The sequence below is a fragment of the Carcharodon carcharias genome, chromosome 31 (genome assembly GCF_017639515.1).
Source record: "Carcharodon carcharias isolate sCarCar2 chromosome 31, sCarCar2.pri, whole genome shotgun sequence".
In the NCBI taxonomy this organism is placed as follows: domain Eukaryota; kingdom Metazoa; phylum Chordata; class Chondrichthyes; order Lamniformes; family Lamnidae; genus Carcharodon; species Carcharodon carcharias.
This window is the reverse complement of record NC_054497.1, coordinates 14,208,483-14,352,661: the sequence shown is the minus strand read 5'-3', so window position 1 is coordinate 14,352,661 and position 144,179 is coordinate 14,208,483. Positions and strand designations below refer to the sequence as shown.

At 44.1% G+C, this 144,179-nt stretch overlaps 2 protein-coding genes across 2 annotated transcripts; both read left to right on the top strand.

The window, feature by feature from the left end:
• Positions 1 to 23,961: 23,961 nt before the first annotated feature.
• On the top strand, positions 23,962 to 94,545 carry tnrc6b (trinucleotide repeat containing adaptor 6B; the record flags this gene model as incomplete). The annotated part of the gene is made up of 20 exons (XM_041177623.1): positions 23,962 to 23,991; positions 44,791 to 44,812; positions 49,694 to 50,032; positions 51,355 to 53,748; positions 59,092 to 59,276; positions 61,791 to 61,865; positions 63,938 to 63,986; positions 64,770 to 64,915; positions 68,532 to 68,666; positions 69,125 to 69,259; positions 69,799 to 69,891; positions 71,696 to 71,888; positions 72,004 to 72,159; positions 75,575 to 75,736; positions 76,233 to 76,379; positions 77,409 to 77,504; positions 78,210 to 78,419; positions 79,287 to 79,366; positions 81,212 to 81,351; positions 82,422 to 94,545. Coding segments are annotated over 20 exons (5,157 nt in total), but the record flags the coding sequence as incomplete, so codon positions are not given.
• A 13,265-nt stretch (positions 94,546 to 107,810) lies between these two features.
• On the top strand, positions 107,811 to 118,121 carry polr2f (RNA polymerase II, I and III subunit F). The gene is made up of 5 exons (XM_041177807.1): positions 107,811 to 107,963; positions 108,890 to 108,959; positions 110,933 to 111,063; positions 112,969 to 113,040; positions 117,928 to 118,121. Exons 1-5 carry the CDS (start codon positions 107,944 to 107,946, stop codon positions 118,016 to 118,018), a joined length of 384 nt encoding a protein of 127 aa, XP_041033741.1. The 5' UTR covers positions 107,811 to 107,943; the 3' UTR covers positions 118,019 to 118,121.
• The last annotated feature ends 26,058 nt before the right edge of the window (positions 118,122 to 144,179 follow it).

Here is a 144,179-nt window from a genome sequence, read left to right as displayed (position 1 = left end):
CTTAGGCTGCTGCTACTCCCCAGCTAGGTTTGCAGGTGAAGAACAGTAGTGTGACTAAGGTAGCAGAGCTTGGCTGATGCCTATGCAACTGTAGCTCAGTGAGAGGCAGTACTCTGAGATATAGCACCTTGTGAGGGGAGGGGTGCAATTGGCATTTAAAAAAAAAGGCTCAGATTCCTGTCTCAGTGTTATGAATGATGGATATTATTAAAACCCTGGAATTTATCTAGACTGCCATGTACCTACTGTACAGCTTTTGCATGCCTGAAATTGTTTTAAATGGGTCACTAAGCAAGCATTTGAAATGCATATATCTCTGCCATTTACCACAATGTAGCTGCTTGGCTTTGTGTTTTCTAACTCTGTCCTCCTCCTATTTGAGCTGACGCAGCATTTTTGTCTCTCCCTGATCGGCCATATCTGCTCCCTGCCATTTTAGACTGAACCTCGGCTGATTTGGCCGTTTGCTCATCTGAGTGGGTGAGAGAGATTGTGCAGCAGTGCCTTGCAGCGATATCATTAAAAGAAGGTGGGTAAAATGAAGAGCTGACTCGTGCAGAGAGAATAGGTTCGCAATGCAAAGGATAAGGGTGAAACTGGAATTTGGCAAGTATCCAGGTACATTGCTTAGAGGGAGAGGGGAATAAGTTGGATGGCTGCTAAGTGGAAGTACATTATAAAGAAGCAGTGTAGGCTGACTTGGTTGTGGGTGCATCAGTCTGAGACTGGCTACATGCAGTTTTATTCCTAACCATCCAGATGGCTCAGTGCTGCTGCTTTGTTTACCTGGAAAAATGGAAGGGTTTTGTAAATGGCTTCCTAGAGAAAAATAACTTTAACATTTGTGGAAAAACAAAAGGGTACAGAATGAGACACACAGTACAAAGCATATGGGAGGGAATGGAAAGAGGCAATCCTGAGCAGAAGTAGAAAAATAAGAGCTGCAGTTTTAGGCAGGGCTGTCATTCTGTTTGAACAATGCAAAGTTAAAGTATTGTGTTTGCACTGTGCATTAACTACCATTTCCTGTTTCTACTGCACCGGTGAGTTTTGAGGAAAATTGAACTGACTTGGCCTTTTCAGTTGAAGTATGGGTTCATTGCTAATATTACAGAAGTGGAATTTCATGAAATTGGGACAAAGTCACAGTTGCCCTGGATCAGCCACACACACCCATCAGTATGCATGGCACTACCCTATTGAGGATTGTATCTGTGATTCTCTCAGGGGTAGATTTGGTCCTGTGTGTCTATCATTTGTGGACTTCTGCCTGGATTCAGGTGGACTGGATCATTTTAATCTTTCAGAACAAACACATAGCAGACCTGTTATGGGTTGTAGCAATCACCAGATGAGACGGGTCTGTTTTTATTTGCTCTGAAATCTGTTGCTGTGAGGGCATTAAGATTGAGTAGGGTAGTGTGTGACTAGTCATTGGTAAGACCAGTCTGCATAGAGATAGCAGCTTCTCTTTTTGATTGATAAAGAAAGCCTTGCATTTATATAATGCGCTTCATGACCACCGGATGTCTCAAAGCACTTTATAGCCAATGAAGTATTTCTGAAGTGTTGCCACTGTTGTAGTGTAAGAAATGTGGCAGCTAATTTCGCACAGCAAGCTCCCACAAACAGTAATGTGATTGTGACTGATAATCAGTTTCTTGTAATATTGATTGAGGGATAAGTATTGGCCAAGATGCTGGAGATCGCTCCCCTGCTCCTCTTTGAAATAATGCTGTGGGATCTAGTGCACCCACCCGAGCAGGCAGATAAGGCCTTGGTTAACATCTCTGAAAGACGGCACCTCCAACAGTGTGATGCTCCTAGAGTACTGCAATGGAGTATCAGCCTTGATTTTTGAGCTCAAGCCCTGAAATGGGGCTTGAATCCATAACCCTGTTATTCTGAAGCAAGTGTGCTACTAACTGATAAACCAGCTGGGTTTCACAGTAGTTTGGTGGGTTTTTTTCTATCGCCTGTCCACAAAATATCAGAGTTACTAAACCCTGTTTCACAATCAGGAGTGAAATCCATGACCACTAGTTGCTAGTTCAGGACCATAATCTAGTCTGTTGTACTTGCTGGGCAAAGTATTTGCTGTATGATAAATGGAAGAAAGAAATTACTACGTCCCACCATTGGAGTCTTTTCTTTTTAGTTTTATCTCTACGTGTCATAGCTGTAATTGTTTCAACATTAGCAGGAAATGTCTTAGTGTCAAGTGTTCCAGGATGTGGCTGCTGCACATAAGCAATGGCCAGAAAGATGTCTGTTTTTACCCGAGCAGTATGTGTTGTTGGTTAAAATTTGAGTCGGGCTACACTGTGGAGTTCAGCTGTAACTGCTACAGTCCCTGGGAGCCTCTCTTCATTTGGGCCCTGAATTGTTTTATTTAAGACTTGACTGGGTAACTTTTGCTTAAGAGGGTCTTGGAAAGGATTTTGGATCTTGTTTCAAGGGAATGACTTTTATGTGTCACTCGCTTAGCCGATACCTGTAGTGAAGGTCGGCCCCATTGTTTATGCCTAGACCTGGAGTCCAGACCCAGTTTCCTGTACTTAATTAAACCAGTGGCTGTAATCTGCATTTATAGGTCTGGGTTTTGTCTCCACTCTGCTGCTCTTTAGTAATGTGCTAACGCTGCGAGGATTGTTGCTGCATTGCATTGCTTTGTTAAAAGCTTTGTGTTCTTGAGCTTCCATTGCAGAGCTGTTAGACTTTTTGATTTTCAACCACAAGTGAATCTCGCTTTACTCAAGCCTCCTTTGTCAATGGGAATTTAAGAACAAAATCTTTTACATCAGATCACTTTATTATGGTAAATGGTTATTTAGTTTTCATTAGCAGGGATTTGATTGTAGTTATCGCTTTTGAGTGTCAGTTGTGACTCAGTTGGTAGCACTCGCCTGAGTCACAAGGTTCAGGATTCAAGTCCCACTCAAGGGCTTGAACCGAAAAATCTATGCTGATGTTCATTGCTGTACAGAGGAAATGCTGAGATCCTGTCTCCCTACTTGGGTGGATGTAAAAGGTCTCATGTACTATTTCAAAGAAGAGGCACGTTATCCCCTGATGTCCTGGCCAGTATTTATCCCTTAAGTTTATCTGGTCTTTATCAGGTTGCTGTTTGTGGGAATTGGCTGTACGCAAATTGGCTGTCATGTTTCCTAGATTACAACAGTTACTGTGCTTACAAAAGTACTTCATTGGCTGTGGAGGGGAGGCGGTGACATAGTGGTTTGTCCACAAGACTAGTAATCCAGAGGATGTTCTGGGGACAGGAGTTCAAATCCCACTACGGCAGCTGGTGGAATTTAAATTCAAATAATAAATCTGGAATTAAAAGCTAGTCTCAGAAACGTGCCATGAAACTATCATCAATTGTTGTTAATCACTAATGAGATATGCGATCCTACATGTGATCCCAGACCCACAGCAGTGTGTCTGACTCTTAAATGCCCTCTGAAATGGCCTAATCCACTCGGTTGTATCAAACCACTATGAAGTCTTAAAGGAATGAAACCGGCCAGACCACCTGACATTGGCGTAGGCATTGGAAATGAAAATGGCTGTCCCACAGACTAGTCAAGCAACAACCTGTCATTGGCTGTAAGGTATGATTTGGTAAGAATGACTGTTCCAGATGCCACCATCACCATCCCTGGGTATGTCCTGTCCCATTGGCAGAGGTGACAGCACAGTGGTACGTAGTCCGGAGGTTGTTGCCTTGGGAGCCCTCAACGTTGACTCCAGACCCCATGAAGCCTTGTGGTCAAATACTGGCAAGGAAACCTCCTGTTGCGTGCCACCTACTTTTTAAAAATTCATTCATGGGATGTGGGCTTTGCATTTGTTGCCTATCCCTAGTTGCCTTTGAGAAGGTGGTGGTGAGCTGCTTTCTTGAACCGCTGCATCCCATGTGGCTGGCGTAGATACATCCACAGTGCTGTTAGGAAGGGAGTTCCAGGATTTTGACCCAGCGACAGTGAAGGAATGGCGATATATTTCCAACTCAGGATGGTGAGTAGCTTGAAGAGGAACTTGCAGGTGGTGGTGTTCCCATCCGTCTGCTGCCCTTGTCCTTCTAGTGGTAGTGGTCGTGGGTTTGGAAGGTGCTATCGAAGCAGTCTTGGTGAATTCCTGCAGTGCATCTTGTAGATGGTATACACTGCTGCTATTGGAAATGACAATGCCAAACCCAGCCCTGTCGACCTGCAAAGTCCTCCTTGCTAACATCTAGAGGCTTGTTCCAAAATTGCCCCCCCTCAGCTGATGAATCAGTACATATCCATGTTGAACACCAATTAGAAGAAGCACTGAGGGCAGCAAGGGCACAGAATTACTTTGGGTGGCAGATTTCAATATTCATCACCAAGAGTGGCTTGGTAATAGCACTACTGGCTGAGTCCTAAATGACATAACTGCTGTCCTAGGCTTGAGGCAGATTGTGAGGGAACTAGCAAGAGGGAGAAACCTCCTCGACCTCATCATCACCGGTCTACCTTTCGCAGATGCATTTGTCATGACTGTTGTGAGCAGAGACTACTGCACAGTCTTTGTGGAAACACAGTCCCGCCTTCACACTATTGTGTGAATCCTCCATTGTGTTGTGTGGCACTACCACTGTGACAAATGGGATAGATTTTGATCAGATCTAGCAACTCAAAACTGGGCATCCATGAGGTGCGGTGGGCCATCAGCAGAAGAATTGTATTCAACCACAATCTGGCATATCCCCCACTCTACCATTGTCACCAAGCAGGGGGAATCGACCCTGATTCAATGAAGAGTGCAGGAGGGCATGCCAGGAGCAGCACCAGACATACCTAAAAATGAGATGTCAACCTGGTGAAACTGCAACACAGGTCTACTTGCGTGCCAAACAGCGGAAGCAGCATACAGTGGGTAGAGCTAAGCGATCCCGCAACCCGTGGATCAGACTTATGCTCTGCAGTCCTGCCGCTCCAGTCGTTAATTGTGGTGGACAATTAATTGGAGGAGGAGGCTCCAGAAATATCCCCACCCTCAAGGATGCGGGAGCCCCGCACATCCGTGCAAAAGATAAGGCTGAAGCATTTGTAACCATCTTCATCAGTCAGAAGTGCCGAGTGGGTGGGCCATCTCTGCCTCCTCCTTAGGTCCCCAGCTTCATACATGCCAATCTTCAGCCAATTTGATTCACTCCAAGAAATGGCTGAAGGCATTGGATACTGCAAAGGCTATGGGCCCTGACAACGTTCTGGCAATAGTGCTGAAGATTGGTGCTCCATAACTAGCCATGCCCCAAGCCAAGTTGTTTCAGTACAGCTACAACACTAGTGCCTACCTGGCAATGTGGTAAATTGCCCAGTTATGTCCTGTCCACAAAAAGCAGAGCAAATCCAAGCCAGCCAATTATCCCAACCATCGGTCTATTCTGAATCATCAGCAAAGTGATGGAAGGTGTCATCATCGACACTATCAAGCGACACTTACTCAGCAATAATCTGCTCAGTTTGGGTTTTGCCAGGGCCATTCAGCTCGACTTCATTGCAGCCTTGGTCCAAACATGAACAAAAGAGCTGAACTCCACAGGTAAAATGAGAGTGGCTACCCTTAACAAAAGGCAGCATTTGACTGAGCATGGCATCTAGGAGCTCTAGCAAAATTAAAGTCAATGGAAATCGGGGAAAACTCTCCATTGATTGAAGTCATACCTAGCACACAGGAAGTTGGTTGTGGTTGTTGGAGGTCAATCATCTCAGTCCCAGAACATTGTTGCAGGAGTTGCTCAGGGTAGTGTCCTAGGTCCCAACCATTTTTAGCTGCTTCATCAAACACCTTCCCTCCATCATAAGGAGGATGTTCACTGATGATTGCACAGTGTTTAGCACCATTTGCAGCTCCTCAAATACTGAAGCAGTCCATGTTTATGTGCAGCAAGATCTGGACATCATCAGGCTTGGGCTGATAAATGACAGGTAACATTTGAGCCACACAAGTGCCTGGCAATGACCATTTCTAACTGGAGAGAATCTAACCATCTCCAATTGTTATTCAGTGGCATTAATATTGCTGGATACCCCACTATCAACTTCTTGTGGATTATCATTGACCAGAAACTGAACTGGACTAGCCATATAAATGCTGTAGCTACAAGAGCAGGTTAGATGCTGGGAATTCTGCGGAGAGTAATTCGCCTCCTGACTCCCCAAAGCCTGTCCACCATCTACAAGGCACACGTCAGGAGTGTGACGGAGTACTCTCCACTTGCCTGGATGAGTGCAGCCCCAACAACATTCTAGAAGCTTTACACCGTCCATGACAAGCAGCTTGCTTGATTGACACCCCGTCCACCATCTTAAACATTAACTTCCCCCACCACCGATGCATGGTGGCAGTAGTGTGTACCATCTACAAGATGCATTGTGACAACTCACCAAGGCTCCTTCAACAGCACCTTGCAAATCTGCGAGTTCTAACACCTCGAAGGACAAGGAAGCAGATGCATGCGAGCGTTTCTCTCCAAGCCGCACACCACCCTGACTTGGAACTCAATCACTCTTCCTTCACTCTTACTGGGTCAAAATCTTGGAACTCCCTAACAGCACTTTTGGTGTCTCTACAGTACATGGACTGCAGTGGTCCAAGAAGGTGGCTGACCACCACCACCACCTCACAGGCAATTAGGGATGGGCAATACATGCTGGTCTAGCCAGCAACACCTTCATCCCTTGAACAAATTTTTTTAAAAAAGCACTTTGAGATTCTGGTGGCTGTGAAGAGCACTATATAACTAAGTTCAGTTTATTTATTTTCCTTTTAATAGCAGAATTAGCAGAATAGCAGCTGATACACATTTCTATTTTCAAGAGCAAAATTAGGAAACGCTCCTATACACACAGGCTGGTAGAAGTTTGGAACTCTCTTCCACAAATTATTAGATCAATTAGATTGTAAATCTGAGATTGACAGATTCTTGTTATGCAAAGATATTAAGGGATATGGCATAACACTTTGCGTAGAACCATAGAAAAGTTACAGCACAGATGGAGGCCATTCAGTCCATCTTGTCCATGCCAGCCCAAGGACACCCCGGTGGCCTTTCTAATCCCACCTTCCTGGACCCGGCCCATAGCTCTGCAGCTTACAGCACTTAAGGTGCAGATCCAGGTACTTTTTAAAAGAGTTTAGAGTTTCTGCCTCTACCACCAATTTGGGCAGCGAATTCCAGACACCCACTACCCTCTGCGTAAAAACATTCTTCCTCATGTCCCCTCTACACCTTCTGCCACTTATCTTGAATCTATGTTCCCTGGTTCTAGTATTCTTCACCAAGGGAAACAATTTTATCCTGTCCACTCTATCTATTCCCCTCATAATTTTGTACACCTCAATCAAGTCATCTCTCAGCCTTCTTTGTTCTAAGGAAAATAACCCCAACCTATCCAATCTCTCCTTGTAGCTACACTTCTAGCCCTGGCAACATTCTTGTAAACCCCCTCTGCACTCTCTCCAGAGCTATTACATCCTTCCTGTAGTTTGGTGACCAGAACTGCACATAATACTCCAGTTGTGGCCTCACCAGTGTTTTATGCAATTCCAACATTATGTCCTTACTTTTATATTCTATACCTCTGCCAATGAAGGAGAGCATTCCATATGCCTTCTTTACAACCTTGTCTACTTGAGCTGCTGCCTTCAGGGACCTGTGTACTTGTACGTCAAGATCTCTCACTTCATCTACCCCTCTTAGTACATTCCCATTTATTGTGTAATCCCTGTAACTGTTTGACCTCCCTAAATATATGACCTCACATTTCTCTATGTTAAAATCCATCTGCTACTTTACCGCCCACTGCAGCAACCCATCCTGTAACATGTATCCCTCATTCAGCATCACCAAATCATTGAGTCTGGACATTTATCTCATTGCTGAATTTAGGACCTTGCTATGTGAAGATTAGCTGCTGCGTCTCCCCACATTGCATTGGTGGCTGTACTTAAAGGTACTTCTTTGGAGTAGTACTTCAGGAGCTTCTATGGTTATGAAACATTCTACATAAATGCATATTCTTTCTTTCTGTGGCATGATTTCAGACATGTTGATGGTATTCTGCTTCCTCACCCAAGTGCCTGTTCTTTGTTTGAAACAGTGGTGAACATTAGGCTATTCAACCATGGGAAGGGGGCAATACACCCAAGGCTGTTTCTTTATTCTGCCCTGAATAGCATGCAGGCACATGCTCCAGCAGGCAATTACTAAAGTCTATCAGCAATGGGGACAATGGCTGTTTTTCTTTTTTTGTCCCTCCTTAATCCTGGGGTACTGTATTGCAGTGTTCTGGCTGCTTTGCTGACTGAGATCAGCTGATTCAGCACAAACTAGCAGTTGATTATATTTCGTGTGCAAGTAAGCTGTCCTAGAGTGATCGTTAACGAAGATCCGAGGAATGTGATGATCATTGCCCTTTAACATTTGCTAAAAATTTTAAGGGTTTTATTCAAATCCTGGTTTACTTGGTGCAGATTCGCATCCCATTTGCTTTTGATGTAGTGTACTCCATGATAGTATCAAGGAAATTAAAAACAATGGTATTTTTTTTAAACTCCAGAAACCAGCAACAAAGATGCACTTTGCCTAGAGAACAATGGCAGGTGGGAGTGATGTGCAGCAAAATAATCACACTGAAAGCATTCAGGTGATGTCATAAACTGCAAGGGAAGCTTTGAATTGTTACTTTCATTGTAGCTACTGTCGCCCACCAATTGTTTCTAACATAAATCGCGGAGATAATTAGCACAACAAAAGTTAAGTCTAAACTGCTGTGAACTCTACTTTCAGTTTGTTCAACAATGATACAGCTGTCATGGTAGATATTGTCTGAGAATGTTCCGTTTAGATGCTGAATAAATACTACAGTTTATCCCAAGCATTTGATTTGTGGGAGAAGTGTTTTTTATAATACAAATGCATGAAGCTGAAATGATTACTGAAATGCTTGTTTTTACATAATACCTTGTAAGACAGTAATTGCATTTATATACATCTAAATACAAGTTCTGTTTAATGAGCAACCTATAAATTATACAGATGGAATGAGGCTCTAAGTCCAATCTCTGCACTGTATTGGATTACCTCACTCAGTTGAAGTGAGAGTGGCAAGCGCTACACATTCAAAACACACAAGTTGAGGAAAGCGGGTGTAGGGGTTGCATGGGGAGCAGGGAAACTTAAGTTTTATGCTTCTGATCATTATTCAGTGATTGCTTTTTCAGTGTGTTTTCAGTGAAGTCAAGGAGACAGTGATACCTGTAATAGGGATGACTAGACACCAGAGCTAGCAGTATTACTGTAACCTAGCAAAACATGCACCTTTTGAAAGATTTGTTTTGGTGGAATGACAGGGGGAAAGGAGGAGTAGAAAGGAATATCAACTCAACATTTGAACATCATTGTGACTCTTGTCCTGCTACCAGATAATACGTGAAGAACTGCTGGTATAAAATATTCCCTGTATGATTATTGCTTTATGGGTATTAGTTGATACATTTTTTAAGACAAGGTAACATCACTGTCTACGGTTTCTTTTCCTCGTGCACCTTCAGTTATGTAGTGTTGTTTGTTTGTTGCCAATTGCCTGATTGTACCTTTGTGTTTAGATATGAGCTAAATGTAACCAAGAGGAAGCTCTTTCAAAACTGACCTTGAGGTTATGATGATGCACAGTGGTTATTCTATAAGTTGGAATCCTGAATCCTGACACTGAGCTAGAAATGTGCAAATCACATGAGCTTTAATGTGTGATATGCCTGACTCTTAATTCACCCCTGCTCCTGCTTTCACCATCACTGTCAGTAATAGACCAACAACCATCACTACTTCAACCTATTTTTTGTTTAAACACAGCTCAAGGGCAGAATATACTGTTGTACTGCTGGCTGTTTTCGCAGCTCAAGTGAATGCATTAGAAATATTTCCCACACCCACTGTTAGTTTGAAATCTTAGTGATGGTGATTTTCCTTTCAGTGGGGGTGTGGCAGAATGTTGGTCGCACAGTAACTAACGGAGCTGTATTTTTGCAGTCGTGTTGGCCCATTTTACTGTCATTCAGGGTTTGAATCCTGTTTGGAGACTACTCTTGTTTGTGACCGATGCCAGAAAAATGATTTTTGAGCAATATATTCCTTTTGAAAAAAAATCTTTGTTTTACTGAAAAATCCTCATGATTATACCTCGAACTACTAGTTGGAAGTTGGTGTTGAGAATAGTATGTTGATTTATGCTAGTCGATATGCGCAAACTTTGTATTTTGACTTTTCAGAGGAATCTAATTTTGGATATTACTTAAGGCGCAGTGTCATCTTGTCTCAATTTCTGATTTGTATTGCTGCAGCACTTTCGTAACTGGAACAGCTGGGTTCAGGTTGCTATATATAGCTTGCTTTCCTTTACCGTGCACTCTGTAGCCTAACAGTCTAAGGGAGTCTGCAGAAGTTTTTGCTGGTGCAACAAAATGTCTGAAATTTGTCTACACAATTAACTAGTCTTAGTCCCAGTTTTTATGGGGGTCCTTCATTACTTTGCACGGCGGCTGACTTCTTCACAAACAAGCCAGATTACTGAAAAGGACAAGGGAAAATCTGAGATCTAGAATAAAACTTTCATTTTTACAGATTCACCTGAAAGGAGAAATGAACAGATAGTATAGTTCTAAACTGTGTGTTTTAAATGTGAGACAAGTATAAAGTTCAACTTTTTTCCAAAAAATTCCTTTAGTCATGAAATTTTTAAAAGTACATCACAAAAGTTCAAATTTGAGGTTACATAAAGTATAATACAGATCAGTTTCTTTCAATACAGTATATGAGGTGCCTCACTACACTTGCCATTGCAGGCTATATTTACAATGTACATTTATATTTCATGTCAAACATTCTCTGGTCCATATACCCCTAGGGATTTTACACAGATATAAAGCACACCTACTTCCAAAAACTGCAGTAAAATCTGAATGGAGTGAAGCTGTAGTTTGTCATTTCCCTCCATTGGTATGACCAACCATATCATCACGGTGAGGGCAGCATGCCACAGAGGTCACTGGTTTGATCCTTGGTCCAAGCTGAATTGGCTGATCTTAGCTGAAATGGCAGTAAGGCACTACTCTATCTCAGTCATGTCACTGGCGTAGGTCATGAGACAGCATGGAATGAGATATAATAGTGCTTGCACTGATTTTCACCCGAATTCTGTGTACACACATGATCTCAGTGTTTCATTTCTAGTGTATCCTCCTCATTAATAGGCTGGTGTAGCTTTAAGCAGTCTTTTTTCCACATTATTAGAATTATTTTAATAGCTTCCATAGCAGATAATAAATATTGAACTGTTGAGTCTATATAAAATTATACAGCCAGTGGGGCATTTTAGAAATTAGTTTGATAAGTAATCCATGACTGCAGAGAATACCATTCCCTCTGAGCTGACCTGCAAGATTTCTTTGGCTAGGCTACCTAACGTGCTGAATCACTGCAGTGATCCACTTGGAATTTCTTTTAATTTTCAGGGCAAATACATTTGCACTTTTCCCACAAGCATTTCTTGTGTATTTTCACTGCCTCCTTATACTGTTTCCTTTAGTCACTCTTTAGTTATTTAGAAATGTCCTGAACTGAATAATGATCTACTCAATGTTTTCTGATGTAAACTTTGAATAACAATACATGCAAAACCACTGTCCATTCACTCAAATTCCATAAGATTTGTGATGCAAAAATAGCCAAGAATCAATGTTCATAATAATATTAACTGGTGAAAGTGTGAGAATGATGTTCCCTACTCACTGTCCTAACGGAGATATTAAGCTTAACGCCACCATTAAAATAGACTGAGGAAAGTCATGAGTCCATTAAGCATTCCTCCATAATGTTGCAGTGGTCATTTTTCAGCTAAAATCGACACGTTTTTCAAAAAAAGTAATTCCTTTATATTGTTTGTGGTGAAAAATATAGTTTCTCTTCAGAAAGGAATTTGTTTTTTCTAGCATAAATGATTCTTTTCTGCTCATCCTCATTGCTAGGATATTGTGAGCTATAGTCTGATCCAAGAGTGTCAGCATCTTGTGATAGCCTAATGTACATCAAAACTGCATGACATTCCTCAACCCAGAGATGATCCTTTCCTGGTTCTCTTTCATGGTCAGCACACCGCAGAGTTTAATTTCCTTTATAATGCATGGGCTAATCCATTTGTTAAATTTCTGCTCCGCATTGAAGCAGGTGTTCATTATTTGATTATATAACAGTGGAACTCAAATCCCTTAGCCATTTAGCTCCTTAATAACATTGGGTGAATATACTACCTGAACTTGGACTTCAGCCCTGTAAATGCTAAGTTAACTGATCTTATCTGTGAAGGTGGTTGACTGCAGTGTTTTGGTATAGGGATGCGGGAATAAGCTCTTCATTACTTATTCATTGCCCCTTTTTGGAATGGGGAGTGATGGTAGGTGAGACCACAGTTGAATTTGGCTATGATGCTCTCCTTCCATGATCAAATATCTTGCTGATCCTCATGGCTGAGGTTCTTGTCAGAAAGATTTCTATATGGTTGAGGTCCTGGAGGTCATTGGTGAGCGCATTAGAATTGGCTTCCTGCAGCCAGTTAATTGTTGATGTGAGAGGCAGAACTCTAATTTGTAACTTGAGAGCCCTCGAGATGAGATCCTAAGGCATAAGGTGTACTTTTGATGGTGACCAGGTGGCACATTATTGAAAGTTAGGATCAAAAGCATGGAACTTGTAACAGGCTTGGACAAGAACATTATTTGTTTAAAGAAAAAAACGACTGGGTTGCTGGGATTTCCTTGGTGCTGACAGTTCAGTTTTAGTGGAATGATTGCTTACAATTGTAGTTCTGATTTTTGAGTAATTTCTCCAATCACTGTTGTCACAGGTTTTCAGTGAACTGTAATTTTCATACCAGGTCCAGTTGGACTGCTAAAAACATCCAAAGTGCAATTATAGATTCTTTCCCTCACAACTTGAGATGTGCCCTGAAGGAAGCATCTTGAGTTGTATACGGTGAGGGTCATCTACTGATGGCGGAATGAGATAATGAACTTGAGTATCACAGTATAAGTGTACGAAGAAATTAAGGTATATTGGTGTAAATATGTTTTCATTTATTTCATGTCGATATCTCATTTTTATTATATTGAAATATTTTTATAGTCGCCCTGCTGAAAGAACGTGGGAATAGACGCTCTTTCCAGGTCTTTACTGGTTATTGAAAGATGCAGAAAAGGGGAGCATGGGTGTATCAATTGGTTTCTCTATTGTCTCCTTCCTTCCTGTGAAGTTGTGCTTACTTGAGGTATTTCTTGTCCTTTTGGTACAGCCTTCTCAGTGGTAGAACAGTAGCTTGTTTGATAACCTTGCCAACAGGATCTCACTTCCACTCTGATGGGCACAGCCTTCAAAATAATTAGACTATTTCCATTGGCTGTTTGTTATTCTCTGTTCTGTCTCCTTACTGTAAGGTTGCTGAATGGAATTCCTGGATTTAGAATATTTTCTATTATGAGTTCTCTTTAATTTTGATCAGGATTAGACTGCTCAGCTTTATTTTACTTCAAATCCTTCTCCCAAATGGAACAGTTCATCCCATCTGTCTTGGATTTGAACCCATTTCTCCAATTCAAGAACATTGATCTAATGTGCCATGCCATCTGGAAAGATTGTTTGAGAAAATAGCATCCAGTAGCCTTCCGGACATTACATTTAGATTTTGTAGTGCTAGCTGACGTTTTAAATTACCTTGAACTTCAGTATTCTGCCAATTATGCTAAGCTTGTACCTAAACTTATTCTATGATAATTCTGAGCAGAGCAGGAATATTGAGTGTTCAGAACAGTGATTGCACTCAAATTCACCCACGCCCTCTGGAAAACAATTTCTAAATGATACATTCTGAAAATAGACACCAGTACATTCCTTCCCCCGCTGTGTTTTGTTCCCACTTAATATGCTCCATGGTTGACTTTTTTTTCTTCATTAACGGGAAATGGGCATTTGGGGCAAGGCTATCATTTATTACCATTCCCAATTGACCTTGAGAAGGTGGCGGTGAGCTGCCATCTTGGAATGGTTGCAGTCCATGTGGTGAAGGTGCTGTTAGGTAGGGAGTTGCAGAATTTCGACCCACTGATGAAGGAACAGCTGATATATTTCAAAAGTCTGAATGTGGTAACGTTCCCATGCCCTTGCTACTGTGGTCCTTATAGGTGGCAGAGGTTGCTGGTTTGGAAGGTGCTGCTAAAGAAACCCTCATGAGTTGCTGTTATGTATCGAGTATGTTGATGGGATACTCTTCAGCCAGAGTGTGTTGGTGGCGGAAGCAGTGAATGTTTATGATGGTGGATAGGGTGCTGATCAAGTGAGCTGTTTAGTCCTGGATGGTATCAAACTTCTCGAGTGTTGTTGGAGCTGCACTCATCCAGGCAAGTGAAGAGTATTCCATCATATTCCTGATTTGTGCCTTGTAGATGGTGGAAAGACTTTGGGGAATCAGAGGTGATTTACTTGTCACAGAAAACCAGTCTCTGACCTGTGATTGTAGTTAGTGTTTATGGGGCTAGTCTAGTTATAAAGTTTCTGGTCAATGGACAATAGGGGTTTTGATAATGGTAATAGCATTGAATGTAAAGGGGAGATGGTTAGTCTCTCATTGGAGATTATCATTGCGATAACTTGTATGGCAGAAATGTTATTTACCATTTAGCTTAAACCAAATGTCAGGTTTTGTTGCAGGCAGGAATGAACTGCTTCATTATCTAGGGAGTTGAGAATGGAACTGAGCGATCATCAATGAACGTGCTCAGCTGTGACCTTTTAGTGGAGGGAAGGCCCTTGATGAATCAGCTGAAGATGGTTGGGCCTACTATCCTACCCTGAGGAACTCCTGCGGTGATGTCCTGTGGCTATGATTGACCTCCAACACCCACAACCATCTATCTTCCTTTGTGTTAGATATCATTCAAACTCGTAGACATTTTTTCCCTGGTTCCCATTGACTTCAATTTTGTGAGGGTTGCTTGATTCTGCATTTGGTCAAATGCTGTTAAAGTTAGGACAATAACTCTCACCTCAGGATTCAGCTCTTTTGTCCATTTTACTCTTAAGTAATTGCTTATATCAGCAGATGAACCTAGATTGCCTTCATTCTCCACTTCATGTCAATGGAGTGCATCTGATATAGCTTAGTAGAAGCAATAGGCACAAAAATCCCCTTTTTGCAGCTTGAAACATAAAGATAAACTATTCTGCAGTTTTCCTATCTCTTCCGCATTGTACCAGTTTCAGGTCAAGAAATATTCTGTGCTGTGGCCTCTCCTGATGCAATTTTTTAAAAAAATTCTTTGGGAGGTGTACGTCAATGGCTAGGCCAGCATTTGTTGCCCATCCATTGTTGTCCTTGAGAAGATGGTGGTGAGCTGTCTTTTTGAAATGCTGCAGTCCAGATGGTGTAGATAAACCCATAGTGCTGATAGGAAGAAAGTTCCTGGATTTTGAGCTCATGACACTGAAGGAACAGCAATTTGGTTCCAAATCATAATGGTTTGTAGCTTGGAGGGGAGCTTGCAGGTGGTGGTATTCCCTTGCACCTGCTGCCCTAGGCCTCTGAGATGGTAGAGGTTGTGGTTTTGGGTGGTGCTGTTGAAAGAACCTTACTGAATTTCTGCGGTGTATCTTGTAGATGGTACACAGTGCTGCCACTGTGCACCATTGGTAGATGGAATGAATGTTTAAGATGGTGGGTGAGGTTCCAGTCAAATGAGCTGCTTTGTCCTGGATGTTGTTGACTTTGAGTGTTGATGGAGCTGCACTTGTCCAGGCAAGTGGAGGGTATTCTGTCACACTTTTGACTTGTGTTGTAGATGGCTTTGGGGAGTCAGGAGATGAGTTATTTGCTTCAGCATTCCCTACCTCTGCCCTGCTCTTGTAGCCACAGTATACGTGGCTGGTCCAGCTCAGTTTCTGGTCAATGATAACCCCCAGGACATTGGTAGTGCAGGATTCAGAGATGGTAATATCATTAAATGTCAAGGGGTGATAGTTGGATTCTCTCTTGTGGGAGATGCTCATTGCTTGGCACTTGTGTGGTGTAGATGTTACTTGTCACTCATCAACCCAAGCCTGAATGTTGTCCAGGTCTTACTGCATATGAACACAGACAGTTTCAGTATCTGAGGAGTTGCGAATGGTGCTGAACATTGTGCAATCATCAGCGAGCATCCCCACTTCTGACCTTATGATGGAAGGAAGGTCATTGATGAAGCAGCTAAAGATGGTTGGACCTAGGACACTACCCTGAGGAACTACTCCAGCTATGTCCTGGGACTGAGAGGATTGTCCTCCAATAACCACAACCATCTTCCATTGTGCTTCGTATGACTGTGGAACCTTATCTTTTAATTTCCTCTTGTTTTATGTGGTAAGGAACTGCCCTGACAATTCCCAGATAAATTGTATGTACAAATGAATGCCATGACGTACCATGTTTGAACACAAGAGAAGACAAATCACAGTGTTTTCTAGCATTATTGTGGGGAGATGCCAGCTGATCTAGGCCCTATCAGAAAGACTGTGAATAGCTCCCAGCAGAAAGATCACAGAATTTTTACAGTACAGGGGAGGCCATTTGGCCCTTCGAGTCTGCACTCTCTCTCTCAGACAGCATTCCACCTAGTCCCAAATCCCTGCCTTACCCCTGTAAGCTTGGGCATTAATTCTTTTCAGGTAGCAATCCAATTCTTTTTTGTATACCTGGATCGAACCTGCCTCCACCACTCTCTGCAGGGGTTCATTCCAGCCTCCAACCACCCTCTGGGTGAAAAAAAATTCCTCACATAATTTTTACTCCTTTTGCCAATTATTTTGAATCTGTGCCCTCTAGTTCTTGATGCTGCTCTGCACTGAATTTCCAAGCACCTAATTTCAGGCTAGCTTTTCAATTTTTAATGTGACTTATACTTTGCAATGGAAATGCGCTCAAAGAAACAGGAAATACAGAGGAGGTCTCACTGAGGGTAATTTTTATAAATTAATTATAATTTAAAAGACCAGAAAAGTAATTTTGTTTCCTGCTATCCCTGAAAATCCAGAAGCAATGTGAGAGAAACCATCCCCACCCTGCAAAACAAGCTAAATTGGAGGGCACTTGCATTTGAAAGTTAGGCAAGGACGGGAACAATGTTGAAAGTGGAGAATTGTTCTGATGGAGAGTTTGATGGATGGTCATCAACAGAAAAAAGGAGACTCAGGTGAATTGTAGTTATGCATGTAGCTCACTTAACACCCAAAATTCCACAAAGTTTTAAGCCTCATGATCTGTTTGCACATTTCAAGCTCCGTTAGTGTGAATATTTATTTGTCCATGTGCGTACCCACTGCTTACTGTGTACGCTATTCACCCAGTTTTAAATCTCTCAGTACAGACATTTCCTAAAATGCAAACTCAACATAGGCTAAGATGAAAGTAGTTTTTGCACTTACCCCAGGAGATGACATTAATTATTAAGGTTAACAATTCATTTTGATCAGAAACAAAACAAATATGCCCCTACTTTCACCAGCCTGACTTTGGACTTGTTAAATGTAGGAACTTATGGCCATTGCAAGGAATGATAGGGAATCTGCTTTTATGCTGTGATAAGATCTCCGCCACTGCTATAGATACCTAGGGCTTACACAGCTGGCTGAAAACCAGCAATAAGCTTGTCTGAATGGATTTGCCAAATTGGCCTATTTGTCACGACGTCTGTCCCTCGATTCGAGGATCGTATCAACTCAGGGTTGCGAGTTTCAAACATGGGTCTTCATGTAACTGAACAGGTTGATTCTAGACCTGCATATCTTTGGGATATGGGGAAGGATGTCCCAAGAGGTAGTGGGATCTGGAGTACAGGATTTGCTTCCTTTTCTTTCCTTCTCTTTCACCGTTCTGCCTCATCATTGAGATGTTGTGCCTCAAAATGTGTTGCAACTTGATGGACAAGTTGTCATCATTCTGAACAATTGGTAGCTAGCACCTCCCAGTCATTAACGTCAATGGTGCCGTGCTTCAATGAGAGAGTTTTCTTTGTCCTTCCCCAGAACGTTGGCCATTTGAGAATTGGGATAAAAGGACCTGGCAGGGAAGGCTATTGATCAAAGTTGATTTTACAGGAGTTTTGTTGGAGTGCTTGTGAAGCTGGCTTCCAGGAAGACACTAGCCTTAATTTTATGGCCCTCCCATCAAATCCGGGGGATTTGGCAGAGGCGTTGCTGATGAAATTTCTCTCGCGCTCTTACGTATTGTTGATCCATCAAGGTCTCACTGCAATACAGGAATGTGGTGATGACAACTGCTCTGTACACTAGGACTTTGGTGACTTGTAGAGGTCTTTGTTGTCAAACACTCACTGCCATAGTTTGTAGAAGGCTGAACTGGCATAGTTGATCTGGTGTTGGATCCCCTAGTCTCCTAATATGTGAAGTGCTCAACGTATTCCAGAATTTCTCCTTCAACAGAGATGGGAGATGGAACATTTGGCTGGCCAGGTGTGGGTTGATAGGAGTTTTGTTTTGGCAACATTCAAGGACATGCCAAGTTTCTTGTATGCAGAATTGAACAGATCGAGAGTGGCTTGCAAATCTGGTGCAGAGTGGGCAACGACATTGCAGTCGTCCACAAACTGTAGATCACGTATAGGTATTGTCAAGCTGATGCAAGTGCACATTTGATGTAGAATGGTGTTAAACTTCAAAATTCATTCAAAGCAACCTCTTCTTCTGCCAGTCCATTAACTTTAATTACCTCCTAAGTTGCAAAGTGCAGTTTTTTTTGGAAATCGAAAGTACTTGCTGTTATTTTCTGGAAGAGACCATCTGTTCACAGCGTGCGTGTACAGATAAGAGGCAAATTATGTCATGGAGGCTTAAGTGAGCAGAAATGCTCTTGCATGTCTCAACTCCTCATTGCATCATGCCATATATCCCATTACCAGAAACCCTTTTTAAACCTCTTCCACTGTTTTCAACTTGTTTCGTGAACTTCTATGACTGTGCAGCGACCTGCATATAGCCCAATGACAAGTAAATGAAAACTAGGAAATTGTAATGTCCTGTTTTCAAACAGTAATTTCACAATATGAAACCTTCAGTTTTAAAAACATTTCCGTTCAATTGCACAGAGCTTCCAAATTGCTTAATTGTAGTAGGTCTTTCCAGCAGGCATAGAATACTTAATAGGCATTGTTTCAAACAGTTTAAGGCTGAATCATAAAAGCCAGGAAAGTCTCTGATGCCATTGTTAGACCTGTAAGTTAGCTAATCTTCAGGAGGGGAGCAGTTGGGGCGTTTGACAAGTCAAGATGTGGCTTCCATTCCGTTATCCAGAACCACTCGTACAATAGCTTAACGACGAGAGCTTTAATATTAGTTAACTACCTGTCTAATGTTCTCACTAGGTTTATTTAGCAAGCAAAAGGATTTCCCATGGCATTACTTCACAGGTGGTTTCAGATTTGAAGCATATTGAGATCTTTAGCTGCTGAGTTTGGTTTAAGTGGTTTGTACCTATAATTTTGCTGATGGTTGTTTTTCCTAGTGCAAGTAGATACAGAATGAAGGTCTGCAATGCTTGTTAGTAAGCAAATAGTGTTGGGAGTCTGAAATAGAAGGGTATTTAATTATGTGTGGAGTAACTCCCTTTTGGTTTCAGTACCCTAACAATAGCAGATTTGAGACATTTGCCTTTAACTGCTTCTCTAACTTCCATTATAACATCCATGAAAAGCAGCCATCTGTATAACACTATAGAGGCTGACAACCAGTGGGAAAATGAGTCTGCCTCACATTCTCACTCATTCTGTAATGGTGACTCCTCCAATCTTCCTTTATTGGTAGTTTATGAAAATAGCTTTGAACATAATTTGATTTTGAAAACACTCCATGCTAGTCATTCCTGTCAAAAATGTGGATTGCGCACACAGGCTTGTTCAAATCCAATCACATTTCTTCTCATTCGTTCTAGGAGTCCTACGTTTCTCTCCCTCTTCCTGTTGTCAGTGTCATCAATTCCCCATTTGGTGTGTAAACATGGATAAAATCCTCCTCAAACTTTTACTTTTGCTTTGAATTGAGTTGAGAATCTATATTACATTCCAGCCTACTTTGTGGAGTAAGCAGCTATGTTAATTACTAATTTCAACGCTTAGAAATATTCTCCAGAGTACATCAGGAAGTGGGGTGGGGGGAGATCATTAACCATAGGCACATGTTTTTGGATGAACTTCAGGATATGCCCATTACAGACATTTTATCCTGGAGTATTTGTATAACATTGATGCCACAAAAACTATTAACAGAATATTCAGAGCAGGAACTTTGGCACGTCTTCTCCTTGCTAGTCTAACGATACTGAAGCCCTCACCATAGATTAGCTGTCACAGCACAGACTACAGCTAGATGACATTTTCACAGCTGCCACCCACTCCTTCGTTCACCCTGTTCCAATCACACCCACGAGTTTTTAAGGTGCTGAGAAATTTCAAATGAAAATGAGGTTTTAGTAATAGGACAGAAAGCTGGGTTTTCTGTTGTCGTGGATGAATGAGTTCATGTTTCTCCAATTGGTGCTTTGAATGTTGCATATATGCTGCTATCTGTAATGTATTGTCATTGCACAAAACATTCATTTAAACCAGGCCTACTCAGTAAGATTCATTGTAACAGCGATGGTGTGAAATAGTGCCCCTTTTACATTTAATATGTGTGTTGTCTGTCTCGTGTGCAAACGCTTCACTGAACTGCTATCACAGCAGCTTTCAGTTTTTTTTGCAACTTGCAAAGCAGGTCCGTGTAAGCCATTCTTATTGCATATTACTAGCTGGAAAAGCTTAGTAGTAAAGTTCCTGTATCCAGCACTCATTGAAATAGGCATTGATAAAAAGAAAAGTGTGTTTTTAGAAGAAATAACTTTTTTGACCAATTTTTCAGTCCACAACTTGAGGATCATCACTGCTGGAGAACATTAACACTTTCCTGATTTGTCTATCCAGTGTCAGTGTCTGATGAGGTTTAATACAGAGTAAAAACCCCTCTTCTCTGCCCCAATAATTTGCTTTAACCACAACTTTAGAACATACACTAGTGTGGCACTTTAATTTTCCACACCAGCCATCCATGTGGTTTCTGAGGGAGATTGCCAATTAGTACTGCATCATGGACTGTTATCTTCTGTGGAGTTGCATTTGCCTGCATTTGTCTTAAGACAATCTGAATTAATTTTCCTCATCCGCCCTCAGCAGCAGGCTGTCTTTCTGTTCAACCATAGCTGTCTTCCATTTGGGAGTACACATGAGGTGAAAGGATGAAAACCCACTGTACATCATCCTGAAACTTTGGGTACATGGTGCACAAAGTGTCCATTTGCTTTGTTCCCAGAAGTGCTTAATTTGGCTTCTGTGGCTTTTGTACTAAAAATTAAGCTGTTTAAAAAGAGCACCAGTGTGTCTTCTCTGGTGTGGCACACATCAATTGGAAGGGCAACTTCAAAAATTCACTTCATAGTTTAATGGCCAGAGCCTACAACTACTCTGTGACAGAAAAAAAATCGCAAAATTAATTTGGGGAGTAATGGTAACTTGACAGAAAAGCAGGACCAAAACTTGTGACAATGGATTGCAGTGTTCAAGGAGTACGCATGTAAATGTGGTGGCTGTATCTTTGACCTGTACCTTTGGTGGAATGTAAGTGCGAGAAAAGTTTTGTAGAAAGGTAAAAGAAATGAACCACTGGCTCAAGGAAAAACCATAGACTTCATCACTGAGCCAGTTAATTTCCTTGTTCAATGAAATGCAACAAAAGGGAGAAATTTCACAAATACATTCCAATGTCTTCTGGTCTCCATACAATGACACCTGCTATAAGAGTTTGTTTGGATGTCGGATGGGGATAGGAGTGAGTTACTCAACCGTGCCCTCACAGTTTAGAAACTTATCACTGTCTCAGGTCACCCATGAAAAGTGATGATTTTGGGTAGGTACCAGAACACTTCCAGCACCTAGCCTGACATGAGTTTCTGCTGTAGGGTGAGAATAAATAAGTTTTAAAAACTAGTAAATTGAATAATCTGGAGGTGATATTTGCCACAAGCTATATATATTTCAGTTTTCTATAGAAAGAATTGCGAAAATCCTAAGTATTGATTTATAACTGATTGAAAAGTTTATATAAAATAAATGATGTTCCACCCATTGAATCAATAGTAATTCTAGCCATCCAAGACAACAGCAATTTAGAATATGGAGCCAGCCAAAAAATCTGCTCACAATCTAGGATGCATATATTTGTCATAATATTCATACTGAATGATCCCCACAGCCCTTTCTATCTGGGACTCATTCCTTTTTTAAAAAAATACTGTTGTTTGAAAATTCTTGAAGCATACAACGTGTTTGCCTTCTTCTGGAAGAAAGACATTAGCAAGTTGAGTAGTCATCAGTATATTTACAACCCTCATTTAAAGGGAAGGAACATAAGGAGTACTTTTTGTTCAAAACAAAGTTGATATAAAAAGATCACCCTCCTCCCCTATAAACAAAAGCTACAAAATATGACAACATTATTTAATTTCCCTCCCTTACTACTTCTGTCAAGTTTTGGATTTGGTTTAATTTGTAGTGACCTCATTCCTGACCCAGAAGGTCACAGAATCACAGGATTGTTACAGGCTAGTAGGAGGCCATTCGGCCCATCGTGACTGCACCCGCTGCCTGGGCATTTTGACTTAGTGCCTATCTCCTGGCTTTTCTCCGTTACCCTGCACATTGTTTCTATTTAAACAAACATCCAATGCCCTCTTGAATGCCTCTTCATATTATTGTAGGTTTAAGGTCCGTGGAACTTCAGCATAAAATCTAGCCTGATTCTCTGCTGCAATACTGAATGAGTGCTGCTGAGTCAGATGAGAAATGAAACCGAAGCCCTGTTGTAATACCATGACAAAAGGGTATCAAGAGATATGGAGCTAAGGCAGGTAAATAAAACTGAGGTGTAGATCAACCATAATCTAATTGAATGGCAGTGTGTTCGAGGGGTTGAATGACCTCCTCCAATTTCTATGTTTCATTAATACTTGGTTCTCTATTTTTAATGAATCCCATTTGTTTACTGCATGGCTTCTAATAGCATTCCCTGGCTTTTTCTCACTTGACAGCTAGAAGAGCAGCACTGAATCCCATTCTTGCAATATCCCACAGGTACGTGAGTCGAATGGAAGCCCAGATACACATGAAGCAGCAAGTCTGCCAAGGTCACAGGCTGGGGAAAAGGGTGCTGCAAATGACTCCCAACTATAATACTTATGGCTCTATAAATTCCAAGCAAACTATAAGTAGTGTATTTGTAGCATGAACTCTAAATGCAATTTAGTGGTCCTTTGCCTTCACACAGTATGACTTGGAACTGATATTTTGATAGTTTGGGCCCCTTCTTGGCTGATTTTTGTTCCCTGTGTCAGACCAGTGGAATTTTCACCTCCTGTAAAATATTTATTGTTTGCAAGGAATTGTGAAGAAATTGACCACTCTCTTAATCAAGGGGATTATTAAATTTAATTGTGGCTGCTTCCAATCTAGTTCCTAATAATCAATTGACAAGTGAGTATGTGATGGAAAACTTCAAAGTGAAAATGCTAGATGCACACAGCTGGATCTGCAAATAAAAAGACAGATTAACCTTTTGGTTTCCAGGTGTTGACAGTCCTGCTTTATAATTCCAGCCTTTACTGTTTTTGTTTCTCTGTTTTGAGTGCTTGCAATTATTGTTTCCTGCTTTAATAAAGTAACGGTTCTCCTTTTCATGCGGTCCTTTACAGAGAGAAGGAAGAAGAAAAGGAAGAACAGTTAATGGAAGAAAAGAAAAGGAAAAAAGAGGACAAGAAAAAGAAAGACGCCACTCAGAAGGTGAGACCAAAGGTCTGCTTCTTTCACCATTGTGTACCCGAGCATAGCTTTCTTAACAAATCCCCTGCTTCTGTTAGTATATGTTGCTGGTTTGCATTGCTATTTCTGCACTTCTTTGGCTCTGTGTACCTGTTAATTAGAATGAGTTTCAGCCACATTAGTGTACGACTTATCCAGATGGATGAAATTTAGCTGTATACAATTAGGGACACACAAAAATACATGATCGAAATAATTCTGCATCTATCTGACCAGTCCCACAAATGATTAGCTCTTAATTGCCTATTCCCTCAAATAACTGTCTAATTCTCCCTTAAATTTTCTGCAGTGTTAATCTCCCAGGAGTGTCCATTCCTCACATTTGCCATCGCCTGCACATTCCAGTTAAATCCTAGCTCCTCTTTTCACCTAGAATCCGCGTTCACTGTTTCTGACATTTGTGGCAAGCTTCAACATATATTATTAGAGTCCAGTCTATTTATGTCCTAAATAATCTTCAGATCCCATGAACATTTTCTCCCCAATATACAATCTCTGGTGCTTCAGTCTCTTAATATCACTATCTTTTTGATTGTCCTTTCTTATAATAGCTTCTGGATAACCTTGCTATAATATGGTAACCAGAATTGCTTATGGAACTCCAGGAGTAGCTGTATAATGCTTTTTACAGACATAGTATCACATTTTAGGATTTGTGCTCTGGCTATACATCCTTCAAGCTAAGCTTTCCACAATGTTACTGCTCACTGCACTGTATTTCTGTGAGCTGACCACCAATACCCTCATCATCCCCTGTTGAGGCCTACTGCGGTTACCCATTTAGTTTATGTTGGCAATATTTATTTCCCCTACCCAGAGCATTGCCTTACATCTATTTATACAAATTACAATTTTCCACTCAGGTAATTTTCCAAGCAATCCAGATTCCTTTGTATGTGGTGAGCACAATCCCTATTAGTGGAACTGCTGCTCCACCCCCAATTCAGTGTCAACTGCAAACTAAGTTTTTTTTTCTGGCCCCAGTTACAATTTTTTTTATATTTGTTCATGAGATGTGAGCGTTGACGGCAAGGTCAGCTTTTATTGCCCATCCCTAGTTGCCCTTAAGCGGGTGGTAAGCCACCAATTACATTTATGCTCTGAACAGAAATGGCCTTGCTAGTTACTGTGTGCCATGTTCTCACAATACCATTCACAGCAATCTTTGCGATCTGTAGTTTTAGTCATTTTCCTATACCCCTCCAATGTTTGTCCACACTCCATGCTTTCCAATGCTGTGGATTGATTGCTTGTACATATGAATGCAAGAAAAAGAGCAGCAGTAGACCATACAGTCCTTTGAGCCTGCTCTGCTCTTACTCTGATCTTCTACCTTAGCTCCATTTTCCTGTCCCGTCTCCATTTCCCTTGATTTCTTTAGTGTCCAAGGCTCCTTTAGTGTCATGGTTTTAAATATTTTGCTGAAATAAAATTCTTCTCACATCCACAGCATTTTCTTCAACAAGGTCTGTTGTTCCTGCAGAGCAAGATCTCTCTCCCATAATTCCATGCTATCCTCCTAGCTGAAGAGCAATGTTTAATATCTTTTTTGGGGTGCCTTCTATTACTTTTCCCACCCCACATGTCAGGCTCCCTGGCTTATAGTTTACTCTACCTTTTCCTCGTGTTCTCTACCTGAAGGCAGGCCCGACCCACAACTTCCCACCATGGGTAAGGAGGAAGGTCCTGAATCCACCCCTGCCAGAATGGGGATCGAATCCTATGCTTTTGGTGCCTATCTGAGCCACACTGGGCCTCCAGCCAACTGGCCCCTCAAGGAGTTTGAGTTACTGTGGCAGCATACACTTTTTAACACAACATGCATGTTGTAGACTGGAGCTATGGATAGCGATGGTCGAGGCTCTAGTTTCTTTTTATCACATGGCTGACCAGAAATTTCTCCTCTTACCACCTGCCATTGGAGTGTGTTGGAAGGATTTGCAAGTTTACACTCAACCTGTTTAACCACATTATGAACACACCTTCCTTGGCCATCAAGTCCTGCAGTGAAACTTGAACCTAGAGCTTCTGGCTCCAAGGCAGGGATGCTACCCACTGACCACAAGACCCTCATGGCAGTCTACAGCCCTTTTAAAGACTGGTGTTATGTGACCCCCACCATCCCCTTATTTATCTGCTTGCTCTGAATATATTTATAGAAATGGTTGATGTTACTTTTTAACTTCTCTGCTATGCAAATCTCATTTTATATTTTGGATCATCTAATCAGTTCCTTAACTTCCTTTAACCTGTTCTAGAATTTGTTTCAGCTTGCAAAGCTACTTGTAGCTTTTTATCTTGGTGACAATTTCTTTTTGCTTTTATCCCTTTTATCTTCCATTGCTGACATGAGCCTTTTCCCTGTTCACATCCCTGTGATGTGGTCTATATCTATTCTGTGCTTTATGTATAATATTTCTAGTACTAAGTACACTTTGCAGTTCTCTTCTAACAATGTTATTGAGTCATTTTTCATGAACTTGCCCCTTATCCCTCAAGTCTGCCATTCTAAAGTTGAATGTTTCTATTGTCATCAATCACATTCCCATCATATGCCTGCCTAACCTTCAGCTCCATAACATTTTGCCTGCATGGTGTTCTCTGACTCTCATCTAATCTGTCATCTGACAGTAGTTGTTTAGCATCAAATCCAGTAGTGCTCCTGCTTGTGTGGGTTCCTTGACAAATTGTTTTCCTGTGACAATCTAACAATGTCTGAGATCATATATTTCTTGTTGTTGCCTTATAAATCTCCTAATCTATCCCTGGCAAATTGACATCATCCATAATTACTGCATCCATTCCTGTACGTGACTAAAATTATCGCTCCGGTCCTTGTGCTTGATCTGGTTCTCCATACCACACACCCACAGCGAGTTTCCTTCCCATTGCATCTCCCATTTCTACTCTCAGGTTCTTGATTTGTCCACACCCAAATCAAATGGTCCATCTCCTTTTATAATTAAGCCCTCTTTCACTTAAACATCTTCACTCCTCCCAATTTCTCTTTCCTGTATCCAATAAGTAAACTATAAGCCTGTATGTTTTTCCCACCTTTATCAATGGTGTTTCTATAATACCAAATTTAACCATGCAGCATTTCTTTGCCCCTCAGCAGGCTATAACCAACCAACAGTTAAGCATTTGCATAGTTACTGGGATTGGTCCTTCCACTAAAGTACTCCTGCTATACAGGCGTTCAGCAGTGAACACCTCTCTATTGTGGTGTTATCAGAGAGATGATGTGTTTATTGCAACCTTTGCATTATGGTTTAGGTTGATCATTACCTCCATTTTCTGCCTTTTAAACAAAGGCTCAGTGAGTTCATCCAGTGAGTAGCTGAGTTATACAGAACAGGCAGATCCTAGATTCAATCTGTGGACTGTGCTGAGTTGCTGAGGTGGCAGGAGGAGTGCTATAAGTGGATGTCCACATCTAATTGCTATTCATTGGCCTTTACTACAAAGCACACTTGCCCTGATATTGGGTAGGGTCAGGGTCAGCCCTCTGTTGTAGGTGTGGGAACACAGGGTGTGACAAGGCCTGAGTGTGATGAGGCATGAGTGCCAACTTAGAAATTTGGTGCAGATGGGAATCTCTCTGCTTCCAGAAGCTGGTGAGCGTTCAAGGTTTTAATTAGTTGAGCAGGTAGGTGATTGTTTGCTGAGTTTTTAATATTTTATTCCTCAACATGGACAGTAGTTTAAACCGGTACTGGAGAGATTGCATTATATTTATAGCTTAACTAGTGATAACTACAGATAACAGTTGAGTAACATTTCTAAATTTGAAACCTAAATAATTAAAAATAAACACAAAGGTGGCAGGGCAGGTGATGATGTATTGCAGTTGTAGCATCTGTGTGCTGGTGGATATCATTGTGATCCACGGCAACCACATCTGCTCTGAGTTGATGAGCTGGAGTCTGAACTTCAGACACTGCGATGCATCAGGGAGGGGGAATATTATCTGGACACTTCGTTCCAGGTGGCATTCACATCCATTAGGCTTCAGATTTGGTTCAGGGACAGGAGGGTGCGCCTACAGGTGAGGCAGGTATGGAGAAGTGCTTTTGCAATTGTCCAATCAGCTTGAGGTTGCAACTTTTGAGAATGAGAGCTGGGACCGCAGAGAGGATAAGAAAACTTACACTACACTGTGATGCAGGGAGCCATTCTAGTGGGGGAGTAAAAAGAAACGTGGTAGTAGGGACAGAATAATTAGAGCGATAGATACTGTTCTCCATAGCTGAGAGTGAGAGTCCTGAAGGCTGCATAGCCTGCCTGGTATCAGAGTTAAGGACACCATCTCAGGGCTGGAGAGGAACTTGGAGTGGGAGGGAAAGGATCCAGTTGTCGTAGTCCAAGGGGTACCAATGCCATCAGTAAGACTCAGAAGTTTTGCTGAGGGAGTATGAGCAGCCAGGGACTAAATTAAAAAGCAGAACCACAAAGGTGGTAATCTCTGGATTGCTACGTGAGCCATGAGCTAATTGGCATATGGTAAATAAGATTAGAGACTTGATTGTGTGGCCCAAAGATTGGTGTGTGAGAAATGGGTTTTGCTTCATGGGGCACTGGCACCAATACTGGGGAAAGAAGGCATTGTACTGTTGGGACAGCCTTTACCTGAACTGCGTGGGGACCAGTGTACTGGCGAATCGTATATCTAGGGCTGTAGAGAGGGCTTTATACTAAATAGTTGGGGGGCTTACGTGAGGAGAAATTTGAAGAGAGAGGATAAGCCAATTATGCAGGGTAGCAATGTGGGTAATGATAACCAGAGTGTGACAGGAAGGAAGAGAGCATATGAACATAAACATGCATATTCTAGTAAGGTCAAAGGGTAAAGAAAAATGATAAAAAGTCAAAATAAAAGGTTCTTTATCTGAATGCGTGCAGCATTTGTAACAAGGTGGGTGAAATTTTTCCATTCGTTCATGGGATGTGGGTATTGCTGGACCAGCATTTATTGCTCATCTTTAATTGTCCTCGAGAAGGTGTTGGTGAGCCACCGCCTTGGAACACTGTGGTCCATGTGGTGTAGGTACAACCCACAATGCTGTTAGGAAGGGAGTTCCAGGATTTTGACCCAGCAACAGTGAAGGAACGGTGATATAGTTCCAAGTCAGGATAGTGTGTGGTGCAAGTGGTGGTGTTCCCATCCTTTGCTGCCCTTATTCTTCTAGGTGGTAAAGGTCACAGGTTTGGAAGGTGATGTCGAAGAACCCTTGGTGAGTTCCTGCAGTGCATCTTGTAGATGGTACACACTGCTGCCACTGTGCGTCAGTGGTGGAGGGAGTGAATGTTGAATGTGTTGGATGGGATTCCAGTCAAGTGGGCTGTTTTGTCCTGGATAGTATTGCGCTGCTTAAGTGTTGTGGGAGTTGCACTCACCCAGTCAAGTGGAGAGTATTCTGTCACACTCCTGACTTGTGCCTTGTAGACGGTGGACAGGCTTTGGGGAGTCAGCAGGTGAGTTACTTGCCGCAGCATTGCCAGCCTCTGACCTCTTGTAGCCACAATATTTATATGGCTAGTCCAGTTCAGTTTTTGGTCATTGGTAACCCCAGGATGTTGATAGCGATATTAATGTCATTGATTGACAAAGGGGGATGTTAGATTCTAATGTTGGAGATGGCCATTGCCTGGTACTTGTGTTTTGTGTATGTTACTTGCCACTTGTCAGCCCAAGTCTGAATATTGACCAGGTCTTGCTGCATATGCACACAGACTGCTTCAGTGTCTGAGGAGTTGTGAATGGTGCTGAACCTTGTTCAATCATCAGCAAACATCCCCACTTCTGACCTTGTGTCGGAGGGAAGGTCATTGATGAAGCAGCTGAAGATGGTTGGGCCTAGGACCCAACCCTGAGGAACCCCTGCAGCGATGTCCCAGGGCTGAGATGATTGTCCTGCAACAGCCACAACAATCTTCCTTTGTGTTGGGTATGAAGTGGAGCATTTTCCCCCGATTCCCATTGACTCCATTTTTGCTAGGGCATTTTGATGCCACACTCGGGGAAATTGATAGCACCAAATAGAAATAAATGAGTATGATATGATAGCACTCTGGGGACATGGTTGCAAACTGATCATGGCTAGGACCTGAACATTCAAGGTTATTTGACATTACAGAAGGACAAAAAGAACGAAAAAGGTGGTGAGGTGGCTCTATTAATAAAGGATGAGATCAATAGTAGTGAGAAATGATCTTGGTTTGGAAGATCAAAATGTAGAATCAGTGTAGGTGGAAATAAGAAATACTAAAGGAAAGAAATCACTAGTGTGACTGGTTTATAGCCTAACAGTGGCTACACTGTAGAACAGAGTATGAATCAAAATATAATAGGGCCTGAAAGAAAGAACTATAATAATCATGGGAGATTTTAATTTTCACACAGCTTGGCTGAATCAAATTGGCAAAAGTAGCCTGGAGGATGAGTTCGTAGAATGGATTCAGGGCATTTCTCAGAGCAATACGTTCTGAAACCAAGCAAGGAACAGGTTACTTTAGCCCTGGTAATGTGTAATGAGACAGGGTTAATTAATGACCTCATAGTAAAACCCCTCTAGGTAAGAGTGATCATAACAGGATAGAATTTCCCATTGAGTTTGAGAGTGAGAAACTTGGGTCTGAAACTAGTGTCTTAAACTCAAAGACAGTTACAAGGGTTTGAAGGCAGTATTGGCTAAAGTAGAATGGAAAAGTATATTAAAAAGTAAGATGGTAGGGAACCAGTAGCAGACATTTAAGGAGATATCTCGTAATTCTCAACAAAGATATATTCTAATGCGAAAGAAAGACAGTACAAGGAGGAGGCACTGTCCATGGCTAACTAAGGAAGTTAAGGATGGTATCAAATTGAAAGAAAAGATGTACAATGCTGCAAAGTGGTGGCCAAGAAGATGGGGGACAATTTTAGAATCCAGCAAAGGATGAATAAAAAATAAATAAAGGGAGAAATTGAAGTATGAGAGAAACTAGCAAGAAATATATAAACAGCAAAAGCTTCTACAAGTGTAAAAAGGAAGAGTGTAGATAAAATAAGCATTAGTCCCTTAAAGGGTTAGCTGGGGAATTAATAATGGGGAAACAAGGAAATTGTAGACACTTTGAATAATATTTGATATCTGCCTTCACAGTGAAAGACACAGAAAACACCTCAAGAATAGTAGAAAATCCAGAGGCCAAATGGAGGGAGAAACTTAACAATTGTGATCACTAAAATACTAGGAAAACTAATGGGACTAAAGGCTGACAAATTCTTGGACCTGATGGCCTGCATCCTGGGGCCTTAAAGGAATTGGATGCATTGGTTGTAATTTTCCAAAATGCCCTAGTTTCTGGAAATACCAGTATTCAAGAAAGGAGGGAGACAGAAAGCGGGAACCTATAGGCCAGTTAGTCTAGCATCTATCATTGGAAAAATGCTAGAATCTATTAAGGAGGTAGTAGCAGGATATTTAGAAAATCGTAATACAGTCTGGCTGTACAATAATACATGGATTTATGAAAGGGAAATTGTGTTTGACAAATGTATTAGAGTTCTTTGAGGATGTAAGAATCAGGGTGGATAAAGGGGAAACAGTAGATGTAGTGTATTTGGATTTCCAAAGGCATTTGAAAAGGTGCTACATAAAAGATTACTGCAGAAGATAAGAGCTCATTGCGTTGGGGACAACATATTAGCATGGATAGAGGAATAGCTAATTAACAGAAAATGGAGAGTCGAAATAAATGGTTCATTTTCAGGTTAGCAAACTGTAACTAGTGGAGTGCAGCAGGGATCGGTGGTGGGGCCTCAACTATTTACAATCTATATTAATGACGTTGAAGAGAGAGACTATTATAGCCAAATTGGCTGACAATATAAAGATTGGTAGAAAAGGAAGTTGTGAGAAGATGCAAAGTCTGCAAAGGAATATAGATTGATTAAATGAGTGGGCAAAAAATTGGTAGATGGAGTATAATGTGGGAAAATGCAAGGTTGTGCACTTTCGCAGGAAGAATAGGAAAAAAATATTATTTAAATGGAGGGAGACTGCAGGATGCTGCAGTACAGAGATCTGGGTGTCCTTATACATTAATCACAAAAAATTAGCATGCAGGTACAGCAAGTAATTAGGAAGGCAAATGGAATGTTGACCTTTATCGCAAGGGTAATAGAGCATTAAAGCAGGGAAGTCTTGCTACAACTGTACATGGCATTGGTGAGACCGCACCTGGAGTACTGAGTACAAATTTTGGTTGCCTTACTTATGGGGGAGGAGGATATAATTGCATTAGAACCAGTTCAAAGAAGGCTCATGAGACTGATTCTTGGGAACAGAGATTGTTTTCTGAGGAAAGGTTGAGCAGGGGTTTAGAAGAAGGGTTATCTTATTGAAACATTTAAAATACTGAAGGATCTTGACAGGGTAGATGCTGGAAGGATGTTTCCTCTTGTGGGGGAATCTAGAGCTGGGGGCACAGTTTAAAAATAAGGGGTCTCCCAGTTAAGTTGGAGATGAGGAGGAGTTTCTTTTTGGGATCATTAATGTTTGGAGTTCTCTTTTACAGGGTGAGTCATTGAATAAAGTCAAGGCTGAGTTAGACAGGTTATTGATCGACAAGGGGGTTATGGGGGACAGGCTACAATCAAATCAGCAGTGAACTTATTGCATGGTGAGGCAGGCTCGATGGACCAAAAGACTCCTCCTGTTTATGATCTTGGGTTCTGTCTAGGTCAAAAGTTGCCAATGCTCACTATGCCAGTTCACGTATGAAGTGTGGCCATTTGACCATGGTGTACCAGCAGGTGATCAGCACTGAAGTGTGCTTCAATAAGTATCAGTGCCTTTGGGTAAGAGATTGGCAAATAAATAGCCTTGACACTACAGTAGGTATTGACACATCAATAAAAGCGTGTGAGATTCGAAAGTGTGTGCAAACTCACTGAAGCAATGTTTACATTCTTATAGGAATTGGGCATGATGTCTAGTCTTACCCAACAAAATGAAGAAAAACAAGATCGGCACCTATTTAAATCTCACTTTCCAAATGATGTAGAAAACTCTTCCTGTATTTAATCATCGTCACATTTGCATGAACAGGTGGTGCAGGTTTTCAACTCTTGGATCTGGGCTCAAATACAGCCCCAACCGGGCTTGGCCTAAATAGCCAAGTGGTTATGGTACTGGGTTTGTAACCCCAAGATCAAGAGTTCAAATCTCATAATGGCAAACTATGAAACAATGTAACTTCATCTGAAACAGATGGAAACGGGTTTGTACTCGAAAGAGTTACAGCCCCAACCGGGCTCGGCCTAAAAAGCCAAGTGGTTATGGTACTGGGCTTGTAACCCCAAGATCAAGAGTTCAAATCTCACAATGGCAAACTATGAAACAATGTAACTTCATCTGAATAGGAACAGACGGAAACGTGTTTGTACTCGAAAGAGTTACAGTAAGCCCCAACCGATGGGTCACACGTTTTATCCATCTGCTGGTTATGAGACAGGTTTATGAAAATAATTTGAGAAGCCTTATCTCTATCCCTAGTGGGTATGGAAAACAGTAACAAACTGTCTACAATTTAGCAATTAAAATATTAAACTGAAATCTATGCTCACAGGGTAGAAAAGAGTCACACTAATGCAGTAGGAAATGCTCATTAGCTGTAGCATGTCATTGAAACAAATTATAGGTCACTTCACCAATCCTACAATTAGATAACTGGCTTGAAATAATTTTCCTTGTTAAGTGAGGACATTTAAATCCAGGAGATTCTTGGGAACCTCTTCTCTGTTGGTTTCAGAGTACCATCAACAGATCTGGGAGATAGATGCCCTCTCAGGCAATGAGACAAAGTTGAGTGAGCGACAAAAGATGGAAGGAGAGACAAGTTCTTTGAAGTGTGGGCAGGGACATAAAAGCATCAAAAAGTCCTGTCAGAATAACTCATTCAGTGCAGCAACCACACTCCTTTGTACAGGCAGTGTTGAATCCATCCTGTTGTGTATTTTGTCGTACCATTTAATATCCATAAGGGGAATTCTGTATAAATATCTCTTGATGCACAAAGGCTAATTGAGTAGAATTCCAGCATATTCATCCGTTCTCATAGTGTCACTATTCAAAGTTGGCCTGCTGTCCTCAAGACAGTTGTTCTTCCTACATCACAGCAACTAAAATGCTAAAAGTACAAAAGCCATCTTCATGCCTGTGTCCTGCATTCAGATTTCTACAGAACACAACGAATTGTGTATTTTCAAGGGCTTGTCAGTTCTTATAAACTAAATAGCAGGGGAACGGATTATGAGAAAGGAAATGTGGTAAATCAAAGGGAATGACGAGATAATATATCAGGGTAGCAATTTGGGTAATGATAACCAGAGTGTGGCAGGAAGGGACAGATCATACAATCTTAAGAACACACTAGTAGATAAGGCCAGGGATTGCAAAACTGATAAAAAGACATCTGTATCTGAGTACGCATCATTCAAAATCACAGAATTGTTACAGCGCAGAAGGAGGCCATTCAGCCCAACATGTCTGCACCGGTTCTTCGAATGAGTGATTCACTAAGTGCTATTCTCCCACCTTCTTCCTGTAACCCTGCACGTTCTTCCTTTTCAGATAACAGCCTAATTCTTTATTGAATGCTTCAACTGAACCTGCCTCTACCACACTTTCAAGCAGTGCATTCCAGACCTTAACCACTGGCTACGTGAACAAGTTTTTTCTCATATAGCTTTTGCTTCTGGCTGCACTCTCCAGATGAACCATCACACACTGTCAGTATTCAGAACTGATTACTGGTTGGAGAGTGGGATGTAGTCAGGAGACTCCTGTACTACCTGCCTAGTCACCCATTCCCTGCATACTGTTAAGTTTCAGGGTGACCACATCTATAAACATGCTGTCCTTGTAGCTCTCAGCCTCATGAATGTACTGCAGTGTCGCCAGCAGCTGCTCAAGTTCCAAAACCCAGAGCTGAAGCTGCTGCAACTGACGACATTTACAGCACAAATGTGTCCTGGAATTCCCATGTAGCACAGGATGTGCACACTCGAGATGAAGAGCTCTGCTTTCCACTTATTTTTTTATTAATTAATACCCTCGTTACTGCTAATAAACCGTACCAATACTAATAAAGCTTTACCAATACTAGAAAACCTTACTACTGTAATAAACCTTACAAGTACATAAGACTACAAATACTTAATATACCTTACTAGTGGTTATAAACCTTACTTAAAAATAGAAGATAAGATTCACCAGCTACTCACTGGCTACTTGTAATTAATGGTTAATATTTTTTAACATTTGTTAAACTCCCAGTTGTTAGATTCAATCCCTAAGCAGCAATACTCACCAGCCAATCAACTTACAACTTAAACTTTAATGTCACTATTCACTTTTTTCAAACGCATGCCGCTTCATAACAAAGTGAGTGAATTGTTAGCACAGATAGAAATAAATATGTATGACCTGATAGCCATCAGAGAGACATGGTTGCAAGATGACCAAGGCTGGGACCTGAATACTGAACAGGGAGGGCAGTGGCATTACTGATAATGTCACTGGACTGGTAATCCAGAGGCCCAGGCTGTTGCTGTGGGGACTGGTTTCGAAACCCACCACAGCTATCCTTGGTAATTTCCTTGTTTGTCAATTGTCGTAATCCATCTGGTTCACTATGTCCATACCCACAGCAATATGGTTGACTCTTAACTGCCCTATGAAATGGCACAGCAAGCCACTAAGTTATATCAAACTTCTATAAAGTCTACAAAAAGGAATGAAACCAGACAGATCACCTGACAGTGACCTAGGCACAGGAAATGACAATGGCAACCCTGAAAAGTCCTCCTTACTAACCCATGTGCCAAAATTGGGAGAGCTGTCCCACAGACGAGTCGAACAACAGCCTGACATTGTAAGTTATGATTCCATGAGTATGACTATGTCCCAGGCACCACCATTGCCACCAGTGTATACAGGTGGGAGCGAGTTGTCCTGGGAGTTCTTAACATCAACTCTGGACTTCATGAAGTCTCATGGCATCAGATCAAACATGGGCAAGGAAAATTCTTGCTGATTACCACCCCCCCGCCCTCAGCTAATGAATCAGTACTCCTCCATGTAAAACACCACTAGGAAGAAGCACCGAGAGTGGCAAGGGTGTAGGATGTATCTGTGTGGGGGATTTCAATGCCCATCACCAAAAGTGGCATGTTAGCACCACCACTGACCGAGCTGGCCGATTCCTACCGGACACAGCAGCTAGACTGGGTCTGTGGCAGTTGGTGAGGGAAAAACCTCCTTGACCTCACCCATGCCAATCTACCTGATGTAGATGCACCTGCCCATGATAGTGTTGGTAAAAGTGATCATCACACAGTCCTTGTGGAGATAAAGTCCCATCGTCTTCACATTGAGGATGCCCTCCATCGTGTTGTGCAACACTACCACTGTGCTAAATGGGATAGATTTTGAACGGATTTGGTAACTCAAAACTGGGCATCCATGAGGCGCTGTGTGCCATCAGCAGCAGTAGAATTGTATACAACCACAATCTGTAACCTCATGGCCTGGCATATCTGCACTCTACCATTACCACCAAGTCAGGAGATGAATCCTGATTCAATGAAGAGTGCAGGACAGCATGCCAGCAGCAGCACCAGACATACCTAAAAATGAGGTGTCAACCTGGTGAAGCTACAGCACAAGACTACTTGCATGCAAAACAGTGGAAGCAGCATGCGTTAGAGCTAAGTGATCCTACAACCAATGGATCAGATCAAAGCTCTGCAGTCCAGCTACATCCAGTCGTAAATGGTGAATAACGCACTGGAGGAGGAGGCACCACAAATATCCTCATCCTCCACGATGGGGGAGCCCAGCATATCAGTGCAGAAAACAAGGCTGAAGCCTTTGCAATAACCTTCAGCCAGAAGTGTTGAGTGGATGATCCATCCCTTGTCTCCTCCTGAGGTTCCCAGCTTCACAGAGTTGGACTTCAGCCAATTCGATTCACTCCACCTGATATCAAGAAATGGCTGATGGCACTGGATACTGCAAAGGCTCTGGGCCCTGACAACATTCCAGCAATAGTGCTGAAGACTTGTGCTCCAGAACAAGCTGTGCCCTTAGCCAAGCTGTTCCAGTACAGCTACAACACTGGCATCTGCCCAGTAAGGTGGAAAATTGCCAAGTATGTCCCATACACAAAAAGCAGGCAAATCCAACCTGGTGAATACCCACCACCATCAGTCTACTCTTGATCATCAGCAAACTGATGGAAGAGTTTGTTGACAGTGCTATCAAGCAGCACTTACTTACTGACACTCAGTTTGGTTCCACCATCTCAGCTCCTGACCTCATTTCAGCCTTGGTCCAAACATGGACAAAAGAGCTGAACTCTAGAGATGAGGTGAGAGTCACTGCCCTTGACATCAAGGCAGCATTTGACCGAGTGTGCCATCAAGGTGCCCTAGCAAAACTGGAGTCAGTGGGAATCGGAAGGAAAACTCTCCACTGGTTGGAGCCGTATCTGGCACAAATGCAGATGGTTGTGGTTGTTGGTCAGTCATCTCCGTTCCAGGTCATCACTGCAGGAGTTCCTCAGGGCAGTGTCCTCAGTGCAACCATCCTCAGCTGCTTCATCCATGACCTGTTTATCACAAGGTCAGAAGTTTGTTGATGATTGTACAATGTTCAGCACTATTCACAGCTCTTCAGGTAGTGAAGCAGTCCGTGCCCATATGCAGCAAGACCTGGACAACATTCAGGCTTGGGCAATAAGTGGCAAGTAAATTAGTGCCACACAAATGCCAGGCATTTACCGTCTCCAACAAGAGAGCATTCAACCATCTCCCCTTGGCATTCAGTGGCATTACCATCTCTGAAACCCCCATGATCAACATCCTGGGGATTACTATTGACCAAAAACTGAATTGGATCAGCGATATAAATACTGTGGCTACAAGAGCAGGTCAGAGCTTGGGAATCCCGCAGAGAGTAACTCATTTCCTGACTCCCTAAAGCCTGTACACAATCTATAAGGCACAAGTCAGAAGTATGATGGAATACTTTCCATTTGCCTGGATAACAACACTCAAGAAGCTCGACACCATCCAGGACAAAGCAGCCAACTTGATTGGCATCCTATCTACCACCTTCAACATTCTCTTCCTCCACCACTGATGCACAGTGAGAGCAATGTGTATCATCTACAAGATGCATTGTAACAACTTCCCAAGGCTCCTTCGACAGCACCTTCCAAACCCATGACCTCTACCACCTAGCAGGGCCGGGGCAGCAGATGCATGGGAACACTGCCAGCAAGTTCCCCTCCAAGTTGCACACCCTCCTGACGTAACTATATCACCATTCCTTCGCTGTCGCTGGGTCAAAATCCTAGACCTCCCTCCCTAACAGTACTGTGGGTGTATCTACACCAAGTGGACGGCAGCAGTTCAAGAAGGCAACTCGCTGCCACCTTATCGAGAGCAATTAGGGATGGGCAATAAAAATGCTGGCCTAGCCATGAAAGAGTTTTTTTAAAAATTGAAGGGTGTTTGACATTTCTAAAAGACAGGAGGCAGGCTATTCTAGACCTGGTAATGTGCAATGAGACTGGATTAATCTATAACCTCATGGTAATGGAGCCCCTAGCGATCATAACATGAGAGAATTTCACGTTCTGTTTGAAGGAGAGTAGTGTGGGTCTAAGACTTGTGTTTTAAACCTGTATATAGGTAATTATAAGGGTATGAAGGCAAATCTATGTAAAGTGAACTGAGAAACTAGGTTAAAAGATAGGACAGAGATGCAGTGTAGATTTTTATGAAGATATTTAATAACTCAAAGATTTATCCCAGTGAGAAAGAAAGACTCTTTGAGAAGGATACATTGTCCGTGGCAAAATAAGGAAGTTATGGGTGGTGTCAAATTGAAAGAATCACTATACAAATCTGCAGAAGTGATGGATCAGAAGATTGGTCAGATTTTAACAATGAAAGAATTACTAAAAAAAAAGAGGGAGAATGTAGATATGAGAAAGCTAGCTAGCAATATGAAAACATAGTAAGATTTTCTATAAGTATTTAAATAGAAAAAGAACTAAAGCTAGTGTTGGCACTCTAGAGAGAGAGTCTTAGGAACTGATAATAGAAAACAAGGAAATGGCAGGCTTTGAACAGGTAATTTGTGTCTGTCTTTCTTCACTGTAGAAAACTTAGAAAACTTCCCAAATATTGGAAATCAAGAAGTGAAAGGGAGGAAGAAACTTAAAATAATCACCATCATAGGTGCTAGGAAAGCTATTAGAACTAAAGTCTGGATAGCCCCCAGGACTAGATAGCTTGCATCCTAAACTGCAGATGGTAGGTTATAATCTTCTAAAATTCCTTGGATTCTGGAAGGGCCCCAGCAGATTGGAAAATAGCAAATATAACACTTTATTCAAGAAAGGAGGGAGACAGAAAACTGGAAACGATAGGCCAGTTAACCTAACATCTGTCTTAGGGAAATTGCTGGAATCATTGTTAAGGAGGTTATAGCAGGATACTTAAAAATCATAATGGGAGGAGGCAGAGTAAACATAGTTCTGTGAAAGGGAAACAGTGTCTAATTTATTAGGGTTCTTTTGGGAAGTAACAAGCAAGGTGAATAAAAGGGAACCTGTAGATGTGGTGTACTTGGATTTTCAAAACGTATTTGATAAAGTGTCACATCAAACACAAAATGAGAGCACACCGTGTAGGGAGTAACATATTAACATGAATAAAGGGGTTGGTTGGCTAACAGGAAGCAAAGAGTAGGGACAGATATTTTTTGGGTTGGCAAGCTGTAACTAGTAGAGTACCACAGGAGTCAGTGCTGGTGCCTCAATATTTACATCAATGACTTGGATGAAGGGACCGAATGTATGATAGCTAAATTTGCCAATGACACCAAGCTGTCAAGAAGAGTTAAAGAGTCTAGAAAAGGACATACGTTAAGTAAGTGGGCAAAACTTGGTAGATGGAATATAATGTGGGAAAATGTGAACTTGTTCACTTTGGCAGGAGGAATTGAAAAGCAGTAGGTTATTTAAAGAGAGCGAGATCGTAGAACACTGGTACAGAGGGATCTGGGTGTCCTGGTATATGAATCACAAAATGCTAGCATGCACAAACAGCAAGTGATTAGGAAGGCATATGAAATGTTTTCATTTATTGCAAGGGGAATGGAAAATAAAAGTACGAAAGTTTTACTGCAACTGTCCAGGGCCTCAGTGAGACCACACCTGGAGTACTGTGTACAGTTTTGGTCTCTTATTTGAAAATGAACATAATTGTGTTAGAAGCAGTTCAGAGAAGATTCACTCAACTAGTCCCTAGGATGAAAGGCTTATCTTATGAAGAAAGGTTGAATAGATTGGGCCTATACCCATTGGATTTTAGAAGATTGAGAGGTGATCTAATTAAAACATAAGACCCTGAGGGGAATTAACAGGGTGGATAGAAGGAGGGTGTTTTCTTTTGTTGGGGGAGACAGGAACTAGGGGACACAGTTTAAAAATAAGAAGTCTCCCTTTTTAGATGGAGATGAGAATGTTTTTCTCTGAGGGTCATTAATGGAATTCTCTTCACCAGGAAGCGGTGGAGGCTGGGCCATTGAATTTATTCAAGGCCAATTAGATAGATTTTTGATAGCTAATGGAGTCAGAGGTTATGGGGGGCAGACAGGAAAGTAGAATTAAGACCACAGCCCAATCAACTATGATCTTATCAAATGGTGGAGCAGGTTTGAAGGGCCGAATGGTCTAAGTCCTATGTTTCCTTACCCCCAGTCTTGGCATCGCCATTATTTCCAATCAGTATCAAGTAAATGTTGCAACCTTTTCCTTCTGCCACCAATTTTTTCCCCTCCTAAAATCTTGAGCTATCTTTGGCTACATAGCAGTTGCTCTCTTGTACCTTGCCTCAACGTGCATTATTCAACTTTCAAACCCAGGTTATTTCTGATTTCAGTTAATGTTAAATTATGAGGCAGGTCACTTGAATGCTGGTGGGCTTTCTAATTATGAGCATCACTATTGAACCCCATCCTGTTCTTGCCCCATGTTCACAAATACAGTTTCAGTAAGCATACTTGGTAGAGATTAGCAATGGGAGCCATGGCTGATTTTTCTTTCTTTAATCTCTGTAGTCAGTTATAGTTCCCATACTGCTCTTGTAATTGATAGTGGCTAACTGGACTGAACAATGGTCAAACCAGTGCCCTGCTCCATATGGCTCATCAGAGGTAGTGACCTACCGTTCATAAGTTTTATTTCAGTTGATGCCTCATTTTGAGAATGTAAGATGGGAAAATTGAAGAGGAACCTTTAAGCCTGGTCAAACTTGGACTGTTTACTAGAGCAGTGATCTGGATAGACTTTCTATTCAGTGGGAAAATGGAAAATTGTAACAGAGCCAAGTTTTCATGTTGCCATGAGAGCTGGAGAGAATACTGATTTCATTAATTTGGATCGGTCTCCCATTTTGCAAGGGGCCCTCTCTTTCTTCCTGAAAGCAGATGGATGATGTACATATCCACGTCACACTGCTTCATAAAAATATACTGAATACAAAGCACAATTTAAAATAAGAATAACCTGATTTTGGAAGTTAAGGAAAATATAAAACCTTGTTTTTTCAACATTTATTCTCCATCTCCCTGCCCCCAACACACCAAAAAGAAAACACAAAAAAGTGTTCACTAATGATATCTGTTGTCAATCAAAGTTAAAGTATCAGGGTTAGACAGAACATGAGTGCTTCCTACTGCACAAAGGGCTTTTGTGTCGGCATTCAAGTGACATTATCCATTGTTGTGAGCTTTCCCAGGGCTTTAGGGTGGAAGGGGTGAAGGTGTTGGATCTTAACTGTTTAAAGTCTACCACAGCAATTTGTATCCCATATAATCTCAAAGCTACCTGTTGTTATCTAGCTTTCTAAATTAATCTCATTTTTGGCTGGATTTATCCTGTGTTAATATAAGGAAGCTTTTTTTAAACAAAACCTGGTTGGATTTGCTAATTTTTTAAAATTTTGATTGTGTCTGTCAGATAAAGTTTTGTTACATCCTGTTAAACCAATGGCTCCAGAATTTGTTTTTCACTCACATGTACATTATGATTAATGAAGGTTATAATGCAGTGAGAGATTAAGCAGGATGAGATTGATGAACAAAAGCGTGAGGCAATTAGAAGCTGCCTACTTGGCCAGTCATTGGAACCATTGAGTTTTTTGCGGCCAAATTTAAACGTACTTTTTTTTAAACACTCTTGTTCTCTCTCTTTTCTAGCTATGTCTTTTGAATATTATGCTACAATTTATGCTATAATTTTAGCCTCTAATGCCAAGATGCAGTCATTCTATACCATCAATGAGCCTTCCATTCTGCAAAAAAAAAATGGCTATGAAATGAACTGAATGCACACATTCACTATATGTATCACAGCCAGGGCCCCTGGTTTACTGTGACTGAACAAGCTGGTATTTTTATGACATGTGGTGTTTCTAGGTTTTTTTTACTACAGTATGGGAAGCTCATTGCTCAGTCTTAGTGGCCTTGATCTTGACCTCACAATGTCTGCTTCCTGTTACTGAACTGTTTAAGAGCTATGTTGTGCGTTTCGTCTCACCCCCGCCCCCATCCAAGTAACAATACAGCTGAACATTTTGCTGTGTGGGCCTTTGCTGACTAGCAGTATTGTTGTCATCGTACAACTTATTTAGAGCTTTAATATGCTATTGGACCAGGCTATCCTCTCACACCAGCACTCTTCTCTAATGCTGAAACTGAGTTGACTGTCAACTCTTGTCAAACCAGCCCCATATGAAATATTTTAAGAAATTGAGGTGTTGGGTTGATGATGTTGATGAAGATTCATTCTTCACTTGGCTATACTGTCCTGTTTCCTCATCCAAGAGGATAGTCAGCCTATCAAATCCACACCTGTGCATTTTTCTAAAAGCTAACCTTGTCTAAGCCAATACCTGCCTACTCCCCATATCCTTTATCATTCCTTTTCAATTAATTAACTTCCTTTTTTAAAGAAATGTTAAGGAACCGGCTTCAACTGTTTGTGACAAAGGATTCCACATTATCAATTCCTCTAATTCTTTCTATGATTAGCTTAAATTTTCACCCTCTCACCAACCAACCAATTCAAGCAATCAATTACTATGTACTTTATCAGCATTCATTTTAGGGACACCTCATCTTTAATCAAATTTCTTCCTTTAAAACTGTAGCCCCCCCCACCACCCCCATTCCTGGTGACATCCTAGTGGATCTACACTTCACCTTTTTCATTCCTTTGTATCTTGCCCATAGTGATCTGATCATTCATTTATGTGAAGCTTGAAACAGTGAGAACTTCTGAATCCAACTGCATTTTTGATAACCCACCTGAAGAGCAATTATTGGTGTCTCTTGCTAAACGAACACCTTCAGTATTAGATGTCATAGATTTCCATGTTAATCCAGTGTAATTTTGATTCTTCAGAGAAATTTTTTTTTACCGAGTATAATTTGTTTTTGTTCCCTGCACCAGCTCAGTGGTTGACCTTGACAGCAGATGTTAATGTTCTTCACAGGTGTTTGGCTGCAGCACCTTAGCATGGTTAGACTAATAGCCAAGATCTGCTTGTATAAAAACATCCTGAAAAGGTTAAAGTTTACTAAAAGAGATGCAGGTGTGAGACAGCTAGTTGGAAAACTGGGTGAGATAGTATGAGTGTTTATTGGGTTAATAAATAGAGAATCTGCACACTCCGAGGGAAGTAAATGGCCCAGCACAAGCTTTTACACTGTGCAAATATGAAGTGTGTCAAGTCAATGTGCATTTAACCTGAGTATTTTAACATTGAATTCAGAATGATTTGCAGGGGCTGGGCTGTGGGTAGCTGACTTTCTGTTTCCTCCCAGTACTGTGGAAAGTTAAGAGGAAGTTAAATGTAAGGTCCCAATAAAAGTGTCTTCAATTTCTTCCAGACCGAATACCAAACACTTCTGTATAGAACAGAGTGGCTTTCACCATAATGAGACAAAATGATACAAATCAAGATTTGCAATAACGCTTTGCCTTCTGTGTGTCTGTCTCTCTCTTTTTCCACTCTTCTCAGAACATTCAGGGTTATGGAACAGTAAAGTACATTTAAGTGACCCTCACTGTACCAATGCACTAAACAAGCCCAGTGACAATATTGGAGTTGACCCTGCAAGTGTCTGATCCATGTTACCACCAGCCCCTCAGCCTCTCCATTGAACTCTCCGTTGAGTGAAATTCTGTTCCACCGCAGCTGTCTTAAAATTAGCAATTTGGCAATTACATGGATAACGGGGAACTCTGATTCTGCAATATCGTTACCCAGGAATTTATAGCCTGTTTTACTTCTGGTAACTGTTCTCAGGAGAATGACATTGTGACATCTACCATATGCCATTCTCTGATATTATATTTGTAGTTTGCTACCATTCCCCTTAGACCCATTAAAATCTGATGCAAAAACTTCAGTGCCATTTTCAATGCATGCAGAATGGATGGAACCTGCACCCACATCTTCAACTAAGCACAGGGACTAGCAAATTCAAATCCCACAAGTTGGTGAATCTTCAAGGCCAGTTGGACTCTAGATTGTGTTTACATCAGAGTTATCGGTGGTGGCAAATTTGAGCAGGATCAATGTGGATCCATTACTTTGAACTGACACAGCACTTTGTTTTTCCGTTTCAGGTTACAGAACAAAAAACCAAAGGTAAGAGACCTTTTTATCTTGGGTGTAAAGTTCAGCCAATTTATTTTTGTTGTATTTACATCTATGTATATATACACACATACATATATAAAGATAGATGCAAGACATGCATATCCATAAATATACCCACAATAGATTAGGGTGAGTGGAAAAAAATCAAATTGGATACCTGATTAAACTGATCAGTGCTTAAAAATACATAGAAGAAACTAATGTTTAAAGCCCTTCTGGGCATTGTTGGAACTCCCCTCTGTATTGTGCTGGTTTCTGTACTATTTTCTAGGCACATAGAATGAGTGATTGCAAGACTGTACAAATCTAAATTCGGGGATCAGAGCAATAATTCTACTAAACCTCAGAAGCTTTTTTGTCTGAGCTAATCAACTTGGATTTCTGCATTGTAACCATTCTAAAGTTTAAGACGGTGTTCTTCGGACTGGAAATTCACTTCCAATAAGGGATTGTTGCCAAATATTTGGCATGCCACATCACCATCAGAGGGAGCCATTGCAGCACTGTTTATATCTGAAGTTGGCAGGCAAATGGTTGACTGCTTAGCAGTCTTAGCGCAGTGTAGTGTCCTAGGTTGTAGATATAATTTTTAAAAATCTCCATTCCTGCCTCTTGACCACAGTGAGACTCTGAAAATAAGTCATCTTTGGCTTTGTTGCAGTGAAGGCTTCAGGGCCCCAGCAGGAATGTGCTGTTGATGAAAGACATTGCAAGGTTCTTATCAAAAGAGGAGGGTGTTTTTGGGCCAAATATCCCCCATCTCTCTTGAAGGCACTCTTGGTTGGAATGCTATCAGAATTCTAGCATCCCACCCATGCACCATTCTACATGTTTGACCTATGCAGACTATATCAGTCTGTTTGATTTTGGATATAGGCAACCTTATATTCTCTCCTTTTAAATGTGCACATTCATGCAAAGGATACTGGACAGTGATCAGGAGCAAAAATCTCTTCACTGTGAGGAAAGAGATAATGCTGGCTAGTCTCAATAATTTCATCTACCTTTTCTATATGGAGGCCATCTTGAGAGTCCTAACCTAATGAGCTACTGGGGTCTCCTGGAGCTTGAGTGCCTGCCTTGGGATATTGGAGAAGTATTTCCTAGATTTCTCCCTGACTTGGCTGTAATTTTTCTTCCCTTTTTTTTGTTTGCACCTCCCATGAGATAGTAGATAAGTTTGTGAACTGTGTGCAAAGTTGCATTATTATTTAGATTAGGCCTGAGTGTCTTTTATCAGTCTTTTCATAAATAAGGAGCATTTCCTCCCTTGTCTTAAAGTAGAGCTATGACCTGCAGTATTACTAGGTCATAGCAGTTGAGTATTAAGAAAGATGTACATTTTGAATCCTATAAAACCAAATACATGCAATTGTCAGGTGCCCAAGAAATCTAAGGCAGTCTGTAAATGGTTTATAAGATTTCAAATAAAAGATCTTTGTTTGAAATACTAGCCATCCTGTTGAATGCCTACTCCCAGTGGACCAACGTCCTGCATCACTGAACCAAGCACAGCAGCACAGTGTTACATTAACACTTTGAGACTGTTCCAAGTTCAGTCTGCCCTCATTATAAAAAACCTTGTCGTTTCAAGCCATTCCCTTGGTCTTAGCTGAAAATCCGTCATAGTCAGCAGAGAACAGCTTGGATCTCAAGATGATAAACTATCTGGCTCTTAATGGGTAGTCTTGACTATGCTATGGTTTGCAGTGAGAATTGTTATCAACCCTCAATACCTCAGTGACTTATCTCATATAAATAAGTATAATATGTTGTCTAGAGGTAAATGAAAAACTATAGGTGCTAGAATTCTGAAATAAAAACAGAAATCCACAATAGATCTGTCAGTGTCTAAAAGACCAACACCAGCAGGGCTGATAAACTTCTGGGCTGGGGACCTTTAGCTAGCGTTGATTCTGTGGGACTCTGCATCATTTGACCTCGGCATTTTCTCTCTCAGGAGCTTGCAGACTTATGGTACACTTCTGTTTTTAATTGTAATTCCAACTACTATGCAAAAGTGTACCCATTAAAACAGGATTCTCTAAACCTTTTCTCCTTGTATGCCTCTAAGTTACCTACCGTGAATCCTACAGTCTTTACAAAAGCAGCTTTGTACTACTGCTTCTACTAACTGGGAATCTGCTTGGGGCAGCTGAGGATTTTGTGCCTTTTTCCTTCCTTTTGATGCTCTTTTCCCATTGCCTTCTCCAGTTCAAGCTGGAAAAATTCTCCCCTCTTTTCTGCATCCTCCCAATATCATGCTAGCACTGCTATCTTCCCTATTCCATGATACCCTACCTCCATCTGACTTTGGACTGACTAAATGTGGATATCCTCTGGGAAACATGGGAGCGTCTGCAGCAAGGGAGAGGCAGGGGCATTGGACAAAAGAGAAATTGCATAACTCCTCGAGGTTGGTTCAGAGTGGCGTTAATTAAAGGCTTAGGAGTAGATCATTCAACTGTCACTGGTAATGAGGGAGAAAATCGAGGAAGCTTACATAAATTAAAAAGAAAACAGCAATTGCTGGAAATTTGAGAGAGAAACAAAAACTACTGGATATCGTCAATCAGCAATGGAATAGAAGAGAGAGGGGTTCTTTCTTTTTGAGGTGCTGACTAATCTGTGTATTTCTAGCCTCTCAGGTGTTTCCAGCATTTTTTGATTTTTGTCCATTCAGCTTCTTTGTTCAGGCTCAGTAACTTCTCTGAATTAGTACTCTGGTGATATCAGCACTTCAGACTTAAATCCATATGCTAAAATCTCGCAGAAAAAAATCAATCAAAAAGTGGTTTTCCCTTTTTAAGTAAATGCTATTGATAACAAAGCTTGCACTTTTAGTCTCAGATTGATGATCCCATTTTTCACCTTCCTGGCTACTAACCCATAACTTGTTTGCCCAAATGGCTCACTTTAACACCTTCTTAGGCAACTTTTAACAGAATGAAATCATTGGAACTCTTTCTCTCTTAGTTCTTTAAACTGTCACATTATTGTAAGCAATTTTACACAATCCTTTTTCTAAATGAATTAGACTTGTGTTAAAACATGTTCTCCACATCAGATGCCATAGTGAGTAACTGTTCAAAGCAGTAAAAGCATTAGAGAAACCTAGCAAGAGCAAAGTACTGTGAATGCTGGAAACCTGAAATAAAAGCAAAAAATGTTGGAAATACTCAGCAGGTCTGGCAACCTTGTGGATGTGTTTCACTTGTTTGTCTGCTCTTAAGATTTAGTGTCAAAGCAAAATACTGCAGATGCTGGAGATCTGAAATAAAAATAAAGTGCTGGAAAAACTCAACCAGTCTGACAGCACCTGTTGAGAGAAAAACAGAGTTAACATTTCAAGTCCAATATTACTAAAGTTCCAAAGAAGAGTCACGTTGGGCTCAAAACATGAATTCCGTTTCTCTTTCCACAGATACTGCCAGACCGGCTGAGCTTTTCCAGCATTTTGTTTTTACCTAAGATTTAGTGTCTTGGTTAGACCGATAGCTGCTTGATAAAGTTCCATTTAACCTGCCTGTGCAGCTTCGAGCATTGCACCAATCTTAAGATGGTAATCCTACGAAGTTAGTGAAGACTGGTTTGGAGGTATGGCACATCCCAGAACGCCTCAGAGCTAGTGAGTTACTCTTGAATCAATCTCCATGGCAACGCCTCTACCAGACTCCACTTGCTAACCAATCAGCAGTCTCTTCTCATACAGTAGAAAGTTGTTGCTTCCTCTGACATTGGAGTTCTTGTGTTTGTCCTGATGAGTGCACGACGGAAAAACTTCAACAAAATGTCTTTTTTCAGCAATACTCTTGAATTATTGTGACTGTTGCAGACATGGCAGCCTGTTTGCGTGCAGCAGAACCTGGCAAGCTACAACAACATAAATTACCAATTTAACCGGATTGATGGTGTTGGCTAAGAAAAAAATGTTGAAGAAAAGAACTTGTCTTTAAAGACCACAGGCTGTTCCAAAAAGCTTTACAACCAGTGATGTACTTTTGAAATGTAAATCACAATTGTAATGCTAGCCAAGTGACTGAGAAGCTCCCTGCTCTTTCAATAGTGCCATGGGATATTTTACTTCCACCTGAACAGGCTAATGGGATCTTGATTAATGTCATATCTGAAAGATAGTTTTTCTGGCAGTGCAGCACTCCCTCAGTAGCTGTGATGAAGCATTAGTCTAGACTATGTGCTCAAGTCCTAAAGTGAGGTTTGAACTCTCAACCTTCTGAAGCAAGAGTGTTACCGACAGAGCCAAGATGACACTAAAATGAAAGCAATAAATTATGGATTCTGGAAGTACTCAACAGGTCAGGCAGTATCTGTGGAGAGAGACAGTTAATGTTTCAGTTTGACCTTTCATCAGAACTGGAAAAGGCTAGAGATGTAATAGGTTTTAAGTAAGTACAGAAGTGGGATTCGGGGAAAAGAACAGAAGAAAAAGCCTGTGATCGGGTGGAAGACAGGTGAAATTAAATGATGAGATGGAAATGAAACAAGTAAAGAAACAAAAGATGGGTCTAGTACATTGCCTTTAGATCAGCCTTTTGTTTCCTGCTGAGTATTTCCAGCATTTTCTATTTTAATGACACTTAAGGTGGTTTTCTTTAATGCAGTGGACCCAACAATGTTAACTCTTAACTGCATTGGTACTAGGTGGACCCTTCGTCATTGCCTTCATAATGTTGAAAATGTCAATTAGATAAGCCTGCTGGGTGATACTTCATACTTGATAAATCATGAAAGGTTTTCTTTCTCCTTTTTCCCTAATGCTGTCGAAATGAAATAAATGTTCCTTCTATATTTTTACATATCTTGAGTTTCTTTCCTAATCACTAATTGTTCTAAATATTATTCCCCTAGTGCCCGAAGCGACGAAGCCAAGCCTAAGCCAGCCTCCAACTGCCACCCTAGTTGGCAGCGTTCCAACACCAGCCGGCAACGGTGGTAACAATGCCAAAAGGGCGGTGGCCACCAACGGCCAGCCACAGAACGCCGCCCGCTATCTGCCCCGTGAGGTGCCTCCTCGATTTCGCCAGCACGAGCACAAAGTGTTACTAAAACGTGGTCAGCCCCCTCCGCCTTCCTGTGGGCTTCTTGGAGGTGGGGTGGGGCCTCCTGGGTTGCCGGGATCAAATCCTGGCACTGCACAACCATTGACGCAACCCAACTGTCCGCTGCAGCACGGCAGTACACCAGTGGGTAAGTAGACTTTCAGATGTTTTATGGGGAAATTTAAAACCAAAGCCTCCACTCTTGGAAAAGATGAGTTTTATATTTCTTTTTGGGATTGCTCCTTTGCCAGTTCTCCATTTGCAATATGACCACAGCACTAGTCATGTTATATAAGACCCTGTATGAAGCCTCCTTGTTCAAGTCCAGTTAACACCCGTATGGAGAATGCTGATATTTTCCTGGTTTCATAGGATGACTTGGTGGGGGGGGGAGAGCAAGTACAGCACTCGTAGACCAACCACATGCACAAAATACACAAGCTCAATTTCCCCATCTAATGAGATTGTGATTTGTGCAGCAAGTGTGGAAATCAGTAACTTCACTGGATTTTGAGGATAAAATATGGTTCTAGAGAAAAATTGCTCCTGAAGACCTGATGCTATCTGTACACAGGAGAAAACTTTCAAAGCCCAAGCAATGCTAACTCATTTCATTGGCAATGGTTACAGAAAACAATGTACACCCTAGTCTTGCAAGCTTTCTTCTCTCCTGAAGGTGGGGGTCCTCTCATTGGTTTGTGGTTTCACACTTGAGCACTTAGGCTGTTTGACCTAGAGGCTTTTGCAAGCGAGCCTGATCCTATCCTCAGCCAACACAAATTCTCCAGCAAAGGCCACTGAATAGTAAAATAAAAGCAAAATACTGCGGATTCTGGAGATCTGAAACAAAAACAGAAAATGCTGGAAAAATTCAGCAGGTCTGAAGAAGGGTCATACGGACTCGAAATGTTAACTCTGTTTCTCTCGCCACAGATTCTGCTAGACCTGCTGAGTTTTTCCAACATTTTCTGTTTTTGTTGCCATTGAATAGTAAGCTGGCTAAGAATTAAGAATGGGAAACTTGAAAAGTTTTCTTCCCATGGACTTGGATGTTGTCACAAACAGCCTTAGACTTGTCCCAATTGCTGCCCTGGCTGAATGCAGCTAACACTGCACGAGGAAAAGACCCAACTCATGGTCATGTGGTCTGTATAGCTCAATGAAGCGCGAGACAATGTCCTTGTCTGATTCACCCATTGAGAGAACTTGCACTGTTTTTAAAGTGATAGTTTTCTTTTGAAAGGCTGAAAGATTAATCTTGGTGCTTTTTTGAAGTCACTTTACATCCATAGGAAATTTTTTATTTTACATTTGTTGTTCCTCTTTTGATTGCTAAAGGTGAAATATTAGATGTTGTTTGAGTGTCGATGAGAAAGTCGATTTTGAAAATCTTACTCAAATGTAAATTAATTTGACTTTTTTAACTCCGCACAAGCTGATGGTTATTCATATTTTACTTTTGTTTTGTAGACGCAAACCCTGGGGGTGCTGGTTCAAATTATGCAAATTCTGCTTGGGGTTCTGGATCATCCAGCACTGACCTCAACCACGGCTGGGATAAGTTAATCGTAGACGGGTCTGATATGGAGGCTTGGCCTTGCATCACAGGCAGAGACTCTGAGTCGGCTTCGGAACACGTAGACAACGAAGGTGCCTCAAACCTTGGCTCCGAGAAGAGCCTGCCACCAGGAAGTGGCGCTGCCAGGAGCTGCAAAGGAGCTGCAAACCAGTTTGCTGCTGGGAGCGGAAAGAATGAATGTAAATTGGGGGCCTGGAACATGGGCCTTGTGCCTAAACCCAGTCACGCATCTTCCATCTCTTCGGAGAGCAAAGACGGACTTAACAATTGGAAAAACTTGAGCAGCCCTGATGGAGCTGGCCTTGGGTTGACCTTGAACCCAAACATCAACCCATCGGCCTGGCCAGTATTGGGCCAGGAGGGCAATTCTGGAAAAGGGACTTTGGAGACGGATGTTTCGAGCTCCAGTGCACAACTTAGTGCAGTAGGTCAAAGCCCTAGGGATCAGGACGGTACTTCTGCAAGCGCCTGGACAAAACAGTCAAAAACGGAAAATGCGGGTGTTACATGGAACGCTTCTGTTGGAGAACAGCCTCAAGCTCTTAACACTGATGGACCAAATAATGGTGACACTAACTCTTTGAACGCAAGCTCACAGAGCACCGGGAACTCTTTGCAAAACAAGGGAGTGTCAGATACGACAGGGAATGGGACCTGGAACATGCCCTTGGGAATAGGTTTGGGAAACCCCTTGGTATTGAATCAACCTGTGAGCACTGAAGCCTCATCCGAAGGCAGTATTAGAGGAACTATGGAGGGCCGGGGAACTGGGGGAACTTGGAATACAGTTTGGGGGTCTTCTGGAACTGATACAATTTCTGGACAAAATGGTACAGGAGCTGATGGCAATAATGGACGCAATGGTGATGATGCAGCTAAAGCTAGCTCTGGTATGAAACAGTTATTGGTGAATAGATCAAGGACTGAATCATGGGACAATAATGGTGGATCGTGGGACTCTGAGGCACAAGACCCCAACAAAGCAAAAAGTTGGGGGAAAGGGAACAGAACAGCATCGGGTGGTGCTCAGGGTTTGTGGGGTCAACAGCCAGGGACTGATAATCGCTCAGAAGGGGAATGGGGTGGCCCTCCTAATGAACAGAACTGTGGCACAGGCGGATGGGACAATCACAGGGTAAATCCCCTCCCAGAAAACCAAGGAGAGAACTCCCAAAATTCCAACTGGGCAAAGGCCTCTAGTTCCACTGGGAGTGACTCTGGTAGCCGAAGCAACAACAAAAGGGGAAGCTCTGAAAACCACCCAGGAGGACGGCGCTTAAACAAGACTGATCCTCTTGATCAAGAGGAGGTATTGCAATCTGTAATAAGCAGGGCTGATCTGGACCCTAGAGTGTTGTCAAACACTGGGTGGGGCCAAACTCAGATAAAGCAGAACACAGTGTGGGATGTTCAGGAGTCGCCCAGGAATGAGAGGCGCACTGATAGAGGAACAGAAGGGTGGGAGAGCACCACCACTCAGAGCACTAACTCAGGGGGCTGGGGCGAAGGGCCCAGTCAAAGCAGTCACTGCACCTCTGGGTGGGGAGATGCTCCGCAGTCTTCAAACGTGGAGTCTAAGAGTCCAAGTGGATGGGTGGACCCAAAGAACAGTCAAGGTTGGGGAGGTGGAACACCAGAAGAGAAGGCACCATCATGGAATGATGGGCCTAGAATCAAGGAACCTGGTTGGGGTGCAAGGCAGCAACCAACTCCAGGTTGGTCTCCCAATAATGGTTGGGGTGATGGAAGTGGGCAACCAACTGAACAACCAAAAGCGGGTGGCTGGGACAGTTCGAACTCGAGGTGGGGCGATAGTGGGCGTGGTGATGGAGGATCTTGGGGAAGTGGCAGTAATTCTAATTCAAACCAGAGAAGTGGGTGGGAGGACCCCACAAGACACCAGGGATGGGGTGAGCCATCAAAAACAGCCACTCCTAATTGGACTAAGCAACAAGATGTCTCTGGCTCTTGGGGCACTACATCTGCTGGTAGCCGGCAATCAGGACCTGGCTGGGGCTCAACACCCGTGCCACCTGCACCCATCCCAATTGTGCCAAAGGAGGAAGAACCTACAGGATGGGAAGAGCCTTCACCGCAGTCCATCTCCCGAAAGATGGAGATAGATGATGGCACCTCAGCCTGGGGAGATCCCAACAGCTACAACTATAAGAATGTGAATCTGTGGGACAAGAACTCCCAAAGTGAGAGCTCTGGAAGTGGGCCGATGCCACGGGAGCCAAATACATCCAATGCGGTTCCAGGACGAGGTTCCACATCAAGTTCTGGTAAGATGCCCAGTAATATGTATATTGTTCTAATTTTTTATATAATTAAGTAAAAATATAATGTGTTATCAATTCAGTGGAGTTTTAATTTATGGAAGATTGGATCTTATTGGATCTTGTGTCTGTTAGCATACTACATGTTGTCAAAGCTTTTTGTCTTGCACTCATCAGTACAATTTGCAAGAATACCAAATGTGAAGGGAACAACAATTTATACTTCATGACAAGAGAGTGCTGATTGGTTGGCACTGATTGGTAGAGGTTTAGCCATGGAGAAAGCACCAGTTAACCAATCTCTACCAATCGGAGCCCGTTGTCAACCAATCAGCACACTCTTCATTGTTGTGCTAAATTGTTGTTCCCTTCACATTTGGTATTCTTGCGAATTGTCCTGCTAAGTGCAAGATGAAAAGCTTTGGCAACATGTCTTTTTTCAGCAATACTCAAGCTCTGTAATACCAAATGACTATTCTAACAACGTTAAAGTACCAATTCCTCCTATATTCCTGTGGATAAACATACTGATGAATGTAGCACTAAGCTATATGGTTCCATGTTTTAATTCCTGGTGTTTCAGTGGAGTTGATTGATTCCAACAAGGATTAGAACATGCTAGTTTGACTGGGGAGTGGAAGCTTGGTCAGGAGTGGAAGCTTCCCATATCTGATCCTTATCCAGTTACCATTTCTGAAAAGTGCATGTAGATATTCTGAGAGGGCAGGATTGGTATGGCTTGCAGTGCTCTTTATGGGTGAAGAGTCTGCCAGTACTGCTATCTATACTCACAAGTAGAGTGACTACCCAGACATTGTACCGGAAAGTTGTCAACAACTATAGGACCATATTCCAGTTCAGAGAAGGGAAAAATCATAACTCATCAAATGTTAGCATTTTTTCTTTAACATAAAAGTTAAATGTCTAAATATTTTCTCATGGTATCTGAGAAAGATACTGTGATACTAAATTTAATTCTAAATCAAAACCAACATTATCTAGTTCGGCTTCAGTGTAATGGATTGAGATTGCTGGCACAATGGATTGAGTTGTCCCTGTCCCCGTTGTCTCCCCCCCCCCCGCCCCCCCCACACACACACACACACACACACAGTTGTTGAAGTCATCAGTGTGAAACTGAACCATATGGACCAGGAGGATCCCAGGTTTGAACTCTGGCATGTCCTGAGTTAATGGGTCTATCCCTGTGCAGCAGCTGCTGAAGCAAGATTGGTCTCAGTGCACTTGAACCATGGAAGGAAAAACTTGTCATCATAATCCATGGCCTTTACTTGGAAATGTCTTGTGTGGGAATTGTGTGTCAGAAAGATCACTGTTTAGGATCTTGTATGAAGCATATCCATTCTGGCCTGGTACTCCAAAATGTGTCAACCTTCCAGAGAAAAAAACATTAACTGTTTGTGTTGCGTGCCCTCTGTTTAAGCTGTTGTTATTGCCAATGTAGAAACAGTGCAGCAGTAGCAACACACAAAATGCTGGAAATACTCAGCAGGTCAGGCAACTTGTTTGAGGAGAGAGAAGCAAAAGTTAAAGTTTCAGATCAATGACCTTTGTCAGAATTTTCCCCTAATTTGGAGCCCACATCCACCAAACTGATGGAGGCACCCAATCACAGGTAAAACTCCTCAGAAGTATCCTTGTGTATAATCAAAATCATTCCTGCACTCTTTGACCATTTAATGTGTTGTCTCTGACTTTATCCACTTCAGTTGTCATCTAAAATAGATAATTTTTCAGCTTTTTATAAGAGGTCATCGTGATTGGTTAACTGCTTCCTTTATAACTGTTGCATACACCATGCGGTAAGGGGGCAGCTCTCCTAATCTCCAGACAGTCAAGTTTTGTTAATCCTGCATGTGTGTCCTGTCCAGTGCTCTGATTGGAGAAACTGCAAGGGTAAACGATTGCTGCTGTCTGAGTGATGCACTTTTTTCTGACTCTTTCTGCACCCCCTCCCCCATGTCCCTTTAAACTGAGTTAACTGTCCTACAAGAGAAGTTGGCAGTAGGTACAGACTGATGGCAGGAAGTCCAAGCTGCACACACATACAGAGGCTTCTTTGTGCCTACAGGCTGCATTCCTTTACTAGAAAAGGGATCTCTGGATTCTTTATGGAGGTTGCTGTTTTACATTAGTTGACTATAACCAACAGATAAGATCCTGCTTTTGGGACTTGAAATCAAAGAACATGTTTTTCATGAACATTTCAATCTAAGTTTGTATCAAGCCTGAGCCATCTGACAATTTGCTTGGGGTTTTAACAAAAAGGAAGATTTTTTAAATAATCTTTATTAACATGGCTTGCTTTCTCAGTTATAGTCATCTGACATCCACTGCTGCATTGCTCATAACTGAGCTTCAAACACATGTAAAACCCTTGAATTTGGCTGCCTTTGCTAAATGCAAAGATCCTATCTTTCATTTAACTTGTGTTTGTCTGCAGTTCTCTTTAAACAATGGTGACCATCGCAAGACTGAATCTTGCTGGTTCATTCTATTGGAGCATGATCCCATGGGGATGCCCAGCTTGGGTTTCCTGAATATCAGCATTCTGCAGTACATAAGACAGCAAGCAAAACCCAGTGAAAATGGGGATAGGGTTGCATTTAAATGTTCTTCCCATTGCTTCCTGTCTAGCGTACTTCCCTCCCCTCTGTGCTGCACTGATTTCTGGAATGTGGCTCCATAGGCACTTGCCTCCCGACAGTAGCATGCACAAGTGCCTGTTCCTCAACTATAAACTTAGATTTATCAATTGGATATCAGTAAAGACACCACCTGTCCTTGCCTGATATCCACACACTTTACCAGCAGGATTCACCAAGCTGATGATTGAGAGCAAGAACCTGGACAACTTTTCAGGATTTGTATTCTCTTTCCCCCAGCCTGAGACTGATTGCAGCTTTCTTACTAATATCCTGGCTGAGATCAAATCATGCAACACCAACCAAGCTTGGGGCTTCCACATATTTGGGCAAAAAAGCAAAATACCACCGATGCTGGAAATTCTTAGCAGATCAAGCAGCATCTATGGAGAGAAAAGCAAAGTTAATGTTCAGGTCAACGATCTTTCATCAAAACTGGAACACAATACAGATGAACAGCTTTCATGCTAATATAGAGATAGGGAAAGGTGAGGGGAAGGAGAAAGGTAACGAAGTGGAAGGTCTAATAGGGTGAAAGTCAGGAGTGATTAAATTTATATTATTATATGTCTAAACAAAAGATGGGACTGGCAGAGATGTAAATGGCATCAGAAAATAACAGGGAGAGAAGCATGGAAAATCTTGATCTGCTGTCTCTATATTGTATTTTTCTTCAAATGAAGAATACTGATGACCTTTATCAAGGCTCATAGGAGCTACTGAAAGAACTAAGAATAGAGAATTAAATTTACAACTGTACACCTCTGCCAATTAATGTAGGCACTTCACTTCAGGACAGTCTGTGTGCCTGTTAAAATATTTCTCTCAAATTTCAGGAATGCCTCCCACCCAGCTTCTCTGACATGGCTGTCAGCACTTGTTAGTTAAGTAAAACACATTCACAATGCTACTGCAAGAGGATCCTTCTCCTTGCTTTGTAGCACAGGACAAGCCACCACAGTGTCATGGGCAACCAGAGGAAAGCACTGCACCCCCATCAGAATAGGCAGCAACCTGCACCCCCATCAGAATAGGTAGCAACCTCTCACATGCCAAAAAAATCTGAATTAGCAGGGAAATATTGAGGATTTTCTTTCTTTCTTACCTCCTGTCTTGGCATCTGGAGCATAAATACGCAGGAACTCCCATCAGCAATCGAATGAGGTTCTTTTCTTTTCATTGGACTAATGAATTGCAAACTTTAAGCTGCCTTCAAATGAGTTTTTGAATAATGCAAACAAATTGCTGCCCCTGGAGCCCTCCACATTTGAAAGAGCACTAGATCAGGATTGCATTGGGCTTGGTTGTGTTACTCTATATAATAAAATAGTCTACTGATGCTTCACCATCTAGACTGGTCACTTGAGCAAGCCACTTTTCCAGAAGACTTCCAGGAAACATGGAAATGTGTCTGAGTCCCTAGGGGAGGAGGAATAGATGGATTTCATACTTCTGTGTTCTACTTGGTGTTCTTTTTTGAGGGGGCTTGTTACTGGGCAGCATGATTTTCCATCAAAAAGTGATGAAATAATGTTCCTGTTGTATTTTACTGGCTAGGCAGTGGAAAATTGAATCCAAACTACACAAATATCTATCATCTGAATATGACACTGAAATATTAGAGCTGAATCACATATACTTCATATACGTGAAGCCCCACTAATGGAACAACAACCATTTATGTAACAAAAACAGAATTACCTGGAAAAACTCAGCAGGTCTGGCAGCATCGGCGGAGAAGAAAAGAGTTGACGTTTCGAGTCCTCATGACCCTTCGACCATTTATGTAAAATGGTTCAAGGAAGCATGATTTTAAAATCCAGTGAAACCAAGTCAGATTTATCAAATGCAATGAAGGTCATTTTGACTACTGGAAAATTAGGCATACTTTCTAAACACAACTTGCTAACTATTTATTTCTGTCTTTAAGTTGGAGATTTTCAGAAGTGACACACTACCTCCTTATCCATTCATAACTTAATCATTTTTCATTTGGTTTTCTGGATCCAACCTGTTAACTGGTTTTCAGTGTTGATTTGATTTGAGTAACCTACTTACATCACTGACGAGACTGAAAATCTCTGATGACCTGCCGTTCTGTTTACCTGAAGATCAAAGAACTGAATGAAGGATATTTTTAATATTTTAATTGCACTTTTTAAAAGTGAAACCAGCCTAGTATTTAGGAGCTGTTGACCAATTTTTTTCAACTTTATAGCTATATTTGCATTTATATGTATAACTCTCTCCTAGCTGACTGATTTTATTAAAGAAGGTTTCAGTTAGTTCATCGTTACCTGTGAGGAAGTTTCTTTTCTCCAATTTTTTTCCTTTCCTCCTCCACACATGGTTATGACAACTGGCTCAGCTCGGACTCGTGAAACAATACGAGACTTCCTTGTTCTACACCTCAGCTTTTTATTATTCTTTCACAGGACTTGGCATCCTAACCAGCATTTTTATTGCCCATCCCTAATTGCCCTTGAGAATATGGTGGTGAGCAGCTGCCTTGAACTGTTGCAGTCCATGTGGTGTAGATACACCCACAGTGCTGTTGGGAGGGAGCTCTTCATCACCTTGGATAATTAAGTGACCGGGAGATGTATTTCTGTAGTAAGTTTTGAGGGGTTTTTATTTTTGATTTATTTTGGGGAATAACATGCTGAAAAAATCTTTTCTTCAGGTTCAAAATCTATGCAGGATGGGTGGGGTGGTGGTGATCGACCTGCTGTGGCAAATACCCGCCCCCCAAGCTGGGAGGAAGAAGATGATGGTTCAATTGGCCTGTGGAACAGTGCTGGAACTCAGGAGAGTAGTTCACCCTACAACTCATCTAACTGGACCTCAGGCGGGAAGAAAATTCACAAGGTAAGCTTGGCAAATTCTTATTAACGTTAAGATGATGGTGAATTATCTTTCTCTAGTTTCTGGAAGCCTGGTTCAAGTCCAGCATCTAGACAGAGGCTGAGGTGACCTCTCTGTGTGTCTTTTTCTAACATGCCAATTTGCCCTCTGGTTATTTCAATGATTTCAAGTAGGAGGTAGGTAGACAAGAGAAAAATAATGGGAGATTCTGGAGGCATATCGGGTCGATCGGTATCTGCAAGAGAAAGATTGGTTAACATTTCAAGTACGGACTCTTCTTCAGAGCTCCCAGGTCTTCATGTCGGAAATCATGGCTAATTTTCTTCTTCAGGTGCAGACCTGTTGTGTACTTCCAGAATTCCTGTTTGTATTTCAGATTTTCAGTGTTCCCAGTTTTTCCGTTCTATATCTGCAGCCGGGAAACCTGTCTGTTACAGTCTCTTTTGGGGGAGGATTCTGAATGATAATTTTTGAGGGGGAAAGACATCACATGCTTGTTCAGTTTCCTAGACAGCTTACATTGCAATGTTGCCTGAAGATAGAAGTAATGACATTAAGTAACGGAAGCAGCTGCTGAGTAATATCAGTGCTTTTTCAGAAGGTGGGGTTCCAGTAGAATTAGTCATGTTTCCTGTTGTGGGATTCTAGTTATGGCGACTTGTTTCTGTTGCACGCTTATACCATGTTAAAGGTATTTTGTTGAAATTTGTTCCAAAGTATTATAAAGATTATAAATGCGTGAATTGTATCATGTATCTTTTTATTACTGGTCACAAGCAACAGTGCAAAACAGTAGCTGGCTTTCCTGAACAATTTGGATCTTTATCAGTGATCAAAGCAGTAAAAATTTTTATGGTACAGAAAACTGAGAGCTTTGAAAAGAACTGCAAATATAAAAGGTCTCATTTAGATAGTCTTTTCCCTTCCCTGGCTCAGGGTTTTTTTTAAAGTCACCAAGGCTAGTTCATTCTAGAAGTATTGTTACAATGTGCATTATTAGGATCACAACATGATTTTATCCAGATTTTGTTCCAGTTTAAGCTGGTACGAGAACTGAGGGCTGCAGTAGCTGGCATCATGTCCTTTCACCTCTGGGACCTGGAGCTGTGCGAGTGCAACCCAACCTAATGAACTTGACAATTCCCTCTCTCTCGGCAATAAGAGTGCTCCTGTTAGAGTTTTTTCATGGAGTTTCTATCCAAGAGTAAGTAGTGGGTTATACGCATGACACGGCATGTAGTTCACATTAATCGGCACAAAATTGATCATCTGTCTCAATTAGAAAGAGATTACTGTTGTGGAGAACTAGGAATGTCACACTGCTGCAGTGAACCTAAGAAATATGATCACGAATAAGCCAAAGCAGCCCCTCTTGCCTCAGCTGCCATTGACTGATCATGACCGATCCCCTTCGTCAACTTTACAGTCCTGCCCTATCCCTATATCCCTTATATCCTCGGTGCCCAAAAATCTCTCGGTCTCTGTCTTGAATGTACTCAACAACTGGGCATTCACAGCTCTCAAGGGTAGATAATTCCACAGATTCACAAGCCTGTAAAGAAATTCCTCCCTATCTCACTATTAAATGGTTGACCCCTTATCTTTAGACCATGACCCCTAATTCTAGACTCTCCAATCAAGGGAAACAGCCTCTCAGCATTCATCCAGTCATGTACTCCAAGAGTTTAATTAAGATCAATTAAATCACCTACCATTCTTCTAATTTCCAATCATGGACCTTTCCTGAGAGCACGGCTGAAGTACATTATTGGGATAGATTAGGAAGGGACTCTACTCTGCTTTATATTTTACTAGTGCTACTAGCTCCTGATATTGATGCTTCTTTTACCCTCTTGATGTATTTGAGTTAGGCTATTTGTGATTTAACAATATTTATTGATTAACACTGCTCCTCGAAAGCAGCCTGGCTGAAGCCATTTCCCCCTGCTGTTGGCCATCAAGTTCTAGTGATGTTAAGTGGTGTGGGTAGCATCAAGGAAAACACATGCATGCTTGGGGCTGCACAACAACAGTTCTAAAGCATGATATGTGGTGCCAATAGCAGAGGAGCACTTGTACAAATGTGCAGCTATCACCTATGGTAGCATTCATTAGCGCCATTTCAAGCAAATGTGTTTCCATTTGCAGGTTTTATAGTGGCTTTTTTATTTCTGGTAGGAAAAAGGGAGGGAGAACAGAAAAACATTTTAACAAATCGTGAAATCATCCTTTTTGTGAAAAGCTCCATTAAATTAACCAGAACTTGAGTTTTCAGTGTTTATCAATGCCATCCAGTGGAATGGGGAGAAGGGGTTGTGGTTCACGTGGGTTTAAATCAGTTGAATAGGTTGGTCCTGAAATAGAGGCACAAATAATATTTTAAAAATTATTAATCAAAAAAATCTGAAAAAGTTTAGCAAATGCTGGAAAGGCACAGCAGGTCTGTCAGTATCTGAAATAGTAAAGGCAGCTTAACATTTTCATCATAACTGAGCTTATTCTGAATCTCTCCTCTAGGGCTCCATGAAAGGTGGGAACAATGACACATGGATAAACCCTCTCACTACGCAATTTTCCAAAATGGGATTACTGGTAAGAACAGCTTTACTGAACATGCTGGAGATCTGATGTACCTAATTTGCTGCTTAAATTTATCACATTAAGCCTGCTGCTGACTAACCTTATTACTTTAAGCCTCGTGACAAAAAGGTGTACTCTTGTGACATAAAGTAGACTGAAATGTATTGCAATGTAAGTTGAACCATCATTTAGACCTGATTAGAATTGTGAACATAAGATCGCACCATGCATTTATTCCCTTTTGCAAAAAATTGGGACAAGTTGGTTATAATGCTTAGTGTTACATATAATGCTACAAAGTAAGAACAGAAATAGGCCATTTGGCCCCTTGCACCTTCTCTGCCATTTCATAAGATCATGGCTGATTTGATTGTGGCCTCCTTTTCTGTCTACCCTCTATACCCTTTGACATCCTTGTCAATCAAGAATCCTGTCCAACTTGTTAGTGGGTTTATTTCAATGCTAACAATATACAATAGAAGAAATCACAGGCTTTAATACGTGGTGTACTTTGTGTGTAACGCTCTCAATTTGTTTCCACTATTATTGTCACCACCAACCTGTACCCTCCAGAACCTTATTCCACTGTTACACAGTACAAAATGCTCAATCCAGTAAATATAAAAATAATCACCACCACATTCTCAAGTGCAGCTAGGGATAGGTAATAAATGCTGGCCCAGCCAGTGAAGCCCACATCCCATGAATGAATAATAAAAAAAAAAGTCAATAATTGTGCGTTTTTTTTTAAAGTGAAATAAACTAAACATGAGAATAAACTGATGGTGAGGATTTATACTGCAGTTCATCTCAGTCTGTTTTATCCAACAGCCAAACTCCACCTTTGTGTCACAGGTAGCTAAGGGTAATGAGGCTTGGTCAGAGGCAGGCTTAATGTTGTAAATTACACACACATTAATCCTGGCGATGACATTGATCATTACAAGGTCTGCAATTTTGGTGCATTTGTTGCATCAGGTTCTTCAGTTAGTTTACTAATCATAACATCTATTTGATCTAAAATCAGTAAGGATATTTGCTTATTTATTTCTCAAGTTACTCTTGAAATAGATCATCTGTCACCTTTTAACAAAGTTTATTGCAATGCTCTAACTTAATGATGTGCTGTATTGATTCCCAAAGAGCAATAATAACATGACAGTATTCTGTTTGGCGATAGTTTTAGACAGTAAATAAATGATCTTTTGAAATGATTGTGCTGCTTATTTTGTTTGACATTAGATTGTAATCTTTAATTTTAATTTTCAGCCTAGGAGTTTGGCGAGGTGGGAGGGTGGTAAATGAGAACAAATACACTGAGAACCTAAGTCAATGGGGGGGCGGTGTTCAGCAGGAAGTTAACTATGAAATATGGCATTGAAGTAGTTATATACCAGCATGGGGAGAGGAACAGAGAAATAGAAGTCTAAAAACTTTGTGGTGGGTGTAGTTATTATTCCTGTGTTTTATATCTCTTGAGTATCAATATATAACTTTGTTCAGATTGCGATTTCTTATGAAGCACTGGTTGGCTTGTTCCCGCCATATTAATATATAGGGGAATACTGCTTTTGACTTCTTATCGTGTCCACAGACAGTCTATACATGGCCCAGCCAGAACTGGACACATCTTTGCGCCTTGTTGTTCAATTCGGCAAGATCTGCAACAGTGCAGGGTTCCCCTAGCGATAGGCATTGTAGGAAATGTTGCACAGTCTGTGGCTCAGTTCCACATTCCCAAGTTGTCGGGCTGGTTGTATATCCCCATTTGCTTAGTGACACCTTTGAACGACCTACACCAGCCCTAAGTCTGTTAAGGCACTTCCAGGTTGCCCAGTTGCAATTAGCTCCTGGGGAAAGGCTTTCATCTGGTAGTATTTCCATCGCTGGGGGTTGTTCGAAACTGGCGCTCACCCGACGTCATCGCACACTGTTTCACTCCAGTTCGGGCCGGGTGAGCGCCCACCCAAGGGACAAAAAATTCTGCCCATAGTAACAAACTGGCAGCACCAAATTTTATTTTATTCATATTTTAATAGTTTGCTATTTTAATTGTTTATTACAAGTTTTTGTTCCATTCACAGAGGGAGTCTTCCGAAGATGGTGTTAGTAACAAGATGGACTTAACTGTTGGTGAGTATTAAACAGAATAAAGTTGGGTTATTTCAGGCAGCTGATATGCTTTAAAGCTATTTTTTTTTAAATCACCCTTGTATTCTAATAGTCAACAGTTAACAATGCAGACAATGCTGAGGTTGAGCATTGATGCATATAGCATCTTCCTTGCAATTCTTTCCTCACCACTCCTGAAAGTTGATTCTTAGTGGGGCACAGTTGAAACCACCCTATGATATCTCAAACCTTCCCTTCAGATGAGATGTTAAACTTGAGATTCTGTGAGATTTCTCTAGCTTGCAAATGTTTTAATTATTTTGATTATGGAGAGCAAAGTTTCTCACTCTGATTTACCTTTTCTCCTCTCCCCATTTCCTCCTCCCTGCTCTGTGCTACCATGTCCACGTGCATCTAGCTTCCAACTGGGTCATGGGATAGCCGTCATGATCAGAAAATCTTAATGGCTTTTGCCCTAATCAGCCTAGAATATTTCTGTACCCCAACAGCTATCCTGCCCGAGACCATCTAATTCAGCGCAAAACATGAATTGAGCCTGAGACTTTCTGGTCATAGGATATAATATCATATCACAAAGTGCAAACGATCAAGTAACTCTCCTTAGTGTTGACATTTTCTTTCTTTTGCCTGGACTGTAGATGTAAATAGATAAGTAGCTTGGTGACCATCTCAAATGTATACAGAGAGATACTCACATATATACTCTTGCCTGTGTTTGAGAGGAAGTGCAATTTAACTGGGTTGATGTCCATCATTAAAACCAGTCTTTTCTGGCTTTTCTAGGTGGTCTACCAGACAAAAAGCTGGAATCTGACAAACGGGGAATGAACATGGATTACAATGGAATAATGAGGAAGGACCGATCAGGATTCCGGCCACCAAATTCCAAAGACTCGCCCACCACAGACAGTGGACCCTACTTTGAGAAAGTAAGCTTCCTACTGCCTGTTATTTATAGATTTAAACATGTGCATTTATGTAACTTTTCATATCTTTCAGAAACATCCTAAAGCATTTCTTTGAAATGCATTGACTTTTTTTTTAATGTAGGTCAAAGAAGCAGCCATATTATACACACTAATGACTTGCAAACCGCAATGAACAAAAGGCCACGTCTGTTTCTAATAGCTAAATGCTCGAAATAATCAGCAAGTCAGAAAGCATCTGTGGAGAGAGAAAAACAGTTAATGCTTCAGATGGAAGATCTTTTGTCAGAACTGGAAAATGTTAGATGTAATCAGTTTTAAGCAAGTACAGAGACAGCAAAGTGGGGGAAGGGGAGTAAAAAAAAGAGAAAGGCTGTGATAGGTTGGAAGGCAGGAAAGGATAAATGACAAAAGGGATAAAGGTGCAAGCAAAGGGGGTTGAAAACAGGATAGCCATCTGAAATATGCTGGAAATAATTAGCTGGTCAGGTAGCAATTTATTTTGCCTTTTATTCGCTCTTTCTAGTAGTAGCTGAGGGAGGGACATTGACCAGGAGACCAGAAAAAATTCCTACTCTTCAAATTGTTCCGATAGATTTTTAATATTTTCCTGAACCTTACTGGAACAGAGAGATATATCACATTCTAAGGGAAGCAATTTTTGTAATGCAGCCACTCAGTTGGTACTTTAGTGGTTAATCTAGGTTATCACTCAAGTCATGGAGTGGGACTTGAGCCCACTGCCCTCTTGACTTGGAGGCAGGCATTTACCTATGAGCCAAGCTGACAGAATTTCTTTCTGTTCCATTTAATGTAAGCTTAGGTTCATTTTTTTTGTTAGCGGCTGGTCAGCTAATGGAAAGCAACTTGTATCTGCCACTGCCAAACTTTTTATTTTGCATATTTAATTCTAAATTTGGCCCAAAAATGTGGAATATTTTCAGAGTCTCACCTTCCATTTCCCTGACCCCTTGTTAAAATTGAGTTTACGATCTGATCCATTTGAACCAAACAATTCTTAAGTGTCTTTTTGCCTGGATTTTTATGTATCATAAGCGGATTATACTAATTATTAAGGTTATCAGTAAGTTTTTTGATCATCAAATTTAAGCCTTAATTCCTTCCCTAACTGATTTTGGACTTGGTAAAAATTGTTGTGTTCAGGCAGCACTGAATTCCAGTGGTATAAATATTGCAGATGAGCTAAGGCTATTGGGTATTTGATGGTTGTGTAGTTCCGGTTCCTTTACAGCCTGTCTGCTAAATCTTAGATAGCAGCAATGAATGCACTAACACGTAGCTCTGAGGTAAAGTGCATGGCATATGGAAAGGTTCATCTTGTGGAATTTTAGATTCTAGATTCTTGCAGCAACCAGAAAAATAAGGACCCTGCAGTGGAACGAATTGCTCGAGTACTGTAGAAAGCTCCGTAGCCCACGTATTTTCTGTACCCAGCTGGGCTTGTATGTGAAAGTTTGATTAAGGCACTAATTATATCTAACTGTGTGTGTGAGCCTAACTGCTTTCTCTTCTCGTTTTTGTTTCTTCCTTCTGCCATTTCCACACTCATCTTTGTGCTGTTTCTTGTCTGTTTTCCCAACTGCATGCTGATTGGCTAACCCTCCTTCAGCTGACTTTGCCTTTCTCCAATCAAGATGGGTGTCTGTCTGACGAGGCACCTAACTCGCCCTTCTCCCCTCCTCCGAGCTGCAAGCTGTCTCCCTCGGGCACTGCTCTACCCACCGCCAGCCTCGGCTGCATCGGCTCTGGTCTTAACATGCAAAATCTAAACGCTAGACACGTAAGGGCTGCTTTCTGAATGTGTCTTCTGACTGGGATGTTGTGATATTGTGCGATCAGTTTCATTCTAAGCAAACAAATCTAAGTGTCTTTTCATGCCTGGGTTTTGTTATGTGCTGAAAAGGGAATGAACTAATTAGTAAGATTATCAATAATTTATTTATCATTAGCAAATTTAAACCTTGACCTTCTCTTCCCCTTTACGCAAGTTAAATTCTGGTTGTTATATGTTTCTCTCCACTCCTCTGAACCAGTTGTGATGCTTCTGTACTACAGCAACATTAATCATGATAAAGAGAAAAAGGGTGAAGTCAACTACTTCAAAATCACTAATTGGAAAAAACACTAATATTTGCAGTATTAAAAAGCTTTTGGTATACTGTAAATTATGCCAAATAACCTTATACAGCACCATGAACTATTTTCTAGTGACTAGAATTATATTTTTAGAGCTAGCAACAATTGTTCTTTTTTTAATACTGCAAAATATACATTTTTCCTTTCGGGGGGGGGTAAATACTATCCTATTTTCTTTTGGTCTACACACATCAACTTCAGTTAGGAAGGCTTAAGGAGGGGAGTGAGGAATTTGTCTTGTGATCAGCAGATTTGTCCCTTATTTTCCCCTCGTCCCTTAGAGTGGACACACTTGAGCAGAGCTGAGAGGGGTTACCTCATTATATGAAAGTTCACAATTGTGAACTTTTAGGAGCTCTTGAGTGCAGCTCTGAAGCCTGCATTCTTCTCCTCAACTATTTAATAGCTCATCTCTGTTGCTGCACCAGAAGTACTTTCACTAAGATGACAGTAAAATGTAATGATGGATTTGCAGATTTTTCATACTACGGCCACTTATACTATGGATAAACAGTCTAATCCAGACTCTGTCTGCAAGGCATTTTGAGATATAACATAGTGGAATGGAATATTGTTTCTTACAGCCCTTTCACAGGATGGACAGAGAGAAGGAAGTGGGTGGTACTGTTATAGTTGTGGGAGCAATTTCATGTCCTAAGTAGAGAATATTGCACAACACTGAACAGATGAGAGCTCTGATCCCTGAGGCTTCAGAACCTGAGAGGTTAAAAATTAGCCTTTTAGGTTTACCTTTCTAAATAGGGGAAGAGTGGTCATATCACAGAGGGTCCCATCTCTGGAGTGAATGACAAAAATAAACAGTTAAAGAGCCTTGTCACAGTGGAGCACTCAATAAGGGGAAGTGTCCATCATTTTGGGATTGCCCCCACCTTTCCAAATGGTATACTCCACTCACCAATTGTGGAACAGATCCACCACTGGAAAGGAAGAGGAGCAAAGTGATCAATGCATTGCTATCACTACAGAGGGGAGACTGATGCGTGGATCGACAGCAGGCCGCTTTTGAAGCTGAATTACTTGTGACATTTAGGCTGGAAGTAGACAACCACTGCTAATAAATATCAAAACAGTCAGGAAAATTAGATAGTCCAGTGTGGAGCCAACACAGATACTCAATCTCTGAGAATCTGAGACCCACAGTGGAGCGCTTCACCACTTGGGGATTGGGAAAAAGGAGACTTGCAGTTAAAACAAACTTCCGTTACTTCTATGACTACCTTTGGTTGTGCTATAGGCTGTTCCTCTGCTCGGTAGTAGAATAGCATGGTGATGGGCAAATGTCAGCACAAGAACTGGATTTAGAGGCTAGTTGCAAAGATTGTGTTGATGTCTGCATCCTGTGGTGACTTCCTTCCTGATTGAATTAGTATTTAAGTGATGCATGAAAGTGTTCACTGGCAGACAATCTAATTGACTTAATGTTTCCCTCTCTCTTTCATAGAATGGCAATCATGGTTTATTTGGCGGTAGCACAGCACAATCCAGGGGTGTGCATACACCTCAAGTGCAACCCATGAATTCATCCCAGCCTAACCTTCGGGCTCAAGTGCCTCCGCAATTCCTGCCCCCTCCTCAGGTATGTCACACTAAGTCACTTCTGAGCTACAGAGCCTTTCCGTTCTCTATCCGCTCTTGCTGTACGTTTATTTGGGAGATAGAGTGGGGGTATCTGAATTTCGGGAGTAATAGACCAGCTCTTGAATAGAGATTCAAATCCAACCCAGGCGAATGGGCTAGACTTTACAATGGATGCCTGATGGTATCATTGAGTTCCTGTAATGGGAAATAATTTCATTCTTCAGCGTTGGCATCCCTCAATTATTAATAGACATTCCACCAGAGAGTTAGAAATGCTGCTAATCCCATGTCACTTTCATTACTGCTGTACCCCTTGCCTCTTGATCAGCAGAGAACATTAGCAGTCCTACTTCTGAGGTGAATGCAGAACTGCCGATTAAGGTTAGAAAATTGGAGTGTTGATGACTACTGTTTTATATATTAATGTGCTATGTGGATTCCTTGCTCTGATTGTAGGTTCCTGCCTCCATGTTGAAGCATGCCACTCCGAATGGCGCCCTGAACCCAGCCCTTTTTAGCCTTGGTCCTCAACTATCCCCTCAGCAAATAGCTATGCTCAGTCAACTTCCTCAACTCCCACAGCTCCAGTTGGTAAGTAATGTTGTATTACACCATGATGTTGTAATACCAGTTGGCTGTGTCGTTTCTGCTTGGCTTCATTGTGTGACATGGACCATTTATGTAGAATGATGGCATGCTGATGCAGATTCTGAAGGGTAAAGGGTTCTCCTGCGATTGCAGCACATCTTCAAAGCTGTGCAGAGCATCTCTGCATTCAATTTGTGGTTCAGTGTAATTTTGATTTTTCTGCTTTGGGTGAAGCAGTTTTACCTTATTCAAAGTTCAGTTCTTCCACTTATCCAATGATGTTACAAAACATCCCCAAATGTACAAATTGCATTTGAGGGTGGCAGATACAAGGAGTGATGAATTTTATGTCCAGATTGCTTGTTGAATGTAACAAAAGGCAAAATATTTCATGCCACCTTATTCCTGAGTCTGACCTTGATGAGAATCTAAAGTATACAACCTAAAACAAAGTAAGCAAAATCAGTTAAAAGAATCTGGTGGTCTCATTCACTGCGACTTGCTGCCCCCATTCACTCTGGCATTTTGTCCTTCCTACACAGGCCTACCAGCTCTTGATTCAGCAACAGCAGCAGCAAGTGCTGCAGAACCAACGGAAGCTCTCTGCCGCTGTCCGACAACAGCAAGAGCAGCAAGTATGAGATGCTAAACATATGAATCTGTGACATACTGACATTCTTACTGTTCCATTTTATGTTGCAAAGGAATTTGGAGAACAACCTTAATGCTTTTATTAATGATTGGGGATGACTTTTATTTAAGATATCTCCCTTCACTGCCACTTGCTACCACTCTTTCTTAAGCGAGGAGTATTGAACAGTCAAATCCACAAATAGCTGCAATATCACTGGTGCATCACTATCAGTGCTGCACTCCAGTTTAACCTTCGAGTGACAGCATTCAGCTGGGCTGGTTAGAATCTGTTGAATCTTGTACCTGTGCCTGGGGTTGCCTCACATTGTGGTGGAGTGCCTGCTGACCCTACTGCATGCAGTCTAACAAGCTAGCTGGGGAATATTAAAACTCACGTAAGGGAAGTGGCCCAGAGTGACAGCTGGATCCTGTATATAATTTTTTTCTGCCCTCTTTCTTTCTTCAAATAATCTTCCATTTAGGCCCACTCTCCCAAATCTACTTTCTAGTTACCTTTGAGAATCACCTGAAGTGGCTGTAGTGCAGTTTAACTTGGTAATATATTTGATATTTTCAAAATAATAAAAAGTGAAATCAATAATTAGTTAAACACACACACACTGGTGAAAACCAAACCTAACACATGCTGAATAGATTAAAGTCTGTTGTGATTCATGCGAGATATGGTCACTGGACCACATGAAAATAAAAACCTGCATATGTTGAAAACCTAAATTTAAAATTGGAAAATTATAAAAATATACATGTTGATTCATCTTTAATAGACAGCTTTCCTGTATTGTAGCCTTTAGTTAAACCAGTGTTTGGCATCACATAGTGATGCGGTGAAGTTTGACCTTCCACATTGATTTCCAATCTTATTTACACATCCCCTGGAGCAAACAACAGACAAGTTTGCAGCGTAGGAAGGCAAGATAAACAGCAAAGTGAGCTGACTGTAGCTTCCATTGCACATCTCTAACTGGATACAGAACAACTTCTGGAGATGGGATGGAGGAGTGGTGGTTTGAGCAGCCCTGCGTCCGCACAGAGGGACGGGAGGAATATGTTTGCTCTTTGAACTGCAGTGTGTTCAATGACAGTGACCACCCCCCCTCATGAAAATCCTGTTGAGAGTTCAGATCATGAGGAAATCGAAGGCTCAAAACATTCAGCTCACTGCAGATTAATCCAATAAGGTTGAAAAGATTTTAATACTGAGCTTGCATCTTGAATATTACTGTTGAATTTCTGCTGCTTGCTGTGGACCATTCATGGTGAAGTCATTTATTCTATCCTTGTCATAGACTTTTTTTAATCTTCACTTTATGAAGCCTAACTGGGAATTCATTTCAAGTGGAGGGAACAGTAATTTGGAAGCTTACAATCAGGTCATGGAAAGTTTTTAAATAGGTGTTCCGGTATATGAAAATTTATTGATGTAGATTTCAAATAACTTTTATAAGTACTCTTCTTCCTTTCTAAAACTCTTCCCTCTTCCTCAGACATTTTCCAATACCCTGCCCAAGTGAACATTCACTCTCTAAACTCCCATTAGATAAATGTCGACAGGCTGTTTGACCTTTTGTGGGAGCAGGGGAGTGAGAGAGGGGAATCATTGTGACCTTTTTCTTGGAGGTTCTGTTATCTTGCGTCAAAACATGAGTTTCATTTTCATTAGTCTTTACCATTCAGCACTTAGAAGGTTGGATGGGTGGAACAAACCAGATTACTGAATAATGGAAATGAACAAGTGACCCTCTATGAACCGTATTTAACACTCACTTGTGTGGTCTTTTTTCTCAGCTTGCCCGTATTGTAAACGCTCTGCAGCAGCAGCAGCAACAGCACCGACACAACAGCACCCCTGGGATGAAACACTCACCATCGCATCCCGGCATACCCAAGCAGCACCTGGATAATGTTGTGCCTAATTCTCTTCCCTCTGGCCTTCCAGACTTCCAGACCAAAGGACAGCTTCAGCCAGGTTACCCAATGGGTGAGTCACCTCACCAGGTTGTCTTTTTGTTTTTTAACCTGTTCTTTATACAAACCTTTTACACGGGGCCCTTGGATTTTGAGTGAACAACACTAAAACGTCTTTTGTATTTCAGGCCTGGGTTCAAACATGAACGTAAACCAGTTAGACGTCAACAGTATTGTAGGAATGAAGGAACCTCAGTCCCAGCAATCTCGACTGAAGCAGTGGACAACCATGGAGGGTCTCTCCCCTGCCACTCCGCCGCCAGATCACAACCCCCTCAAAAACGGTAACTATCCAAAAAGTGCATGGAGCTGTGCACTGAACACACATGTCAGCTTCCACATTCTTCCTTTCTTTAACCCTGGTGCTGAATGAAGACTTTTGCAGTGTTACTTGCGCTAATGGATGCTTTCTATTTCCCTTTCTGTTCCTTTCTCCTACAATCTGCAGCCTTTCAAAACCCAAATTGATACCTAATCACTTATTTACTGTGCCTTCTGTCTTCCTCTTTTCAACTTTGGTAATGTCCTATATTTTACGTCTTGGACTTTCACCTTGATTTCTCAATCAGGCTCAACAGCTGATTGATTATGAATAATGAAGGCACTCATTTTGAACATAACCGTCATATAATAAATTGTAATGTAGGAACCCTTGGCTTAGTTTTCTGTTCGTCTTTGAAGTTGCCAGATTAGAATGTGATGCTCCTTACAGTCAAGCAGCCTGTTGGCACTGTCTAGGTTCAGGTCTGAAGAATATTGAGTTCAGTGAGGTAGCAGAGGACTTCTGGAGCCTGCAGAACTGAGCCCTAGCAAGAGTCCCAGCAAGTGATTAGAAGACAAATGGAATGTTGTTGTATATTGCAATGGGAATGAAGTATAAAAGTAGGCATGTTTTGCTACAGTTGCCCAATATAGGGGCATTGATGAGACCGCATCTAGAGTACAGTTTTGGTCTCCTTACTTAAGAAAGGACTATAATTGCATTAGAAGCAGTTCAGAGAAGGTTCACTCGACTGATTCCTGGGATGAAGGGGTAATCTTGTGAAGAAAGGTTGGACAGGCTTGGCCTGCATCCATTGGAGTTTAGAAGAATGAGAGGTGATCTTATTGAAACTATAAGATCCTGAGGGGTCTTGACAGGGTGGAGCTGAAAGAATGTTTACACTTGTGGGAGAGACCAGAACTAGGGGACACAATTTAAATATAAGGTGTCTCCCATTTAAGATAAGATTTTTCTTCTCTGAGAGTCATGAGTCTGTGGAGCACATCACCAGAGAGCAGTAGAGGCAGGGTCATAGAGCCATAGAGGGCTAAAGCGCAGGAAAAGGCCCTTCGGCCCATCGAGTCTGCACCTGTCAAACAAATACCTAACTATTCTAATCCCCTTTTCCAGCATTAGGCTCATAGCCTTGTGTTCTATGGCATCGCACGTGCACATCCAAATACTTCTTAAATGTTATGAGGGTTTCTGCTTCTACCATCCTTTCATGCAGAGAGGTCCAGATTCCCACCACCCTCTGGGTGAAAAAATTCTTCCTCACATCCCCTCTAAACCTCCTGCCCCTTACCTTAAATCTATGCCCCCTGGTTATTGATCCCTCCATCAAGGGGAAATGTTCCTTCCTGTCTACTCGATCTATGCCCCTCATAATTTTATACACCTCAATCATGTCTCCCCTCAATCTCCTCTGCTCCAGGGAAAATAATCCCAGTCTATCCAATCTTTCTTCATAACTAAAACTCTCCAGCCCAGGCAACACCCTGGTAAATTTCCTCTGCACTCTCTCTAGCGCAATCACATCCTTCCTATAATGCGGATTCCAGAACTGCACGCAATACTCTAGCTGTGGCCTAACCAGCGTTTTATACAGTTCCAGCATAACCTCCCTGCTCTTATATTCTATGCCTCAGCTAATAAAGGGAAGTATCCCATATGCCGCTTTAACCATCTTATCTACCTGCTCCACTACCTTAAGGGACCAGTGGACATGCACACCAAGGTCCCTCTGATCCTTGGTGCTTCCCAGGGTCCTACCATTCATCATGTATTCCCGTGCTTTATTTGTCCTGCTCAAGTGCATCACCTTACAGTTACCAGATTAAATTCCATTTGCCACTGATCAGCTCATCTAACCAACCCGTCTATAATCTCCTGTAATCTAAAGCTATCCTCCTCACTATTTACCACCCCACCAATTTTCGTATCATCAGCGAACTTGCTGATCAGCCCTCCTACTTTCAAGTCTAAATCATCTATATATACCACAAACAGCAATGGACCCAACACCGATCCCTGTGGAACTCCACTGGACATAGGCATCCAGTCACAAAAACACCCCTCGACCATCACCCTTTGCTTCCTGCCACTCAGCCAATTCTGGATCCAATTTGCCAAAGTACCTTGGATCCCATGGGCTCTTAACTTCATTATCAGTCTCCCATGCGGGACCTTATCAAAAACCTTGCTGAAGTCCAAGTAGGCTACATCAAATGCATTGCCCTCATCTACAAACCTGGTCATCTCTTCAAAAAATTCAATCAAATTGGTCAGACATGACCTCCCCTTAACAAAACCATTTTGACTGGTCATTGAATATTTTTAAGGCAGAGATAGATTGACTCCCTTGTTAGTCAAGAATCTAAGGATATAGGGAATTGGAAGGAAAGTGGCATTGAGGCCACAACAAAAACAGCTGTGATTTTATTGAATGGTGGAGAATGAGGGCCTGAATGGTCTACTCCTGCTCCTAAACCATATGTTGGTATGTAGTCTAATGAGCATGATGTGGTGGTGTTGAATCAGAAGTGGGTCACTTAGTTGTGGTTATTTTTTTTTAATTGACTGTGACATTTAGTGTAAAACATCAATAAATTCCATTTGAATATGTGGAAAGTTTTTAATTTATTTACAGGATGTGGGCATCACTGGCTAGGCCAGCATTTATTTCCCTAAATGTCCTTGAGAAGATGGTGGTGAACCACGGCAGTCCCTGTGGTGGTGTATACAAAAAGAGAAATAAACCCAGTCACTTTTGTCAGTTTTTTTTCTGCCCCCTAAGGTAAAGAGCGAAGGTTCTTGGGATGACAAGCCAAGGAGGGACCCAGTCTGAAGAAACATCTAATGGCAACAATAATTAGACTTTAATCATCCTCCAGACTTATTTAGGCAGCTTGCTTCTGAGCAGAGGTCTTAAAGGAACAGGCCAGAATAATAACTAAGCATTGCAAAAATGTTCTATGCCCCAGAGTACTCATCAGCGATGTTATTGGCGGTAGTTAACTTTAGGATTCAAGTTGCAAGCAGTTTTGTGTGTGGGTGATGGATTTTGGGATGTTTGATTGGAATTTGCCCCTGAGAATCAGTTGTGAGACCAGGTGAACTGATCTTTCTCACTAATTGCATTTGGGAACTCTCGGGAGCAGAAAAATACCATCCTGCTGCATTCAGGAGGAGGTCTGGAGAATACTATTTCAGACTTTTACTCAGCCTAAATTGTTTGAGTAGTTTCAGACACATTTGTTCCCTATCTGATTATCCCATACTGGATTAGATTGCATTGTAGGGATATGTTCAACTGTGTCTTGCCTTCCCTTGTTCAGTTCAGATATACATATGCACCAATATCTCTGGAGCTGCGTTGCTGATTACCCAGCTAAATAATCTGTGTATTAATCCTGTATTTTTATGTTACTTTGCAGGTGCTATTTCTAGCAGCATGGCACCACCGAAGTCTCGAGATAGTCTGCCCTATTATGAAATGATAGCAGGCGACTCCTTGGCCAGCCATTCAGGTCCTGCGAGTGACAATTGGTCCACCCCTAAGCTCTCGAATGGTTCCAGCAGCTCGAGTTGGCCTCCAGGTCTGATACTACTTGTGCACTATGTTTAAAAAAAGAACTTATATGATTTGTTAAAATGTGAGCTCTCTATGATAAACCAGATTGCACAAGTAATCTTCTTTTGCAATCTGAGAGACTAGCTAACCTTTAAGATAGGAATTCTAAGCCTTTGTATAGTTTGGCAATTCTGATCACAAGTCAAAGAATAGTGTTTCTGAACAGCGACGAGGCATGACCTGGATTCAGTGCTCACCATGTCCCGGTATCTCAGTGCCCGCCAAAAGAAACCAATTTTAGGGGAACTGCAGCTGAAGCTAAATTCCAGCAGGCATAAGAGAAATCAGGCACCTCGGTCAGTGCAGCGCTCCTTCAGTATTGTATTGGAGTGTCAGCCTAAGTGAAAGTCATTGTGAGAAGTGTGATGATGTCAGCTTGCCTTCCAAGTATAAAGTAAAGTTGATTAATAAATGTCTTTGATGCATAACCCCCCCCACCCCACCCTTTATCTTGGTTTCAGAGTTCCGCCCTGGGGAACCATGGAAGGGTTTTCAAAACATTGACCCTGAATCAGATCCCTATGCGACCCCAGCGAGCATGATAAACAGCTCTGCAGCACCCCCATCCCCGGACTCAGAACACCAACTTCTCAGGGACAGGAGCACAGGTATGTGATCATGATTGCTTTACCTTCTGTTTTATGTGCTTTTAGTTTTGCTTTATATTAATGCCCAACAGTGAGCCTTTGATTCAATAATTCCTATCTTGGGATATTTTCCAGAACCTCTGGTGAAGGAATAACTGAGCCAGTTGTCTCTTTCTACTAAAATCAGGGTATATTTGCAAGCTTTCTACAGCAGTTAGTCAGTCAGTGCAACTTGTGGGCATTTTCATCCAGAGAAAGGCAAGGCAATTCTCATCTTGTACGGTATAATTCTCTTTCCTTAGTGACAGCACAGAAATGATCCATATATCCCTGAGCTTAAACTGAGTACGGAAATGATGTGTCTCTTAACTGTTGCTGAAATCACCAAGGATCTGAATATTGTTCAGAATGTCACCTGTTCCTGGGAGGACTGCAGCATCCATTCGTCACCTAACAGTAGATTACAGCTGTAATGTTGTGTTGGAAGTTTTAATTATTTCTTGCACTCTGTGAAACCAGTACTATCATCGCCTGACTTTGATTTTACCGCTCTACACATGTCACATCAGGTAGAAATTTTACTTAGCAATTTCTTGGACTTGTGTACATAACTAATTTCAGAAAGTTCCAAGTTAAGTCATTGAAGAAGCAATCAATTAGCAAGCCTCATCTGTACTAGAGGAGAAAATTGAGAAAAGCCAACCAATTGAAAGAATCACCCTGCCATTGCCTTTTGTCCTTCTTTCTTGTGTCCAATGCTGCAAGTATCGAGTTGCCCTCATTTGTAAAGCAGCCACTGTGTAATGATCATAATATATAAAATATAATGGCAGATTTGTGAAATTTCTGTACTATCTCCAGTTGAAACTGTAATGACCAGTGGGGCAAAGCCTTGGTTGTTACAGGCCTGCCCATTTGTTACTTGCGGTAGCAGTTGTAGTGTTAGAACAAAATTTCAGTCACAGACACTCTGTGCATCCTTGGTTTGAATGCTCCCTCTTGTTAAGCTGTGAATTGGGTTGATTACTGGTTCTGTCTTGTTTGTCATAGGGTCCAGTTCCTCCCTGAACACCTCGCTGCCTTCACCCGGTGCCTGGTCCTATAGTGCCTCAAACAGCTCCTACAGCACCGTACAGAGCACTTCAGGTAGGGCCATGCTTTGTTTTCCCAGAGCCTATTATGTGCCTGTATTAACTGTTAAGACAATGATGAAGAAGGACAGGTGCTTGATCTAGGGTTTCTATAAAGTACAAAACCAAATTCCTTGTTTGATCCACATAATGTGTGATGTGAAACTTACTGCAGATAGATTTTTCATAAGCTTACATTTATCTAGCACCTTTAACATATCAAAACATCCCCAAGGCACTTAACAAGAACAATTATCAATAAAAACATTAAACTGTATTCTGCCACAAGTTTGAGCCAGTGGTACAAAACCAACCAGAGTAATTAGCATCTCTCTGGTTCAGCTACACATGCTTCTTAATCTTGATGCCCATCCTCACCCCTTCCATTAGTTTCCTTTGTCACCCAATTGCCTTGCTATTATCGATCGAATTCAGCTATTCCTTGCCCTTCTACCTTATCTGACCTGTGCTACAGGTGATCTTCACTCCCTGTCACAGAGATTTTTAGTAAATATGTCATCCACTTTCCAAACAAATTTAATATATAAACAATTTAAAGGTTCCAGAATCACATTTTTAAAAATTTTGAACTTGTACCTGAGCCCTCAATGAGAATATCTTCAGCATTTGGTACCATTTTATTGGTTCAGGGGTTTCCCTCATAGCCCAGCCTTGCCAATTTTTTTGCATTAACTGGGTCTGAACCATGTTGTTCTTTCAGCCAAGTTCAATGACTTCAAGTCGACGTGGTCTCCAGATCCAATTGGGCATCCCAGGATGTGGAAGAATCAGATGTCATCTAAAAACACTAACCCGCCAACCCGGCCGCCACCAGGACTGACCAATCAGAAGGCCCCATCATCTCTGTGGGGCAGCGGAGCGCCCCGATTCAGCAGAGGGTGGGGCGTACAGGAATCACGATATGCCCTAAGTATGTACCTTGCTCTCGCTTTGTATTTTTCTTTCATTCCATTCTTTCTACCTTTTTTACTTGATTCGATTGAAATCTATTTTAAATCCAGTTACCCTGACACTACAATAATTTTTTTTTTGTTTGTTTGCATACCCAATAAGAGGAAATGCTAGGCCTCGAGCCAGTGAACTGATTTTATCTCATTCCCATCCTTTTTGAAAAAAATCTATTTTCTGTCTAATAGTGTCATCTTGGCCCCAGTGCGCACAGAGAGAATCAGGATGATGACTTTGAGCACATAATCTAGGTTGAACCTTTTAGTGTACCGCTTGAAGGAGTGGTGTATTGTCAGAGGTGCTATCTTTCGGATGAGATGTTATACCCTTGGGTGGATTTAAAAGATGACACTGTTGGTGAAGGAGCAGGGGAGTCCTCAATCAACAGCCAGAAACAGTTTAACTGTTTAGCTAGATCTCATTGCTGTTAGTGGGATCTTCCTGCCATCAAATTGACTCCTGCATTTCCCTACATAACAAAACTGCACTTGGAAGTAATTAATTGGCTGTGAAACACTTCAGGGCTGCATTTTAAAGGCTGAAGAGCACTTTGATGCATCCTGAGGATGAGAAAATGCTATAATTACAAGTCTTTTTCCTCAAGCTTGGCATTAACTAATCATAATCCTGATTTACCTCATTGCCCTTTGACATTCTTTAATCTTGCTAGTGCCTTTCAACATGGGCTGTGGCTCTCAATGTTAAAGAAACAGTTGACAGCTCTCATCAGTCAGTTCACAGTCACGTTGACTGAATTGTCCTTTCGTTTCCAGAAGAAAATGGCACTTTTTTTTAAAAAAAAAACTAATTTTTTTCCCTTTCTCTTTAGGTTCCAACTGGGGTGATGGCAGTTCGGGTGGATCTAGTCGGGTCAGCTCCTGGCTTGTTCTTCATAATCTCACTCCACAGGTATAGGAATTCTGTAGAATGATCAATAAGGAGAGGCGTATCCCAAAGATACTTGAGATTCCTTATGGATTTGCAGTGGTTTCACCAGGATTTTGGCAACGTATAATAGTTAGGATCACCTGGCATTGCATAAAAGTTCCCTGGTAGCCACTAGCTTTGGAGCATAAAGGGAAAGAGAAGGAGATCTCTCACTAATAAACCTCTCCCTATCGCTGATGAATAAAGGAAAGTTTGTAGGGAGCATTGCCATGTAGCACTGCAGTTGGTTTACCTGAAATGGAGTCTGAAATGGAGAGCAGGAAGGAGAGAAAGAGAACTGGAGTTATAGACTGAAAGTAGAGAAATATTCCAGGATTCCCTGAAGTTCTTCCTTAAGAGACCAGTAAGTCATAAAGCATGAAGTTACGGGCATTCATATGATCCCAGTAGTCGTTTGGTAGTACAGAACTTGTGGGTTTTTTTTCTGCAATACTCGTCTAAGCTTTTCGGGTTGCACTCACCAGGACACTCACAAGAATACCAATATAAGGGGGAAAACAACAGTTTATACTGTATACAAAGAGAGTACTGATTGGTTGGCAAGTGATGTTGCCATGGAGAATGCACCAGTGATGATGACTGACAGTTAACTGCCAAGCATTGTTTGAAATTTAAACCAGGCAGCTTGACCCTGATTGGTCAAAGCATTGCCCTGAGGAATGACTGTCACTTATTTGTTTAGCTGCAGTGTATGTATATGTTCTTTCTGTCTGCAAAGAACAGGGCTCTGTGTATTAAAATATGTGGCTCTCAGTACATGCAAATGTGCGCCACACTGCGAGCCCAACTGACAACCTTAAATTAGCACTTTGAGGATTATTTAGCAAATGTTGTCCAATCACGGGATCACATCTAATGCTGGACACTTTTGAGTTTTGCAGGCACAGGCTGGTTGGGTGCGGTCTGCACCCTGCCGCGGCAAACAACGGCTGGGACATGCTATTTGACACCATTCACCAGATACAGTATAAATTATTGTTTTTCCCCTTTATATTGGTATTCTTGTGAGTGCCCTGATGAGTGCAAGACGTAAAGCTTAGACATGTCTCTTTTCTCAGCAATATCATCACTACAATAGTGCAGTGACACCAAAATACTCTAATGTTTAATAGTGACGGTTTAGATATCACTTGTACTGATAACAAAAACAGTTGATATTGTGAGATATATCACAGTAGCAAAAATCTGCAATAAGTGCAGAAATGCATAACAAACCTCTCGGGTCTGAACAGGAGACGATTAACGTTTATGTTAGAAACCCAATGTGTACCTTATAATCTCTCTGTCACCAATCATTTTTATGAAACAAATATTAGATACATGGGAAAGATGCACTTCTTTTCATAATGTATTCAAATGAGTGGGCGATAAAACCAAGTTGTAAAGCAGAAAGACTTCATTGCTAACTGGGCATCCTTTTCTCAAAAGCAAGTGAAAATTTTGCTATTTGCTGGCTGATATCATTGACCCAAAAGATGTGTTTCAACGATTAAACGGTTTGTAGCAGCACTATTAGTATATGTCCTGCGCAGTGTGCTACTGAGACCCTCGGTCTTTGAATAAGTGTTGGGTTGCAGCTCAGGTGGCATTTGGCCCCAGCAGCTTTTGGCTGGGGAAGGGGGTAGAGTGAGTGGCTGGGGAAAAAAATCAAGCTTGATGGTGAAGCCCCTCCAATGGAATAGGCTGCGACAATCACTGTAGCATCGCGCATAAGAGTTGTCACTTGGCTGAGTGACTGGAGGAAAGTGTAGTGCCAGCAAGTTTTTTAAATGAAGTTTAAAGAGCTTAAATATTGTTTCTTCTTAGATTGATGGCTCCACCCTGCGAACAATCTGCATGCAGCATGGCCCGCTGATAACATTCCACCTGAACCTGACACACGGCACTGCACTGGTCCGATACAGCACCAAGCAAGAAGCTGCCAAGGCCCAGACTGCGCTGCACATGTAAGTCCTGGCTTTGATATGATGTGACTGGTTTATTCCTCACTGGCTCCCTCCATTCGTGGGCTCCTGGCCACCAGAAAATGTTCTCTAGTCAGGGAGGTGGGGGCAATCTCATCACGACAAACCGCTGACAGCAGTCCCCTTTTCAAAATTGAACAGAATTTTAGCGACAAAACAGAATGTGTCCTGGAACACCTTTATCCAAATTAGCAGAACTGTAGGTGAACTTTTCAGCTAGGATTTCAAAGCAGTTCTTTCTGTCAGAGCTTAAAAGCTGCTAATACTGAGAATCTAAAATGAAAGGAGAAAATGCTGGAGATACACAACAGATCAGCCAGTGCCTGAAAGGAATTGGCTAGCTTAAAATTGTGCTTTGATGTGTTTCATCAGAGTTAGAAACACTTGTTTTCTCTCTGACACTAACTAATGTGTGATATTTGCAGCATTTTCCTCTCTTGATTTCCAACAGAATGGTTGTTTTTCTGCTTTGGGCAGTACCTCTTGATTGGAGTCAGATGTCCTTAGGGAATGATTCAACGTTGGTTGGACCTGGTAAAACTTCTCTGCCAGTTGAGTCTCTGGTAGCAGTGAACCTTCCTTGTTTATATGGCCTTACCTAGCTGCTTCTCAGGATGAGATTATTGAATCCCAGCCGCTTGTTAAGGCTCCTGGACTCTTGAGTGCACTGTTATAAGGGTGATGCTGACCTGAATTAATAATCCCATTTTCAAGGGAAAAGGTGAGAATATTAGTGGAAAAGAAGAAACGGAGAAAAAGGATATGCTGGGTGTGCACCAGTTAACCAACATCTGAAATGGTTCTAATGCTAAACCTTTCTAGCACTTTCTGCATTTCTTTCTTTCTTTCTCTTTTTCCTTCACTTCTAAATAAAAACACAAAAAAATGTTATATTTGGGGTTAGGGAGTGGGTGTATATGGAGTTGGGTCACAGAGCTATGATCTCACTGAATAGAGGAACAGACTCAAGAAGCTAAATGGCATATGTTCCTAAATTCTACAGGCCACAGGTAATTCTGTCCTCAATTAATTTTACTTAAACTTGTTTGCAGGTGTGTGTTGGGGAACACTACCATCCTTGCTGAATTTGTCAGTGAAGAGGAAGTCAACCGCTATTTTGCACAAGGTCAGTTATCGACACCATCCCCAGGCTGGCAGACACTGGAGACGGGACAGAGCCAGATGGATCCAGTCGGGAGCAGCCTGCACTCGTTTGGCGGGCGGTCTGGCCTGGGACAGTGGAACAGTGCCGGAGGAGTGGGCAGGGGTAGCGGGAACCTGGCCGGAGCCTCGCTTTGGGCAACCCCGAGCTACACAGCAAGCTTGTGGGGAGCCCCGAATTCAGATGATTCGCACCGAATGGGCAGTCCGGCCCCCCTACTACCTGGTGACCTCCTGGGCGGAGGGGCTGATTCAATTTGAACTTTTAAGCTTTCAACCTTTGACCTGTGACCTCGTGAACTTTTTTGAACAGCAGCACTAATGTGTTTTTTTTCAAACTGCAATAAGTTTCAAAACAAGTTTAAAAAAAAGGAGAAAAAAAAGAAAAAAGTGAAACAAATTAAGGGGGTCATCCACAGTCTCTTTTGTGCACATAGACACCTCCCTCCTAATTTTCGGCTACTTTTTTTTAATCAAAAAAAAACAAAAAAACAAAAAAAACAAAAAACATATCACACTTCGAAATACTTGAATCATGAACGCCAACATTAAAAATGTGAAGTACACTTTACCATCAAAAAATAAATAAGTTTTTTTTAAAACAGTAGTATAGTTTTTCCTTACACGATTTTTTTTCCCCCTCCGTATTGAGAAGTTGTTGCAACAGGACATTTACTGAAAACACAAAACAGGCTTTTAAAAATTTTTTTTGCACTGGGCACGTTTCCGTCCTCTTGACATGCAATAGCGGAGACGCGACAGAACCTCACGTATTAAAGCTAGTGATTGACCAGGACAGATACTGAACCTAGTGGCTACTTATGTACAAGTTACAGGACATTATTATGCACCAGTACCAGCCATGTACCCTTACAAACACCATATGCACCAGCCCTTCAGGGCTGAAACATTGTACGTATCAACGTCAAATTTGCGTCATGTGGAGGGGGGGAAATCTTAGCACAAAATTCTCCAACTACTTCCTTACATGTGAAGGCACAACCAGGGGTATTACTAAATCACACAGACCAAAAAGTGTGTCAGGTTTGCTTTCTGATCTGTGCTGACTTTAGTTTATCTTGGCCACAAAGGCAGCAGTGGTGTAGGGGTTTCTGTTGAACTCAGTGTTTCGCCCGCCCCCTCCTCCACGCAAGTTTGGTGGGAGGGTCGGTAGAGAAAATTGTCCGTGGTTCCCATTTGTGATCACTGTCCAACAACCCTTGTCAGAATGTTTGTACATAAGGCTATTGGGTGGGGGCAGGATTGGGCTCAGCTGTGATGCCCTCTGTGGTTAAATATCCTGCCAACACTTAATGTCTAAGGCCCTGGATGAATAATGACTGCTTGGAAGAGATAGCAAAGGGCTGCCAGAACAACAGCCCAGCAAAACTGAATGTCTTCAGGAGAGATGAAAGAAAAAGCTACTCAACAGCATTAAGTCCGGCTCCTGATAAATGAGTGGAGAGCAATATTTGCATCAGAGGTGCCTCTCTTTGGTTTAAGACTTTGGGCTGAACTTGGGTTATTGCTCCCCAGAAATTCGCAGTCTTTACGAACAGGATTGCTATTCTATCTTCCCTTCGTTGCCTCCCTCATCCAACCAAAAGTTGTCTTATGAATTTCAGTTGATAATTAAGATGCTCCCAGCCCTTCACTACAATACTACTTATTTTGCGCTCTATTTAAGGTTTGCTTACTGTATTTTTTCAATAGTAAATTGTAACACATCCAGTTATAGCACAGCACACCCCAAAACATGCAGTGGTGACGATATTACCACACTTTACAGTGTCTCTCATCACTGAATTGCTGCAGCTAACTGACCTTGTGCTATCGATAGTTTATCACGCGCTACTATTTAGCATTGCAATAGTGTTTTTTCTTTCACAAGTGGGCAATGTGCTGCCCTCTGAAACTGCTACACTCAAATGACATAAGCACTTAAAAATAAAGTAGGCTAGAAAATTTAGTGTAGAGGTTTTCAAGTTAAATTTACGTGTTGCACTCAGTTCCAAAGTGTTGGGGGGACTTTCATTGTGTACTGTAACAAGCTTTATCATTTTGTAAACTGGGGGTTCATGGCGGGTCAGTCATTTTCCCCCGTCCTCACCCCCTTGAGGTATTCAAAACACTTAGCTAATCCAATGAAGGTGTTGCCGTAATGTAATAAAAATAACTCCTATGAATATAGTCCTCCCTCCTTTTGTATATGTTTTGTGTTTTTTTTTAATTCTTTGAGGAGAAATGTAGCTATCCAATTGGCTTGGCTGGCTTGAGCCTTCCTACGTTCACCTGTACTGCCTGTAAATTGACACTTTCACAAAATGGCTTGTAGCTGCCCACAAACTCTCACTGGCACAAGTCTGCAAAACTGGTTTACAGCCAGCTGTTTACATCCCACAGTCTCTGGCATCTCCACTCTTAACAAGAGCTTCTCTGTAACTGCACAGAGATTTTGGAGTCGGAGGGAGCCCTGGGAACAACCCTGCTTACAGCTATAATAACCCTTGCTGCATGTAGCTCATTCCTTTCCCTAAAATCGCATATTTTGTTTCTGTGACATTACAGTCCATCTGTAATAGTGAGCCAATCTGTGGCCATTCTGTATACGTGCTGAACTAAAGTATGCAAACATATTTTGCTGTAAACCTTGGATAAGGTTATACCAGACTCTGTAGGAATAGCTTTAACATATTGTTTACACCATATGTAAGAACATGTCTGCATCTGTGTGCAGAGCCATGATACACATGGCATAAAGGGGTCACATCCAGGACTGTTCACATACCTGGTGTGACTATAACATCGAACAAAAGGTCCAATTTAAAATGTAAAGCAAAGATACTGAAAGTATATTTCTTTAAAATGTTAAGTCAGGTGCATGTTATGAAAGGATATGTGTCTGTCTCCTGTGAAATATTCTTGTTGGTGACCTTATCACTGACCTAGCCTACTTGGTGACCTTGCTGCTTGTGTGGGGTTACACTGAAATCAAATCACTCAGTCAGTTAAATAGTGTGTACAAAGATGCTGGGGACTGACGCACATCCTTTATATCTGCACACACGTTTACACACACGCACAGAGTCAGGCAATGCACACCTCAATGGGTAGCAGACTGTTCACAGTCCTGCTACCACACAGGCTGGTACTGGGTCCCAATTAATAGTAGATAAATGCTGAACACAAAAGAGGAAGGACAGTACCTTTGTTCACTGGTCGATCACTATATGAAAGATATAAACGTTTACGTACAAATGTTCTTCAGATTAAGAAGTGTGTGCTTTCTTTTCCCCTTCATGTTTTAAACCCACTTGGGTGAAACTAGTGAGAAAATCATTTACTTGTTTAGGAAACTATATAAAAATTGTTAATGCTGTTCTAAGTATTGCACCTTTTTCTGTTTAATTTTTTAAAAATTGTCCTCATTGTGTTTTGCTGTAGTGTTGAATTTTTCTTAAAGCAGTGTAGTATGGGTACGGGATGGGGACGAAGGTGGAAATGGGCAGTGAGCAATGACGTACATTGGGAGGAAAGGGAAGGTGATTTGACATTCACTAGTCTTCATCTGATGAAGGCATTGGGTTTTGAGCCACATCAATGTCATATCTGTTAAGTGACCAGAAGTGGCTGCAATTACAAGTTGCTGCTTAAATCATATTTCGGATTGTATTCAGTTAGCCAACCAGTGGGAACCCCTCGCATTTCCCCTTTCTATCCAGGCATGCGGTCACCTTGCATTTGCCATGTCCCACCCCAACCACATACACACTACCCACCTCCCCAGTCTCGCTCACGTGTACACACATGTGCACACCCACCCATACACACTTCACTCCTGTGTGCTTGGTCATATTCCAGCACTTTGTGGAGTTAAATAATCTTGAACATTAGGGAGGTGCCCAGGTGTTTGGCCTTGTCCTGTTTACATAACCTTTAGGGCTGTGTCGAATTATTGAATATAATACTTTCGAAGAATTTTGCATTTTTAAAACGAGTTGACCAGTTTCAGATTGAACAGACTGGTGACAGTTGAGTCTGGTGGAACAGAGATATACCCTATTTTAGTGTTGAGCGCTGTATTTGATCCAGCCGCCCAGACCCTGTCCGATAAGGGGAGACTGTGGACGTGGTAATGATAGTCACCAAAAGCTGCAAAGTATTTTTGCTCTGCTTTTTTGACCGAGGCAGCATTTATATTGACTAGTCCAATAGGAGACGGATTGGGAAGGGAAGCTGCTCATTCTCCATCGCACTTTGTTCACGTTTTGTTTGAAGAGGATGTTCGGGGAAGCCGAGCGATTGAAATGAACTGTTCCGATAATCGATTTTGTTTTTTTTTAAATATTTGATTCCAAATATTGTTGGCACAGTCCCATAAATTATTTTCCAAGGTATAGAAAAGTCTGAAATCGAAAGAAAAGTTGAACCGTTCTTCCATCGAAACAGGATAAAAAGACCAAAAATATATGTTTCGTATTTTTAGATGAGGAGTAACTCTGGGAGCATTTGACAGTGTTTTGTTTTTAATTTAGTTTGCAATTTTATTTTGTTTTGCTTCTATAATTTTTTTCCTCCTAAAATTTAAAGAAAGTTCTCAGGAATTTTTAGGGGAAAAGCCAGTTCCCGAAATGTTACTTTTTTAAAAAAAAGAGGGAATAAAAAGCTAATGTCCTACTTTGATGAGATTTAGATTTTTCAGTCTGTTTGCTGCACGAGTTCCAATCCTGTCTAATAACTAGAAATCTACTTAAATGGTAATACCTCATTGCAGTCCTATTTGGGTTACGAGCAATATGCTTCCACAAAACTTTAATGCCATGTTCTGTCTGATCTGGCAAAAGCAATTCCTGTTGTCCTAAGGTAGCTGGGGGGTAGGGGGAGGGTTGGTTGGAGGTGGTGTTGTAATTGGCCTAGTGTGAATTTAAAGGTTCTACAGTTCTTTTTTTAACATGTCAAGGATCCTTTGCTAACTCAGTAATTTTGTTAAAAAACACAGCATCCCTCTGCTTGAGTTTAAATGTCCACTCGCGGCTGCATGCGTCAGCTGCTTTCTTGCTCGAATCTTCAGGCAAGCTGATTATGGATCCACTCTGGATTTGGGACCAGTCATCTTTGGGGCAGGGCGTCCAATGTTCTGTACACTCATTGTACATCCCATCCTGACTGGTCCATGTTGAGTTTGTGTGAGGAAAGTGGCTAAAAAGTTTTTATTTTAAGTATTGCTTCATGAAAGTAAGTAGGATGATTCTAAAATAAGCACAATATTTTTTCTTATCTACCCCATTCCCCTCACCAGTCTGACTTGTTCCCTCTTGACAAAGTAATTCCTTGTGATGTTCGCAGGGTCTGGTTGAAAGAAATGCGAGTATTTATTCAAACCATTCAGTCAACGCTTCCCAAGCATGCAGTGTTTCAGAAAGGTGGGAATTCAGAGAGCTCAGTGGGAGGGGCTGGTGATTTCTTCAGACTTTTGGACCTCAAATTCTGCTTTGCTGTTGCTGCTGCTTTATTTACTGCCGCTGGTTAATATTCAGTTGCACCAATTAAAATGGGGCCTTCTGACTGCTGAGCATCAGGACTTTCCACAAATGCCAGTGATTCTCTGACTCTTTCATTTTGATGGTCCAAAAATCTTGGTTGGCAAACGAAAGAGTTGGAACCAACCTGGAATCCATCTCCAGCATCTCATACCCCTTCTTCCCTTTGATTATGGGAATTGTAAAAAAAAAAATGATGTAATGTGCAGTAATTCTGTTGTTTAGTGACACTTTGCAGAGTAACATTTATTCAGGATATCACCTTACCTTCACAGAATAGTGTCCAGGCAGTTCCCTCTCAGTGATTTGAATCTCCTGTTGCAATGATTTTATCCACTTCAAAACAAAATACACTTTTAATGTCATTATAGATATCATTAAATAACTGGTGTAAAGGACATTTCAAGGGGGATTTCCTGACTTGAGTGTGGATTTCCTTGGCATTCTCTAGTGGAAAATAAATAATTGTGCAGTAAGATAGCCTTGAATTAATACGAGACTAACCATCAGTTGTGCTTCTAGCGTGCAGGAGTGTGTTGGCGTGAGCTGCTGTTCACCTTCCCCCCGCCCCCCACTCCAACCACTCTCCCACACACACTCCCTTGTGGACTTTATCAACTTGTGCATGTTTGAGTTCTGCTGCTAACCACAAAGTGTTCTTGCAGACGTGTGTGCAGTACCAGTCCCATGAGAAACAAGATTCACAGTTCTACAAAGAATCTTGAACAGAAAAAAAACTGCTTAAAACACACATATGCCAGCCCTCTAATGCGCGCAGCCTATAGGAGCCAGGCAGAAGTTTCTAGAGACAAATGAAGGAAGCCTGGAAGGGCTGGAAATCTATACATAAAGGAGAAAGTGTAGCAAAAATTCAGGTGATCCTTTGGCAACTTAAGAAAAGAGAGGTCATTGTTTCAGAATAGTAACTAAAAATGTATTATCTCTGTCTTTCTTTCCTATGCAAACTAAATCCTAAATCTGTACATTTCCAGCCTTTTTTGTTCTCCTACTTAAGTATACACAGGTCCTGTAATTTCTTCAGTACTATCCTGGTAGTTTCTGCTGCAGCCCAATCCCAGCCTGACTCTTCCAATTGTCTTGAATCCCAGATTGTTTTGTAATGTGTATGGGGGCGGAGGGGAAATCTCACTGTTTTCATCATTTAAATCACTCCCATCTCTGCATACCATTATACCATGGCCCAGAACACTGGTTATCGACAGGTATCCTTAAAATGGAATGGGAGGGGTGTGTGTGTTCAAATTGCAGAAACCTGTAGTATTGGTTCACAAAACCTTAAGCAATTGCCATATTTGTTGGAGGCTGCGGGATGTCTGGTTGTTAGAAAATGTGAGACAATGAGCTTCCTGCCTTTCCCAGATCTTTGGCTGTAGAGGAACTTCCAGAACAGACACTGCCCCTGGGAGGAAAGGGAAGAATTTTGGGGAGTGGGGGGTGGGGGGGTTAGAAATATCCAAAATGGTAACTCCATAGTTGAGCAAAAGAAATTTTGAAGTACAATAAAAATTTGGCATGCGTCAAAGGTGCTCAGTTACATTAAGTTAGTTGATTTCCGGAGAAAGCAGTACCACTTTTATTGCTTCCTTCTTTCCATATTTTAAAGTCATTTTCTGCTTGGCAAATCTTGTTATTCTGTGATTTCTTTTTCCAACAGGTTTGACGTGGCTTTACTTTACAGTTTCCATCACCTTTTATTTAAGTTGGAATGTCCTCCCCCATATCCTTTCCCAAGGCCCCCCATTTCACACTCCTCTGGTGTCCTGTCTGCCCCAACACCCTCCTGGCATGGTCGCACAGCCTTTCATATCAGGGCATTGTACCTGTCTTAAATCGAAAACAACCCAAGTACCTGAAACCTCGAGGTTGCTGAGCACTCTTGTGCAGATCTTTCCCTTGCAAACCTTCCATTTCCCTGAAAGTGGTTAATTAAAACTAAACAAAATCTCAGATTGGACATTACCGATTAAACTTCCCTGCTCTTCAAATGATTTCAACGCATGTTACTGACAGACTTTAAAATCATTCACCTGGTATTTGCCTTCCCATGGAGACCCATAGACTTTGAACTGGACCAACTTAAAATTTAGTATAAGTCCTTTCAAAGGGCATTCAACACCTCAGTTCCTAGTTTTTGTCTTATCATCAACCAGGCAGATTATATTCCCCAAAACTGCATTTTGATAAAGTGCAGTTTTAACAATTTCCTGTCTGTTGTATTTATTGGTTGTGAATGGTGTAGGGCCACAGCACAAGCATCTGCAGGAGCCAATTCTCCATTTTAAGAGGGTAGTTTTGTTCCCTTGACGTCAAATAGCAGTGCTGTTGGTGTAGGGATGAGGTCCCTAAACGAAGTGATTGTCTTGATCTAATCTCTTTAGAAAAGTGCTATGAAACTGCCTTTGGAGTTAATTAGTCATAATTCACCAAACCTATTTGGATAGGCTGTTCGGGTACCATTGACTTGAATGTGCAAGCAACTGGCAGAATTTTGACCAGAGGGTGGGGGAAGGAACTATATTGTTACCATCCTGGTTTGGCCCCTGAGCTGTGCCATGCCTGAGTTGTGAATGCAATATGCTGCTTTCAGTTTCATTGCACAGTTAGAAGTATTTCAGTTGATGTGCGTGCACTTTTGTACTAAAGCTGTGTGTCAATCCTATCTATAAGTTCAAGATTGGTTCCTTTTGAATGAGTGTCAGGTAGGGGAGGGGGTGGAAAAAGAGAGAAGCTTCAAGACCTCACTACGTTAGGGTAATCAGGGTTTTGCTGGGGATCAGATACCACATCTTTCTAATGGGAACAGTGCCACAGTGCAGCCTGATTCCTTGGTTTCCTTCTGACATTGGCCGATCAGATTTGTGAAGTGTCACACTTATTGGTAAATTTTCATGATGAGAATTTCTGCCTTTTGAACAAGTGTATGTCTTATTAAAAAAGAATCAAAAGCTGTGACTGAGAGTTGATGGTTGGTTGATTAAATTCTGCTAAAGATGTATGACCCTGAGCATAGTGTCCCAGTATTTCTTCTGTTAATAGGACAGGATATATCCATTGCTTTCTTTCTTTTGGGGTGAAAAAGAATGCAAAAAAAATTGAGAATTTGATAATATTGTTACTGATTTGTCCGTGGAAAGTTGTAAAGTAACAAAAATTTCTGCTGACTGCCTTGACTATCCTCCAGCTGCCCCTTCCCAATAACAGATAGCTCAGTGTCCCAGGGCCGAATTGCCATGCCTTCATTGAATCAAACTCCTATTTAAAGTGGCAACAATCAGCTTTGTTTTGGAATTTTCCTTTAAGAAGACAGTATCATTTGTTTTATTTGGATTTCATTGATCTAACAGTGTATTATATTGCACAATATCTTTAGTGTATAGTAAGGTAAAGTTCTTTTTGTGTTAAGTATTAATGATTTTGGTAGAGCAGAGAGGTGACTCATACTTGTAAAGAATTCCGTTTTAATTGCATGCGGCGCATACCTTTGCTCCTTGCAATTTCTCACTTTTCCACATCCCTTTGTGGCAGTTTAGACTCTCAGAATTGTAGGATGGGTGCATGCTATATTTTTGAGTTGTTGATATTTGTCTGTCTTTCTCTCTCTCTCTCCTGGTGAGTTGGATCACAGCCGAGAGAAGGAATGTCACCAATTGCTTTTTGTAAAGTTTTTGTCTTGAGTACCTGTGAGGTTTTTTTTTAAAAGTTCGCCAGCTCAGCACCAAATATGGAAGGTGAGATTCCTGGGGGCGCGTCTGTGTGTGTGTGTGTGCGTGCGTGAAGCGCTGTTTCAATGCCGCTACTAACCCATTTTAATTTAGGGAGTTAACTTTGATTATGACTGTGTGTGCTGTTTTTACAATGTGCTGACAATAGCATCGCGGGGACCTTCAGCCTCTCCATCTGCGACTGTTTGTGCTGTTCCCAAGATGTTGCAATCTACTCCCAGTTCTTTGTTTTCTCTTCCCTCTGCTCCAGTGCGTCAGATACCTTTTTTGTTTACATGATAGTTGGATTGATTTTTAGACCGGTTGATCTGATGAAGTCACCCTTGCCTCCTCCCCCCCAGCATCTTGTCTCCATGATACCTTACCTTGCCTACAAAACAGGGTGGATCTTGGATAACCCATTGTACTGTTCGGTGTTGTACTTAGAGGCATTAAAAATCCATCGTGGGCGTTTGGGGTGGGGGGCGCGAGGGAGGAGGTTGAATTACACTGTTTACACTTGCCTGATTCAATTGCTGTGACTCGCAGAGCGATGTTTTTTTATCAATTTGCTGCACCATGATGAAATTTAACAAAATAAACACTCTTTTTGCTGGAGTTTACAGGGTATGTATGTTACCATGAAACATTCGGTGCCACGTAAACTGAGGTAAAAGACTATCCATGAAACTGGACTATATATGACGGGGAGTTAGTTAGGCTCCCCTCTTATTTCGGAGTGGAGGTTGCAGAGTGGTTCTTGCCTAGGATTCCCATCTTAGTTGGTTATTGGTGCAGCAGCCAGTTAAGACACACAGTGCAGTAAGGAGGCAGCATATCGGAACTGCTCAGGAGAAGTCGAAATGTTTTTTTTTCAGTTGCAGTCAGTTCAGATAAGTGATCTGTACATAAACCTTTACAATGTTATCACTCAACTAGGGTAGAATTTGGCAACTCGAGAAGGAAAAGATTTTAAAAAACTTATTCTGAAAGTACTGTGAATTATATATATATATTAAAAAAAACTTAAATTCTGTGGTTCCAAGGATTTCTCTAATTCTGTTTTTATAAATGAATCCTAATGTTATATAATAAGCAATTTAGAACATTTGCAGAGGATTTTGCTGATATGTCTTACATTAAGCATGTGCGTATTTTGATAGGTTTTGAAGAAATAAATATATATGGAACTAGGTGTTCGGGATAATTGGTCTGTTTGGTATTTGGATATCTGACTTCCTACCGTGCCTGCCCCCGGTACCAGTTCAGTATTGGTGCTATCAGATTGTCGCTTCTTGTGTTGTTAAATTTTGGCATGGCAACCCTGTAGCACATGCAGTGGGATGTCTGGCTCCCCGCACTGGGCAGTAATGACTTTAAAAACTGCCTCTGGCCTCAGCTAGCCTGCCAGTGCTGGGTGAGAAGTTCTCAATTCATTTTGAGCCAGCCCGCTCAATGGGTTGCCATGGGTAACTGGATAATCCATCATTATTATTTTGAAGGGAGTGAGGTTTGGTGGGAGGGAAAGATGAACTTGATGCCATTTGCTCTTCTGTGAACACACCCACCCTGCCTGGCAGAGTGGTTGGTAGGGCTTGTCCAAAAAAATCTCGTCATCCGAACTATCTTTCCTCTGGGTTGAAGGTGGGTTCTGTGGCAGTGTGTGGTTTCTGCAGGGAATTAGGGTATGAAATCAGAAGGAAAGATTTGTATAAATGTGTGTATGCATATATGTTTTAATACGTATGTGTACACACATTTATATGCCTATACACACATATATATGTATGTATGTATAAAATGCATTGTTGTCACTAGGATTACTTAGCGTATTGGTGCCAATACACTATAGGAAAAATAAATCGTACTTAAGCCAATACACTCAATGATGCTCTTAATCCATCACTTAAAATTGCTCCCATCGCTTGCAGCATTGATCCGGAATCGGCAGTACTACATGTCACCCCAGTATTACACAGCTTGGGTTGTATCCACAGACAGCATTCTACATTTGGAAAGGCAGAATCTAGAATTGTACAGCTAATCTTTTTTCACAGTTCGAGTGGCCAAGAGTACATTAAGGTTTACTGCAATCCTGGTGACAACACGGTAATCTATAAATAAATTATAACAATATTTGGAGGGAGTGGGGAGGGAGAGAGAGGAGACTGGCACGCATCAAAGAAAATGAATGTATTTCATCATTTAAAACAAAAAAAAAATGACCTGCAAAAATTTGTTTAAAGGGATGCTGACTTTTTAACCACAGCAGGAGGGGAGGGGGGAAGAGAAGAATGTCCCATTAGTGGGAGCCATTGCCTTTTAATTAGAAAAAGAAAATCTGAGAACTATGCATTCTGTAACCAGGATAGGTACTTATTAAGAGAGGAAAAACAAAATCACTGGTTCATTAACAAATTGTGTTGCTCTATGTAGTTTGTACAAATAAGCTGGAGAGTTTCCATTTCTTGGTCTGGCCATAGCTGGTACTGTATCCCCATCGCTGGAATAATAAGGGTGAATTTCTTTTATATATCAGAGCAAAATATTAAAGTCTGTCATTTCATTGAAACTGAAAAACAAAAAAGTTGTTCTAATAGGTATATATATAAAGAATTTTGAAATTTGCTTTTATCCGTGGTTTGTTTTGAAGACGTGATTGTAATTGTGCAACACAGTTGCTTCAGTGGACTACATAATTTTTCTTGAGAAAAAAAGAGAATAAACATGTTGTGTTTGGCTGCTAAGCATTACCTCTGCTGTCTCGCTGTGTTTTTTTTTTACCTTTTGGATCTAGATTGCACCATACAGTTGGGATTGCCTACCCTCCAGGATTGTTCTGGAATCTCTGAGAAATGAAGATTAACCTAAATGGCATTGCTGGGAGAACGCCCAAAAGAATAGTCATAATGGGCATTTAAAAAAAAAATCCCTTCAAAACACTTTTTTTCAGAAATAGAAATGTAGATGGGAGAGAAAATACTGTTTGATGTTAAAGAATCATCCATTGCAAAATGAAGAGTCTGTTCACCTTCTGATCGACTGTGGGAAGACTTGGGGCTGCAAGAATGAACATGGGTGACCAATGGGGTGAGTGTGGGATGGGCTGTAGAAGAGCAGAGGCGATAAGATGAAACCTCTAGGGACACGTCCAGCCGGAGTTGGAAACCCTTAGTGCAATTTAGAATCTTTGCATAGATGGGGTGAAGTTTTCATATTTTCCCTGATGCAGTGATGTCCATTACTTCCCCAATACTCTCCAAATGGCGGAGTGCGTAAATGCTGTGTGAAACTGAGCCAGGCATAGCAGAAGTCTCATGTTCCAATCTAGGCACCCTACGGTTGGCTTCAGAAGCTTTAATCTGGGGAGGAGCAAATCTATGCAAGGTATTCTGTCTGGGGAAGGGGTGGGGGTAGTGGGGAAAGCGTTACCATCAGGTCAAGATGCTCACCAACCCACCTTTTATTTTGTTCTCAGGTTGTGGGCATCACTGCCAAAACACATTTGCACTGGTAAAATGGTAGTGGCCTTCTGTTTGAACTGGTGCAGTTCTTGTATTGATACTGCTTCCACAATGATGTTCAGCAGAGATGTTGATCCATGTATGTCTGGTACCTGTCAGAGCACCCTGTGTGAAATCTGGATTCATCATACAACAGATGGTTAATAGAATCATAGCACTGAACAGAAAAACTTGAGTTGCTGTGATGTGCATGATTTCAAAATTTGCATATGATATGAAGATTGGAAATGATGTCAACTATGATGGGGATAGTCTTGAACTTCAAAAGGACATGGACCTGATGGATTGGGCAGAGAAGCAAGAGGTACTTCATTTTGGCAGGAAAAATATGGTGATACAATACCAAATAAAGGGAGAGCCTCTAAAAGAGGTGCAGGAACAGATTCATGTATTCATACATAGGTCACTGAAGATGGCAGGGCATGTTGAGGGAGCAGTTAATGATGCATGTAGTATCTTAGGCTTTAATCCTAATGTACAGGTCAACATCAATCAAGCTGGCCTATAGCAGTGAAGTGAGCTTGAGAAGACTTCCAGATCATTGTTCAAACAAGCTTAAGGGTGTGGTGTTTTAGGCTTTAGTGCTGAATGGCTAGTCTAGTTTAGCTTCTGGCCAAAAACAAAGTGGTACAAAGATGCAGGTCCTGGGGATTCATACATTGGGAGAGCAGTAGATCTTTTTATCTTAAGTGTAAAGGTTATACTTTTGTGTGCACTTTCTACATGTTTTTCCCAAAATCATGTCAGATTGGGATATACATCTACTACAGAAGATGCACAGTGGCTACTGGATAAGGTCAGCATCTATCTTTTTCTAAATTATTACCTGTACACGAATCCTAATCTATGGCCCATCCTTGAAAGCTATATGTAGCAAATGTTTTAGGTATTTGACCCAGTGCCACACAACAGACTTGTGAACAAAATTCTAGGTCATGGTGTCATAGAGTCATGGAGGTCTACAGCACCAAAAAAGGCCCTTCGGCCCATCGAGTCTGAGCTGGTCAAACAAGTACCTAACTATTCTAATCCCATTTTCCAGCACTCGGCCCATAGCCTTGTATGCCATGGCATCGCAAGTGCACATCCAAATATTTCTTAAATGTTATGAGGGTTTCTGCCTCTACCACCCTTTCAGGTAGTGAGTTCCAGATTCCCACCTCCCTCTGGGTGAAAAAATTCTTCCTCACATCCCCTCTAAACCTCCTGCCCCTTATTTTAAATCATTGCCCCCTGGTTATTGATCCCTCCACCAAGGTGAAAAGTTCCTTCCTGTCTACCCTATCTACGCCCCTCATAATTTTATACACCTCAATCATGTCCCCCTCAATCTCCACTGCTCTAGGGAAAATAACTCCAGTCTATCCAATCTCTCCTCATAACTAAAACTCTCCAGTCCAGGCAACGTCCTGGAGAATCTCCTCTGCACTCTCTGATGCAATTACATCCAAGTCGGTGCTTAGATGAAACATTGGCTGAGTGGCAGGAAACGGGGTAGAATTTTAAGTTATGTGGGTGGGGTCGGGGGTAAAATCATGCAAGCATCCTGATGTCACCCTGCCCGCAAGTAATCTTCAGGGAGACGAGCGCACATGGGAGTCGGATTGTTGGGTTCCCCTGCATCCTTCAGAGAGCTGATTTTAAAGAACCCGCTGAGTCACCATTGGACCTGGCGCCCGACAGACCCCGCCTGGTCCTTCCCGACCATTCGGAAGATGCGTTTCACGCTGGGAGGGCTTTGATTGGCCAACCAGTGTGAAATTGCGGTCGGGGGGGCCATTTCCTGGCTGCTCCTGAGTCCGCCAATTGCACAAGCCTGAAGAGGGAAAAATTCAGGCCAGAGAGTAGTGATAAATGGTTATTTTTCAGATTGGAAGAAGGTTTGTAGTGGAGTTCCTCAGGAATCAGTGTTGAGATCCAGTGATGGTCTCCCAGACTGTGGTGTGCTGGACATGGATTTCAAAATTTGCAGATGATACAAAGATTGGAAATGTTGTCAACTGTGATGGGGATAGTCTTGTACTTCAAAAGGGCATAGACACGTTGGTGGATTGGGCAGACAACTGACGGATGAGGTTCAATGCAGAGAAGTGTGAGGTGATTCATTTTGGCAGTAAAGATATGGTGAGACAGTATAAAATAAAGAGAGAGACTCTAAAGGAGGTGCAGGAACAGAGGGACCTTGGTGTATATGTACATAGGTCATTGAAGCTGGCAGGGCATGTTGAGAGAGCAGTTAATAAAGCATATAGCATCTTAGGCTTTATTAGTAGGAGCATTGAGTATAAGTATAAGGAGGCCATGTTAAACTTGTATAAAACACTAGTTAGGCCTCATTTGGAGTACTGCATCCAGTTCTGGGCACCATACTTGAGGAAGGATGTGGAGAGAGTACAGAGGAGATTTACAAGAATGATTCCCAGGATAAAGAACTGTAGCTGTGAGGATAGATGGAGAGGTTGGGACTGTTTTCCTTGGAGAAAAGAAGGCTGAGAGGAGACTCGATAGAGGTATTCAAGATCATGAGAGGGAAGGATAGGGTAAATAGAAACTGTTCCCACTCAAGAGAACATCAAGAACTAGAGGGCACAGATTCAAAATAATTGGCAAAAGGAGTAAATGTGATGTGAGGAAAATTTTTTCACCCAGAGGGTGGTTGGAGCCTGGAACAAACTCCCTGAGAGGGTGGTGGAGGTAGGTTCAATCGAGGTATTCCAAAGAGAATTGGATTGCTACCTGAAATGGGAGAATTTGCAAGGTTACGGGGATAAGGCAGGGGAGTGGGACTAGGGGGAATGCTCTTTGAGAGCCAGTGCAGACTTGATGGGCTGAATGGCCTCCATACGCACTGTGAAGCATATATATTTTAACTTTATATAATAAAGGGTTACGTTCCTTTGCGTTTCCATTTTCTTGCTGATGATTACAATAGTCAACTACAATTTGCATTTCTAACAGTGTCTTGAACGTAAAAAACCCATCCCACTGTAATCAAAAAAAAAAATGGGTGCAGACACAAAGATGACAAAAAGCATGGCCAAAGGAATGAGTTTTAACGTGGACAGGGGAGTTGCGAGGCAAAAGGGTTCAAGAGAGAATTGCAGATCGTGGGGCCTGAATGGCTAAGGCACATCGAACATTTATATAGCACCTTCTAATGTTGTAAAACATCCCAAGGCACAGTTACCAATGCTGGAATGAAAGGGGAGTGAGAGGGGTGGGGTGGGGCAAGGCAGGGCAGGACGGGGGGGTGCAGTGGTGGAGGAGCTACACAAGAGGCCAGAGAAATGGAGATTTTGGTGATGGGAGGAGGTTGTAGGGATGGATCGTACATTGTGATCAAACTGCATAGATTATTTTTGACAATATATTTATTTGTCTGCAAGGTCATGGTCTCTGCTAATATTGCTTCCTCGCTGAGACAAAGAATGTGATGCAGTTTAAGGGGACCCAGTTTCCCTCTTCAGGTATCCTCGGCTTCTGTTCAGTGCCATCCATGGATATGAACAACAACTCAAAGTGTGGGAATTGGTAACACCCTGACACTAGTGTAGTAAGTACTGGGTTTCTGGTATATTTTGCTGTCACCAGGAGGTTTTGCTCCATTAATGAAGATTGACTGTCACCAGAGGCTGGGACTTGCCCTACTTGGTTCCATTGGAATGCCTAATGGTTCTAACTGCTGTGCTGCAAGACTTTGACTGGTTAAATTCCCAACACTGGCATGGTTTCTAAGCCTTTGTGCTTGCACTGAAGCTTGTTGGCCTTAGCTAAGTGCAGTGTGCATCCCACATTAGGCAAACTAGATTCCAGCTTGTTACTGAACCACCCACACTTTGTTCACCCAGCAAGTCAAAAGAAAATGTTGTAGCTCGTTTAAAGATTGAAGCAGTCTAGTTAGTATCTGTTGATGTACAGAGTAAGATAGACTTCGAACCTTCACAGGAATTACTGTTTTTAATCCGTTTTGGCTTTCACCTCATGCAGTGATTGCGCTCCCCATGGTCATTGCTTTGAGTGCTTTAACATCATAAAGAGTGACTCTGAATGCAGATTGTCTGCACTTCCAGTGTAACTTGCAGTGTGGGTTTTAGGATTACCTTTTGCTCAGTCATAGACAGGGCAGGATGTCCAAAACGAAGCAAAAGCTTTGTTTTGGTTGCAGTGCTAGACAAGCAACCTAAGAACATAAGATGTATAAAAACCTGAGTCAGTCACTCAGACAAGAATGTCCTGGGTTTTGGATATTGAAGTGGGCCAGCATTTATTGCCCATCCCAAGTTGCCCTTTTGAAGGTGGTGATGAGCTGCCTCCTTGAACCGCTGCAGTCCATGTGGTGAAATACACCCACTGTGCTGTTAGGGAGGGAGTTCCAGGATTTTGACTCAATGACAGTGAAGGAACGGTGATATATTTCCAAGTCAGGATGGTGAGTGACTTGGAGGGGAACTTCCAGGTGGTGGTGTTCCCATGTGTCTGCTGCCCTTGTCCTTCTAGATGGTAGTGGTAGTGGGTTTGGAAGGTGCTGTCGTAGGAGCCTTGGTGAGTTGCTGCAGTGCATCTTGTAGATGGTACACACTGCTGCTACTGTGCATCAGTGATGGAGGGAGTGAATGTTTGTGGATGGGGTGCATATCAAACAGGCTGCTTTGTCCTGAACAAAAACAGAATTACCCGGAAAAACTCAGCAGGTCTGGCAGCATCGGCAGAGAAGAAAAGAGTTGACGTTTCGAGTCCTCATGACCCTTCGACAGAACTGAGGGTCATGAGGACTCGAAACGTCAACTCTTTTCTTCTCCGCCGATGCTGCCAGACCTGCTGAGTTTTTCCAGGTAATTCTGTTTTTGTTTTGGATTTCCAGCATCCGCAGTTTTTTTGTTTTTATCTCTGCTTTGTCCTGGATGGTGTCAAACTTCTTGAGTGTTGTGGGAGTGGCACTCATCCAGGTACATGGAGAGTATTCCATCACGCTCCTGACTTGTGCCTTGTAGATGGAGGACAGGCTTTGGGGAGCCAGGAGGTGAGTTACTCGTCGCACGATTCCCAGCCTCTGACCTGCTCTTGTAGCCACAGTATTTATATAGCTTTTATTTTGAAAAATATAGCTTATTCATAAAATATCTGGAAGAAAATTCCAAACCATTTCAAAATCACCATCACATAAGTACAATCAGATTCAATTTTTACGCATGGATCACGAGGTGCATCAATACATTGTGAATATTACAATCATTTCAATATGGTCATTACAGACAATCAGACAGTGGTATTGGAGTTATCAACATACATCATGTTGCGCTCTGAGGTGCTTCAATACATTTATAATACAATTAGTATTCAATGCAGACATTCATTGTGAGCTGTACAGCCCGAGGGGCTTCAACAGTTCCCAGCCCCTCTGTGCCCTATGGCTGAAAGGTCTTAGACAGCGACCTTTCCCCAATGCGCCCTTGCAGCGGCTGCCCCAAGCTTTAGTGCGTCCCTCAGCACGAAGTCCTGGACCTTGGAATGTGCCAATCTGCAACACTCGGTTGGGGACAACTCTGCGATGGAAGACCAACAAATTTCGGGCAAATCAAAGAACATCTTTCACTGAGTTGATGATCCTCCAGCTGCAGTTGATGTTTGTCTCGGTGTGTGTCCCTGGGAACAGCCCGTAGAGCACAGAGTCCTGTGTCACAGAACTGCTCGGGATGAACCTCGACAGAAACCACTGCATCTCTCTCCAGACCTTCTTCACAAAGTCACAATCTACAAGGAGATGAACAACGGTCTCTTCCCCACCACAGCCACCTCGAGGGCAACGTGCAGAGGGGGTGAGACTCCTGGTGTGTAGGAAGGATCTGACAGGGAGGGTCTTTCTCACCACCAGCCAAGCTACGTCTTGGTGCTTGTTGGAAAGTTCTGGCGATGAGGCATTCTGCCAAATGACTTTGACAGTCTGCTCGGGGAACCATCCCACAGGATCCACCGTCTCCTTTTCCCTCAGGGCCTTTAAGACATTACGTGCCGACCACTGCCTGATGGACTTGTGGTCAAAGGTGTTTCTCTGCATAAATTTTTCCACGAGGGACAGGTGGTACAGCACGGAATCCCAGCTTAGAGCACTTTCACCATCACCCCCTCCCCCCATCAAATCCACCCCTCCCTCTCCCTCTCCCTCCCCCTCCCCCCACTCTCTCCCCCGCAAATCCAGCTCCCCCTCCCCCCTACTCTCTCCCCCCTCGCCCCCCAAATCTCTCCGCCCTCGCCCCACTCTCTCCCACCGCCTCGCCCCCACACTCTCTCGCCCCCCGCCCCCACTCTCTCCCCCGACTCACCCCAACTCTCTCCCCCCACTCTCCCCCCCCCTCGCCCCCACTCTCTCCCACCCCCTCGCTCCCCCACACTCTCTCCCACCCCCTCGCTCCCCCACACTCTCCCCCACACTCTCTCCCCCCCTCGCCCCCACACTCTCTCCCCCCTCGCCCCCACACTCTCTCCCCCCTCGCCCCCACACTCTCCCCACCTCGCCCCCACTCTCTCCCCCCCTCACTCTCTCCCACCCCCTCGCTCCCCCACACTCTCTCCCACCCCCTCGCTCCCCCACACTCTCTCCCACCCCCTCGCTCCCCCACACTCTCCCCCACACTCTACCCCACACTCTCTCCCCCCTCGCCCCCACACTCTTTCCCCCCTCGCCCCCACACTCTCTCCCCCCTCGCCCCCACACTCTCCCCACCTCGCCCCCACTCTCCCCCCCTCACTCTCTCCCACCCCCTTGCTCCCCCACACTCTCCCCCCCCTCGCCCCCACACTCTCTCTCACTCTCTCCCCCACTTGCTCCCACTCTCGCCCCCACGCTCTCCCACCCCCTCGCTCCCACACTCTCTCCCACCCTCGCCCCCACTCCCTCTTCCCCCTCGCCCCACTCCCTCTCCCCCCCTCGCCCCACTCCCTCTCCCCCCCTCGCCCACTCCCTCCCTCCACTGCCCCCACTCCCTCCCTCCACCGCCCCCCCACTCCACCATCCCCCCACTCCCTCCCTCCACCCAATCCCTCCCAAACCCTACCCCCACTCCCTCCCTCCCCTTCTTCCCCCCTCCCCCTCTTCACCCTCCCCTTCTTCCCCCCTCCCCTTCTTCTCCCTCCCCTATCCCCGTTTTCCCCTCCCCCCTCCCCCCTCTTTCCCTCCTTGCCCCACCTCCCCCTCCCCTCCTTCCCCCTCCCCTATCCCCGTCTTCCCCACCTCCCCCTCCCCTCCTTCCCCCCCTTCCCCCCTCCCCCTCTTCCCCCACCTCCCCCTCCCCTCCTTCCCCCTCCCCTATCCCCGTCTTCCCCACCTCCCCCTCCCCTCCTTCCCCCTCCCTCTTCCCCCCCTTCCCCCCTCCCCCTCTTCCCCCACCTCCCCCTCCCCTCCTTCCCCCTCCCCTATCCCCGTCTTCCCCACCTCCCCCTCCCCTCCTTCCCCCCTCCCCCTCTTCCCCCCCTTCCCCCCTCCCCCTCTTCCCCCCCTTCCCCCCTCCCCCTCTTCTCCCCTTCCCCCTCCCCCCTTCCCCCCTCCCCCTCTTCCCCCCTCCCCCTCTTCCCCTCCCCTTCTTCCCCTCCTTCCTCCCCCTCTCCCCTCCTTCCTCCCCCCTCCCCTCCCCCTATTCCCCCCTCCCCTCCTTCCCCTCTCCCCTTCCCTTCTTCCCCCTCTCCCCTCCCCTCCTTCCCCCCCTCCCCTCCCCTTCTTCCCCCCCTCCCCTTCTTCCCCCCTCCCCTCCTCTTCCCCCCCTCCCCTTCCTTCCCCCCCTCCCCTCCTTCCCCCCTCCCCTCCTCTCCCCTTCTTCCCCCCCTCCCCTCCTCTCCCCTTCTTCCCCCCCCTCCCCTCCTCTCCCCTTCTTCCCCCCCTCCCCTCCTCTCACCTTCTTCCCCCCCCTCCCCTCCTCTCCCCTTCTTCCCCCCCCTCCCCTCCTCTCCCCTTCTTCCCCCCCCTCCCCTCCTCTCCCCTTCTTCCCCCCCCTCCCCTCCTCTCCCCTTCTTCCCCCCCCTCCCCTCCTCTCCCCTTCTTCCCCCCCCTCCCCTCCTCTCCCCTTCTTCCCCCCCCCTCCCCTCCTCTCCCCTTCTTCCCCCCCCTCCCCTCCTCTCCCCTTCTTCCCCCCCTCCCCTCCTCTCCCCTTCTTCCCCCCCCTCCCTCCTCTCCTTCTTCCCCCCCCTCCCCTTCTTCCCCCCCCCTCCCCTCCTCTCCCCTTCTTCCCCCCCCTCCCCTCCTCTCCCCTTCTTCCCCCCCCTCCCCTCCTCTCCTTCTTCCCCCCCCTCCCCTTCTTCCCCCCCCCTCCCCTCCTCTCCCCTTCTTCCCCCCCCTCCCCTCCTCTCCCCTTCTTCCCCCCCCCTCCCCTCCTCTCCCCTTCTTCCCCCCCCTCCCCTCCTCTCCCCTTCTTCCCCCCTCCCCTCCTCTCCCTTCTTCCCCCCCTCCCCTCCTCTCCCTTCTTCCCCCCCCTCCCCTCCTCTTCTTCCCCCCCCTCCCCTCCTCTTCTTCCCCCCCCTCCCCTCCTCTTCTTCCCCCCCTCCCCTCCTCTTCTTCCCCCCCCTCCCCTCCTCTTCTTCCCCCCCCTCCCCTCCTCTTCTTCCCCCCCCTCCCCTCCTCTTCTTCCCCCCCCTCCCCTCCTCTTCTTCCCCCCCTCCCCTCCCCTTCTTCCCCCCCTCCCCTCCCCTCCTTCCCCCCCTCCCCTCCTCTCCCCTTCTTCCCCCCCTCCCCTCCTCTCCCCTTCTTCCCCCCCTCCCCTCCTCTCCCCTTCTTCCCCCCCCTCCCCTCCTCTCCCCTTCTTCCCCCCCTCCCCTCCTCTCCCCTTCTTCCCCCCCCTCCCCTCCCCTTCTTCCCCCCCCTCCCCTCCTCTCCCCCCCTCCCCTCCTCTCCCCCCCCTCCCCTCCTCTCCCCTTCTTCCCCCCCTCCCCTCCTCTCCCCCCCCTCCCCTCCTCTCCCCTTCTTCCCCCCTCCCCTCCTCTCCCCTTCTTCCCCCCCCTCCCCTCCTTCCCCCCCTCCCCTCCTCTTCTTCCCCCCCCTCCCCTCCTCTCCCCTTCTTGCCCCCCTCCCCTCCTCTCCCCTTCTTCCTCCTCTCCTCTCCCCTTCTTCCCCCCCCTCCCCTCCTCTCCCCTTCTTCCCCCCCCTCCCCTCCTCTCCCCTTCTTCCCCCCCTCCCCTCCTCTCCCCTCCCCTTCTTGCCCCCCTCCCCTCCTCTCCCCTCCCCTTCTTCCCCCCCTCCCCTCCTCTCCCCTTCTTCCTCCTCTCCTCTCCCCTTCTTCCCCCCCCTCCCCTCCTCTCCCCTCCCCTTCTTCCCCCCCTCCCCTCCTCTCCCCTTCTTCCTCCTCTCCTCTCCTCTCCCCTTCTTCCCCCCCTCCCCTCCTCTCCCCTTCTTCCTCCTCTCCTCTCCTCTCCCCTTCTTCCCCCCCTCCCCTCCTCTCCCCTTCTTCCTCCTCTCCTCTCCTCTCCCCTTCTTCCCCCCCCTCCCCTCCTCTCCCCTCCCCTTCTTCCCCCCCTCCCCTCCTCTCCCCTTCTTCCTCCTCTCCTCTCCTCTCCCCTTCTTCCCCCCCTCCCCCTCCTCTCCCCTTCTTCCCCCCCCTCCCCTCCTCTCCCCTTCTTCCCCCCCCTCCCCTCCTCTCCCCTTCTTCCCCCCCCTCCCCTCCTCTTCTTCCCCCCCCTCCCCTCCTCTTCTTCCCCCCCCTCCCCTCCTCTTCTTCCCCCCCCTCCCCTCCTCTTCTTCCCCCCCCTCCCCTCCTCTCCCCTTCTTCCCCCCCCTCCCCTCCTCTCCCCTCCCCCTCCCCTCCTCTCCCCTCCCCCTCCCCTCCTCTCCCCTCCCCCTCCCCTCCTCTCCCCTCCCCTTCTTCCCCCCCTCCCCTCCTCTCCCCTTCTTCCTCCTCTCCTCTCCCCTTCTTCCCCCTCTCCTCTCCCCTCCTTCCCCCTCTCCTCTCCCCTCCTTCCCCCTCTCCTCTCCCCTCCTTCCCCCTCTCCTCTCCCCTCCTTCCCCCTCTCCTCTCCCCTCCTTCCCCCTCTCCTCTCCCCTCCTTCCCCCTCTCCTCTCCCCTCCTTCCCCAAAACTGTCTCCTGGTGCCTTGATCAAATATGGCGGATCAGAGTTCAAATTGGCTTCATGCCTGAGCAAACAGGGTCATTGGGAATCACTTTTATTTAAAGTATTTTAATGGTGGACCAGCAGGAATAATTACATTTTACACTCTTTTATAATAATATTAAAAAAAAGCTTATCAATATGTTCTTTGTGGAGAATAATGTTGCTTTGTTTACATTAAATTATTTGTAACGACAGATGAAGTTTGAGTGAAAGTTATTAAATTAAAAATGAAAAACAAAAACAAAAACAGAATTACCTGGAAGAACTCAGCAGGTCTGGCAGCATCGGCGGAGAAGAAAAGAGTTGACGTTTCGAGTCCTCATGACCCTTCAACAGAACTTGAGTTCGAGTCCAAGAAAGAATTGAAATATAAGCTGGTTTAAGGTGTGTGTGTGGGGGGCGGAGAGATAGAGAGACAGAGAGGTGGAGGGGGGGGTGTGGTTGTAGGGACGAACAAGCAGTGATAGAAGCAGATCATCAAAAGATGTCAACAACAATAATACAATAGAACGCATAGGTGTTAAAGTTAAAGAGTTGGTGATATTATCTAAACGAATGTGCTAATTAAGAATGGATGGTAGGGCACTCAAGGTATAGCTCTGGTGGGGGTGGCGAGAGCATAAAAGATGTAAAAAAAAATAAATTTTTTTTTTCTTTTTCTCTTTTTATAATGGAAATAGGTGGGAAAAGGAAAATCTATATAATTTATTGGAAAAAAAAGAAAAGGAAGAGGGAAACAGAAAGGGGGTGGGGATGGGGAAGGGAGCTCACGACCTAAAGTTGTTGAATTCAATATTCAGTCCGGAAGGCTGTAAAGTGCCTAGTCGGAAGATGAGGTGTTGTTCCTCCAGTTTGCGTTGGGCTTCACTGGAACAATGCAGCAAGCCAAGGACAGACATGTGGGCAAGAGAGCAGGGTGGAGTGTTAAAATGGCAAGCGACAGGGAGGTTTGGGTCATTCTTGCGGACAGACCGCAGGTGTTCTGCAAAGCGGTCGCCCAGTTTACGTTTGGTCTCTCCAATGTAGAGGAGACCACATTGGGAGCAACGAATGCAGTAGACTAAGTTGGGGGAAATGCAAGTGAAATGCTGCTTCACTTGAAAGGAGTGTTTGGGTCCTTGGACGGTGAGGAGAGAGGAAGTGAAGGGGCAGGTATTGCATCTTTTGCGTGGGCATGGGGTGGTGCCATAGGAGGGGGTTGAGGAATAGGGGGTGATGGAGGAGTGGACCAGGGTGTCCCGAAGGGAGCGATCCCTACGGAATGCCGATAGGGGGGGTGAAGGGAAGATGTGTTTGGTGGTGGCATCATGCTGGAGTTGGCGGAAATGGCGGAGGATGATCCTTTGAATGCGGAGGCTGGTGGGGTGATAAGTGAGGACAAGGGGGACCCTATCATGTTTCTGGGAGGGAGGAGAAGGCGTGAGGGCGGATGCGTGGGAGATGGGCCGGACACGGTTGAGGGCCCTGTCAACGACCGTGGGTGGAAAACCTTCGTTAAGGAAGAAGGAGGACATGTCAGAGGAACTGTTGTTGAAGGTAGCATCATCGGAACAGATGCGTCGGAGGCGAAGGAACTGAGAGAATGGGATGGAGTCCTTACAGGAAGCGGGGTGTGAGGAGCTGTAGTCGAGATAGCTGTGGGTGTCGGTGGGTTTGTAATGGATATTGGTGGACAGTCTATCACCAGAGATTGAGACAGAGAGGTCAAGGAAGGGAAGGGAAGTGTCAGAGATGGACCACGTGAAAATGATGGAGGAGTGGAGATTGGAAGCAAAATTAATAAATTTTTCCAAGTCCTGACGAGAGCATGAAGCGGCACCGAAGTAATCATCGATGTACCTGAGAAAGAGTTGTGGGAGGGGGCTGGAGTAGGACTGGAACAAGGAATGTTCCACATACCCCATAAAGAGACAGGCATAGCTGGGGCCCATGCGGGTACCCATAGCCACACCTTTTATTTGGAGGAAGTGAGAGGAGTTGAAGGAGAAATTGTTCAGCGTGAGAACAAGTTCAGCCAGACGGAGGAGAGTAGTGGCGGATGGGGATTGTTCGGGCCTCTGTTCGAGGAAGAAGCTAAGGGCCCTCAGACCATCCTGGTGGGGGATGGAGGTGTAGAGGGATTGGACGTCCATGGTGAAGAGGAAGCGGTTGGGGCCAGGGAACTGGAAATTGTTGATGTGACGTAAGGTGTCAGAGGAATCACGGATGTAGGTGGGAAGGGACTGGACAAGGGGAGAGAGAAGGGAGTCAAGATAACGAGAAATGAGTTCTGTGGGGCAGGAGCAAGCTGAGACGATCGGTCTACCGGGGCAGTTCTGTTTGTGGATTTTGGGTAGGAGATAGAAGCGGGCCATCCGAGGTTGGGCAACTATCAGGTTGGAAGCTGTGGGAGGGAGAACTGACCGTCTCAAAGATGGTGGGGCGGCAGCTTGAAGAGTGAACGGCGCATGCGTGGTGACGTCAGCCGTACCCTCTGACCTGGAAGCTGTTCCATTGCCCCGGTTGCTGTCGCCCGTGAAGGAGCCGCCACCGCCGCCATGTCGGACAACGAGGACAAGTGAGGAAACCACTGCGAGCCCGCAGCCTCCGGAAGCCGCGCACAGCTCGGTGACTCGCCGAGATCCCCTCCCTTTATCCCCCAAATGGCCGCACCCTGGGAAAACGACGGAGCGAGGCCAACCGGCAGTCGGCGGTGACTGGAGGACCGGCCGCAGCGCCTCCGCTGCCTGGGCTGAGTTCCTGCACTGAGAGGCCACAGCGCCCCCATTGTCCCAGGCTGAGTTCCTGCACTGAGAGGCCACAGCGCCCCCCATTGTCCAGGCTGGGTTCCTGCACCGAGCAGCCACAGCGCCCCTTCTGCCCGGGCTGAATTCCTGCACCAAGCGACCACAGTGCCCCCATTGCCTGTGCTGAGTTCCTGCACCAAGTGACCATAATGCCCCCACTGCCCGGGCTGAGTTCCTGCACCAAGCGACCATAATGCCCCCACTAATTCCTGCACCAAGTGACCATAGTGCCCCCACTAATTCCTCCACCGAGTGACCACAGTGCCCCCACTGCCCGGGCTGTGTTCCTGCACCAAGCAGCCACAGTGCCCATATTGCCCCTCCCCTACCACTGATAATGAGTAAACTGCAGCATCCCCTACTATCGCACCTATTGGATACAGAGTGGTGGCCCAAGGTGGCTAAAAGACTGGCCACTGGTAATGGAGCAGGGGTAGCGTGGCAAGTAGGAGCTAGTAGAATTAAAGCTTTGATAACTGGAGGCACAGGCTGGGCCGTGAAACTGGGAGAGATGACAAACGTGACGCTAATGATCTTAAAGTTGTTTCTCTAGGCCACATGTTAATGGAGATGTGAAGCTTTAGTGCATAAGGTCAGAGGCTGCTGAGTGGGATTTAAGTGCAGACTGCATTGGACAGCCAGTGCTGAGTTTTCATTACTGTTAGCTCCATTTAATATATTTCGTTTCTGATTCCAGTTTTGATGGAGATGATTTCGACGATGCCGATGAAGATGAGGGGATGGATGATCTGGATAACGTGGAGGAGGTGAGTTCACCCTAGTTTAACCCCTGGTGCTCTCTCTTTCTCTGTCCCTGGCTCAGTGGTTTGTACTCTGAGTCTGAAAGTTGTGAATTCAAATTCCACTCCAGACACATGGAACGTAAAATCTAGATTAACACTCCCAGTGCATTACTGAAGGAGTGCTGCACTGTCAGAGGTGCCTCCTTGCGGGTGAGGTGTTTGCTCTCTTAGGTGGATGTAAAAGACCCCAGTGCCCTGATTGTGAACAAGACCCTGAGGATTGGTGAGGGAGGGGGTGGTGTCCAGAGCTAATAACCCTCCCTCAACCAACATTACAGCCTTGATTCAAACATGGACAAAAGAGCTGAACTCCTGAGATGAGGTGAGAGTGTCTGCCCTTGACATCAAGGCAACGTTTGACTGACTGCTTGGCATCAAGGAGCCCTGGCAAAACTGGGGTCAATGGGAATCAGGGGGAAAACTCTCTGCTGGTTGGAGTCATATCTAGCACAAAGGAAGACGGTTGTGTTTGTTGGTGGTTAATCATCTCAGTTCCAGGACATCACTGCAGGAGTTCCTCAGAGTAGTGTCCTTGGCCCCAACCATCTTCAGCTGCTTCATCAATGATCTTCCTTCCATAATAAGGTCAGAAGCGGGGATGATCGCTGATGATTGCACAATGTTCAGCACCATTCACGACTCCTCAGATACTGAAGCAGTCCATGTCCAAATGCAGCAAGACCTGGACAATATCCTGGCTTGGGCTGACAAGTGGTGAATAACATTTGCGACACACAAGTGTCAGGCAATGAGCATCTCCAACAAGAGAGAATCTAACCATTGCCCCTTGACATTGAATGGCATTATCATGGCTGAATCCCCCACTATCAACATCCTGACTCTGTAGAGCAGGTCAGAGCGTAAGAATCCTGTTGCGAGTAACTCACCTCCTGATTCTCCAAAGTCTGTCCACCATCTACAAGGCACAAGTCAGGAGTGTGATGGAATACTGTCCACTTGTCTGGATGAGTGCAGCTCCAACAATGCTCAAGAAGCTTGACTCTGTCCAGGACAAAACAGCCCCGCTTGATTGGCACCACATTCACAAACATTCACTCCCTCCACCACCGACACACAGTAGCAGCAGTGTGTACCATCTACAAGATGAACTGCAGGAACTCACCAAGGCTCCTTTGACAGCACCTTCCAAACCCACGACTGCTACCAACTAGAAGGGCAAGGGCAGCAGATAGATGGGAACACCACCACCTGGAAGTTCCACTCGCCATCCTGACTTGGAAATATATCGGCCGTTCCTTCACTGTTGTTGGGTTAAAATCCAGGAACTCCCTCCCTAACAGCACTGTGGGTGTACCTACACCACATGGACTGCAGCGGTGCAAGAAGGCAGCTCACCACCGCCTTCTCAAGGGGAAATTAGGGATGGGCAATAAATGCAGGCCCAGCCAGCGACACACACATCTCATGAAATAATAAAAAAAACCCAACGTCATTAACAGCAAACTCTCGATTCTCACCCTCATGTTCAAACCTCTCCGTGGCCTCGCCCTTCTCCATCACTGTCGATCCCTCCAGCCCCCAGAACCCTCTGGGACCTCTGCCCTCCTCCAGTCCTGGCCTCTAGCATCCCCATTGTTAATTGCTGCACCATTGGCAACCATGCCTTCAGCTGCCTGGGCCCCAAGCTCTATAATTCCCTCTCTAAACCTCTGCCTCTCTACCACTCTCTCCTCTTTTAAGATACACCTTAAAACCTACTTCTTTGATCAAATCTTTTACCACTTGTTCTAATATTTCCTTATGTGGCTTGATGTCGATATTTTGTCTATGACGCTCCTGTGATGCGCCTTTGGTCATTTTACTATGTTAACGGAGACGAATTCAGTGATCAGAAATTGTTTGGCAGAGGGTCTGAAGGGCCAACTGCTGCTCCTGGCTCTTTGGCTAACATTTTGTTTCCTCGGTTTGGTTCCCAGGAGGACCGAGAGAATGTGGAGATTCTTCCTGCAGCAGATGGCCAGCAGGCCAATCAGAAAAGGATCACAACGTCGTACATGACCAAGTATGAAAGAGCCCGAGTCCTGGGAACACGCGCTCTTCAAATAGCGTAAGTACTGCCAAGGATTTGTCACTGTGCTATCGGCAATCTGTTTCAGCAGCAGTGTGTGCAGAGAAAGGAAGAACTGTCATTTCTATGGCACCTTTCACAACCTGACAACATCCCAAAGCGCTTTACAACCAATTAAGTTCTTTTTGAAGTGTAGTTACTGCTGTAATGTAGGAAATTCAGCAGCCAATTTGTGCATAGCAAGATCCCACAAACAGCAATGTCATAAATGCCCTGATGATCCTTTATTGATGTTAGTTCAATGATAAAATATTGCCCGGGACTGGGTGACTTCTGAGGGAAATCCAGAAAAAGGTTTTTTTTGGGGGGGGGGGGGGGGGGGGGGGGGGGGGGGGGTGGGGGTGGGGGGGGGGGGGGGGGGGGGGGGGGTGGTGGTGGTGGTGGTGGTGGTGGTGGTGGTGGTGTGTCACAATCCTAAAATTAGAGGTAGGCTAGTTAGGAGGGAAATCAGGAAGCACTTTTCCCTATAAGACAAAATATGAAATCCAGGGAACTCGCTTCCTCAAAAGGCTGTGGATGCTGACGCACAACGGGAACTTTCAAGACTGACGGATAGATATTTGTTGGGCAAATGTATTGAGAAGCTGAATTGGCTGGAAGATCAGCTAAGATCAAGTTAACAGGTGGAAGAGGCTCAAGCAGCTGAATGGCCTCGTGTTCCTATGATGTGACCAACCGCTTGTCTTGGGGGTTATAGGAACAGAAATATGCCATTCAGCCCATTGAGCCTGTTTCACCATTCAATGCGACCATGGCTGATCAATGCCTTTTTCCCCACATCCCTTTATCTCATTGGTATTTAGAAACCTGTCAATCTCTACTTTAAATCAATTCCATGACTGAGCTTCCACAGCCTCTGGGGTAGAGAATTCCAAAGATTCACAACCCTCTTGAGTAAAGACATTTCTACTCATCTGGGTCCTAAGTAGCTTCCCCCTTATTTTGAAATTGTGTCCCCTGTTTCTAGACTCCCCAAGCAGGGGAAACATCTTACCTGCATCTACCCTGTCTATACCTTTAAATATTTTGTAGGTTTCAATGAGATCACCTCTCATTTTTTGAAACTCTAGAGAATACAGGCCCAGTTTGCCCAATCTCTCTTCATTAGACAGTCCCTCCATCCCTGGAACAAGTCTGGTGAACCTTCGTTGCTCTCCCTCTATGGCAATAATATCCTTTCTGAGGTAAGGGGACAAAAACTGCACAGAGTACTCCAGATGCAGTCTAACCAAGCTTCTAAACAATTGAAGCAAGGCTTCACTACTCCTGTGCTCAAATCCTCTTGTGATTAAGGCTAACATTCCATTAGCTTCCTAATTACCTGCTGCACCTGCATGTTAGCTTCCAGTGACTTATTGGCGAGGACACCCTTTGTAAATCAACACTTTCTAATCTCTTACCATTTAGGAAATACTCTGCACATCTGTTCCTCCAACCAAAGTGGATGACCTCACATTTTTCCACATTATATTCCATCTGCCATGTTCTTGCTCACTCACTAAGTCTGTCCAAATCCTCCTGTAGCCGCTTTACATCCTCCTCACAACACACACTCCCATTGAGCTTTATGTCATCTGTGAACTCGGAAATATTACATTTGGTCCCCACATCCAAATCACTGATATATGTTGTGAACAGCTGGGCCCCAAGGACTGATCCCTGCGGTACCTCACTAATCACAGCATGTCAATGTGAGAATGACCCATTTTATTCCTTATCTCTGTTTTCTGCCTGTTAACCAATCCTTAATCCATGCCAGTGTATTGCCTCCTATTCCATGCGGACTCTGGTGAACTCGGAGCTGCTGGAAAGTGGCGAATCCCAGAATAATGTGCGATTGATTAATCTCTCTCTCCCCCGCGCTCTCTTTTCCTCTCTCTGCAGGATGTGTGCACCTGTCATGGTGGAGTTGGAAGGGGAGACAGACCCTCTGCAGATCGCAATGAAAGAACTGAAGTAAGTAGCAGTGCCAGCGCAGTACCCAGGCAGCACGCGGCTGCTGTAGCTGTGCCCAGTGTCACTGCAGATTACTGTGTTGTTCTGGCTCTGTTGACAGTCAGCTGAGATGAACTAACTCAGCTCAAGCTGTTTTGCACAGCTCAATCAATCACTAATGTTGTGAGATAAAAACAAAATACTGTGGATGCTGGAAATCTGAAACAAAAACAAAAATAGCTGGAAAAGCTCAGCAGGTCTGACAGCATCTGTGGAGAGGAAGACAGAGTTAACGTTTCGAATCCGTATGACTTCTTCAGAACTAAAGAGAAATAGAAATGAGGTGAAATATAAGTTGGTTGAGAGGGGGTGGGACAGGTGGAGCTGGATCGAGGGCCAGTGATAGCTGGAGGCAAAGGAGAGATTGCCAAAGATGTCATAGACAAAAGGTTAACGGGGTGTTGACGGTGGTGATATTAGCTAAAGGATGTGTTAATGGTAACATTAAGGGTAGAAGCAGGATGAGCAAGTGACAGATAGCCCTAGTGGGGGTGGGGGGGAAGGGATCGAAATAGGCTAAAAGGTGGAGATAAAATAATGGATGGAAATAAATTTAAAAATAATAATAGGAATAGGTGGGAAAAGAAAAATATATATAAAAAATATAATAATTATTAGAAAAAAGGGAATCGAAAAGGGGGTGAGGATGGAGGAGAGAGTTCATGATCTAAAATTGTTGAACTCAATATTCAGTCCGGAAGGCTGTAAAGTGCCTAATCGAAAGTTGAGGTGCTGTTCCTCCAGTTTGCGTTGGGCTTCACTGGAACAATGCAGCAGGCCAAGGATGGACATGTGGGCATGAGAGCAGGGTGGAGTGTTAAAATGGCAAGTGACAGGGAGGTCTGGGTCATACTTGCGAACAGACCGAAGGTGTTCTGCAAAGTGGTCACCCAGTCTGCGTTTGGTCTCTCCAATGTAGAGGAAACCGCATTGGGACCAACGAATGCAGTAGACTAAATTGAGGGAAGTACAAGTGAAATGCTGCTTCACTTGAAAGGAGTGTTTGGGCCCTTGGACGGTGAGGAGAGGGGAAGTGAAGGGGCAGGTGTTGCACCTTCTGTGGTTGCATGGGAAAGTGCCGTGGGAGGGGGTTGAGGAGTAGGCGGTGATGGTGGAGTGGACCAGGGTGTCCCGGAGGGAACGACACCTACAGAATGCCACCGGGGGGGTGAAGGGAAGATGTGTTTGGTGGTGGCATCATGCTGGAGTTGGCGGAAATGGCAGATGATGATCCTTTGAATGCAGAGGCTGGTCGGGTGATAAGTGAGGACAAGGGAGACCCTATCATGGTTCTGGGAGGGAGAGGAAGGTGTGAGGTTGGATACACGGGAGATGGGCTGGACATGGTTGAGGGCCCTGTCAACCACCGTGGGTGGGAAACCTCGGTTAAGGAAGAAGGAAGACATGTCAGAAGCACTGTTTTGGCACCATCGGAACAGATGCGACGGAGGCGAAGGAACTGAGAGAATGGGATGAAGTCTTTACAGGAAGCGGGGTGTGAGGAGTTGTAGTTGAGGTAGCTGTGGGAGTCGGTAGGCTTGTAATGAATATCGGTGGACAGTCTATCACCAGAGATTGAGACAGAGAGGTCAAGGAAGGGAAGGGAAGTGTCAGAGATGGACCATGTGAAAATGATGGAGGGGTGGAAATTGGAAGCAAAATTAATAAATATTTCCAGGTCCAGACGAGAGCATGAAGCAGCACTGAAGCAGTCATCGATGTACCGGAGAAAGAGTTGTGGGTGGGGGCCTGAGTAGGTCTGGAACAAGGAATGTTCCACATACCCCATAAAGAGACAGGCATAGCTGGGGCCCATGTGGGTACCCATAGCCACACCTTTTATTTGGAGGAAGTGAGATGAGTTTATGGAGAAATTGTTCAGTGAGAGAACAAGTTCAGCCAGACAGAGGAGAGTAGTGGTGGATGGGGATTGTTCGGGTTAATGTTGTGAGGGTCATTAAACTAACAGAATTGGTAATACAAAGTTGGTTATCAGTAAAAGTGTCTCTGAAGGTGTCCAAATGTCTTAACAACCTGACTGTCAGAGAATTGGTGCAGAGGGAAGCTATTTGGCCCATCTAGTTCATACTTCTCCAATATATTTTGGAGGATGTCCAGTTACAGGATTCAGGAAATGTTGTGGGATGGCTCCCACCTTATGGTCATTATAGCAAAAGATTGGTGACACTTCTGGCCTGTATTTCTGATAAGTGGACTGCTACGCAAACATTCACCTTGTTCAATTGGGGTTAGGGGCCATCAATATCAGATAGTGACTAATAAATCCAAACGGGAATTCGGAAGAATTCACGGAGTGGTGAGCGTGTGAAATTTGCTAGCACAGGGAGTGGTGAAGTGAATAGCAGAGATGGATTTAAGGGGAAGCTGGATAAATACATGAGGGAGAAGGGAATAAAGGGATGTGCTGATAGGATGAGATGAAGTAGATTGGGAGAAGATAAAAGCAAAAAACTGCGGATGCTGGAAATCCAAAATAAAAATAGAACAGAAGAGTCTGTTGAAGAGTCATACGGACTCGAAACATTAACCGTATTCCTGTCCGCAGATGCTGTCAGACCTGCTGAGTTTTTACAGGTATTTTTATTTTTGTTTTTTTTTTAGATTGGGAGAAAGCTTGTGTGGGGCATAAATGGTAACATGGAACCAGTTGGGCTGAGTGGCCTGTTTCTGTGCTGTAAATTCTATGCGGGAAGGAATCCTGCCATCCTTACCTGGTCTATGTGATTCCAGCCCCTCACCAGTGTAGCTGATCCTTCACCTCCCTCTGAGGTGGCTTCAAATTGCTAGCAGAGGTTGAAGAAGGCAGACCACTGCCACCTTCCCAGGGCAACTAGGGGGGTTGGGCAATAAACGCTGGCCTTGCTGCAACACCCCAAGAATGAATTTTTTATAAAATGCTGGCATGGAACTGACTGATGCCGCCTAAACCCCTTGATTGCATTATATTCACTTTGAGCTAGATTGAACGGGCCACCTCAACTCACGAGGAGCGATGGGGCTGTGTTCATAGAATCCTACGGCAAAAAGACCATTCAGCCCATTGTATTTGTGCTGGCTCTTTGAGAGCTGTCCAATTAGTCCCACTCCCCTTTTCCTTCCCCATATCCTTGTGGATTTGTCCTCTTCAAATATGTATCCAATTCCCCTTTGAAAGGGTAATGGAATCTGCTTGTGCCTCCCTTTCAGACAATGCAATCTAGGTCGAAACAACACCCTTTGGGCAAAAACAATCTCATCTCTCCCTCTGGTTCTTTTGCCAATCACCTCAAACTTGTGTCCTCTGTCACTGGAAGTAATTTATCATTGTTTATTCTATCAAAACCATACATGATTTTAAACCCCTCTATCAAATCTCCCCTTCCTCTTCTGCTCAATCTTATCATTGAGGCATCTCTCAATTGTTTTTCAAAAATATATTTTGTTCATAAAATATTTAAAAGAACATTGCAAAACATTCCAAAATGGCCATCAGAGGAAGTGATGTTCACATTCTAGACCATGCTGCACTCTGAGGTGCTTCGATACAAGTGTAATACTTGTACACATTCAATGTGAGTCAGAGCCTGAGGGATTCTATACAATCTCCAGCCCTCGGTGTGCTATGACTGAAAGGCCTTAGACAGCGACCTTTCCCCAATGCGCCTCTGGAATACAAATGTTAAAAGCATCTGAGCCAGGCTCTAGTTTAAAGCCACACATGAATTTAAGTTCCCTCTTCCTCACTTGTGCCTAACACGGTGACACTGACAGCCAGGCCTCTGGGGTTTGCAACCTTAGTCAGCAGTTATGGAGCCACTATAACTGCGATTTTCTTTTCTGTTGTTGTTTGCTGTCACGTTTAGAGAATGAGTCGTTTCCCTAAGGGCTCGCGCAGTTTCTCAGCCTGAACAGCTGGCGGTGCCAACAGCCTTCCTCAGCTTGCCCTGGGGTTAAACACTGGACATCAGGCCGGCAGCCGGTGCTCTTACTGCGGCAGCTTCATCCAGAAACAACTGTCGGGCCCTGGGGAAAGGGCAGGGAGGGGGAACGGGGCTAATTGAATCGCTCATTCAAAGGGCCAGTGCAGGCACGATGGGCTGAATGGCCCCCTTCAGTGCCCCAAGGTTCTATAGCCCCACCCCTGGCCCTGAGCAGGTACTGAAATGAACAAGCTGCCGCCCTCGTGGATGAGACACAAGGTCCCCTGGCACAGTTCCAAGAAGAGCAGGGAGTTGCCCTGGCATCCTGGGCCAACATTCCATCTGCAACTTGACGCCACCAAAACAAGAGAGGGACTAGTAACTAATCTGACTGCTCTTTGCTGTATTCAAAGTGGCAGCCTTGCTTGTAAAGTCAGAGAGCCATACAGCACCAAAGGAGACCCTTTGGCCCATCATGCCTCTTCCCGCTCACCTTTGTTCTTACCCCTGTGGCTCTGCAGTTCCCTTCCCTTTTGAGAGTTGCCATTGAATCATCTTCCACTTCCCTCTCAGGCAGCGCATTCCAGATTGTAACAGCTCGCTGTGTAAAATAACTTCTCAACCCCTCTGGTTCTTTTGCCAATTTAAGGTATTAAATCTGTGCCCTCTGGTTTTCAACGCTTCTGCCGGCAGAAGTAGTTTCTCTTTATTCACTCTATCAAAACCCCTCGTGGTTTTAAACACCTCTGTTAAATCTCCCCTTAACCTTCTCTGCTCAGTGGAGAACAACCCTTAATGACAATATTATTACATGTTTGCACACAGTCACTGCTGTCCAGCACCCTTAGCTGTAAGTAGGTCGCTTGCAGCTGTTTCCTGAGCTGAGTGATAACCCATTTTGTCAACACAAGTCTGTCTTGTTTCCCAGAGCACGAAAAATTCCAATCATTATCCGAAGATACCTGCCAGACGGAAGCTATGAAGACTGGGGAGTGGATGAGTTGATAATTACAGACTGACACATGCTTGCTACTCGGGCACTTTGCACATGTTTCCTGTATTTAAAAACTTTTTTTGTTTTATACTTTGCTTTTTTGTACAATAAACATTGATTCCCAATGAGCTGACAGGGCCTCTGATTCTGCAGAATGTGAGAGGGACTCAATGTTGAAGGTGTAGCTTCCAATGCAAATAAGTATCAAAGTGGTTGCTAATTTGGCACTAATGGGCAGTCTCAGGTAGTTAGCAGGCATGGAGAAGGGAATAATAACAGGCTGCTGCATACAACACTGTGGGGTACAGAGGGAGCTTTACCTGTCCTGGGAGTGCTTGATGGGGATGGTGTAGAGGGAGCTTTACTCTGTATCTAACCCCATGCTGTACCTGTCCTGGGAGTGTTTGATGGGGACAGTGTAGAGGGAGTTTTACTCTGTATCTAACCCCTTGCTGTACCTGCCCTGGGTGTGTTTGATGGGGACAGTGTAGAGGGAGCTTTACTCTGTATCTAACCCCGTGCTGTACCTGTCCTGGGAGTGTTTGATGGGGACAGTGTAGAGAGAGCTTTACTCTGTATCTAACCCTGTGCTGTACCTGTCCTGGGAGTGTTTGATGGGGACAGTGTAGAGGGAGCTTTACTCTGTATCTAACCCTGTGCTGTACCTGTCCTGGGAGTGTTTGATGGGGACAGTGTAGAGGGAGTTTACTCTGTATCTAACCCCGTGCTGTACCTGTCCTGGGAGTGTTTGATGGGGACAGTGTAGAGGGAGTTTTACTCTGTATCTAACCCCGTGCTATACCTGTCCTGGGAGTGTTTGATGGGGACAGTGTAGAGGGAGCTTTACTCTGTATCTAACCCTGTGCTGTACCTGTCCTGGGAGTGTTTGATGGGGACGGTGTAGAGGGAACTTTACTCTGTATCTAACCCCGTGCTGTACCTGTCCTGGGAGTGTTTGATGGGGACGGTGTAGAGGGAGCTTTACTCTGTATCTAACCCTGTGCTGTACCTGTCCTGGGAGTGTTTGATGGGAACAGTGTAGAGGGAGCTTTACTCTGTATTTAACCCCGCGCTGTACCTGTCCTGGGAGTGTTTGATGGGGCAGTGTAGAGGGAGCTTTACTCTGTATCTAACCCTGTGCTGTACCTGTCCTGGGAGTGTTTGATGGGAACAGTGTAGAGTGAGCTTTACTCTGTATCTAACGCTGTGCTGTACCTGTCCTGGGAGTGTTTGATGGGGACAGTGTAGAGGGAGCTTTACTCTGTATTTAACCCCGCGCTGTACCTGTCCTGAATGTGTTTTTGATATGGTGTTGGGTGCTTTAAGGGGAAATGCTCTATTACCTTTTGATCTGGGTGTGAGGCATGATGAGCTTGTGAGAGTGAATCAGACACTTCACATGCTCAGACCTAAAAATTACCGAGTTGCTGCTCTTGACGCCCTCAAGTGGCCATAAATTTGAACTGCTCCAGACTCTGGCAGACATTTTCTGTCTGACTCACTCAATAACAGCAGCAAACACGCCAGAGACCAGACATGAAGTGAGTGTAGCTCCCTGGGTTATCACTATTCAGTTTTGCTTTTTCTACTCCTTTTTGTCCAACTTTTTCTTAAATATAATCACAGGTCATTCCCTAATTAGAATCACACTGTGTAGGTGAGCTTCCTTCTTGAACCACAGCAGTCTGTGTGGGGAAGGTACCCCCACAGTGCTGTTAGGATTTAACAACAAAAAATTCATTTCTATAGTGCCTTTCTCAATCTCAGGATGACCCACGGAAATACTTTTTGAAGTGTACTCACTGCTGTAATGTTGGAAGTGGACAGCAATGGGATGATGATCAGAGATTCTGTTTTTGCGATGTCGGTTGAGGGATAAATATCATCTGGAAAACTGGGGAAAGCTCCCCTGCTCTTCTTTAAAATAGTGGCAATCGAATATTTTACATCCAGGCAAGAGGATTGGACCTCGATTTAATATCTCATCCAAAAGATGGCACCTCCGACAGTTTGGCACTCCCTCGGCACTGGGGGGGCGGTGTTGGCCTGGATTTTGTCCTCAGGTCTCTGGAGTGGGGCTTGAATCCACACTGTCCAATAGCCTGCCGCTGCTCAGCAGACTCTAGTCGGGCAGAACACTGGACAATAAACAGTGACATTTCGAGAGTTGTTAACCTCATTGCAGAGATTACAACAGACAGGAGCACAATTCAGCCCATCACATTAGTGCTGTTGCTCACCTTCAATTGAAGCTACCTTATGTCATTCCCCTGCATTCTATATATTCTATATATATTGCTATCCAATAATTGCTTTGAGATTATATTGCGGTGTATGCCTTGGTGACCCCTTGTGCTAAGGGATCATCATTCTTTATTCTAATGACTCTGTGTAAAAATATTTCTTCTAACACCCCCATTTTGTTCTTCCAGTGGTAGCCCCATGTGTGTGTACAAAGGCAGGTAAATGGTTTTGGGGGTACATCACAGCCATGATCTAATTGAATGGTGGAGCAGGCTTAAGGGGCTGAATGGCCTCTTTCACCCTTGTTACTGATTCACCAACTAGTAGAGACCATCTCTCCAATGTATCCTCTGAAATCCTGTCACTGTTTTGAAAACCTCCATTAGACTCCCCTCCTCCCCTAGCCCCCTCAGTTCCAGAGAAGTGCAAGTCCCATTAAATTAATTCACAGTAAATAAGATACTGAAAATCCAGCTGTGGAGTTATGTACCAAGCTTAACTCAATATGAATATTTAATTGGTTGTCTGCAACACTTGAGGGAGCAGCCAAGATATTTGCAACAAGGGTGGACTGTTTTATTTGTTCAGTTATACATAAGGCAGCCATTTATCTTTGAACCTGTCCACAGAGATTCAGATCCAGGAAGTCTTGCTGACATTTAAGTAGCTGGTGGAATCTTTAAGTCAACTTGCAATTATCAAAAGAATAATTTTAAACAGTGCTAAGAAATGTGAATTAAGCAAAAGAATAGCTTACCCTTAAATTGCAACTTTCAACAGCAACTCACTCACTCCCTGTGCCACCTACAAAATCAAGGTTAGCAGACACATGGGAACACCACTACCTGCAAGTTTCCCTCCCAAGTCATGCCCCATCCTAACTTGGAACCAAATTACCATTGACTCATCGTCGCTGGATCAAGATCCCGGAACTCCCTCCCTGGCAGAGCTGTGGGTGTGCCAGCAGCATACAGACTGCAGTGATTCGAGAAGGTGGTACACCATCACCTCAAGCGCAATTAGGGACAGGCAACAAATGCTAGCCTTGCCAGCGATGCTCATATCCCAAAAGTGAATATTAAGTAAAAAGAATGCATTGATGGAAGTCATGGTTGCATGTGCTTGGGGGAAAGTGGTTGGGTGGATGCTCTGTGAACACAAATGATCAAGAATGACCATCGTGTGAAATATCGACACCGTTGGACCGAGGATCTGAGACACGGTGAGCAGTCAGCACCTTCCTGTGGGATAGACTTCTCATTACAATGGCTGGATTTGTATAACAGGGAAAGAGCCGACTTCAAAGACTTTTGCTGCAGGGACTCTCAACTCTTGGAGGACTCGAGTTAAAAGGAGGATTCAGTGAATGCTTGGAACCTGAAATAAGGCAAAATGCTGAAAATGAGCCTCAAATTCTTCAGCATCTGATAAAAGGAGAGGTCAACTTTAGTTAGAGAGGTTTTTAAAATTACAAAGGAGTTTGATGGGGTAGGTGCGGAGATGATGTTTCCTCCGGTGGGGGAGACCAGAAATTAGGGGCCCCCGGTATAAGACAGTCAATAATAAACCCAATAGGACATTCAGGGGAAGCTTCACATAGAGAGTGGTGAGAATGTGGAACACGCTACCACAAGGAGTAGATGAGGTGAATAGCAACAATGCGTTTAAGGAGAAGCTAGATAAATACATGAAGGAGAATGGAATAAAAGGTTATACAAGAAGGGAGGTCAAATACTGCCATAGAACAGTTGGAATGAATGGCCTCTTTCTGTACAGTAAATTCTACGCCATTCCTTTGAAGAGAGTTACTTGTGGTTTAGAACGAGTTGAATTGGGTTAGAGCATTAACCCTTTCTGCTCCAAGAAGGCACCTGATCAGCAGCAATTTGTTTTGTGGTTTAACCTGTGTGACAAGGCGGGAAAAATACCCCTACCTAAGCTGAGGAAATCTCCCTAGGCACCCTGAGTAACAGGACTGAGGCCACTTATCTCAGGAGACAAGATTTAAACGCTCTTACTAACAGGACATGCAGATGGTGACAACCTGGGGCAGTTTGACCAGGTTGGCTGCACTCTCACTTTGCAGTTAGAAGGATTAGAGTTCAAGCCCCACTCCAGAACTTGTGCAGTGCTGAAAGAGTGCGATGTTGTCCGAGGTACCTTTAGTCAGATAAGACTTTAAATCAGGTATGTTTGCTACTGTTGGCTCAGGCTAATACTCTGGGTTCTGTGGTCTGTGGTACAGTTTGTAGAACAGAGACTTCTCCTGCTGTACCGGCCAACATTCCTTTCTCGACCAACACCACCAGAAATAGAGTCACTAATGTTTACCTCCCCCGATTGAAAGTTTGTTGAATCAACACAAACTATTAGTAGCCAGTTGCTCCAATTGGACCCAGTCTAAAATAGAAAAAATATACCAAATTGATGTAAAGGAAAGACAGACATATACATTTGTTTATGATTCTTGGAAATGACAAGATCGAATTGTGTTTGATTATGTCCCTGTGAAGCGCCTTGGGACATTTCACTAAATTAAAGGTGTTATATAAATATAAGTTGTTGTTGCTGTGTCCTTCATTTAATAACAAAATATGATAGCGCTGAAAGGAGAGACGTTGCTGAAGCTTTTCATCTTGCGCTCATCGGGACAAATGCAAGAATGCCGAATTTCAAACCACCACAACAATTTATACTGCAGGAAAAAAAGGTGCTGATTGGTTGGTAAGTCGACGCTGATTGACCAAGGCATTGTCATAGAAAAAGTAAATATAATGATGTACATGAATTTGGCTTTCATCAACCTGAGAGGATTTTTAAAGTAAGATGGGATATCTAAAAATAAATGTAGCAGATGTGGTTTATATGGATTCCCAAAAGTTAAGGTGCCACACCAAATGTTAACGGAGAAGTCAGTAGATTGTGGGATTGCCAGGAGCATGTCCAGATAGCAATGGAGGTCAGAAAGCATTGGGTTGGGGAGACAGATTTCACATGTGCCTGTAAATTTATTGATGATCTGGGCTTAAGCATTGATTGAACAGTATCAAGATCTGCCAGAGGCAACAAATTGCAGGGGGGTGGAGGGTGGAAGGTGAGAGTGGGAATTTTCCTGAAGGAAGGTGGGCAGATCGTTGGCAAGTGTTCTATGTGGAGCGAATTGAAACAGTACAATTTGGAAGTAAGAAGAAGGAGAGATGCGTTTTTTAAAGTAAGGTATTATATGGAGTAGGGGAGAGTGGTGTTACAAAATATTACAAAAGATTACACATTATTTATCACTCAGGAACAAGCCATTCTGCCCAGCTGGTCCTGACCAGGATTTATGCTCCACACACTTCTCTACCCACTCTGCTTCATCTAATATGAATGTATCTGCGCTATTCACTGCACTACTCCCTGTGGTAGCGAGTTCCACATCCTCACCACTCTCTGGGCAAAGATGTTTCTCCTAAATTCCTTATTGGATTTATTAGTTGACTGTCTTATATTGATGGCCCCGGTTCTGGTCTCACTCACAAATGGAAACTCCCTTACAATAAAAAGATAAAAGCAAAAAACTGCGGACGCTGGAAATCTGACAAAAAAACCCCCCAAAATACCTGGAAAAACTCGCCTTTGCCTCATCGATTCTTTCAAACTCCCTTGATAATTTTAAACGTCTCTATCAGGTTCCCTCGGACTCCTCCTTTCTAATGTGAAAAACGCCGAGCCAATCATTAAAAGTGACAGCGCAAATAAGTAAGACCGACAAAATAAATCCGGAATCCTGGATTCTACTTCTAGAGCCACAGGGTCCGAATACAAGGAAGTATTGATGAACTTGTGCGGGATACTTAAGGATGGATATAAAAACCACGGAAAAGGTGCAGCGTAGATTGACATGGGTATTGAAAACCAGGGGGCAGGATTTTATGACCCACGAGCGGGCGCGTGCCTGACCCGCTCGGGCGCAAAATAGTGCCCGATGGCATTGTGCACCTGTGCAACAATTCGATCGGCGGGCGCGTGAGAGAGCCGTCAGTGCGCCCGCCGACAAGAGGCCTATCGAGGCCCTTAATCGATGAATTTAAACATATGTTTCACTGCCCGTCCAACCTCAGGCGGGCACATCGGCCAGGGGGCCTTCTGAACTTTTTAGCAAACCTCATCCAGGGGCGAGACGAGGTTTCCACGACTGAATAAAAATTAAATGCCAATTTTTGGGGGCAGAATTTTTATTCTGTCCATATTATGGTGAGTGAGTCCAATGTTCAACTCCCCCAGGCAGCTCCCTGCCTTCAGGGAGTTTTCAATGCCAACGCAAGGCTTTTGCGCTCGCTCTCTTCCGCACCCCCAACCCTCAACCCCGGCAGCGCTGAGCTCCTCAGCGCGCCTTCCACGCACGCTGGCCGTTCATTGGGGGCCGATCGGGGGTGGGGGGGGGGTGCTGGACTGTTTCCTGGCTGCTCTCGGGCCTTCCCCCACTGGCACCCGATCGACGACCTGTAAACCCTGCCCCTGGCTAATGATGAGAATCCGGAGAAGGAGGAGTTTTCTTTCAGAAAGCCGAGGGGACGGTGGGATGGAGGCCTTCAGATTCCGTAGAGTTATGGGAAGGGTGAACAGTGAGAAATTGGCTCCACTGGAAGGTGGATGGTGAAGAGAGGGCAGAAATCAAAGCAGTCAACAAAATAATTAGGGAGATTTGAAAAACAATCATTTGCACAGCAGTTAATTCAAAAGTGGAATTATCTGTACAAGAGATTAAATAAACTGAAAAGGGCAGTGGAAGCAGATTCAATACTTTCGAAAGGGAATTGGATAAATACTTGAAAAGGGAAAAAATTACACAGCTATGGGGAAAGAGCAGGGGGAGTGGGGCTAATTAGATAGCTCTTTGAAAGGGCTAGTACAGGCTCAAAGAGCCGATTGGCCTCCTGTGTAAGATTCTATGATTGTTGCTGGAAAAGGAGGAATGTTAAATATTCCGGGAGAATGGAATTAGACTGTGTCCTGTATTAAAGGTTGTGGTCCTGAGAAGCCTTGAGACTGTAAAAACTGTTCAGTGGAGGGAAGTTGAGGGAAAGGTAGGGAGTGGAACTGTCTGATAAAATCAGAGTCTGATAGAATCAGGATTAGAGGGTAAGACTCCAAGGTAATCACCTCTTCTGAACCCTGACTAACTTCTTGTGCCTTTTCTAAATTTCCTATTATTATTTCAGTGAAACATTTTGGGTAATCACAGAATCGTTACAGTGTAGAAGGAGGCCATTCGGCCCATCATGTCTGCACCGGCTCTCTGAACATTTTAACTTAGTGCCAATCTCCTGCCTTTCCCCCATATCCTGCACGTTGTTTCTATTTAAATGCCCTCTTCAATGCTTCAATTGAACCTGCCTCCATCACACTTCCAGGCAGTGCATCCCAAACCCTAACTACTCGCTGTGTGAAAAAGGTTTTTCTCACCTCACATTTGCTTCTTTTGCAACACAGTTCAAAGCTGTGCTCTTTGGTTCTCGATCCATTTACGAGCGGGAACAGTTTTTCCCTATCTACTCTGTCCAGACCCCTCTTGATTTTGAAAACTTCTATCAAGTCTCCTCTTAGCCTTCTCCTCTCATAAGAACATAAGAATTCAGAGCAGGAGTAGGCAATTCAGCCCCTCGAGCCTGCCCCTCCATTCATTACGAGCATGGCTGATCTCATTTTGGCCTCAACTCCAATTTCCCGCCCTCTCCTCATAACCTTTCAACCCGTTACAAATTAAAAATCTGCCTATCTCCTCCTTAAATTTATTCAGCATCCCAGCATCCACTGCACTCTGAGGTAGTGAATTCCACAGATTCACGACCCTTTGAGAAAAGTAATTTCTCCTCATCCCTGATTTAAATCTACCACCCCTTAGCCTAAAACTATGGCCTCTCGTTCTAGAATGCTCCACAAGTGGAAACATCAGCTCTACGTCTACTTTGTCTATTCCCTTTAGCATCTTATATACCTCAATTAGATCTCCTCTCATTCTTCTAAACTCTAGCGAGTACAGGCCTAAACTGCTCAATCTCTTCTCATAAGACAAGTCCCGCATCTCTGGAATCAATCTAGTGAACCTCCTCTGAACCTCCTCCAATGCAACTACATCCTTCCCCAAGTAAGGGGATCAAAACTGTGCACAGTACTCCAGGTGCAGTCTCGCCAATGCCTTGTACAGTTGCAACAACACTTCCCTATTTTTATACTCTATTCCTTCAGCAATAAATTCCAAAGAAAACAGTCCCAACTTCTCCAATCTTGCCTCATAACTGAAGTGTCTCATCCCAGGAACCATTCTTGTAAACATCTTCTGCATTCTCTCCAGTGTGTTCACATCCTTCCTATAGTGTGGTGCCCAGAACTGTACACAATACTCCAGCTGAGGTCTAACCAGTGTCTTCATCATAACCTCCCTGCTCTTGTACTCTATGCTTCTATTAATGAAGCCTAGAATATTGTCTGCTGTAGGAACAGCTCTCTCTACCTGTCCTGCCATCTTTAATGACTTATATACATATGCACCCAGGTCTCTCTACTCCTGCACACCCTTTAGAATAGTATCCTTTATTTTATACTGTCTCTCCCTGTTCTTTGTAGCAAGTGTGTCACCTCACAATTCTCTGCATTAAGCCTCACCTGCCACCTATCTGCCCACTCCACTAACATGTCAATGTCTTTTTGAAGTTCTACACTGTCCTCCTCACAGTTTACAATTCTCCCAAATTTTGTGTCATCAGTAAACTTTGAAATTGTCCCCTGCACACCAAGATCTAGATCATTTATATATATTAGGAAAAGCCAGGGTCCCAATGCCGACCCCTGGGGAACTCCACTTCAAACCTTCTTCCAGCCCAAACAATACCCATTAACAATTACTGTCTGTTTCCTATCCCTCAGCCAATTTTGTATCCACGTTGCTATTGTCCCTTTTATTCCATGACCTATAACTTTCCTCACAAGTCTGTTGTGTGGCACTGTATCTAACACCTTTTGGAAGTCCATTTACACCACATCAACAGCCTTAACCTCATCAACCATTTCTGTTACCTCTTCAAAAAATTCCAGCAAATTAGTTAGACAGGATTTTCCTTAAACAAATCCATGCTGACTCTTCAGAATCAATCCACATTTTTCCATGTGACTATTAATTCTATCCTGAATAATTGTTTCTAGAAGTTTCCCCACCACAGAAGTTAAACTGACTGGTCTGTAATTGCAGGGCAGATCTTTACAGCCTCTTTTGAACAAGGGTGTAATGTTTGCAAAATTCTCCAGTCCTCTGGCACCTCCCCGAATCCAGGGAACATTGAAAGATTATTGCCAGTGCTTCTGCAATTTCCATTCTCACTTCCTTCAATATCCTTGGATGCATCTCATCCGGTCCTGGTTCCTTGTCAACTTTAAGTACCGACAGCTTATCCAATATCTCCTCCTTATCAATTTTAAGCCCCTCTAGAGACTGAGTTTCCTTCTCTGTCATCACGGCCTGGGCAGCATCTACCTTGTAGGTAAAGACAGATGCAAAGTATTCATTTAACACCTCAGCCATGCCTCTTGCCTCTATGTGTAAATCTCCTTTTTGGTCCCTAATTGGCCCTACTCCTCCTTTTACCACCCTTTTACTATGGATGTGCTTATAGAATACTTCGGGATTTCCTTTTATGTTAGCTGCTGGTCTTTTTTCATAATCCCTCTTTGCTTCTCATATTTGCTTTTTCACATCCCTTCTGAACCTTCTGTATTCAGCTTGGTTCTCAAATGTATTTGCCACCTGACACCTGTCATAAGCACACTTTTTCTTCTTTAACTTAATTTCTATCTCCTTTGTCATCCAGGGAGCTCTGGATTTGTTTGTCCTACCCTTCCATTTTGAGGGAACATGCCTTGACTGTGCCCAAACCATCTCCTCTTTGAAAATGCCCGATGTTCAGCTACTGTTTTTCCTGCCAACCTTTGGTTCCAGTCTATCCGGCCCAGCTCCGTTCTTGCCCCATTGAAGTCCGCTCTCTGCCAGTTGATTATTCTTACTCTGGATTGACCATTGTCATTTTCCACCGTCACTTTAAACCTTATGATACAATGATCACTGTCTCCTATATGTTCCCCCACTGTCAGTTGATCTACTTGGCCCACCTCATTCCCAAGAACAGGTCTAGCAGTGCCTCCTTTCTTGTTGGACTGGACACATACTGTTGTAGGAAATTCTCCTGAATATAATCTAGGAACATTTGTCCCTCACTGCCCCTTACACTACCACTACCCCAGTCTATATTCAGGTAATTAAAGTCCCTCATTATAACTACTCTCTGATGTTTACACCTCTCTGTGATTTCCTTGCAGATTTGTTCCTCTTCATTCTTCCCACTAGCTGGTGGTCTATATATTACACCAAGGAAATTACCCCTAACACCCCTAAATTCACCATTTTGGGTAGGAAACTTACTGAAATGGTACCAGGGATGTGGGACTGTAGTTAATGTGGAGAGACTGGAGAAGCTGGGATTGTTCTCCTTAGAGCAGAGAAGGTTAAGGGGGAATTTAATGGAAGTGTTCCAAATCATGAAGAGTTTTCAAAACAGGAAGGGGGAAACCAGTTTCCATTGGCTGGAGGGATGCTAACACGGATTTAAGATAATTGGTTAAAATAAAGCCAAGGGGGAGATGAGAGTATTTTTACTGAGTGAGTTGTTGTGATCTGGAAAGCGCTGCCTGAAAGGGTGGTGGAAGCAGATTCGACAATGACCTTCAAAGGGAATTGGATAAGTATTTGCAAAGGAGAAACTTACAGGACTATGGGGAAAGAGCAGGGGGCGTGAAGCTCACAAACTCGTTCACAGAGTCAGTACAGACACTTTGGGCCAAATGGCCTCTTTCTTTGCTGTTTCATTCGTGGTTTCTCCCCTCCCACCTGTCTAATGATGAGAATCGTTTAGCGGCAAACACAGCATCGCCTCAGCGATCTCGTCCCCAGACTGGTTTCCTCTTTCTTTTGTTTATGGCTTTTTATTCCCTCGGCTGTCACAGGCAGTGCATTGTGCTCCCGGGGACTTAAATTGGTTGTCATGGCAACGCCCAATTTCCTTTCGGAGAGAGAGAGAGAGAAGTTGGCTGCAGGGCCTTCTCAGGGATATCAGCACACAGGCCTCATAAAACCAACCATTGTTCAGGCCGCCACTGACACCAGAGGCAGCCTTTATCAAATGGAAATATCTCTTACACTCCATGTCCATGAAGGAGAGCTCAGAGAGAGGATTGTTGTCACACAGAGCAAGAGCAACCTTTTCCTTGGGATGTACCTGGCCAAATCTCTGCTCACATTTTAATTTAACTGTTTGAGGAATGTTGGGGCAGAGATGGAGGCTGGGGGGGTGGGTGCGGGTGACAGAGGCCTAGGAACCTACAGATTATCCCTGGGGTAAATTCACCTCATTGTCAATCTGGGAATGAACACCATCCCCACATCAGGAAAGGTTGAGCTTGTTTCTCCAGAAAAGAAATGGTCTAAAGAGGGGGTGACCTGATAGAACTCTTTAAAATTACAACAGGGTTTCAATTGAGAAGATGTTTCCACTTTTGAGGGAGACCAGAACTGGGGCCATCAATGTATGACAGTCCTTAATAAATCCGACCGGGAAATCAGGAGAAACCTCTTCACCCAGAGAGTGGTGAGAACATGGAACTCGCTACCATCGGGAGTGGTTGGGGTGAATAATATTGATGCCTTTAAGGAGGAAGCTTGATAAACACATGAGGGAGAAAGGAATACAAGGATATGGTGATGAAGAGGGCTTGGACAGAGGCTCATATGGAGCATAAACACCAGCACAGAGCAGTCGAGCCGAATGGGCTTGTTCCTGTTCTGTAAAATTCGATGTAGGTGCAGAATGGAATGAGATATTTTTGAAGGACATGCCCAGGTGCAGCTGTAACCATGAGTTTCAAATGGGAGTCATTGGGTCTTTTACCTCCAGCCTGAGGGTTCTCTAAAAGGATGGATGCCTCCTCTGTGTTCTTTGAGAGAGAGAACGGGTCTCCTGCTCAGTGCCCTGTCAAAGGTTAGCGCTTGCCCACCTCCCCACAAACACCTTCACCACCACATCAGAACTTCCCTCAAGGGAACCAAGGGGACCAACCAGCATCGCCTGTACTTCTCGGCTGTGGCTTGCTGAGTAACGCACTTTCCTCTGAGGCAGAATATTGTGGGCTCAAGTCATCAGCCCAGGGATCCGAGCACAAAATCCAAGCTGACACTCTCAGTGCGGTCCTGAAGGGATGCCACACTGTCAGCAGTGCCACCTTTCGGGATGAGACATTAAACCGGTCTACCTTCTCAAGTGGACTTAAAGATTCCATGGCGCTATTTTGAAGAAGAGCAGGGGGAGCCCTCCCCGGTGTCCTGGCCAATACTTATCCCTCAACCAGTATCACCGAAATAGATTATCTGGCCATTATCACCTTGCTTTTTTTTTGGTGGGACCTTGCTGTGTACAATTTAGCTGCCGCGTCTCTTACATTAACACAGCGACTACGCTTCGAAAGGTATTTCATTGGCTGTAAAGTACTTGGGGATGTTCTGTAGTTGCGAAATAAAAATCTTTCATCTGGCACAATTGGAAAGAGCTGCTTTCACTATTGGTACGAGTTTTACTTTTGTTTCGAGTATCTGGACACAATAACTGGCGAGCTGCAGCCTGGTAAACAGTTCTAGCTCTGTGCGCTCGTACTCTCTGGTATCAGATGTGTCTGACTGTATCCCTTAACTCTCTGTTCCTTAAGTTTGTGTTATTATGATACCAGCGTTCCACCACACTTTGTGTGAAAAAAATGCTAAATGCCCTGGCTTGAATTTTAAGATTGTGCCTCCCATTTTTGAAAATAGAGCTACATAAAGTCAAACAGCACAGAAACAGGCCGTTTGGCCCATCTGGTCAGTGCTGATGTATATGCTCCACATGAGACTCCTCCCACCTAACTTCATCATACCCTTTGGATCCCTCCACCAGAAGAAATAGTTTCTCTGTGTTTGCCTTTGTTGCTTTCCTTTAAATCAGATCATCCCTCAATCTTATAAACTCCAGAGAGCCACGAGCCAAGTTGACTCAACCTGTCCTCATCATTTAACCCTTTTAACTCCAGTATCATTCTGATGAATCTGGGCTGCACTCTCTCTAAGACCAGTGTATCTTTCCTGGGGTGTGAGGTGCCCAGAGCTGAACCCGGTTACTCCAGATGTAATTTGAGGAAGGCATAGGGAGGATTTAGAGGGTAATGGATTGAGACTAACTAAGAAATTCAGACAGTTGCTTTTCTTTATATGTTCACTTTTGAAAAATTTGAGGTGTTTGGATAGAGACTGTGGACACTAGAAGTTCAGACTGAACACAGGAGATCTAGGGGTTTCTAACTGAGTGAGCTCAGGCTACGGGCTGATATGATTAGCACCGGGCCTGGGACCTCAATAGAGCAACAATGCTGAGAAAAAATGGCCAGGTCTGTAAATGCTGAGTATGGGGTAGAGAAATAGGGTTGCCAACCCTCCAGGATTGGCCTGGAGTCTCCAGGAATTGAAGATCAATCTCCAGGACACTGCCGTGTGCAACCCCGGAGAAAAATCATCGAGATATTAAAAAAAAGATAGTTTTGCTTTGTCATTTTCTTTGAACATTTCTCTTCTCCAGATATAAAAACATTGAAAATGAGAAAAAAAAGGCTGTTTGACTGACAGTCAAGCATCATCCAATTGGGCAATGAGTCTCTTTGCTTTCCAATTGGTGTAGGAAGGCCATACGGCACAAGGATGGATGTGTTGGCCGATTAATGGCTGGAGAGTGGGGGCAAGTCATGTGGTGAAAACTCCAGGAATACATTTAATCACAGTTGGCAACCCTAGGAGGAAGTATGAAGAGAACATGGACTAAAATCACATCAGATCTATGGCACAGAAACAGGCCATTCAGCCCATGTGGGTTCATGCTGGTGTTTATGCTCCATGTGTGTCTCCCCCCCCCACCCCACTTCATCTCATCCTATTAACACACCCTTCTCTTCCTTTCGCCCATACGCTCGTCTAACTTGCCCTCAATCGACCCCAAACACTCCGAGTGGGAGCGAGTTCCACATCCTCACCACTCTCTGGGTAAAGAGGTTTCTCTCGAAACCCCCATTGGATTTATATTTATGGCCCCTAGACATGGAATGGGTGATAACTCTCTCTCTGCCCTTCTTCGAATCCCAGCTTTGACGCCGCCCCCCCCAGGTCTGAGTGCCTCTTTCTGTGAAGCTCATTTCAGTCCTTGGTCTGGTAATTGATCTCAGGGTTGGCATTAGGACAGCAACAGTGCCATGGGGTGGGAAAGGGAGAGGAGGAATCGGACAGGGGGCCCTTCAGCCAATCGCTATATAGTGACACCCTCCCCCGCCCCAACACCCACCTCCCCGAGTCTGACTGTGTGGTCCAGCAATGCCACCCCCCCAACCCCCCCACACAGCCCTGCTGACCCTCGCTGCCAAGGTGCCCACATAAAGAGCAGGCATCCGGGTGGCGGGTGGTGGGGGAGGGGTGGGGGTGGGGGGAACCGAGATCAGTGGGTGCAGACCCCTCAGTGAAGGCCGGCACTCTCCGAAATCGGGCTGTCGGAATTGCAGAGAAGCTTTGTGGAAACAGAGAGAGAGAGAGAGCCACGAGGGTTCTGAGGTTTTCATTGCCGAGATGGAGCTGGAGAATGAAAGGGTTAACCTGTGCCCAAGCGACATTGTAACTAACCTGGTTATTTTGAAATCCTGTAATCATATTACTGATGTGGGATTTGCTGGTATAAGGCAGCTCATTGTGTAGGTACAGGAGCTAAGCCTACAGTGCATCCTGACCACAGTGCAGTTTTCTAAATAGGCCCTTTGTTCACCTCAATCTCAGGAGTAAGTCTATGAATTGCAGACTCATGTTCAACTGGGAGTGGGACAGACTTAGCAGCAACCCGCTCCCAACCACACCCCCAACAACCCCCATGGTCAGCCTTCACTCCTGAGAGGTAGGGACTGCTGGGGGAGGCAACAACTCAACCAATAGTTTCATTGCCTTTTGAAATGTTCGCAAGAGCTTGTGTTTTAGGATATTTAATTTCATTCCCACTTATTGCTTGAATATCTTTCAATAGATCCACATACCTGGGGAGGGTAGTATAGCGTGTTGTATTTACTGAACTAAAAGTCCACAGAATGAGAGTTCAAATCCTGGCATGGGCAGTTTGAGAATTTGAACTAAGGTTAGAAAATCTGACAGATTAAAAAACCTGTGATTAGTAAATGTGACCAGGAAGCTATTCCATTACCCTCACCCGGTCCTGCCCCTCTGACAGTGCGGCACTCCCTCAGGACTGACCCTCCAACAGGGCAGCACTCCCTCAGTACTGAACCTCCGACAGTGCAGCGCTCCCTCAGCCCTGATTCTCTTACAGTGCAGCACTCCTTCAATACTGACCCTTATACAGCCAGCACTCCCTTAGCACTGACACTCTGACAGTGCAGCACTCCCTCAGTACTGACCTCCTGACAGTGCAGCACTCCTTCAATAGTGACCCTTATACAGCCAGCACTCCCTTAGCACTGACACTCTGACAGTGCAGCACTCCTTCAGTACTGACCTCTGTCAGTGCAGTGCTCCCTCAGTACTGACCTTCCGACAGTGCAATGCTCACTCAGTACAGAACCCCTGACAGTGTAGTGCTCTTTCAGTACTGACCCTCCGACAGTGCTGCACTCCCTCAGTACTGTCCCTTTGACAGTGCAGCCCTCCCTCAGTACTTACCCTCCGCGAGTGCTGCACTCCCTCAGTACTGACCTCCTGACAGTGCAGCGCTCCCTCAGTACTGACCCTCCGACAGTGCTGCACTCCCTCAGTACTGATCCCCTAACAGTGCAGCCCTCCCTCAGTACTGACCCTCCGCGAGTGCTGCACTCCCTCAGTACTGACCTCCTGACAGTGCAGCGCTCCCTCAGTACTGACCCCCTGACAGTGCAGCGCTCCCTCAGTACTGACCCCCTAACAGTGCAGCGCTCCCTCAGCACTGACCCTCCGACAGTGCTGCACTCCCTCAGTACTGACCCTCCGACAGTGCTGCACTCCCTCAGTACTGACTCTCTGACAGTGCAGCACTCCCTCAGTACTGGCTCTCTGATAATGCAGCACTCCCTCGGTACTGATTCTCTGACAGTGCAGCACTCCCTCAGTACTGACCCCCTGACAGTGCTGTGTTCCCTCAGGACTGACCCTCTGACAGTGCAGCATTACCTTACTACTGTCCATTTGACAGTGCAGCAGTCCCTCAGTACTGACCCTCCGACGGTGCTGCACTCCCTCAGTACTGACCCTCTAACAGTGCAGCACTCCCTCAGTACTTGCGCTCTGACAGTGCAGCATTCCCTCAGTACTTGCGCTGTGACAGTGCAGCACTCCTCAGTACTTAAGATTCGACAGTGCAGCACTCCCTCAGTACTGATCCTCTGACAGTGCAGCACTCACTCAGTACTGTCCCTTTAACATTGCAGCAGTCTGTCAATACTGACACTCGGTCAGTGCAGCACTCCCTCAGTACTGACCTTCCGTCAGTGCAGCATTCCCTCAGTACTGACCCCCTGACAGTGCAGTGCTCCCTCAGGACTGACCCACTGACAGTGCAGCATTACCTCAGTACTGTCCCTTTGACAGTGCAGCAGTCCCTCAGTACTGACCCTCTGACAGTGCAGCACTCCCTCAGTACTGACTCTCTGACAGTGCAGCACTCCCTCAGTACTGACTCTCTGACAGTGCAGCACTCCCTAAGTACTGATCCTCTGACAGTGCAGCACTCACTCAGTACTGTCCCTTTAACAGTGCAGCACTCCCTCAGTACTGACACTCGGTCAGTGCAACATTTCCTCAGTACTGACCTTCCGACAGTGCAGCACTTCTTCAGTACTGACCGCCTGACAGTGCAGTGCTCCCTCAGGACTGACCCTCTGACAGTGCAGCATTCCCTCAATACTGTCCCTTTGACAGTGCAGCACTCCCTCAGTACTGACCTTCCGTCAGTGCAGCATTCCCTCAGTACTGACCCCCTGACAGTGCAGTGCTCCCTCAGGACTGACCCACTGACAGTGCAGCATTACCTCAGTACTGTCCCTTTGACAGTGCAGCAGTCCCTCAGTACTGACCCTCTGACAGTGCAGCACTCCCTCAGTACTGACTCTCTGACAGTGCAGCACTCCCTCAGTACTGACTCTCTGACAGTGCAGCACTCCCTAAGTACTGATCCTCTGACAGTGCAGCACTCACTCAGTACTGTCCCTTTAACAGTGCAGCACTCCCTCAGTACTGACACTCGGTCAGTGCAACATTTCCTCAGTACTGACCTTCCGACAGTGCAGCACTTCTTCAGTACTGACCGCCTGACAGTGCAGTGCTCCCTCAGGACTGACCCTCTGACAGTGCAGCATTCCCTCAATACTGTCCCTTTGACAGTGCAGCAGTCCCTCAGTACTGACCATGCAACACTCCAGCACTCCTTCAGAACTGACCCTCTGACAGTGCAGCACTCCCTCAGTACTTAAGCTCTAACAGTGCAGCACTCTCTCTGTACTGGCTCTCTGACAGTGTAACACTCCCTCAGTAATGACACTCCCACAGTGCAGCACTCCCTCAGAACTGACCCTCTGACAGTGCAGAACCCGCTCTGTATTGACTGTCCAACAGTGCAGCGCTCCCTCAGCACTGACTCTCTGACAGTGCAGCACTCACTCAGTACTGACTCTCTGACAGTGCAGCACCCTCTCAGTACTGGCTCTCTGATAGTGCAGCACTCCCTCAGTACTGAACCTCTGACAGTGCAGCACTCCCTCAATACTGACCTTCTGACAGTGCAGCAGTCACTCAGTACTGACCTTCCGACAGTGCTGCACTCCCTCAGTACTGAGTCTCCGACAGTGCATCACTCCCTCAGTACTTGCGCTCTGACAGCGCAGCACTCCCTCAATACTTGTGCTCTGACAGTGCAGCACGCCTCAGTACTTAAGATTCGACAGTGCAGCACTCCCTCAGTACTGGTACTGATTCTCTGACAGTGCAGCACTTCCTGAGTACTGATCCTCTGACAGTGCAGCACTCACTCAGTACTGTCCCTTTAACAGTGCAGCAGTCCATCAATACTGACACTCGGTCAGTGCAGCACTCCCTCAGTACTGACCTTCCGACAATGCAGCACTCCCTCAGTGCTGACCCCCTGACAGTGCAGTGCACCCTCAGGACTGACCCACTGACAGTGCAGCATTATCTCAGTGCTGTCCCTTTGACAGTGCAGCAGTGCCTCAGTACTGACACTCCAACAGTGCAGCACTCCCTCAGTACTGACCCTCTGACAGTGCGGCACTCCCTCAGTACTGACTCTCTGACAGTGCAGCACTCCCTCAGTCCTGACTTTCCGACAGTGCAGCACTCCCTGAGTACTGATCCTCTGACAGTGCAACACTCACTCAGTACTGACCCTTTAACAGTGCAGTAGTCTGTCAATACTGACACTTGGTCAGTGCAGCACTCCCTCAGTACTGTTCCTTTGACAATGCAGAACTCCGTCAATACTGACACTCGTTCAGTGCAGCACTCCCTCAGTTCTGAACCCATGACAGTGCAGAGCTCCCTCAGGACTGACCCTTTTGACAGTGCAGCATTACCTCAGTACTGTCCCTTTGACAGTGCAGCAGTCCCTTAGCACTGAACCTCTGACAGTGCAGCATTCACTCAGTACTGACCCCCTGACAGTGCAGCGTTCACTCAGTACTGACCCCCTGACAGTGCAGCGCTCCCTCAAACTGACTCTCTGACAGTGCATCACTCCCTCAGTACTGAGTCTCTGACAGTGCAGCACTCACTCAGTACTGTCCCTTTGACAATGCAGAATTCCATCAATACTGACGCTCGGTCAGTGCAGCATTCCCTCAGTACTGACCTTTCGACAGTGCAGCACTCCTTCAGTACTGACCGCCTGACAGTGCAGTGCTCCCTCAGGACTGACCCTCTGACAGTGCAGCATTCCCTCAATACTGTCCCTTTGACAATGCAGCAGTCCCTCAGTACTGACATTCCAACACTCCAGCACTCCCTCTGTACTGACCTTCTGACAGTGCAGCACTCCCTCAGTACTTAAGCTCTAACAGTGCAACACTCTCTCAGTACTGGCTCTCTGAGAGTGCAGCACTACCTCAGTAATGACACTTCCACAGTGCAGCACTCCCTCAGTATTGACACTCTGACAGTTCAGCACTCCCTCAGTACTGACCCTCCAACAGTCCTGCAGTCCCTCAGTACTTGTGCTCTGACAGTGCAGCACTCCCTCAGTGCTGACCCTCTGACAGTGCAGCACTCCCTCAGTACTGATCATCCGGCAGTGCAGCACTTCCTCAGTGCAGACCCTCTGACAGTGCAATAGTCCCTCAGTAAAGACCCTCCAACAGTGCAGCACACTCTCAGTACAGATCCTCCAACAGCACAACACTCCTCAGTACCTACCCTACAACAGTGCAGCACTCCCTCAGTACTGACCCCCTGACAGTGCAGCACTCCCTCAGTGCTGACCATCCGACAGTGCAGCACTCCCTCAGCACTGACCCTCTGACAGTGCAGCACTCCCTCAGTACTGACCCTCTGACAGTGCAGCACTCCCTCAGTACTGTCCCTTTGACAATGCAGCAGTCCCTCAGTACTGACACACTGACAGTTCAGCACTCCCTCAGTACTGACCCTCCAACAGTCCAGCAGTCCCTCAGTACTTGTACTCTGACAGTGCAGCACTCCCTCAGTACTGACCATCTGGCAGTGCAGCACTTCCTCAGTGCAGACCCTCTGACAGTGCAGCAGTCCCTCAGTAAAGACCCTCCAACAGTGCAGCACTCTCTCAGTACAGATCCTCCAACAGCACAACACTCCCTCAGTACCTACCCCACAACAGTGCAGCACTCCCTCAGTACTGACCCTCTGACAGTGCAGCACTCTCTCAGTACAGATCCTCCAACAGCACAACACTCCCTCAGTACCTACCCCACAACAGTGCAGCACTCCCTCAGTACTGACCCTCTGACAGTGCAGCACTCCCTCATTACTACGCTCTGACAGTGCAGGTCTGCCTCAGCAGTGACCCTTTGACAGTGCGGCGCTCCCTCAGTACTGGCCCTCCGACAGTGCGGCACTCCCTCAGTACTGACCCTCCGACAGTGCGGCACTCCCTCAGTACTTCACCAGGAGTGTCGGCCTTGACTTTTGTGCTCAACTGACAGGAATGGAACTTGGTCCCTGAGCCCTCTGACTCAGACGGCCCAGTTTAGGTCTGTGCAAGTGGATTGATTTTGTGTTAAAATTGGGCCCGGAGAATGGAAGCCTACCCACTGAGCCAAGGCCTCGACTTGGGATGCGGTTGGCCTGCAGAAAGGATGCGGCAGTGAGGATGTTTCTGGGGTGTCATTGACAACCGGTCGCACAGCTCCTGATCATAAAGATTAAGGTTTATTTTGAACGATTTTTCACCTTTGTATCTCTGGAATGTTACCCAAGGCAGCAGTAGGGTGTCTGAAACACTCACACGGATGGTGGCCCACATCAGTGTGTCGGATCAGTGCCATTGAACACAAACTAGGCTTTTGCTGAAAACATCCTTTTCCCGGTTTACTGCAGCTTGTGTTAATGCCGCATGGATTTAAAGTGGATGTGTCCAACAGGGGAAGGGCCGTTCGCAGTAATGGTGTCCATTAAACGTGTGATTATAACATCAATTTACATTTCTGTAGCGCTCCAACCAGCCGAAGCATCTCAGAATGCTTCGCCGGAGCGATTATAAAACAAAGCGTTACACCGGGACACAGGGACAAGCTTTGTAAGGGGGTTAGTTTTAAGGCGTATCTCACAGGAGGAGAGGTGCAGGGAGGGAATGCCAGGGATTGGAACCCAGGCAATGGAAGACATGGACACCCTATAGCTAAGCAAGTTCAAAACCTCTAATCGACGCTTGTCTCATTCATGTCACACCTCTGACAACCTCAGCTTGCCCCATTCAGCCAATGAAGCAACATTTACTTATTTATTCTTTTAGAAATGTTGTACGGCAGGTGAGGCGGCAGACCAATTTGTGCACAGCAAGATCCCACAAGCAGCGATGTGGAGATGACCCAGATCCATCTGCTTGGAAGCGATGTTGGCCGGGGGATAAACATTGGCCCCAGGACACGGGGACAACTGTCCCCTTGAGGCTCTCTCTCTCTCTCTCTCACACACACACACATACACACACACACACACACACGAAGGAACAGGCCACATTGCCTGAGGGAGTGCAGGCTGGTCCGGAGCTCCTGCGCCCCAGCGAAAAGGCCAGGATGCGGAGGAAAACTGGGAGGGGGACACTTTTAAAAATATGTGGAATAAACACACTGAGGGCAGGAAGAATGTACCTTTGAGTTAAATTTAAATAAACAGGGACGTGTGTGCGTGTGTGTGGCTTAACTGAAAACCTGAGAACAGAGAATTCCACTGACTACTTACACCATGTTAATTCCCTGGCCTTTTGCCATAAAATATATTTTTCCAAGGAAGTTTTTGCCTGCAGCCCGGCTGTTCTAGTCTAGATCCCTTGCTGCCTCCACCCATAGGAGCCCATTCCCTAGGCTTCCGTGCTGTCTGTCTGTGTGTGTAAAATAAACGGTACATTTTTATTAAAATAACAGATACCATCGAAGGGAGTAACAGGGTTATAATTCTATTTGGGTGATGTTATAGACCACAAGGGTGAAGTTCAGCCAGTTTATAAAAGAGCGTCCAAGTTGCTGCTCTGAATTCCAGTCGGAACGATCCCTCGCAGGTATTTATTTTATAGAACAGAGCTTCACTGTCTGGTGTCAGCTCAGGAGAGAGGTTGAGAAATCGCACGACTGCACCACAATCGTGGCCAGTCTCAAGAAGCTCTCGGACTCTCAGCTGTTTGAGCGCTCCTCTGGGGAGGAGACGTGCATTTCTATCCCCCACCCACCCCCCAACTCTATCTCTCCAAACTGTGGAACCTCTTCCCTGTCCCTTTGTCAATCATGTCCCCCCACCCTGCCCAATGCATCGCAGACTTTTAAGAAGCCAGGGAGAAGCAATTCAGTTTAACCCTTCCCACCGAGAGACTCAGGAGTGAGACACTGAAGATGTGGCAGAGGGGTAAAGGTCAAAGGGAAACCTGGGCTCCCAGGCAGGCGCCAATTTGGCCTCAAATGGGGCTGGAAGGTGGGCAATGGTTCTTGGAGGGGAGAGGGCATTGAAGGCAGGAATTGACCATGTTTCACAGGCAATGCCTGTCTCAGACAGTGCAGGTGGGGAACAGAATCGGAATCTCAGCTAATGAATCTAGACTCTGCCAATCCCACAGCCTGCACTTGGCATTTTGTGAAATGCTATGGTGACTGCTCCTCCCACAGACAACACACGATTTCAGGTTAATCCCCACTCACAAAAGGAGAAAAGACTTATATTCCTGTAGCGCCTTTCACCTCCTCAGAATGCCCCAAAGCGCTTTACGGCCAGTGAAGTGCAGTCGCTGTTGTAATGCGGGAAACACAGCAGCCAATTTGTGCACAGCAAGCTCCCACAAACAGAAATGTGAAAAGTTTGAGGGCACCAGGGAGACCTCCCCTGCTCTTCTTCAACACCGTGAACATGGGATCTTGTGTATTCACCTGAGAGAGCAGAGTCTTGGTTTAATATCTCATCTGAAAGATGGCACTTCTGACAGTGCAGGGCTCCCTCTGCACTGACCCTCTGACAGTGCAGCAGTCCCTTAGTACTGACCCTCCGACAGTGCAGCACTCCCTTAGTACTGACCCCCCCCCACCCTCTCCCAATCAGTGCAGTGCTCCCTCAGTACTGATCCTCTGACAGTGCAGCACCACCTCTCTGAGCATACACTGGCAGGTAGACTTTGGAACTCTGCCGTACAGCACATGTGGTTTCCCATGGCAACACTGAGCGCATTGTCAGCCGTATCTCCGCTGGTAACACACACACACCTCCAAATCAAAAGGTTGTAGATTTAAGACTCCACTCCAGAGAGTTAAGCACAAAATCCAGGCTGGCAGTCCCAGTACAGTACTGAGGGAGTGCTGCACTGTCAGAGAGGCAGTACTGAGGGAGTGCTGCAATGTCAGAGAGGCAGTACTGAGGGAGTGCTGCACTGTCAGAGAGGCTGTACTGAGGGAGTGCTGCACTGTTAGAGTGTCAGTACTGAGGGAGTGCTGCACTGTCAGAGAGGCAGTACTGAGGGAGTGCTGCACCGTCAGAGAGGCTGTACTGAGGGAGTGCTGCACTGTCAGACAGGCAGTACTGAGGGAGTGCTGCACTGTCAGAGAGGCTGTACTGAGGGAGTGCTATACTGTCAGAGAGGCTGTACTGAGGGAGTGCTGCACTGACAGAGAGGCTGTACTGAGGGAGTGCTGCACTGTTAGAGGGTCAGTACTGAGGGAGTGCTGCACTGTCGGAGGTGCTATCTTTTGGAAAAGAAGTTGCTGTCACAGGTGGACGCAAAAGATCCCATTGCAGCATTTTGATCACAAGCGGGGGAATTATCCTGTCCAATATTTATCCATCAACCAACATCACTAAAGCGGATAATCTTGCCATTATCACATTGCTGTTCGTGAGATCTTACTGTGCACAAATCGGCTGCTGTGTTTCCTACATTACATCAGTGACTACACTTCAGAGATGCTTCGTTGGCTGTCAGATGCTTTGGGATGGCCTGAAGTTCTGAGAAAAGTGCTATGGAAATATAATTTTTTTCTTTCAGTTTCTGAGCCGTCTTTGCCCCATCAAACGTCAGATATATTCACCCTTGTGCCTACAATTTTGCAATGATTCGCTTTAATGAGCACAAAATCTGGTGTGCAGCTCCTGTCCAAATTTCTTGTAGAAAAGAAGATTTCCCCACACCTTCCGGCTATCAAATTCCTCCACAGCACCTTTCCTTGGTCTCACGGTCAGGGGACGATGTAAAGTTCCCGATCCCCAGCCGTCAACTCGCTGAGACTGTTGCCACCTCGTAGAACCTTGCAGCACCCGGAGGCCAATCAGCCCATCGTCCCTGTGCTGGCTCTTTGAACGAGCCAGCCAATTAGTCCCACTCCCCTGTCCTTCTCACATAGTCCTGCAAATGTTTCTCCTTTCCCAACATTGACTCAATTCCTTTTTGCAAGTCACCCTTGAATCTGCTTCCACCGCCCTTTCAGTCCCAGATCACAACGACTTGCCGTGTAAAGAAAATAATCTTTTTCTCTCCTCTCTGATTCCTCTGAAATATTTCGTTCCCCAAATTTAGATGGTTTGGAATTTTTTATATGCCCCCCCCCACTATAATGTGACCCAGCCAGTCTGACAATTGGTTGAAAATACTCAACAATTCATCTCACTGATTTCTCTCTACAGACTTTCATCACTCCCTGGCCTGGATTTGAATTGAGACCCCACAGAGGTGAATGGAGAGCGCGGTTATTTAAATTTCATTCTGGATGATTGAGTGTGTTTTTTTTTATTTTATGAAATGTTTTTTGTCACGCAGTTCGGCCACGGGGGGTTTTGTTCCCACTATTTTTATGATTGGAAATGGGGAAAAGAAAAGTCACAAGTTGAGGTTGATTTCCCGTAAAGAATTGTTTTTAAAGAGTAGCAGGCGGATCTCACTCCTCTGTCTGCCTCGTTAATAGCAGCCCAGATTTAAATAATCTCAGTTTGTAAACTGCAGGCAGCAGAGTTTGATACGAGTACATTAAAACGTCCATAAAAATGCCACATTCAACAGATTCCCGCAATTGCACTGATCAGGCTCTGCTTTTAGTAATTGGTCTCAAAGCTGGGGAATGCTGAACAGTAACGCTTATGGTGCAAAAATCATTTGAACTTTGCTTTTCATGGGGAATTCAGTTCTAATTTTAAACGAATGACAAAAAGGAAAAGTAATTTTAGGCAACAGTGATTTAACTTTGGGCCAGCTCTGACGGCCATAATGAAACAAAGGCTTTGGGATTGGGGGTCGCTGTTGGGGGTGCTATAGAGAACGAGTGATTTGAGGTACGGAGCAGAGAGGTTATGCTAAGCTTTTATAAATCACTGGTTAGGCCCCAGCTGGAGTATTATGTCCAATTCTTGGCACCACACTTTAGGGAGAATGTCAAGAACTTGGGAGAGGGCGCAGAGGAAGATTTACCAGAATGGTTCCAGGGAGCAGGTTAATGTGGAGAGACTGGAGAAGCTGGGATTGTTCTCCTTAGAACCGAGAAGGTTAAGGAGAGATTTAATGGAGGCGTTCAAAATCATGAATGGTTTTGAGAGGGTAAATAAGGAGAAACTGTGCCCAGTTTAGTGTCAGGAGGGTCAGTAACCAGAGAGTCAGAACTGGAAAAAGAAAAAGTTTTGGTGGGGGTGGGGGGGGGGGGGTGTGGGAGAGATTGGGAAACTTTTCTTTAAAAATGCAGCGAGTCTTCATGATCTGGAATGTGCTGCCTGGAAGGGCAGCGGAAGCAGATTCAATGGGAACTTTCAAAAAGAGAATTGGATAAATATTTGAAGGTTGGAAACTGTGCAGGGCCATGGGGAAAGAGCAGGTGAGGGAGTGGAACTCACTGGATGACCAGTTTTTGTATCTTCTATAATTCCATGAATGGATTTAAGATAAGCTGGCGGTAAGCAATATTTTTCCACACATACACACACACACTGTATAACATATATACATCTCACACACATATACATACATAAATACACACTTGTGCGCACACATGTATGCTAAGACGTATGCTAAAAACTCCATAGACAGACCATCAGACCAATGAAGGTGTTGGAAACTGCAAGAGCAAAAAGAACTCTAAAAAAGTGACATCCAGGGGAA

Bases quoted from the DNA above. Each gene is read 5' to 3' on its own strand.
- polr2f (XM_041177807.1), top strand. From the start codon at position 107,944: ATGTCGGACAACGAGGACAA. The intron at 108,960-110,932 runs GTGAGTTCACCC...TTTGGTTCCCAG, and splicing joins ATCTGGATAACGTGGAGGAG to GAGGACCGAGAGAATGTGGA. The intron at 113,041-117,927 runs GTAAGTAGCAGT...CTTGTTTCCCAG, and splicing joins ATCGCAATGAAAGAACTGAA to AGCACGAAAAATTCCAATCA.